Source organism: Nesoenas mayeri, assembly GCF_963082525.1.
Source record: "Nesoenas mayeri genome assembly, chromosome: Z".
In the NCBI taxonomy this organism is placed as follows: Eukaryota; Metazoa; Chordata; class Aves; order Columbiformes; family Columbidae; genus Nesoenas; species Nesoenas mayeri.
The window spans coordinates 44,091,799-44,235,977 of NC_137542.1; the positions used below are offsets into that span (position 1 = coordinate 44,091,799).

At 38.7% G+C, this 144,179-nt stretch overlaps 1 protein-coding gene across 1 annotated transcript; it reads left to right on the forward strand.

Moving 5' to 3' along the window:
• Positions 1-3,893: 3,893 nt before the first annotated feature.
• COMMD10 (COMM domain containing 10) lies at positions 3,894-109,442 on the forward strand (the record flags this gene model as incomplete). The annotated part of the gene is made up of 7 exons (XM_080361955.1): positions 3,894-3,925; positions 4,057-4,147; positions 5,827-5,937; positions 7,359-7,514; positions 24,651-24,761; positions 108,334-108,393; positions 109,050-109,442. 7 exons carry the CDS (start codon positions 3,894-3,896, stop codon positions 109,086-109,088), a joined length of 600 nt encoding a protein of 199 aa, XP_080218081.1. The 3' UTR covers positions 109,089-109,442.
• Positions 109,443-144,179: the final 34,737 nt, after the last annotated feature.

Below are 144,179 nucleotides of genomic sequence, written 5' to 3' on the forward strand. Positions count from 1 at the left end.
CAGGGAAATTCTGAAGGAAATCAGAAATAAAAAGAGACTTTACCAACTGTGGAAAAAAGGGCTGGCTACTTATGAAGAATTTATGGAAATAGCTAGATCATGCAGGAAAAAAATCAGGGAAACAAAAGCGCAATTTGAGGTTAATTTGGCCAATTCTGTCAGGGATAATAAAAAGTCCTTCTTTAAATATGTTAATAACAAAAGAAGGGGCAAGGAAAACCTCCATTCTCTGCTGGACTTTGAGGGAAATATAGTTAACAAAGATGAGGAGAAAGCTGAGGTACTTAATACCTACTTTGCCTCAGTTTTCACCAGAAAGACAGGTGGCCCTCAGGACAACTGGCCTCTGGAGGTGGTTGACAGAGATAGGAAGCCAAACAGGCCCCTTGTATTCCAGGAGGAAATAGTTGGTGATTTACTGAGCCATCTGGATCCTCACAAGTCTATGGGACCAGATGGGATCCATCCTAGGGTGATGAGGGAGCTAGCAGAAGAACTTGCCAAGCCACTTCCCATCATCTTCCAGCAGTCCTGGCTCACTGGGGAGGTCCCATATGGTTGGAAATTGGCCAATGTTACCTCAGTCCACAAAAAGGGCAGCAAAGCTGACCCTGGTAACTACAGGCCTGTCAGCCTGACCTCAGTGCCTGGCAGGGTTATGGAGCAGATCATCCTGAATGAAATCACACAGCACCTTCAGGACGGACAAGGGATCAGACCCAGCAGCATGGGTTTAGGAGGGGCAGGTCCTGTCTGACCAACCTGATCTCCTTTTATGATCAGGTGACTCACCTGGTGGATGAGGGGAAAGCTGTGGATGTGGTCTATCTGGACTTCAGCAAGGCCTTTGACACTGTCTCCCATAATATACTCCTGCAAAAGCTGGTAGCCCGTGGCTTGGACAAGTGCACTCTCTGCTGGGTTAAGAACTGGCTGGAGGGCCGGGCCCAGAGAGTGCTGGTGAATGGGGCTGCATCCAGCTGGCGGCCAGTCACTAGTGGTGTCCCCAGGGGTCAGTGTTGGGTCCAGTCCTGTTTAACATCTTTATTGACGATTTAGATGAGGGGATTGAGACCATCACCAGCAAATTTGCTGATGACACCAAGTTGGGAGGGAGTGTCAACCTGCTGGAAGGCAGGAGGGCCCTGCAGAGGGATCTGGATAGACTGGAAAAGTGGGCTGATTCCAATGGGATGAAGCTCAACAAGGCCAAGTGCCGGATGCTGCACTTTGGTCACAACAACCCGCTGCAGCGCTACAAGTTGGGCGCAGAGTGGCTGGAGAGCAGTCAGGCAGAAAGGGACCTGGGGGTATTAATTGACAGGAAGCTCAACATGAGCCAATGGTGTGCCCAGGTGGCCAAGAAGGCCAATGGAATCCTGTCCTGTATCAAAAATAGCGTGGTCAGCAGGACAAGGGAAGTGATCCTTCCCCTGTACTCTGCATTGGTGAGGCCACATCTGGAGTACTGTGTTCCATTCTGGGCCCCTCAGTTCAGGAAAGACATTGAAGTGCTGGAGCGGGTCCAGAGAAGAGCAACAAGACTGGTGAAGGGACTTGAACATCAGACCTATGGGGAGAGGCTGAGGGAGCTGGGGTTGTTTAGTCTGGAGAAGAGGAGGCTCAGAGGTGACCTCATCACTCTCTATAACTACTTGAAGGGAAGTTATAGCCAGGTGGGGATTGGTCTCTTCTCCCAGGCAGTCAGCAATAGGACAAGGGGGCATGGGCTTAAACTCTGCCAGGGGAAATTTAGGCTGGATATTAGGAAGAAATTCTTTACGGTCAGGCATTGGAACGGCCTGCCCAGGGAGGTGGTGGACTCGCCGTCCCTGGAGGTTTTTAAAGTGAGGTTGGACATGGCACTTAGTGCCATGATCTAGTAAACAGACTAGAGTTGGACCAAGGGTTGGACTCGATGATCTCTGAGGTCTTTTCCAACCCAGTCGATTCTGTGATTCTGTGATTCTGTGATCTTTTCAAATTTCCTGGCTCTACTGAAGTTAATGACTAAATACCCCTTACCTCAACAGCGGCAAGATTTCAGCATATATGTTTATAGAACATTTCTTTACAGTACCTCAAAAAATCCCAGCCTTTTTCCACCTGCCTCTTGACCCTACCATAATATATTACCATACACCTGACCCTTTGGGCCACATCTTATAAACTTTGACAGCCGCATTCAGAAGTCTTATGGGTATTATATGTTGGCTTCCTAAAAAAGAAAGACTTCCAGAGGCATGCTGCCTGTTCCTCTCTTTGCTTGTCCCATCGTCTTTTGGGCCGTTTTTCATTTTCAGCCAGATCTGATGGAAAATAGTGGTCTCACAGACATGACACCATGCAAAGTAATATCCATGGAGCAGAAATTCCCAGTCCAGTGCTGCTTCCGTATGAGCTCAGATGTTAATGCTTCTGTGCACGTTGTTTGCCAAGCAGCTCACATGTCACCTGAAGCATAACACGGTGTGTTCCACGCCTTGCGCAGGAGGGTTAATCAGCATGGGACAGGGGAGAATTTGGGGTTGTCACCTGGAAACAGGTTATTTGGGGAAGGTGGGAACAAGGCTAGCAGCAGTTAGTTCCATGGCCTCTGGGATAATCTGCTGTACTAGCAAAGGCGTGACAACTTCATTACGAGTTTGTGGCCCAGGGACAATTATTTCTGTGCCCCGCGGTTCGGAGCTCACCACAGAGGACAGGATGGGTCTGCGGGGCCTGGATTGGGCGAGGGGTCTCACACCCTCTGCACTTCACCTGTATGATCCACATGTGAGTATGGACAGCACACAACAGAGGATGAAACATGGGCCTCTGGCACCTTCTACTGGGCACCTGCAACTCTTTAAAACTTTCAAATACACAGATCTCAAGCCTGAGCTTTCCAAAGGTGGTGGGGGGCTGCAAACCCGTGCGAGAGGTGCTGACAGGCTGCTTCTCACCACTTCGCCCAATCACAGAATCACACGGAATCACAGAATGTTAGGGGTTGGAAGGGACCTCGAAAGATCATCTAGTCCAATCCCCCTGCTGGAGCAGGAACACCTAGATGAGGTTACACAGGAATGTGTCCAGGCAGGTTTTGAGTGTCTCCAGAGAAGGAGACTCCACAACTCCCCTGGGCAGCCTGTTCCAGTGCTCTGTCATCCTTCCTCACTGTGAAGAAGTTTCTTCTCAATTTTAAATGGAACCTCCTGTGTTCCAGTTTATACCCATTGCCCCTTGTCCTATCATTGGTTGTCGCTGAGAAGAGCCTGGCTCCATCCTCCTGACGCTCACTCTTTACATATCTGTAAACATTAATGAGGTCACCCCTCAAGTCTCCTCCAAGCTAAACAGACCCAGCTCCCTCAGTCTTTCCTCATAAGGGAGATGTTCCACTCCATCATCTTTGTGGCTCTGCGCTCCAGCAGTTCCCTGTCCTTCTTGAACTGAGGGGCCCAGAACTGGACACAATATTCCAGATGCAGTCTCACCAGGGCAGAGTAGAGCAGGAGACGACCCTCTCTCGACCTACTAACCACCCCGCTTCTAATACACCCCAGGATGACATTGGCTTTCTCAGCCACAAGGGCACAGTGCTGGCTCATGATCATCCTGCTGTCCACCCTGACCCCCAGGTCCCTTTCCCCTACACTGCTCTCTGAAAGGTCGTTCCCCAACTCATACTGGAACCTGGGGTTGTTCTTGCTCAGATGCAAGACTCAACACTTGCCCTTGTTATATTTCATCAAATTTTTCCCCAAGCCCCGAAGGCCGCCGCAGGTTCCTTCCACCTCCACCGAGACAGCGTGCAGGGGAGCGGAGCCCCCGCCGTGCCGTGATGGGGCGGAGCGGCGGCGCTTGGCCCCGCTGGGCTGCCGTCGGGGGGCGGGGCCGCAGCAGCAGCCATGGCGGCGCCGGTCGTCCCGGAGAGTGACAGGTACCTGCTGCCCCGGCGGCAGCGCCGCTCCCGCTCCTGCCGCCACAGGGCCGGCCCGGCAGGGCCTGGCCGCGGTGCCGGGGCGCGGCGGGGCCTAGGTCCCCCTGACCGCCTCCTCTCTTTCCGCGCAGCATCCGCCGGGCCGTGTCGCTGCTGAACGCCGTGGACTCGGGCCGGTTCCCGCGGCTGCTCTCCCGCCTCCTGCAGAAGCTGCACCTGAAGGTCGGCGGGGCGGGCGGCGGGGCGCAAGGTGCCCGCGGGCGCCGCGCTGCACGGGCAGCTGTGCCCGCCGGGTGGGCGCGGCGGAAGCGGCGGGTTGGCCCGCGCGGAACGGCGCCGGGCCGGGGCAGGGGCGGGTCCCGCCGGGCGGGACGGGATGGATAGCGAACAAGTAAAATCACTAGTTGTGTTTTATCACGCAGTGCCACAAAGTCAAATAGACGCTAAATCTAACCTTGGCACTAAATACTGCAGGGGAAACGGTCAGATAAGTGCTAAACCAGAAATTGTTTTGTTGAGTTTCTTTAAGTGTCAGGTTTTGTTCATTCCCTTGCTTCATGTTTAGAAAAAAAAAAACATTAAAAAAATATAGAATTTGTTTTCTGAACACACTAAACTAAAAGTTAAAATATTACAGGTTGGGAGCAGCATGCGTAGAAAATACAAATATATTAAAAGTTGTAATTCTGAGACTGTAAGGATTGCTTTGATTATTTGATTTCCTTGCTGGTTTTATTCCTACTAAAATCACTAGCATGGATGCTTCTGTTATTGCAAAGGGTTTTCTTAGTTGTTTTGCGTGAATATCGAGTCATTGGCTACTGGAAAATGTCACCGACCTTTTTTTTTTTAAAATACTCAATAGTAGTTCTGTAGCTCTTTAGAGTTTTAACCAGCATTTATATGAGTTGAAGTGGTCTTTTTGATTTAGCCCACTCAATTAACCTAATGAATTGTTCAGCTGTCCTTTCCGAAGTATCTAACTCGAGGGCATGTTAAATTGCTGGAAACTTTGAATAAACTTATTTGCGTTAACAAAGCACATACTCAGAGCTCTTAATTTCCTTTTAACAGCTAATGGTTCAAATAATGTTTCCGTTTTGATATTCTCCTTACAGACATTACCATCGTTGACGTTTTTGTGTAATTGCCTCGTTTTGTTTATTCTGACAGCTCAATTGCTTTTTTGTTTTGCTTTGCAGTTCTGGATTACTAAGTGGTTTAAATATGGTGTTTTAATGTCTGTCGCATAGATTTTTTAGTAATTACATTTTAAAAGATGGCAATATCTACATTTAATTTACTGTTTAATTTGCTCTAGTATAATAAATATAACTGCTGTATTTTAAACATACAGCACGTTCTCAGTAATCTTCAGTAATATAGTAGGCTGTAGATTCAAATCTGGCTTTTAAAAAAAGCATACATTAGGCCTTTATTTCCTTAAAACAGCATGGGTGGTTTTCAGAAGAGTATCCAGAGTGAAAGAAGCATATGTAATTAACTTCACTGCAGTTTTGCATTTTGTTTTCTTTGGGGTCTGATTCAAGTAACACACTTTGTACTTTCCTTATTTTTATTTATAAAAGGTTGTTGGAGATGATCTGATAGTTAAAAAAAAAATAAAATTATTTAGTGACCCTCAGGTACAAAGAGAAAGCATTTTCTTGTGATGTGTTTCAAGTAATCCTGGTAAATTCTCATGGCTTTTCATTTTGATTTTCAGTGAGAAGAATTGCATTGCATTTTTCTGTTGGAAAAGAGCTTTACTTTGTTATTTCTATTTAGAAACAACTGGGCAGCCACTATGTTTCTAAAAATGGGGAGAAAGTTTTTGTATTGAGGAAGTGCGTTCTCAGTTGCTAAATGGAATGTTACCACTAACCATTTTTGTGCTTCAGGGTGAAAGTAGCTTCAGTGAAGAGGAGGAAGAAAAACTTCAAATAGCTTTTTCATTGGAAAAGCAAGATCTTCATCTAGTTCTTGAAACTATATCATTCATTTTGGAACAGGTACCTTGTTTCTGTCCTTATGAAGTGATAAATATATTTTTTATCCGATTCTAAATTTCAGAGATAAAAAAGTCACGTTAAAAAGGAGGTAGCGAAAACATGTATCTCTAATATATGATGTATGTTTTGGAGGCATGGTTTTATTGCTTTTGTTTGAATGCCTTCCTGATTTGCTTTGGCCTCATTGCATTTGTGGAGAGTTCCAGTTAATGTAAAAGTACGTGGTGGAAGCAAGCTCTGCATGGCACTAAGAAAAGTGTTGGTAATTACGTGATGTAGTCTTTCCTCTTATTCATTGGAAGCAAGCCAGCCATGCATTACTTTAATTCCTGTAAGCAAAATATTAGATGGCATTATTTGGCACTGCTTAGGTTACATGAAGCGTCAGTTATGGAAAATTTTCATGCACAGCAGCAGTCTGTACTTAGTTGAACAGGTGCACCTGATGTAGTTTTCATGTCTGAATGAGGTGACTGCATGGTGTAGAGCTAAGTGTCTTATAAACAGGGAAAGTTTTTGTGATTAGTTCCCTTAGTTAACACATTTTACAACATTAGAAAGCAAGCAAGCAAATGGCTTCTATCCACCAAAATATCAAAGCGAAACCTGCCCAAAAGCGAATCTGCCCAAAGAAGAGTCCCAGATGGAATACATGTTTTATGAGGATTCTTCTGTATTCCTGCAGATAGCTACACTTTTTAGAATAGCTGTCTGTCCTGTGAAAGCATAACTTATTTAACAGCCCTTTGGCTTATGGACGCATAATAGACAGTAAATCTGCTGCATGGTCTTTGGCACATGGATTGTTCCTTTTTAATTTTTTCCCTTCCCTGGTGCAGGTAGAGTCCTATTTTGAAAGTGGAAAGTGGCATAATATTATACATAGAATGTTTACCACAAAAAGTGATGCTAATATGGAGGTTATATCTAACCTTTTTTTGGCAGACTACTCCTGTCTTTTCAGAACATTATCTTGTAGTTCAGTCTTGCTTGAGCAGTGTGAATTTCGAAAAGTTGTCCTTTCTTCATTATCACAATTAACTTCAAAGCCCAGTTTTACGAGTTTTTTTTGGTTTTGTATGTGTGTTTTTTCTTCCCAGTGGTAGCTGCTTTGGCATTATGTACAGTAGAAACACATACGTACACTCAAATCTAGCTTGTGTAGGCATTTTTTCATGATTTTCCTGTTTTGAGAAGAGTCAGTTGTATTGTTATGTTATTGTATTTTGAGACACAATTGAGGTAGTTAAACTTTTCTGTCTTCTCAGCCAGAGGGTTAAGATGAACAGGATGCTTGCAGTCCCACAATACAATTGCTAGTAAAAATCCTGTGTGAACATGCTGACCATCTGTGGTAGAGTATATCTGGCAACACTCGTAGAGCAGTACTCAACAACAGCGGTTATTTTTCCTTTTAACAGGCAGTCTATCATAATTTGAAGCCTGCTTCATTGCAACAACAGCTGCAAAGCATTCACCTGGATCAAGACAAAACTGAAGCATTTGCCAGCGCATGGGCAGCTGCAGGTCAAGATACAATTGAAAAGTTCAGGCAGAGGGTTTTGACCCCTCAGAAGGTAATGTTGTGGTGTTGGGGTTTTTTTGTTTGTTCGTTTGTTTTTGATAGAGAGTAAAGCTGTGTAGTTTTGTTTTAAAGCAAGGGGCTTAAACTAAGATACAAAGTTTGTGACAAGCCAAGGTACTGGAAAATAAAAGGGTACTTATCAGATTGTAGATAAATGTGATTGGGGCAGTGGAATTCCATAGTCTTCAAGAGCTACTACACGTTCACTGAGCTGCTGTAACTGTTGGAACCTGACTATATGTGCGCTGTTAGCAGTGCAACCTACATGGAGATACGTGTGAATATGCTTTACAGTAGGGCAAGGGTAAAACAAGCTCATGACACTTGTAGTGGTTTAGCTCATGAGCCTGTTGATTCTTGATACTTAAAGTGTATCTGAGCTTCTGCCACCTTTTTTGTAAGCTGGTTGGATGGTGCATTTTGTGTGATGCTTATTATGATTTTGAAATACTTTCCTACAATGGCATAATAATCTTGCTTCATGTGTGCCTGTTACCAGTGAAAACTTTCGCAAATGCTGTGGAAGTCTCATTGTGTCTTTAGGCATAAATATCTATATCTATAAGAAGGTATAATAACATCCTTCTGTTGATTCATAATAAGCCTTCAACTGCGTTAGAAGATGTATGCAGAACACGTAAGTGTCAGCCAGGATCAAATGGTTCAGAATAATTGTGGAACACTGACTTAGTTATTCTTGCTTTATTTTTATCATTGCTGTATATCTTGTTTGGATAAGATTCAGTTTGTTACTTTCTGATTTGATTAGTAAAATATACATAGAAAATAGATTTTCTACATACGGTACACGTGACACACTGACAGAACAGAACAACATAATTTATACCAGCAGGTTTACACCTAAATAAACCTAGGATTTTATTTAGGTGTAAAATGCACATTTTGAGAAGACAAGATAGGTCTGTGGAGCAGACTAAAGATATTCAGAATTGCATCACAGGTGATTTTTCAAAATTCTTTTAACTTGATCCTCTGTAAAACTGGGTAATTTTAGACACAAAACTTGTAGAATTTTCATATGCAAAATTAGGGTAACTCACAAACCCAGCCAGGTAAATGACTGATGATGTACATATGCAAAAAAAATTTGAATTGAACAAGGCATTTTGGGTTTCTGTCTTTTTGAGATGATAATATTTACCAGTGCCAAGCGTACAAGTCCCGAAGTTTATATGGTCAGCGATACATTGAGTATGTAAGCAGGTATGCCTGTCCATTGAAGGAGGGGAGTAATTTGAAAGCCAGGTGACATCATGGAAGGTTAAAAAGGCTAACTTTTCAGAATGCAGTAAATGTGTGCAGAATGGAAGGCAATTCTGAAGATAACCTATACAGCAGCTGTCTGAGAATTTTCTTCAGACCAGTTATGCTCTAATACATATATTTCTACTGAGTCTTCAGCATATGAGAAACTAATAGAAACACCTTTGATCCTCTTTTATTTGGAGCTTGCACCATACACAGTTGTGGTCCTTCTGTGGCCTAGTTTGGGGATGACATTGCCATGTTTCTTGTCTTCAGTTTAGTGAGCCCTGCAACATACAATACTTCTGGCATATCTTATGATTTTGGAGATTCTTTATGACTTCAGCATGATCTCATATAATGCGGCGACATTTTGCTAGTGTATTACATCCCATGTAAAGTAGTTTGAAGCTGTCATTTGCAATTAAGCTTGCAGAAAAGCAGCTGTCAAAATATCGTAGTGCAACTTTCTTGCTTTTTAGTGTGAGAGCAGGTTTAGATGTGTGCCTCTACATGTGCTTAAAGCATAATTTCCCTTCCTTTTTTCCTAGCCTGGATAACAAATTGAGTATCAGTTTGGGTGTAAGTGTAAAACTTGAATTTACTTTCTCAGTTTTTTTTGAGAACATCTTAATCCCATAGACTTTAATTGACAGAACTAATTGCTAAATAAAGTATTTATTCTGCTAACAAGGCACAGAGAGGTAAAATATTTTAAAAATTGCATGGGATAATGGAAGAACTTGCCATCTCCTTATAATTTTATGAATCTTCTTGTAATGTCTTTTAAGTGCTGCTGATGACTGCATGATCCCATCATTATTTGCTATATTATCTTTCTATAACTTTCATCAACCTCTCTAATTAATGTTAGAATCTTGAAAAATACTTAGATCAGAGTGGGGTTTTTTAGATTAGATTTACGATTTAGGTTTTTAGATTTATTTACATATTATATCAACTTTTTCCATTGTAAATACAGAAGTGCTTATTTACATGGCCATGCGTAAGTTAATGATTTGCGTTGTTCACTTCTCTCACAGAAGCAATATTAGGTAAATAGAAAGAGTATGACTGTTCTGTTGTCATACTTATCAGCAACATAATTGCAGAATCATAGATTGGCGGAGGTTGGAAGCAACCACTGGAGATCATCTGGTCCATCCACCCTGCTCAAGTGGGGCCAGCTGAGTCAGTTGCCCAGCACTGTGTCCATACAGCTTTTGAACATCTCTAAGGATGGAGACTCCACCACATCTCTGGGCAACCTGTACCAGTGCTTGGTCATCCTCAAAGTGCAAAAGTGTTTCCTGTGTTCAGACAGAGCCTCCTTCTTGAAGACAGGAAGAAGTTCAACAAGGCCAAGTGCAATGTCCTGCTCCTGGGTTGGGGCAATCCCCAGCAGCAACACAGGCTGGGGGACAAAGAAATTGAGAGCAGCCTTGCAGAGAAGGACCTGGGGGTACTGCTGGATGAAAAATTGGACATGAGCCATCAATGTGCTCTTACAGTCCAGAAGGCCAATTGTATCTTGGACTCCATCAAAAGAAGCGTTGCCAGCAGGTCAAGGGAGGTGATTCTGCCCCTCTACTTCACTCTGTTGAGACCCCACCTGGAGTTCTAGGTCCAGCTCTGGAGCCCTCAGCACAGGAAAGACCAGAAGAGGCCACAGAAATGATCAGAGGGCTGGAACAGCTCTGCTGTGAGGACAGGCTGAGAGAGCTGGGGTTGTTCAGCCTGGAGAAAGCCCTGGGGAGACCTTGTGGCAGCTGTTCAGTACTTAAAGGAGGCTCATAAGAAAGATGGAGAGAGATCTTTTTCTGGGGCCTGTAGCAGCAGCAGAACAAGGGGCAATAGTGTTAAACCAAAGGTTAGTAGGTTTAGGTTGGATATAAGGAAGAAATTTTTTATTATGAGAGTGGTGAGGCACTGGCACAGGCTGCCCAGTGAAGCTGTGGATGCCCCAACCCTGGAGGTGTTCAAGGTCAGATTGAACGGGGATTTGAACAACACAATCTATTGAAAGATGTTCGTGCCCACAGCAGGAGGGTTGGACTAGATGACCTTCAAAGGTTCCTTCGAACCCAAACTATTATATGATGCTATGAAGACAGATTTTTTTCTTTCGTACTCCATATTTGGTAGTGGCTTTTACTGAGCTTTTCAGGTGGTGTTCAGGGCTTCATCATATTAATTTAGAATTCAGAGTATGTGTGAGTGTTTTATGCTTTCACTTTCCATGTGCCTTTCTGTACACTTATCAACTCTCGATTTTCTTTATAATGGCTTTAATGTGTGTATGTATGGCATTGCTCGTTTGGATCCTAGTGCAGAATCAGGGTCATGATTAGTATTACTGAGATTCTGATAGTTCTGTTCTGGCATGATTGGGTGTTCAGGGAAACTGTCTGCAAGGCGGAGTTTGCAATGTAATTAAGAAAGATCTATTTGGAATTTTATCTTCATTTTTAAGTGTTTTACTAAAACCCAAGTGGCAAAATAAATTTGAGTCTCTCCCGGCATATGGTGCATACAAGTTGTGTATTGTGGAAGTACTGAAATGCTGCCACTAAGTCTGCTTTAGGTAGTGTACACAAGAAGGACCAGGCACTAATCTTTCATTTCTCTGTCAAGGCAATGTACAATGATTGACAGTTTTTAATTTAGAGGTATAGTTTGCACATCACGCAATCATTGGAGCCTTTGGACAAATCAAAGGAAGAACTGAAGATTGACCAAGTTACAGACAAAATTAGTACTAAATAATTTTGCTCATCACTTTTTTCAAGAGAGTAGGCCACTGCATCTTTTGGCTTGCAGCAGTGCTCAGATTTGGAGTCTAGACCACTAGTTGCTATAAGAAGTAATTTCTTACAGATATTTTGCTTGTATTGACATGTTGTTTCTCTTAAACCAGATTATTTTCTCACCTGTAAGGTACAACTTGGTAAAAATAGTTTTGTGGGCTCTGGGTCTCTTTGTTCTGTGCAAAAGATGTAGGTGGTTATGAGCTGGCTGATAGCTTCATTGGGGTGCCAAGACAAACTGAGTTTGTTAGTGCAACAGAACAAGTATTTCCCAGAATACTGATTAGGTGAAGTTCTCTATGGCATATTGAACACTATTTCTAATTATTAGAGAAAAAAGTGTTCTTTTTTGAACATAGGCATTTGAAATTTTTTTGTTGCAGACTGCTTAAGTGATAGGACATTATCATCTTGAGAAATTAATAAAAACTATAGTTAGACTGAAGCTGTATTGTTTAATAGCATTTATTTTCTCACTTCATATTTTCATTTTTCTTCACTGAACTAGAGGCAGTCTTCAGCTGCACAAGGTTATTAATGATGTATATTCTCCTGTTGCATTAATCGGTTCTTTGAATCTTTATTTGTATGGCAGTCCCTTTATGATATTACTTCTGCTGTAGAATACAATCCTAGTCAATTAGAATGATGGTATTTCTATCAGATTTTTCTTTGAATACATTTTTAATTTGGCCTCTAGAATGATAGGACAATGATAATAGTCAATCTGAAATATCAATCTTGTCCAGTTTTTAAGTCTTTGCTTGGTAATGTATCAATTTAGAAATCAGGACACATATTTATCAGATTAAAATGTATTTTTTCCTCTCCACAAAGAAGAGCTAGCTTTTTAGTAGGGTTCACTTGGAATTCTTGTAGCAATTTTTCATCAGTTATGTTGCTTTTCTCCTCCTTCTGCTCCCCCTAGATTATGTTTTCTGCATCTTTCTTTGTAGTCTGTGTCTACTTGTTTTAAAAAGGCAGGTCAAGCTAAATGCCTCATAGTTTTCTTGTTTTGGAAAACTATTCAAGGTATCTTTAAAATATATATAATAAATATAAGAGTCCTAAGTTGCCAAGCAGAAGAAGTTTTTTATAGCCTTCAGACAGCTTTACTTAATATAATGATGCGTGGGAATGCAACTAGTGAAATTACATACCTAAAATTCTTGAAAGAGCTGTCAATTCTGTATCTTGACTGCCTGTTTGAAGCCATATGGGAGAAATGCTGAAAGCATTTTTCTCGGAAACTGGACTTCTTGCTAAGGGGTATATATGTAATGTGAATATGCTAAATTCTCTCTGCTAAATGCTGGCAAATCTACAGAAATACTCTGAAACACATACATCTTGTGGTGGTTAGGATAGAAAAGAAGCAATTTGGTGTGCAATGTATGTGTCATGGGGGAAAAATTTTTTCTGATGTCAGAAGAAACGCAAAATAAGGAGGGATACAGCTCAAACAAAGAATCTTTCTGTTTCTCGTTAGTGTTTAATCCACTAGTCATTGTTACAGTGACAAACAGAGGTCACAAAGATGATGTTGTACCTGTAGGCATTGTCACAATGAATTGTGAACCAGCTTGTGTTATATGATGCCATCACATACAGTGGCAAAGAGAATGCAAATAATGAAAGATGTAGTAAAGACCCAGTTTTATACCTACTGAGATTCATTTTCGTAGTCAGCTACAGCACAACTGAATCTGTTTAATCTTCCACTCATCCTGCTTTGTTAGTATTTTAATTGTTTGCAATTCTAGGTATTACTTCTTTAAGATTTTTTAAATGAGTGTCTTCCTATCCTTCTTATGCTCTTCAGTCTTCTACCAAGAAAGTGTAAACGATAAAGGTTGGAAGAAGGTACATTAAAAACATCTAAAACATGTGTTCTGTTCCTACATGCAAAATAGCGTATTTTAAGGCTATAAAGGAGTATTATGCTTATCTTGTGTAACTTCCTCTGTAATACGAACTGCCATTTTTTCTTCAATGTGTAAAAAAGCTTTTGAAATGGGAGCCTGGCTGTAATTTCAAGGCATGAAATGACAGGTAATTTCTGGGTTATTTTTTATGGTTTTAAAAATGTGTGCCTTATCTCTAATTAAAATCTGTCTGTCTTCATCTTCCCACAGTTGGATCTTGCTATATATTCTCTGCTATATAAAAGAGCCAGTCAGCTATGACTTTTCCATATAAGTGCTCATAGACTGGTGCATATTTTTACACAGCTCTGTGCCCACAAATTTCCCAGAGACAGAGCACAGCACCACTTTTTGCTTTTGCACAAAGTGAATCCCTAAATGCTAGGGTTGTGGAAATTTGAATGCTGTTTCTAATGTTTGTCATATAGTTCCTTTCTGTTTGCTTTCAAGCTAGCTGCTTATCAGTTAAAATACATGTAAAGATGAAAACCTGCAGTAACTTCAATTAGGGAAAAGTCTTTTGAAGTTGTTGCTTCTTAGCACTAGTCTTGCTCTACCAATTTCATATCATATTATTTCTTTTGTTTCCTCCCTTTTGAAGTACACTGGTACTTCTTGGTGTGTGTCTTTTCCCTTTTTAAATGCAAAGATTAAAGATGTGAGGGGTTCTGTTTTGAATATTGAACAAAGAAGTCTGAAAATAGCTTTTTCCTGGCATATATGCTAAGTAAGGTTTGCTGAAGAGAAATAGGACTTTATCCTTGCAGAGAAAAAGGGAAGTCAGAGGAAATTACCTCTTCAGGAGATAGCCAGTCTTGGATGAAGAAGCTAGCTAGCTCATCTTAAATATTCACCAAGTAAGATGGCTTTAGGTACATAACTTGTGCAGGTTTTCCTTTTAGAGTTAAGTCTGAGTCTCTATTTTTAATATGCTCTTAATATTTAAGTCTTCTCTGAGAGGTAACCGAGGTACTAGCTTTTTGGCTTGCTCTTCTTGCTTTTTCTAGCATTAATTACAAGATGAAACTCCCAGCTTATGAAGGTAAAATGCTTATTTCTCTTCATTTTATTTTCTTTCTGCCTCCGAAAGTTCCTGGTATCATTAGGGAAAGGTGTGGTGAGGGATCTGAGAGCTGCAGAGCAAACATAGCTCATGGCCTGTGGCTCTCGTCAGTATCTCTCTATCCCATTCACTTGGTTTAACCACTCCAGTGCATCTTTGGCCCAGCCTGTCAGCAGTCTATTGGTCTTACAGTGCTTTCTTTTGAGGATAACATATAAACCCACATAAACAGTTCCTTTTTGTTTTTTGAACTTTCAGAATTTTTTCATTGGGAATTGATCAGTCTTTTTACAGGATTCTGTAAATTCACTGTCCATCTGCCTGACCCAATCCAACACTTTCCTTGCCCTTATGTTACAATTACCACTATGTCTAATCAAGATACAATCATAGCACATGGTACTAGTTCAGACCCTAGAATATTATTCTTGTCTACTGGTGAAAAACATAATTGCTGCTTTCCTTTTTGCTTTGTTTTGTTTGTTTGCTGATCGTCTTTCAATATCTGCAAGATTAAGGCAGGACTGTATTTGACATTGCATTCTAGTCTTGTGACTAGATAGATAAGATCCATCCAGTGATTCTTTTTTATTCTTTTTGTTACAACTCCTTGATTAAGAGAAACTGCAAAACTATCATTAAGGTTGCAAATTCTGGTCTTAAAATTTAGCAAGAGGCACTGTAGTTGCCCTTGCGACCTTTGCCTAACTTGGCTGTGAATATGTGTTATGACTGCCTTTAATTACAGACTTTCTTGCCTTTAAAAAAAACCAAAAAAAAACCTATTATCTTGACTTTGTTTTACAGATGGGTGGATGTATGTAAGGCTTTGTTGATAGTTACGTACCATTTTTGTGGTGACTGCTCAGAGTCTTGGGTTTCATTTGTAAGATTTGCCCAGTCATTCAATTTGTGACTCATATCTCTGGATAAAAATTGAGTCTTACAGATTTTAAATCTGCCATATTTTCACTGAAAACACAAAATGCCTTAGTAATCCATTTAAAATAAAATGGGGATACTGAATTGTGTTGAAGTTGAATATTTTTTGTACGGTAGTGGGAAAGATTTTGAAATACTGTATACCGTCAAGTTTTTCCATTACTATTCAAAATGTGGTCAGAAAATTTATGCAGCTGATGTGAAAATCCATCTGTTTCACTGCAGAATTCCTAGCCCATGGAGCAGTTGTTAGGTGAGGCCTGTTGAAAAGGAGCTGCAACATCCAGAACTTCCTTCAAAGATATCCAGGGCAGCTTAGTACAACTGAAGGCAGTAGCAACAATAAGAATGGAAGTCAGTGTGTTCATGCAGCCATCTCCCCTGCCCCTAGTGCTCGAGCTTCCCATCCGTAGGAAATTGATGTTTGATCTGGGATTTATCTTAAAGGAAACACTCTCTTCCCGATTACAGAATATTTCTGTGATGAAGACCCTGCCTGTGATGATTGGCAAATTATGCCTTTCATGCACTGCCTTCCTCTTACAAATGTGCACCTTTTATTCTGTTTTAATATTTGTTTGCTATATTAAGTACAGTTTTACCTTCATCCTGCTGGTGTCTCCTCTGCACTAACATTCTTTTGTTAAGCAGACAGAGAGTGTTTTTGAAGGAGTTCACAGTGAGACATGTTTTGTCATCTTTCTGTTGGCCTCTTACCTAAATTATTTTCATCATCACAGCAGGCAAAATTGACATTTTCATATGTAATTTGGAGTTTTGATTCTGCAATGCTAAGTGTGCTGACAGAGAGCAGAATTGGCATCCTAGGCTGTAAATTGTAGAGAGCAGACTTAAAGGTTTGCTACAGTTTTATGTTGGTGTGATTGCACAGGTCTGAAGTTAGAGTACTGTTTTGTATACTAGTGCTTTTCCTAACATGTAACACTCCCTTAGTCCTCTCCCATCCATACACAACTGATAGTTAATTAATTAAAACCATACATCTGTGTTGCAGTACTTTCTTTAAAGTTAGTAATTTGTGTAAATATGACTTAGTACATTTTGTCTAATTTTATTGTTGAAAGCTGCAGGGAGAGGACCCCCGAAGTTTAAAATAGGAGTATTCTGACTTTCTTTTTCTACAATGAAATGAGGAGTATTTGCTCTTCAGTGGAGGAACTGTGGGAGTTACTCTTTCAAGAATTAAATTGAGTGAAAGAATAGCCATAGTAATTTTCCTCTAGGTTATTTGGTTAGAACAACTGATATATGTGTATTTTAAGTGAAAGATCTGCACCAGAAAAATTCTTATTATTTATTTCCTTATAATTTTTTTTTAGTTGGAATACATTCTTAAGTGGTTTTTGTCAGTGTGATATATGGTATTGTAATAATATGAGAAAAAGATTTGCTGAAGATGTCTTTCATATCCTATTATGTCTCAATTAATTGTTCGTAACAGCTTTGGTGAGAGTAATACTATGGACACCTTAAATTACATAAATAGCTCTTTCAGTTTGTTCCAGGAAATATTTTTAAGTTTGGACTGTTCCTCTCAAATTAGAGGGAAAAACAGCTGAAATGAGTTGGCGTCTGAGTTAAAAAGAGAAAATTCTGATTTCATTTGTTAAAACAGGATTTAATTTTTCTCTTTCTGTGGTTGCCTTTGGAGTCAGGACAGGTTCCTTACTAAGGTTCATGTAGCCAGGGGCATTGAGGTATTCACTTTCCCCATTACTGCAAGCAGACACATGGTACAGTGCACTTCCTGAATTTGTCAGGCTCTGTCTTTAAAGTACGTAATACTTTTGCTTACACTAGTGCTACTCAGGGGTAGTTCTTCAACCTTATTTCTTCAGCTATCATAAATCTACTTCCTCAAGAATGGACTGAAGGCTGTGTTTTCATCCCCCTATTACGCACTCTGGTGTAGTGCTAGTTACTCACTCTTAACGCTATAACAGTAGAAGTTTAGACTTTGGAATCTTAAGTTGTCAATATTTACTTTAGACTGTGAGTTAAAGTAGCCTTTTATCTAGATGAGCACTCCAACATGGATGTAGTGAAGCTGAACTTGCTTTGAAGAGTAGTTGCTGTGTGTGAACTGATACAGTGCTCTTAAGAGATACACAACATTTGGTAGAAGTAGATGAGGAGACTGTAAGTCTGAAAAACAGTGCCATTACACTTGCATATTATTATTATTATTTTTTTTCAGAAAAAGCGTTGAAGAAACAAGCATGTTGGTGTGTTGTTGTTGTTGGTTGGTTGGTTGTTTTTTTAGGATATGAAATACATAACCCCATGTAAAGGAACATTTTGAGTTATCCCAAATACCATATAATTTTGAACTGAATGGCCTCTCAAAATAAGGACTGAAGTACTTGAAAATCAAATGGGTGGGCCCACATACCGGTGGTACATGAATCTAATTTCTGTATTACTGTAACCATCCTACTATCTGAAATAGCCTACTATCTGAAATAGGCTTCTGCCTAACAGAAAACCATTTTCTATGGTATTGGTAAAGATTGAGTCAGTAAGAAGTTCTTTTTGGCATGCAATTTCTATTGCAGATTTTAAAAACCTCACCAAAATGAAGTCAATTACAGTGCTTCAGCCTGTCCTCAAAGCAGTCAGACTGCCTGTGAGGGACAGTAACTATATGAACCACCAGTAACTGTATTAAACTACCCTGAAGTGCCTCTTTGAGTACTGACTCAAAGTCAGGAGACTTGGATGTTGTTTTTCAGCTATGCAAGGCTAAACCTGCATTCTGTGCCATACGAAGCTGCCGGCAACCAAGAATAGGTATGTCTCTATTAACCAAGTCCTTCAGCACCACCAATACCGCAAGAGGTTACACTATTAGAAGCACTCAGTTTTGTGCCAAGGTTTGAATTTTCAGGAGGGATGTTAAGACTTCTTTTCAACTGTGCTCAAGTTAGTCTTGTCACTAGAGGCCAATTCAACTGAACTGATGAGTACATTATGAAATAGATGAGTAAGATTTAGTATCATACCGTAATTTCCTTAGTACATGTTCTTCTTCTCAATTTTCGCAGCATGTGACATAGTTACTCTAAAGGTTACTCTTGCTGGCTTTTCATTCTGACTATGGGCCACAGGCTCCGTTTGCTTTAAAATTCTCATCCCTCATGTTGGAAAGCTTCAACAGCCCCTTAGGAACTTCAGGGTAAGGAAAACCTTTTGCTCTCTAAAAAGGTACATGTTATTAGGAGGTTTTGTTGCTTTAAAAAAAACAGTACAAAAAGACAAACTAAAACATAACCCATTGATGATGGGAGAAGTACCCAACTGAAATAATACAGTTGAAAAATTATTATATAGTTGATTTTCAAACATTACCAAATGTAGCGATAATATTACCACTTTTTTTACCAGTTACCTTTTGGCAATACTCAAAACATTTTTTGTAATAGCAGTAGACTTCAAAAATTGCACATGCTAGTTTGCTTAAGCTATGTGTTCCTTTCCCATCCAGGGCTTTCATAAGCTTTTTTTTACCTATAAACATAGAATACTGAACAGTGTTACTAATTTAGAATTGCTTCTGCATCCTCTGCCCATCAGACATGTTAACAAGAGTTCAGCCTAGAGGACTGTTTTTTTTCACGTCTTAGACTTTAAGGTGAAATTCTAATTTTGAAAATTCTTGCTATTTGCTAAATGCTAATCGGCATTTCTCTCTCCCTGTAGAAATGCATACACTCGTTTGTCTCAGAGGCTAATAAAGGAAATGCCAGGATCCTGACAAGCTTTGCTGAAGCCAGTTTATTTATAGTGGCTTGTTAAATTATATTTAACCTATAATGCTGATTAATTGCATTTGTGCACGTGTTCTGAATTGTGTATGTGTTCTGAATATAACACAATGTAATTATTCTCTCATTAGCTGAAGATTGTGATTTCATGTTTTAGTATTACACAGAAGTGAAGTACATAATATTTTATTCTATTTAGGGAAAGATAGGTGTTCTCAAAGCTGCAAATCTTGCCAAGAGAATGGAGTTCAAGAGTCTGATTGAAATAATTAGATCTGCATAATATGTTACATTTGAGCTATAAAATGATCAGCTTTTCTGTAACTGTCTAAATCTCTGTCGGTTATAAAAACCTCAGTCATGTTGATTTTATGTGTCTAAGCATTATTTCCATACTGCAGGCTCAGTGCTTTGTTTACTAATCGTTACTCTCACTTTCTCTGAGGTCAATGCTTACAGCACTTTCTAAGGGACAAATAGGTACCAAATCATGGGTTACCTATGGAAGAGAAATAGTGATTTGCATGGTATTATGTCATCCTGCTTGCGTTGTGGTAGGAAGTAAGCTGTTTGTGTTACATCAGTGAGTTCTGAGGGAAATAATACTGATTTTCTATAGTTCATGTAATGATTCTTTATGATGTTAGATGACCTTCTGAAAGTTTAGTCTTCTAGAAGCAAGTGATTTATATGAAAATTCCAGTTTTCCATTTAAAATTAAAACAAGCTTCCAGTCTTCATGGATGTAGAGGCAGACAGGAGGTGTGATCTCAGTTCAAAATAAGAAAGTATCCCCTTTCCCTGCTCTGGTACTGACTGAGCGTTTAAACCCCTTTTTGCCTCTCCTCTCTTAAAAATACTGGACCCTGCTCCAGAAGTTTTGAACAGCTGAAGTTGGAAGAGTTAGGGAAGACATTTTAGGTGCTCATGTGTTTTCTGAAATTGTTTCCAGTTTCATTTTTCCCTTTTTTCCCAATATTCCCATGTTATTTTATTTTCTCAAATTAAAGTCTTCGCCAATGTATTTTTTTCAGTGTGAGTTTCTCAGTCACTTTGACTCCGTTATTGGTCCTTCAGGTTGGAGTCCTACAACCTGCCTGTTCTAGACGTCCAGTCTGCGTTCATTCTCAAAGCTGTAGTCTTTCATTTTTGAATCTAATAAACCTGTTTCTTCCCTGACATTTTTAGCCTGAATATCTCTGTCAGAGAACATTTATTTGATTTCTCATTAAAGGGTATTAAGATAAACACCTTTACATAGTTGAGAAAGGAGAATTATTTTGATTTTTTTGACAACTAATATAGGAACTTGTCATATTTATCTGATTTATTGAATTTCTTCTCAGTTTTGTTTTAATTTGTAGTAATGTTTATAGGCAGTCAAAAGTGAAAGCTAGGGACTGTAGTGAAAATAACAAGAGGAAGAGACAATAGTATGTAAAAACATAACGGGCTGTAAGTGATGAGGGAAGTGGTGGATTCTGTGAATGTTAATTTTGGCTGGTGAAGTCCTTTATTTGGTTGGAGATTGTGCTTAAAGTTCATATCAGAAAAGCTGTGAAAGCTGACATGACATTTAGGGTGCATGGAATTTTTGCAGAGGGTGACTTTCACCAAGGTGTTTTACCATAGTTGTGTTAGATTGCTCATGATCTTGTCCTAATATGTAAAATACTACACTCTACTATTTAATATGGGAAGTACTCTGGCAGACAGGACAGTGGGCAAGAGTTGGAAGCTCCTGTGTTTTCCACTGGAGGAAAATGACTGTGGATATCATAGACATCGTCATAAATTGACCAGAGATTATATATTTATTTACTTGTAAAGGTGTTAGTGATCTGTAGATGAAGCATAAGATCCTCTTGTATTAGGCAACCTGGCAGCTCCTTAGTGTGGATCTGGGACAGGCATGGGTGGCCCTACATTTGTAGGGGGTGCAGAGCTGGTGTAGCAGCTACAACATTTTATCGTTTCTGCAGCGAGTACTGCGTGAGTGCTGGAAGGGAAAAGTGTGTGGGTTCTTGCATGCTTATTAGTCATGGCTGTCGTGGTGTCTTCTTCAGAAGCCTGAGTGGAACAAAGTGGACATGGGAACTGAGGATTATAGGGGCTGTCAAAAGCTTCCTCATATCTTTGCTGTCTGGAATCATTTGCCATAGGTTTCCTGCAGAAGATCTGAAGCATTTTAATAGTGCTTACTATTGCTTTTATTTAGTATCTATGTTTCTTCCTTTCATTGTTTTCCAGCTTGCACCACCTGTTTTTTGTTTTCTAAACATAACCCTGAGGTTAAATAAGTGCTGGAGATAACAGTGAGAACTTACAGTGCTAAATAGAACATTTTCAACAATGGTTGTTGTTGCAGTGACAAGGTAGCTTGCACATGTCTAAACTGCTGATAAGAAATTGTAAAAAGTAGCTAAAGGTCTACAGTAACTAAAAACATGGCTTTATTTTTGTGCTAGTTATAGAGAAGTACTTCCCTGCCCCCCTCAGTAAATGCTTTTCAGGTAATGTATTGCAGATTCTGGCACCACATAGTCTCTCCCAGTGTTATGTTTTCTGTAACAAGTTTTGTATCAGAAGTGAAAATAATTTTGTAGCCCTTTCATTTTTGAAAAAAACAATGGTCCTAAAATATGTATCACTTTGTGGCTACCAAATACTGTGCCTTGACAGAAATGCCATGCAGAAACATGTCACCAGTCTCAAAAGGTTAATTGGTATTTCAGGATGTTGAGTGTCTTCTAAGTAAACATGACCATAGCCAAATACATGTTACATTTTTCTTTCAAGAAAATAAATAGTCAGACCATTTTGAAGCCTTAGGCAGCATACTGTTTGTTAATCAAATATTGTTCTCATATGGCTATATTTAAAACAGGAAAAACACATGAATCGTACAGGAAAAGAAAGTAATTTTAAGGTAAAGCAGTATAGAAAAAAGAATTATGACTGCCATTCAGCGATAAACTCAGGCCACTGTGCTGCCACATATATTGTATTTGTTCTGAGCCCTCTACAATATTTCTGGATTGATGTATATTAAAATTGAAATAGAAGACATAAATTTGTATTTCTTTACTTTCGATGGTTTGCTTTTTATGCTATATACAGTCACTGTTTAACAGCTTTAGGAAAGTCTTAAAAAGTCAAGCTTCCTAGGATATTGTTCTTGTCTCTAGTGGCATTGTTTTATGATCCTGGATAAGCTGCTAGCTTGGCTAGCTAAGGCTTGGTTTCCATACTACCATAATAAACAGTTTAAGTAACTGATAGAAAGGCCTTTCTAAATTGAGGCATGTGGGGCTTAAGCCTTAGTGACTACAGTATGAAAAGCCATCACACTGCAGATCTTGCTCACTATCTGTTTTTGACCAGAGTGGTTAGCTGTTTTATCGAAGTAGGTGGTACCGTTACCTGTCTCCTGCTTCGGGCTGCTCTCACCACTAGCCCGTGAGTCAGCATTTGGGTCCTTCTCTGTTGATGGTTATCTATTTTGATAGGGTTCTTTAGCTGAACATAACTTCTTTCTTGATCTAAAACCTAGAATAAGGCAAGATGCTCCTGAGAGAAACAGAGGTAGTTTCTTTATTTAATTTCATTGAAGTTTGTGGAGAGAAAAATGTTGTCCAGCTCTGTCATTGTGGTATAATTTTCTGGAAGATTCCAGATAACTGACAGCACAGGGGCTTGGCAGACTTGTCCATTAGTGTGATTGACTTGAGCAGATACACGTGATCTGCTTTGGATTGTCCTGTACTTTTGGGTGAGATAGGCAATGCCCTATTATTTTTATCAACCTAGATATAATCAGGTGAGAGGAAATCAAACTAGAGAATTATGATTGAGAATTACTCTGCTTTCAGAATGTATAAAACTTGTCTTTTAAAGCATCTTTAGTATGTAGGCTGTGGTCATACTCCTACTAGAGCTACACCTCCCACATAATGAGCTAGACCAGATTTACAGCATTTTAGCTCTGTCTGTTTGTGTTGTATGGATGCTTTCATCGATTTGATTAATATGTAAACTTCCTTATTTTTACTACAGAATGAAGCCTGAGTAGGGGCATTTATTGCAGAGCAGCCAAGAGGCTGTAGGCTGACTTGCCAAGGTTCCTCCTACTGTCTTGTTCCTATAGCTGTACACATGGTCAATCTGAGACTGTCTCTCTTTCTTTTAACTTTGTTTAGCCTTGTCTGACCTCCCTAACCATCTTGGACTGGCAGTGTTGATTAACAGGTCATGATATGTAATTTTCCTTTCGGTATGCTTAGTCATACAGCATTCGGTGTTTGTTACGTAATTGGTATAACATCGATGCAAGACACACAAAAAATGCAATTTAGTGTACCTTAATGTGTAAATGTAAATGGTATAGCTGCAATGAATTTTGGAAGTTCAGTCTTTGAGTTTTGCCCATGGAAGACATTTCTGCCACTCAGTTTCTATTCTGGCTTTCATCTAGAGGTTACTGTCACTGTAGGAGGCAGGGCATGTGTTGGGTTCTCTGCTGAATTGTTGGACTGGTAGGAAGTTAAACGAGATGTGGTACACTTTCACAAGTCAGCCACAGTATTTACTAGCAGAGAAAAGACACTTGCCAGGTGTTAAGATTCAGATTTCTACTTTTCTTTACTCAGGAAGGCCAGGTTATTTCATGAGAGACTTGTAGTTCTGTTCTTGCATACTTCATTAATGTGTGAGGTATAGTTTGATAATGTTTGAATATAATTTTAGATTAATGATTACAAAGCAATTTGAGATGTATTTTTGTGTATCTTTTGATTAAAAATTCTGTTGCTCACATGCTTAAGTGGTTTTTGGCTTTTCAGTAGTAACAATTTAAAAAGCAGCACCGAATTATTTTTGTCATTAACGTCTGTATATGGTAGAACACACATGAGTAGATCTGTTGATTAAGAAATTGCCATTTTTAGCTGGAGGTGGTTTACCATTTATTGGTAATTTTTTTTTTTTTCCTAAAATAAAAATAAATATGAAATAAAACTGAATCCACAACTTTTCTGGTAAGCTTCCCACAAGGAGTTTGGATCCTTAGTTGTGGTTTTTTTGATTGGTTCGAGCAGATCTGAGGCATATGAGGTTGCTTTATTTTGGGTGGTCGCAGGCAGTTTGAACTGATATATTTGGCGAGAGAGAAGCAAATCTGTCTTGGAGTCCAGGAGAATTTGCAGAATGTGCATTGTATAAAAATGCTTAACCTTTGTAGAGCCTAACATTGTGTTCACTGACACAGACCATTCACAATATTGAAAGCTGACCCGAGAGCTTCTGTACCATCTGATTGTAATGTAAATTTGTGTTTTATAGCTTGAAACAATTGGATGGCAGCTTAATCTTCAAATGGCAGAGTCCATGCAAGCAAAGCTGAAGTCTCCTCAAGCTGTGCTAGAGCTGGGAATGAGCAATGAAGATTCAAAGGTAAGAAATACATACCTGGCAGAGTCAGAATGAGTTGTGGTGGTGGCCTTATGTTCAAAGTTTGGAGGCACAAGTTGGAACTCTTGGTAGTTGCTTGTCTTGCCAGAGTTATCATTTCTATGTTTAATGAAATTGTAGTAATCACTTAGAAATGTGACGTACTGATGTAATAGCATATCTATTAGGTAGACTGAGAGCTGTGTTACCACCTCTTTGGGCTGTAATGTAACAGAAATATCATGGAATATGGTTATTTTAGGTCTCTAAAATATCTTTGTAGATAGTTAATTTTTATCACATAGCATGTGATTCGTACTTCTTATACTTTTAATGCCTAGTAGCTTGCAACCTTCTGCCATGTGTAGTTATGTAAGATACTACTGATCACTTGCAACGTGTCTGTGCTAATGATGTATTTATATAAATGATGACATAGTATGTGAGGCCACAGAAAGCCAATATTTGGAGGTTTTGTGGTAAAGTCTTAAGTTCCATTATGTTCAATAAGCATAATTTTTTATCTATAAAATCTGTGTCCTCTGTTAGCTAGCATGTTTTAAATTAAACACAGGAATTACTTTTTACCTTATCTTGCTAATAGAAATTGGAGTCTTTACTTCTGTGGTGTCTGTCAGAATATTCATCTATGAAAAAGTCGGTATAAAAGACTTGAGGGGAAAAATCAGAATTCAGTTATGCTTCAGTATTGCATTTAAATCACAGTAATTTTCCTAATGTGTGTGGAATTTCTAATTTATAGTAAAATAGAAAAGCTTAGGTTTATGCTTCTCACCAGGACCTGTGGTAGTTGTATTTTTTTCAGCAGTGCACTGCGATCCGTATTTTTGTAATGCAAATAGAGGAACTAGACAATATTTTACGTCCAAGCTGCATTGGGCAGCACTGCATACAGATTCAGTTCTGTGGAAAAACAATTTTTAAAAAATTAGGGAAAAAAAAAAAGTCACTTTCACATGACACAGAAAATTTGTGTCTTTCCTCTACAAATAGAATTCAGCAAGTAGATTTTTAGAATTCTTTTATCTCTGTTTCTTTTTGTTGGTATAATTAGATACCAAGACCAGAATTATTTTGCAATAATTACAAGCCTAGAATAGACTTACAACTAGCTTTTAGATAGAACAGTGCTACAAAAAAACCATACTGATATTCTCACACAACAGACACTAACATTTAAAAACTTGGGTTGATGTGAAGATAATGACAGGGGTTTTTTCTGAATTTATTACATCTAGTATAGAATAGGTTTAAGATTGGCTAATATCTGCTTATATATTGACAGAAGTGTTGGAGCATAATTTTTGTTCTGTATTTTGCATGATTTCTTTGTATTAAGTAATCTGAAAATCCTAGATACTACATACTTCTCTTTTTCCTTCCCCGAATGTGTGTGCCTTTTGCACACAAGTCTGTCATGAATTTAGCATGTATGTTATTAATGATTGTCTTCATTTCTTATAAAACTTTTTGTTTTCTTTCCTTATGGTTCATGTATTTAGCTTGAATTTTTTCAGGAAAGACCTGAAACGCTGTTACAGAGGAGCTTTTGTGAGCTGTTTCATTAGGGGGCAGTAGTGCTGTTTGTCACGCTGCCTCTTTACTCTTCTGAGAATACTCAGAATAAATTCTAAAAGTCAGATGTTATGCGAGGTGTTAAATGTTTACGTTTCTAATATGTATGTAATAACAGAAGTTTGTCTTGCTCATCTACATAACTTATGTCTATTAATAGAAAACCCCTTACCAAGCAAGGTAAATTAAATTGGCCATTGTTTCCACTTTTTCGAACTAAAAGAAATTGTACTAATACATTAATGTTTACTACAATTCACTTCACTTAAAGATCTTTTAAACAGTTCATTGTCAGAAGCTGACATTTAAAAGTAATATTTAAATTATCTCTCCAGGAGAGGTAATCAGAAAATGTGTGGGTATATGAATGTTATTTGTGCTTCATGAAATTAGAAGAGTCAGAGGATCTGCTGTATTCTATATAAATATTTATAGAGTGTATTTTGTCAGCTTCAGATGAAATGCAGAGTCCCATAGGTATTATACCATCAAAATTCAAAAGTGAAGCGGTCTTTGGTTCTTTCAGGTGATTCGAGCTGCTAGTGACGTTTGCATTGCCCAGGAAATATGCTGCTTTTGACTAGTAGTAATTTGGGATCAGATCACATCATTTTTGGTAAACTCTTTTTTTTCCTGGGTTTCATTACAATTTTCTCATTTGCTTATACTCAGACTTTGAATTATGCTTGGTTTGCATCCAACAAATATTTCACATATGCCATGTTAAAGTTTTTCACCGTGGGGGCAGTTAATTAGGCTTATGAGTTATCAGGATAGGTCACAGAGGTGCCAGCCTTGGAGATACTCAGGAGTCAAGGGGACAAACCCTTGAGCATCGTGACAGAAGCACGAGGTAACCCTGTGGTGAGCGGGGCTGCCAGCCCCAGCCTTCCAGCCCCAGCCGTCCTGTCATCTGGGCTGCTCCACAGCTCAGTCACTGATGGTGTTGTGTACGAGGAGGACAAAATAGGGAGCTTTCAATTAGAAATCCAATTAACAGTGGTTTCTTATAGTGATTCAGAATTTGAAATATTTAATTGCATTTCTAAATCTGAGGGAAGTGGAATTTCTATGATCTAGGCACACAAACCAAGCTAGTATTGTAGGAAACATATTTTTGAACTACAAGATTGTTTTGCTTCCATGCTGACATTTTAATGAGCTAAGGTGACATTTAGAACTGATGTGTAAGATATTGGCTGTGTATTTAATAATGCTATTTGGTTTCAGATTTTTTTGGGGCTGTTGAGGGGCAACACAACAACTTGGGAATTTTTTACAGAGCATTATTATTTTGGTGACTATAGGGTGAATTAACCAGTAGAGGGAGCACAAATTAACAATCTGCTAATTATGATTTTGATTTGCAAACAAAGCTTGATCTCAAAAAGTACTGTCTTTATTTAATATCTGTTTCCTTCAGTAATTTATTTAATAGTTATCCACATAGGCACACACTTGCACATTCTTTCCCACTGTTAACAGTAGTAATTCCTTAGACCATCTAGTCCAGAGCTTTCTAAGCAACTGTGATCATTTTCTATAACCATAGAAGCCACATATAAAAAAAAATGTAGTAAAGACTGTAGAAAATGTCTGAGGGTTTCAGAAGTGTCACATCATTGATACTGAATATCTTCACAGAGGAGGAGTATGTTCTTAAAGAGTTTCTGCTATGCCTCTTCACTAGGAAGATCCAGTAAGGTACAATACAATATAGGTATTATTATTGTGTATTTTTATACATCTGTATTTAACATTTATGCTTGAAAATCTTTAGGACAAATAAACTATTTTTGCCTAGTGTTGTCTTTTGAAAATAATTCATTTTTTTTCTGTAAATCCATTCCACAGATTTAATTAGATTGAGTTATCTAATTACAGGTTTTCCTATGGAAAGCTTTGCTCTTTTCTTGCCTTTCCCTCTCTTTATTTCATCTGTGATTTTATTCTTTATCTTCCCTACTAAGGGCTTCTTGAGGGAGCTCTTATTTATTTATTTATTTTTTTCAATGTGAATGCTATGTATGCATTCCTTGTGATAATTCAATACTTTGGGTTTTTGTTCCTTCTTTATACATGTATTTGAAGAATTTTGTTACAGGATTTTGTCTGCAAATGCAAGACAAAAAATAACTGATAAATGTGCTGTTTTGTTAAATCTCCCAATGTAATACTTCTGACAAAAGACAGATAATATTAAAATGTTACTATACTAATTTTAATTTATTTCCTTTTATTTCATTTCCCGTAACTTCTAGATGCTTCGAAAGGGGAATATAACAATGGAAATATTTTAAACTTTTTTTTCTGCAGCCCATCATTCAAAATCAAAATTAGGTCTGACTTCATTAGAAACTAAGATGGTAATACATATTCATCATTCTACAGAGCAAATAAGTCTGGAAATCTTAAATGATTATTTTTTACTTGCTAAAAAAAAAAAAAAAAACAGGACATGGTTTGCTTTATTTGTCCTCCTAGTTTTTACAGTGTTTCTATAGATTTCTGGACTGTGAACAAATCTAGACCTTGGAGATTTTGCTCTGCTTACTTCAGTAAGCATGCCGTTCTGCTTCCTGAGTTTGCCATTGTGAATACTTTCCCCATCTTTAACAGCAAAGCGGAGTGTATGAGAAACAGAGCTTTTCTTCTAGCAGACCTAGATGAATCAGTAATTGGATTCAGGCTGTAGGTTCTGTGCAGCCTGTGTGGCATGCAGGCAGGACCTGCGCTTAGACAGATATTTAAGGAGATAGTGGTGCTTCCCCTGCCTCTTCAGTTTAGCCCTTTGCTTCCCTCTGAAAATAAGTCACATATTTGAATTGAAGTAACAGTAAGAGTTGGTGGATGTTAGTGTTACGTTCCTATGCCAGAGAGGTACCATGATGTACCCCCTTCATTTGCCTTCTCAGTTCTCAGCTTTTGGGGTGATGCATTTAGATGCCAGTTTGTTGGGTTTTTTTTAAATAAAGGAGTAATTTGTATCTGTAGTGCCTCGAAAAAAGAGGACAATTAAAAGACATGCTGGAGGAACTGTGATGAAGTGCAAAGACTAAACAATTTTGAGTTGCTTCTCACTTTCATCAGCTACCTCTCAACCATTTCTTTTCCAATGAGGACATCATGCTTTTCCTTCCCAGAACACAAACAACCTTACATGTACATCCTTGAACAGAGTTTAGTCTTTTCATCAAGCAGATTTGTAAGCCTCTAGCAATTGCAAAAATAAGTAGGACAGGCCTTAAATGAATGCAAAAAGGTAAGGATGTGATTGAGAGAAAAGGTTTTTTTCATTCTTATTTAGAAGAGGTGGTTGGAGGCCTGGATAAGCTCAGACAACACAGTCATGGTTCAAGGTCTTTCTGAATTTCTGTAGACAAACAAGGTTGCTGCTTTTGGCAAGGTACATTATGAAACGAATTTTGTTCTGAGAAGTAAAATCTAGTAAATATTGCTGCTGATAGGAGAGCAGAAACTTCCCTGAGAGGAGGTTTCAGAATACTGAGAAAATTCCTCATATTTGTAGGAGCTGTAGTAAAGAACCACTGTGTCATCTTCAGTGTGTGGAATACCTCAGAAAAATGAGCCTGAAATTTATAATTTGCTTCCAGGCTGTCACATTGCTACAGAAAGCCGTCAGAAATTTCATTGCTCAACAATGAGAGCCAGAAATCCTGGACTTGCAGTGCACAGCAGTTCTTACATTAGACTGATTTTGATCTATCATATATATTTTCTCTGATTAAATCCATTTAATTAGAGGAAAAAATAATGGTGCAGTCTAGAATTTCAAGATGCTGAGAAGACTCTTGTTTTCTTACAAGCATAGAAATAAATGGCAGAATAAACCATGTCCTGTAAGTTTGACATTTTACTTAGAAACCATTTACCAGATGGTGTGACTCTAGGAGTATGTACTCACCTTTGGCAATTGTACTGCAGGGTATAGTTAATTATCTGTCTCCATTTGTGATCTTACATTATTTAATTACCCAGCTTATAGTCAGGATCTCTTTACAGGGATCTCTTTACAGGATGCTTATGTTTCAGCTGGCTATATACACAATTTATGAATACAATCTATTAGACATTCATTTACAAACTCTGTAACTGGCTACAGCCTCTGCACATGCTCTGTTTCCACTAAAACACTCTTAACAGCTTTGTCCATGTGTCTTTATGTTACGGAATTTAAGAAGAAAACTACCCCAGCTGGCCATGTATAGTTGGTTGCAGGCTTGGGCAACCTCAAGCCTGTAGTTAGCAATGAAACTCTTGCTTGGTACAGAAGTATATTAAATTGTCCATAATGTGAAACTTTACCATTCTCAGTCTGAATAAACAGCAGAAAAGTAGCTGAAAATTTTTAAGTTTAAGCTTGATAGCCTATTTCATTGCCAGGCAGAGTTCAACTTTGAGGCCCTGATGGCATTTGAAAAACACAAAGATCTTTTTTCTTACAAAATTTATTTCCTGTTTGCCTCAAACTGGTTTTGTAGGCTTGATCTTTCAGCCTTTTCAGATAAAAAACATTTGTGAGATTAATTGCAAATTCTCAGACATCTATATAATTTCTTGCCTGTTTTTCTCAGAAACTCTGCAGTGTTTTTGCAAATGAACTATTGTCTTCATTTGTGTGTAGCAATGGAAAATAAGCCCATTTTTTTCAGTACTTTTGCTATGCTTTTGCAGTACTTCCTGGCAGTATCAATCCCCTGGCTTCTACTTAGGCCACAAGCTCTGTGGTCCCTTCACAAATGTGTTAAAAATTGGCATCTCACCCATGTCTCTTTCTTCCTAGCTCTAAGGTAGAAAGATAAGGTAGAGTAAGAAATGGGTGACATGAGGGATGTGTGATCATAAAAGTTGGATTTTAACAGCAAGGCTCAGTTTTACCAACATAACTGTTCTGCATGTGTTCTCTGTTACAATGAGGTTGGCTGCTGCCTTTGAGGATTGGGGGTGAGGGCAGAGGAAGACAACATATAATCTCTCAGTCAGCAGCTTTCTAATGTGGATGTTTAAAACCAGATAATTTTTCTATTTATAGATACTTAAAATCAAAATTTGTCCTGAATGTTAAAAGGTCAAAATTCAGAGGGTCATAAGGCCTTCAGATATATCAAGTCAGTAGCATTTTCTGGTGTTTAAATCAGGTAGGAGTGGCTGCCTCTTGCATTATTTGACAATTAGTAGCAAGCAGAGACGAGTTGGAATACGTTCTTTGTAAAAGTAGGAGGTTAAGTTTTTGTGTATGAAAGCCTTGATCTTGGGGAAGCTGTGCAGAACTGCCTATAAACATGTGTCTGTGCATTTTCTGAGTACCACTGGTAATGCTGCTCAGTTTTTCATCTTCAGCTTCTCAGTTCTTCCATCTGTAAAATGGTGAACTTGTTAGTGCTCAGCAGCTGCAACCTGGGGACACTTGTGGAAAGTTTTGGTATCTATTAATCTTTCATTTTTCCTTTTAGGGGTTCTAAATGAAAAAAGTTGTTGAGAGATGTGGAATTTTAAAAAAAGAATTTCTGTGTGCTTTTTCTCAGTAGACTTATACTACAAAATACTTTACATCTTTAAGACCCAGCTGTGTTTTATTTTCTTGTTGCTGGTTTCCATGTAAGGGATACCCTGCAGAGGTCGTTGGAAGAGTTAGGATTGTGTTCTGCAATCATGATTACTGCCCATTTTTCATTTTTACTGACATTTCAGAAGCGGTTGCCTTGCTCTTCATTACGATAGCGATACCTTGGGAACAGTTCACTGTTTTGCTGTTCACTTCTTGGGTGGGAATGGAGGAGGTGTCCTCTTCTTAGTGCCTTGTCCTCTGGTAGCTCAAGCTGTGTTGGAGGCACTCTGTGTATATGAGGAGACCTTTAGCCAGAGAGAAGCAAAATATAAAAAAGAGGGAATTAAAAGTAAGATCTAAATGTGTCTACACTGTGTTAATGGAAGTTGTGAAGTTGCCTATAAATACCTTTAACTTTTCTAGCTGCACCATAGAAATGCAATTTTGGAGTCACTTGAAAAAGGTTAGTGACTTTGCTTGGGGTATCCAGAAAGAACAGTCTGGGGTGTTCAAAGCTTTAAGCTTAAACAAAACCACAAAAAACCTCCACAAAACAAACAAGCAAAACCAACCCCTCCCCCCCCAAAAAAACCAAAACCAAACCAAGCAACCAAACAAAAAACAACCACAAGCAAGCCAGAACAGAAAAGGTGATTAGATAGCAGGCTTGTAGAAGAGAGACACTATGATGTCCACACCTGCTTAGGCTGACTGTAGTTCTCCACCTGTTCTCTATATAATTTCGTATTTATTTTCAGGCTTACTGTAGTTGGTTAAAATTTCTTTTCTTACCACTGGATTTTACTTCTGCAGCTATGGCAGGATGGACAGAAAATAGCGGAATCTTTCTGCCTTCCATTCCTGTGTTAAACAGTACTGTTTACTGAAACACTGCTCAGCAGGCTCTGCGATCGGCATGGATTGAAATGGAACTCAGGAACAGGAACAGAAAAAAGATCTAATACAAATGCCAATGAAATGGGTTCTTACTGTCCAGCCTAAGCAGTTCTTTAGTAATATGCATAAATTTTATTCAGTTTTCTTCATAGAGTAAATAATGATGCTGATGTCACTCATCTTGACCTACTGAGGAGTATAGGCAGGAGTTTTATTTCCTTGTTTTCCCCAATATTTAATCTGCCTTTTATAAGTGCACCAAAAAAGCATACCCACACAAACTTATTGAACTTCTTTCTAACGTGTACTTTATTATTTTGTCCCGAGTTGTGTATTTTTCACCTTTAAAAGTTAAGTAGATGGATTATCTTGGAAACTGCGATATTATGTTGCTGTTTATATTATATGAAAGATACTCCAAAAGGAAGGGAGGATGCGCAGGAGGGTGTAAGAGGCAAGGAGTAGCCACTCAGCCTCTGAGTGTCTTATATATGTTGATTCCCTGTGCGTCTCCTGAAAAGCCTAGCTGCAGGGTGACGTATTTTAACCCAAGTCAGACACTTTGATTTCGTTCTTCTCCTGTGATAAGTCCTTGTCATCTTCATAAGAAATCTTGTAGACTATAAGTCCGCTACAGATAATTTCTGATTTGCAAAATGTAGTATTTGCAATCCATTTTGCTTAATTGTTGCTGTAGGGCAGGTTTTTATGAGCAAATTTGATGAATTTTAGAAGTACCATAATATTTGAGGTATTCGTTTTCTTGCTGAGCGTCATGTTGCATAAATAACTTTGTCGTGTTATGTCTTTGTGCACATCAGATGGGTAATTTTAATCAGTCTCTGGTTTTGTCTTTTTCGCTCTGCAGAATCAAATCACTTGATCTTCAGTTGCAGCAGACACAGCTATTCAAGTTCTTATATTTGTAAAGTTTTTTCTTTTTGCCTATTTAGGCTGAATATTAATTGTTTTTCCTTGCAAATATAGTTATGCTCTATGTCCTGGCAAAATAAGGGCAGCTTCAATGGCAAATCCAGTTAAGACATGTACATTTCTAAGGCAGTCGTAACACTAAAGTTCTGTAAAATATCTGCCTTGTTCAGGCTGGAATTGATATTTAAAATTATAGAACTCCATTGCATATTTGTAAGCATTTCTTTGCAAGCCTGAGTATAATTACATGATTTTAAAAATCTGTTTCACTGCCCTTAGGTGCTGGAAGATGTCATTTTTAATAGAGAGGAGAGGTGAAAATAAACACCATTTAACATGTATGATTTTGCCTTTTTAAATTTCTGAAGTGCAAAAAAGAAGATGAGCCAAATGGATTAAAGAGGCTTTCTGGGGGTGAAATGGTGGCAAGGACCAGCCAGAATGGCTGAGGTTGGAAGGGGTCTCTGGAGATCATCTAGTCCAACCTACCTGCTGAAGCAGGTTCACCCAGAGCAGATCGCACAGGAATGCGTCCAGGTACATTTTGAATGTCTCCAGAAAAGGGGACTTCACAGCCTCTCTGGGTAGCCTGTGCCAGGGCTCTGGCACCCTCGAAGTAAAGAAGATTCTCCTCATATTCAGATGGAATTTCCTGTGTTTCAGTTTGTTCTTGTTGCCCCTTATCCTTTCACTGGGCACCATGGAAAAGAATCCGGTCCCATCCTCTTGACAGCCATCCCTAAATACTTATCACCATTGATAAGATCCTCTCTCAGCCTTCTCAATGCTGAACAGACCCGGCTTTCTCAGCCTTCCTTCATAAGAAAGATCCTCCGGTCCCCTAATCATCTTTGTAGTCCTTCACTGGATTCTCTCCAGTAGTTCCTTGTTTTTCTTGAGCTGGGGAGCCCAGAACTGGACCCTGCAGGTTGCACCTCACTTTTGTCTCATGTACCTTTAGAAAACATTATGGTGAGGAGAATGATATCCAGTTACCTTCTTGGTTGATAACTGGCCAGCCGCTCTATATTACTTAGACTGTTCCAAACCAATTAGGTATTTTATGTGACAAGCATGTCACCAGGTCTGCTCAGAGTGGTATAGAAGAAGTCAGTGCTTCTTCATTTGCATTCATTTCAGGTTTGTGTTCACCATGATTTTCATTCTCCCCTATGCTCTGCTTTTCCTTTATCAGTTCCTTAAATGCATTTTTTGTGAGTTTTGGTACAAAACGGTACTGTTAAGGAAAAGTAATCCTCTTGATGATAATGAGTTTCCTACCAAGCTGGGTTAATAGCATGTTTTTGAATTTAAAAGCAATTGGATTGTTCTGTATTTTCTGTCTGCTTTGCAGAATGTCTGGCCTTACTTTCCTGTTACTTTTGCTGTTTGGTGGTGTTTGGTTTTTTTTTTGTTGGTTTTAGTTTTTTGTTTGTTTGGGGTTTTTTGGTGTTGTTTGTTTGTTTTTTGCAAATGTGCAAACTAATGAAATTGCTGAATCTGCCTTCCTGGAGAAGTAATATGTATACTCTTGAAAGAGTACAAAGTAAGCATCTCCTGTGTTGCTAACATCTGTCCTGCTTGAGGCGATAAATATACAGTACATACTGTCAAACAGTATCAATGCTATGCATTTGACATTGAACAGGTGTCTGTAACAATGCTGTGACACCCTTTCCAGTCATGCTTCAGGTGGAAGAGGGTAGGTCATCACCTCAGTTGTATGCAAGGGTGGCAATTTTCACTCATCGTGCTTCCTATTTACAAATGACAGGAGTCTGGAAGTGTGTGGCATCTAAATTTGTGCCACTTGGCTTTCTATGAACATTTAGAAAACTTTAAAAGCTGTTATGACAACTGACCTTTTCAGAGACTAAAATACACAGAATTCCACTTCTTTTACAGGAAAACCACAACCCACAACATGGCCTACAGCCCCGGGGAAATCTTGTTCAGTATGATTTTATAAAATCCCTACTAATGAAATAACAAATACGTATTTCTAGGAATGCATACTCACTGGCAAGGCAGTAATAGAAAGAGATTTCAAGAGGGAAAGGAAAATACTTTTTCTTCTGCATCGAGACAGATCCTGTTACTAAGAATACATTCTGAAACCTTGTAGTAGTGGAAGGACAGTACAAAAACAAACATAGAGCCAAAGCTAATGAAAATTGCTTGTCTAGCTTGAAATTTATATGTAAGGAGAAGCGACTTCTTGTTCTGACCCCTTGAGCAACATTTTTGAACTTGCCTATATGTAATAGTAACTAAGTTGTCCAGCAAGCCCATGGGATGGAACCACGCCAGGGGGCCAAAAGGAAGAGAAAATTGCACTGTAATGCCTTCTTGGTGAGTTTATAGCTTTTTCAGTGATAATTTCTGCTGTGCATGTAATCAGAATGTTACGAGAATTGATTTGTAAGTGATATTTGTAAATGCTTTTCTTCCTCAACAACATCAGGATTAGGCACTGACTTTTTCAGTAATAACCTGATTCAAGGCTTTTTTGATGACTCTGGTGCATAAGGCAGACAGCAGAGTTTTAAAGAAGGCTGGAAATGCTAGATTATTTTTACATCCTCTTTTCCAGCATCAACAGATATGAGGAGTTGGGAGATGCTTATGCTTGGGAATAAGTCTTGTTAGAAGACCTGGCATGTATTTCTTTATTTAGGTACTTAGGCACTGAAGGGTGCACTCGTCTCTTTCATGAGGTGGAGAAATATATTATCCACTGCATTGGCATAGGAAAGTCGTAGGCTGAAACTTTCTGGAGAAGAGCTCATACCATACTTTTGGGGGCTGCCCACCGGTGGCTTCACACCAGAAATGCAGACATACCTAGTAGTCTTGGAGGGTTTTGCAGCCTGAAACTGAGTACAGAATTCATTAAATGCACAGAGGAGTTCAAATTTATGTTGTCTTTCCTCTTCTCCTATTCTGAATCCTAAATAAAGGAATTTCAAAATCTAACCATACACACTTGAAAACAAATCATGTCATTGTTCCAGAATGAATTACAAATGCTGCCTGCAAATACCTGAAGTCATTGCTGGAAAGGAAATGCCTTTTATTAGAAAATCTTAAAGTACTCAGGAGAAGGAGGTTCCTTTGAAAATGCAGTTTAGAAACAGGAAGAAAGATGCCTGTAGATTCAGGAATATGCTCGCGACAGCAGAGAAACAGAATTCCCAAGCTGTTTTTTCATGTCGTTCCTAGGTCACTTTGCCTCTTCACATCCCCATTGCTTCTTCACAGAATCACAGAATGTTAGGGATTGGAAGGGACCTCAAAAGATCATCTAGTCCAATCCCCCTGCTGGAGCAGGAACGCCTCGGTGAGGTTACACAGGAATGTGTCCAGGTGGGCTTTGAATGTCTCCAGAGTAGGAGACTCCACAGCCTCCCTGGGCAGCCTGTTCCAGTGTTCTGTCTTCCCATCTTCATAGGAACAAGCACACTGTGCTCCTATCAGAGAAAGGCTACGGATTCCAAAGTATCTTTGAAGTACTTCAAACAGCAGAGTTGCCGTCAAAGTCGGGCAGAATTCCTGAGGCTGGTGTTCCATCTAAGAAGTTCTAATCCACATTTTCAAATGTTGTGTTCATGTAACTAGCATTTTTTTTAATTGTTGCTTCTGTGCAACGCTAAACCTTTTCAGAACTGCTCTGCTGCAGCAGCGAGGAGCTTCTCTGTCGGAGCGTGTTGATGTGCCAAGGGTACTGTAGCTAGGCAGGCTCGGGTAAACTGGCACAGTGATGTCTGAGAATGGTGTGTGTGACACAGAACAAGAGTGCGTGAAACAAAAATGGGGAGGTGGAAACAGTAAGGACAATTAGTAGCAATGGAGGAACAAGGAATTGTTGTTCATTGAGTGCTAACTGAAGGTGAGTTGAACCTGTAGAGATATTTTTGGGTGAGGCTGGGGATGGTTAACATGCAAGGAAGTGGTGCACTGTGAGAAGCGTTACGCCTCATGACGTGGTGTTTTTTTCAACCTGGTATCTGAAAAGTCATTCTGAAAAGCTCTTGAAAAGTAAAGTGTAGCATAATTTGAAGTTCCTTTTGGTTTTTTAGTGGAGTTGCTTTAAAATTATTATTTTAAACCACAATAGTATGCTCCTGTAGCCTTGAGGGGGTCACAAAGAACTTGGAGCCATCCTTGACTTGAAGAGTGAGGCCTGCTATGCCCGTTTAGGACAGAGTATGCTTGTTGTTGTGTTTACTGCTTTTCGAAGAGAAGACCTTGACACATCTTTAACGGAGGGAATATGATCCAAGGGTGAGCCACAGACCAACAGCAGATCCTTTAAAGATGTGTAGAAATAGTAAAGCAAATGAAGAATATAACAAAACAAAGACAACAAACAAAAACAAAACCACACAAAACACACCACCCCCCCAAGCCAAAACAAAAAAACCAAACAGAAAACAAAACCATACCAAAAAAACCTAAGCCCAAGGAAGGCAGTTAATATATCTGTTCTTTATGGATAGGCTGATGAAATGTATTTGCCAGCACTGGGCATAAGAGGTACAGTTCTGTAACTTAGGCAGCACTGATTCGCTGATTCTGTAGCGCAGTAAGATGTTAGGTTGTGGGGCTCATTCTAAACGCTTTCTTCCCCTCTTTGCAGTAAAATGGTTTGTTTTCAAAACATTCCAATCCAACATAACCCAGCTTTGAGTTTGTGGAAGTAACTTATATGTTTTCGTTAATGTGACTATTTTCAAGACGGTCAAACTTGCAAACTTGAGGGACTACTGGTTTTTCTAGCACTGTGGCTTCAGACAACAGGAAGAAAGCAATCTGGTTTTCCCACTGTTTTCTGATGCACTTCAGTCACGTGCTTTCAGCATTCACCTGTGGTTTTTTTTAACTAAAATAAATAAGAATTGTGGACCAAACATTAGTCAGCCTATAAAACTGTGAAAAGAGCTTTTCAGCTCTAAACTAAAATACTATTATTTTAGTATGTGTCTTTATGTAAAAATAAGCACTTACCATTTTTAGAGTTAGGTGGAATTGGCATGTGTTTAATTCTTTCACAAAAACCTTCAGGGGTAGAGAGAGTGTAAATATTTGGAGGACTGCGGGTTATTATTGCCACTGGAAAAAAGATCCTGTAATGTGCTGTTCTGCCAACACGCCTGGATCAGGTGCCATTGTGCATGTACAAAATATGTTAATATCTTCATGTTACCTCAGAGCTTGAGAAAATTAAATTATTCTTTGGCTTTGTGGAAATAAAGGTTTTTTTTAATAATTTAGTTCGATGGAGTCACCGTTTCTATATAATTTGTATATAATTCTTATACTTCCATTAAAATATTCAGGGTTTTTTGTTTATTCTTTTTGGTAAAAGAACACTAGCTTCTTTACCGAGTGTAAAACCATTTGGAATATGTCAAGAATAAAGCTTTTGGGCTAAAAAAAAGTGTCTTTTAGTTTATCCCACAAAATCCCTATCCAGTTTAATTGAATTAAAATGTGTAAAAAGTAACATTTCATTTTTGCTGACTTTTTCTCTTAGAAGTCCTGGATTTTTTGCCCAAACACTAATTGATTATGAGCATTCTGATTTGAGATCAGGCTTTGCAGTTATTAAACACCAAGCAGACGATGCTCTCGAGCACATTGGAGAGCACACTGTCTGGATGCACCGGGGAGAAGGAGAGTTTTTGGCTGGGCTTCCTTCTCATCTTGGATCTAGTACAGGGAATCAGCTGTGTGCTCTCCACCTTCTGAAGGTGGCATATAAAATACTGTTGAAGATGGTGACTGATCTCCCCCAGTTAAATGAATGCTCTACAGAAAACAGAAAAATAAAAAGAAAACAAAAAAACCCAAACAAACAAAAAACAAACAAGCAAAAAAACCACCAAGAAAACCCCCAACCCAAACCAACAAAAAACAAAACCCCAAAACACTTCCAGAGAGTGTTAAGATAGAATACACTAGTGTACCAGCAGAAAGAGGGGCGAGGTGATCAAAAGGATTTTACAATCATTTTTTTTTGTTATACTAATCCAATTTAAGCTTTAAATATTAAATAAAAAAAAAATAGTGAGGGACTGTGGATTTGCGAGTGACAGTAAAATTTGTTTTGCTTACAATACCATTACTCTGCCTGTGGGCTTCATGGAGCCTGGAGGTCAGTCTGGAAATCCTGGACCAGGATGGGGGAAAAGGTTGCCTCTGGAACAGCCATCCTCGGGAACAGCACAGCGTGGGATTGAATTTCCTTGGCTGTTCTTACTAGCATGGTAGAGATGTTTTTATCCTGAAGTTACCGATACAGACTCTAAACATTCATGTTGCTTAACTTAAATGGCACTACTTTGCACCTGAACAGATACCTGTGTCAATGGTTGTCAAGTGTCCTTCGGTGCAAACACAAAAGCAGTAGAACAAACTGTGACTGCAGAGATAAGCGTTTTAAATAAAAGCAAAGAAAAATAAAACCTCTTCCTCTTTTGGCTGTTGAGAATTGTGTTGATTCTCCCTCTAAATCCACACAAAGCTCCAGCATGTGTTTTCTTCTGTTGGAAGAACGGCTGGTGAATGAAGTTCACCGCTCTCTCAGTTGGGCTGATGTCTGTGGAGCTGCACTGCAAAATGCATCCCTGAAATGAATTAGAAAATTAAATAAAACCAATGGCCTGGAAGTTTCTAGAAATCAAGAGTGCTTAAGTTTCCCATGGACCCTACAAAGAAATTTCACTGGCATAAAATGAAATAGATTGTGGTTTTCAGGTGGTTGTGAGTTTTTAGCATGAGGAAGGATGTGACATAGCAAAGAAAATACGATTTTAAACTATGCCCTATTCTTAACTGTTACACTTTTATATGGCTGTTGGGCTCATGCTTTCTGAAATGGCAGTCGTCTCCCAGATCTGAACAGATATCTTAAGACTAGCTTTTTGTTTTACAGATGTAGATAAAAATGGGACTCTCCTATGCCTATGTTTGTGCCTTTAGTATTGCTACTAATACAAAAATCAGGAAGAATTTTTTGTAAGCTTATAAAACATACTGTTTTCAGAGGCAAGAAAAAAAAGTGACTTGCATGAATTTATTAAGGTTGATGCATTTGCATTTCTTGTTAATGAAGTCAGTGAGATGGAGAGACAATTAAATATTTCAAGAATTCCTATGAATTTAAAAAGCAGGAAATTGCTAACCTTTTTTTTTTTTTTTTTGTAATAATGTTTGTACATGTTTGTTTGAAGTGCTATTTGATTAGGTTGTTTTTTTTTTTTTTTCTTTTATTAGTAGTGTCATTCATATGCTCTACCCTAAAACAATATAATTTTTACCCCAAGCAATTCAGAGTCTCAAAAAACTTTCTTTACAAAAGTTTTACAGATGGTGAGCTTATCTCATACTACTGTAGCTGTTGTAAAATAATTTTCTCTTGTATCCAGACATAAACCAATGAATACCATAAGAAGAATTTGATTTGTAAGTAAAGTGCATATAATTAAAAGGTATGGTATGAAATAGGAACGATTACAAACTTACCTGACTGTAACCAACATGCATTATGAAAGAGAAAATAGGAGGGGGAGAAGAATGGAAATTGTGGTAATGTCAATATGGAGCGCATTTAGAGTAGATACTGTGCACATTAATAACAGATAAGATAAAATAGTTTTGGTTGAAGGATCAAGAGTGACGTGGAATGCATGGAATTGACTGAGGCAGGAAATGAATGGCTGAGAAGCAAAACCCTCTCTGAACTGCAGGAATTAGCCTACCGCTTTGTTTTCTCAACTAATAATTGATGTGTAGCTAGTTGAGGAAATCATAAAAATAAAGGATCTTGCTTGTAACATGTGCAGTGATACAAAAAGCAAAAAACGAGAAAGTTATGCAGAAAAGATAAAAAGGAATACAGTGATTGAGGCAACAACTGAAACGCAGAGATTCTTGTCTAAGATGGTAGTGATTATTATGAAAGGATTTAAATGTATTCAGTTAGAATTTTAAATAAGATTTTCAAGTTGAGTGGAGAAGATCAACAACATCACTGAAAATGGCTAACCTGAATTTGGAAGGAATAGTGTTTGTGGTTCTGTAGGTGGGAAGTTTAAAAGATAGTTAAATTGTCATGCTGTAAAAGCATTGTCCTTGAGTAAGATGTCAGAAGTGGGCATTTCTGGGGAAGCTATATGTTGAAAATTTTCTAAATACTTGGACTTGTCAGAGCTACCCGTTCTTTGAGCAGGGGGCTGGTGTTGGTTGGGCCAGATGACCTCATGAGGCCCATTTCAAGTTAAATTATTCTGCAGTTATGGAGATATTTCAGTTATGAAGGTTAACTAGACTTTTCTGCAGAATAGTCCTGAAAAAGAAGCTGAATAACATCGTGACTAATTTAGTGTTTAATGGGCTCTGTTTTGTTTAAACAAGAAAAGTAAGCAAGAGTGCCCCAGTTTCACGGAGAGTCAAAGGTGGGACCACCCTTCTAGAGGAGAAAAGCAAACAGAGACATTAAATCCGCAAATCAAAGAGTCTCTTTCCTAGGCAAGAATTGCATGTAGCTTTTCTGAACAGTTCTGAATTTGCTTTGGCTCTTTATAAAAACCACATGATTCTAGTCAGTTTGTCACATTTTCCATTCTGGGCATAATGTTAAGCTGTCCAAGTGAATTTTTATTAGAAATGCTACTTAACAGGGGATGTACAAAAGTGGTGTGTTGCATTGCAGATGAGTTCTTAAGTGAACTGGATTCTCATTAAAATCACTCAGTTTCTACTAAATAATGGAAAATAATTAGTTGCTCATAACCTGTCAGACTTGGGACCTATGTCAGGAATTAACCAGTATTACTGTAGTTAGCAAAACCTGGGATTAAATTAATTATGTGAAACATGCACGATAAGGATCTCCTTAACAAGAATGAAAGCACTGAAATTAGGTGAAAACCATAGACAAGATAAAGGACCAGAGGTAATAGTAGCTCTGTGCCTGGAGTGCAGATTCTGTGGTATCTCTATTTTATATTAAAATAGCATTTGGGCATATATTTGTGGTTGCAGTTACTCTGGGCAGAACTTGTAGTGCAGGAAACAAACAGTTTGGACCTGGATTCTGATGTATGTCACTCTATATAATTATTTACTTTGTTTATTCTAAGAGTAATACCAGCGATTTGAGCTTGTTTAGGACCAATAAGCAGAATAGCATTTCAAGGAATTTTTTTTTCTATTTATTCTATGAATCTGTAATCTGACTCCACATTTTCCAGAGCAGGATTAGGTGAGCGGGACAAGAAGATAATATGTTAATTAACAGTGCATCTCAGAAAAGCTTCAATGTTTTAAATGTTGAACTTAATTTGCTGCAGCTTTTTTCTAAAATCAGCAGCGTTCTGCATTAAGAAAGTACATTATTGTGATACGTAACTTTTATGCTTAATTTTCCTAAAAAAGTCTGAAGTTAGTGGGGTTTTTTTTGATGTGTTGTGTCTGAATAAGGTATGCATTTATAAATTCCTTGCAGGCAGGATCCATTTGTGCTGTACTTAAAAACAGCAGATTTTTGCCACAATTGGAAAATATTCCTTTAGACTATTGCCAAATGTAGCTCTTCATTTTAGTCTAGCACTTCCATATTTCCTCATATCAGTGTTTTAAACTGTCAACCGATACACCTCGTAATTCTGCAATGCTTTCTTTAGATACTAATTTTAATACAGTGCTAATGCTCTGTGGAAAAAGCTGTGGAAGATTTTGATTTGGTATGGCTTTGCCTCTCCTCTTTGCAAGTCACAAACTGCAATATTCTTTAACAGACTCTCTGCTAAAATTGCACGTTGCCTCTACGTGAGTGTGACGAGCTGTGTACCTAGTTACACCTACACCCGCATTGATGTGTGTGTGACACAGGAGTGACCGTAAAGTTGTGGTCCATGACTGGCCCAGCACAGCTTTGCAGAGGTCTGCAGGCATTTGGGTGGTGTGCTGAGCCATCCTTGGGATGCACATTTCCAGGGGTTCCAGATGTGCTTCTGCAGCGGGTCACGCATGAGCGATGTTGTGGATGTGGTTTCCCTTGCAGGCACAGCCAAAGCACTTTTCCTTCCTTCAGTCTCCTGCAAACGCGCACAGGAGAGGGACGAAGGAGAGTGGAGGAGCTGGACGGCTGGCTGGGGAAAGTGAAGTGGTGGGTGGCTGTATTTTTGTGGCATTGCTGTCTTGAGTGCCCGTGGTTGGTTTTTAAACCTGTTAGAAGATGAAGGTTTGTAAAACCAAAATGTACAAGCCGATTATTAGGCTGAATTCACATTTAGTTTTTCATAAGGTGTAAAGAACAGTAAAGTGCTTGTAAAATGTCATATTGCTATAGTTAATAAACTGATAAAGTTTATAAAAAGAATATTATACAGTACAAAATATTAACTATTGTCAGGCTAATCCTGGAAGAAGGGTTTTGCTGGGACACTTTATTTGTTTCACAGTGGTATTCTGCCAGTGGAAGGTACTTCTCAAATTTCACATGAAACTTCATCCTAACCTACAGTGTTCACTGGTGATAAAGTATGTTGTGCATGTTACAGAACACAGCAGGAATAATAACACTGTTGCCTTTCTCACTTATTTTGTAAAAAAATCATGCTTTGTTTAAAAGAAAAAAATGATGCCCTGAAATATTCTACTGTTTTGTTTTAATATGTGCCTCCCTCTCCTTGGTGTCTTCTCTGGTTTGTAGATTCAATTCTTAGATTAGACTTACGAGAAGTGTTGGACATGCAAAATTAACCCTGTATCATAATGAAACACATTCTTTATATTGAAGTAGGGATCTGGGTATTTTTGTTTTCTCTGTCTCTTAAAGACAAAGCAGACCTTTTAGATGTCACAACTTAGTAGCAGGCAATTGTGAATTAGTAGTGGAATTACATTTTTTAAAATAATGCAATTTTTAATAAAATCTGTTGGAATTCTGACATACTGTTTTCAATATTATTTCTATTTGTAAATTGGTAAAAGCTTTACATGAAAAGAGGATTCTTTAATCTGAAACAGACTAATGCACTTGGAGGTAAAATGTTAGTGAAATGCCACAACACAATTGACAATAAGTTCAGGAACAGAGCCCAAGCACTGTCTTCTGGGAAGCAGAATGTCTTAATTCTAGTTCTTGTGAACAAAGGGGAGCAAGGATATTCATAATGTGTGTTGTAACAGCTGACGCATCTGAACTATTCTTACTCTGTTAGAAACTCTGAAGTAATAAAAAGTATGTCCGAGACATGGCAAATTTCTCAAAGTAAGAAATCCACACATGTTTCTGTTTTCAATTTTGTGCTGTAACCATTTTGAAGGTCTGGACTGTATTATTGCATTTTACGCATTTATGTTTTACTTTAGGGAATACAAATGTGGCATACAACAGACTGGTGGGTGAGTGGGTTTTGACAATTACAATATTTATGGCACAGTTAAAAACAGCATAAGTGAAACTTCAGATCTACATCTTGGTATGTCTATATTTTGTCAAATAAGGTTTTCTAGAAGTAGAGAATCTGGAGAAGTGACGGAAGAGGTGGATAGAGGCTGGAACAGGGCTAGTTCTAGAATCATTGGAGGTGTCTCCTTCCTTTCTCTCTGAGCTGCTTTCACAAGAGCCATTTGTACCCATGTCAGTGGGGCAAACATACAGGAGATGTTTAAGAGCTTCTTGTGGTGTAGGAGTTCTGGTGCTTTCTGATGGAAGTGAACTACTGGGCATAATTTTTACAGCAGAGGTAACCAAGTACATAATCCTGTTTTTCAGGTCTTTGGATACCAAACATATTCACTATTATTTAAATAATTTATTATATACACTTTCATCAGGATATCAAGGCTATGGAAAATATTTATAATGAAGAAGCATTCCGTATGTAATGGGAATATTTTTTGCATTGTTACTAGTCTTATATTCTTGGTTTGGTAATTTTCATGTTTGCCAACGCCCTATGGCCAAATTCGATACCTAGCATATTCCATGTATTTTCAGTTACCAGTGTGATCAGTTTTCTGTATTTCTGCCAGTATTTTTTTTAACCTCATTTTCTGATAAATAGTGTGCTTGTTGAAAGCAAAAAGCTTGTGTATGTTACTTGTTTTTTCTGGATTAGGTTTTTTAATGATCAAGGAATTAATTCACTCCTTGTGCTCCATCAACCCACTCGTCTGGTTTATTATATTACCTGCATGATACACATGACCTTGGAAAAGTCATAAAAATTTCAAATTCTGCTGTTCTCCTCTGTCACTTTAAAGAAGTGTCCATGGGGTAAATGACAAGAAACAGAAAGAAATAAGCGACATGGATTTTTTTTTTTTTTTTTTTTAAAATCTTCTTGGTGTTATATTTAGTTTAGAAGTCTTCATTTGTATTTAGAGAAGCCAGATTTTGAAATTAAAATAGCTGTGTAACCTGAATTCTATGTTTGGAACATTTGCTTTAGTAATTGAGATTTATGTTCATTTCTAGACCATATTTTGGTCCTTTTGCAGAAATCAGATAAATAAAGCTTCCTCAATGGAACAACAGTGTGGTACAAAATCCAAATACATTTGTAGAGGTGGTGTAATAGCTGTCTGTTGAGGAATGCTGTTTTACTTTGTCCTGAAATATATTTTTTAATCGGTGTTCAGAGGGAGTGAGCCCTTTTTTCACAAACTGTGAATATCTGGAAACAGGATATGTGGTTGAAAGGAATGAATAATGTGGTTGATGGTCAGTTAAATTCTGGTGAAATGTAGCATTTTTTGGGGGCCAAAGGACTATTTTTTTAACATATACTTTAAGTATCATGGAACCATCCAATGTGGAGGGAAGTCAGAGCAGAATTTGTGTGCACAATGGATATACCCAAATATAACTTCCCTTTCCTCCAAAACTGTGTGAGTAGGCCATTGAGCAGCATAACTGCATGCAGCGCTGGCTCGAAAGAAAAACAGTTGTCTTTCGTTTGCCACTTCACTGCGGCCTCTTCTTCTTTTTAGCTGCATTTAAAGAACATGTTAAAATAAATCAAGTGAAGTGCATTACTGGAGGACACACACAGAGACTTTCTTTCCTTAATCAAATACTACAGCTTAACAGCAAAGGCTGCATAAAAGATTTTAGAATGACCTTTTCAAATTTAATGTTTCAGTGTTTGCCTGGTATATGACCACCAGACTTTCTACACCTTGGTGGTTGTTTTTTGTTTTTTTGCAGTAGTGGTAATGTAAAAGTTTAAGGAACATTTTCACCTAGAACTGTGTGTTTCTGATGAACTCCCATGTTCCCATAGCAATTTTAGTAACCACATGCTGTTTTACTGGAAGAGTGACTTGAGGATATTGCCTGATCTCTCTCTACCTCCCATGGTAAACCTTCTGTTTGTTTTGTGAATTTAGTAGTCAGAGGTGTGTTATAAAACTTGTCATCTCTTCCTTAATGACACTTCACAGCCAGTAAGACTGCCAAACTGCTATACAACTTTCCTTTTTACTTCATTAAGCAAGATGGAGGAACAGATCACAACAATTACTTTCTATCCTAATGCCTCATATCGACTGAAACATTTAAGTCTAAAAATAGGTAAGTATCATAAAATAAAAGGCTTAAATGGGGAAAGGGACACCTTTACAGCTCCAAATGAGTCTAAAGAGAGAAAAAAATGCAGAAAGACCCAAGTCAAGGAAATCGAGCCTTTTCAAATTAGCAAAGCATGAGTTGGAGAGGGGAGAGAAGAGGTTAAGCTATGCCTATCGTAGTAGGCTATATTGGAAATAAAATGTAGGTGTTTTTTTCCCAGCAAAACCACACTAGAGGAACAAACTGCAATGATGTGTTTCTGCTTTCTCTAGTGGCAACAATTAAACTGTAGTGACACTTAAAATAATCTGTGTGCTGTTTTGCAGAGAACATTACGGTCTCATAAGTCCTTTAATAACTGGCTGACCGACCTGCATCTTTGATGCTTTAAGGGTAAGGGACCAGTAGTCTGATACTCCTCCTCACATACTAAAATTACTTGCAGTGTAAATTGTTTTCTTGTGATTATGGAGTTTGTGATTTTATCTGTGTTTTCTGGTTTTCAATAGTTTTAAATACAAAAAGCAGACACATTTCCTCCTTTTTCCCTGCCTTCTCTCCAACATCAATAAAAAAAAGAAATAAAGGAAAAAATTCATCTGTAGTAGTGGTTTGACACATGGTATCTTATTAGTTAAAAGGCAAATAGACTCAATGTTTATATTGCCCTAGCTTCACTTTTTTTTTTCTGCAAGCAGCAAATCAGACAAAAATGTTCAAGAAAAGGAGATAAAGGGTGGGCAGGGAAAGAGGAAACATGGTCTGTTTGCAAGCCATTGTATCCATGGAAGACTCTTCTGTGGCCTTAGAAGAAACCTACAAGTCAGTAAGAATAAAACTTGATCTCCACAGTGCATGGTTGCAAATCTTTATGTGTATATGGGTTTGAAAAATGTGACTCTTACAGAAAATAATTTTGAACTATTGTCCTCGCTTTTTACTATGCCTTTATTTGTGTTTTTGTTATTTTAACATGCTTATCCGTGTAAATTTAGTCGTCATCAGGTTCAGTTATGGCATTTTTATAAAATAATGTTAGCTTTGGAAATGTGACATCTTCCTGTCTGAGATTTTTCTCCCTTTATAAATCTTGCCCTGGCTTCATAAATCTTGCCCTGAATGCCTTACAATTTGAACTTATTTTTCTGACACAAATCAGAAATATTGAACGTACTAAATTGAAAATGCTGAAATTGGGCTTTGTGTAGCAAGCTGAGCTAAAATTTGATAAGTAATTGATTTCTCCAGTTCATCATGGAATTAATCTAGGAGGAAACCACTGGGAATTCCCCTCTGCTGTATTTGGGAATTCACCCTGCATGATTTATTGGGATCCACAGAGGTCATCTCAGTGCGCAATTGGTTAATGTAATTAGTTAAGTAGACATAAATTCATCTTATGCATTAGCACTAACGAAACTGCAGAGAGGCTGAATATATTCTCCTGTTGCAACGAGAAATAACAGGAGAAATTTTATTGTGATTTTGAAGAAAAAGTCGAGTTGGATGCAAAAAATCGTTACTGTTACAATGATAAAGATATTATGGATGCTGACTCCTTGTTTGGGGCAAATTCTGTAAAGCATGCAGGTATGCGTATACCATGTGTGCTGGCTGACCCAGTGATAATTTGGAGTACTCATGCAGCACCCCAGTGCTGCAGTGGGTGCAGTGGTAGTGGTAAATGACAGTGCAGAGCAAAATGGAGCAAGATTTTTTAACAGAAGATGAACAATGAGCATTCTCATTCTCATTTGCATAGCATCTGACTTAGTCTGGTAACTTAGGTTTTTCGAGCTGCCAAATATTCAGTCATATTTCTTAAGAAAATTAAAATAAAACCCAAATCAAACAAAACCAGAAACAAAAACCAAAACCAACCAAAGAAAAAACCCTACAGAACCAAACCTACCACTAAACTTATGAACTTCTGGATTATTTTTATTTACTTGCTTCAAGAGATTTAAAAAAAAAAAGTCACTCCCACTTGTGCACCAGGAAAGGAACGTATTTAAACAAATGCGTGGGAAGCCACTAATAAGGGTTGGCAGTGCTCCTTTAAAAGATGCACAGTACAGTCTGCTAATTGACTTGAGATATCAGACTGAAAATGTTAAGCTTTCTAAACAGGACTTTTATTATCCCATTATCTTGATTCTTAATTAAACTCTAAATCGGGGGTTGTTTTAAGTACCACTAAAGGTTTTAAAAAAAGTATAAGCTGATACCCTATTAACATTTCTGTGGTAGTTCACAGATCTGGTAGCACCAAGGCCATGTTGTGGAACTCCATTCATTACTGAATGCCAACTTTTTAGCTTGTAAGACGTTAAAAACACTCTACCACCTTCCTTCATCATAAACTTCAAATGCATCCATTGTGCATGTTTTATAAGTGTCTTGACTTTAATTAACTCAGCCTGCAGGAGTAAGGAATTGTAAGGTAAGAGGAACAAATATACAAATGGTTCCTCACAGTTGCCAGATTTTACTGTGAGTACTAAGACTGGCTTTTGCATAAAGTTACAGAATAATCATGAAGCAAAGCTTAAAATGAAAGAAAAAAGTTTGTCTTCGTGTTCAGCTGTGATTGACTTAGTCTCTCTTATGAATTTGTTATGCTAAACTTGAAGTACTTCATGTTTTTACAAGATAGGAGTAGGTTTTCTTTTACAATTTGCTGGAATAGTAGAGCATAGAAGTACTTAAAAAAAAACAAACCAAAACAACAACAACAACAAAAACCACACAACAAAAAGAAACCCAAACAAACAAAAACACCAAAAAAAACACCAAAAAACCAAAACAGCAAACCCGTGAGGAACAGTTGAATATTGAGGACTAAGGTAACATTTACATCTGTGGCCTCTTACTTCCATTTGGGTTTGGAGACATTTCCAAAAAACTTTATCAAAGAATCTTACAACATATTGCTCTAGTTTGAGGTTTGTGTATGGAGCAAGTTTACCATGCCTTGTTTGCAAACAAACAGCCCCATGTGAGCAAATGTGCTGTCAGAGACCAGTGCAACACTGCATTAAGTGCTCGTAGTGCTGCAAGCTTCAATGTTTTTAACACGAATTTTTCAGTTTGCCTTTTTCTCCCAGGTTTCATGTGAGAAGCTTAGGTTTCGTTTCTTCTAAAGAGGGGTGAGTTCTTTACTGAACTGACACTTGAGTGCCTCTCCTTGTTGTCCAAATGGACAGACTTCACCATGGTTACCACATAGAAATATGAGAACTTGTGTACTTGTTTGCAGTGTTTCTTTAGAATGTCAACAGCCACATTGCAGTTACTGGATTACTCATAAGGAGTAATTCTTTGTTGGAAAAGAGTGAATCTTTTCTTGTATGAGGAAGAGAGTGGGTAAAAAAAGGCCTGTAAAATTCAGGTCAGGATTTATTCCAGCTTTTAAAAAACTGAAGCTTTCACATCAGAGATTCTGTTTGCATGTTATCTCTGATTTGCTTCAAGGAAGAACGAGGTTGTTAGGAGGTGTTTATAAAGTATGTTAATAAATGTTTGATGATTTGAGCATTATGATGGTCTGGAAGTTGGATAAAATACTGAAACGCATCCGGACAGCTACTCAATCTTTTGTGCAGGTCTCGCATGGGTTAATAAAACTATCTTAGTTTTAATTTATGATATGAAGTGATCATATTTTAACATGCATATAATCTACATATGAAAACCTGGTCCACTGGGATAATGGAGTATTTTAAAAAGAAATACATTTACTGTAATTTGTCAAGATAGTGCTGAAAAAATAGCCCCTGAACCTTTTCCTTGGGGGAAAAAAAATTCACTCAATATTAGTGTTTTTTAAAAAGTGAAAAGAAAAAAAAGCTTAAAGAAGGCAAATGTTTGCATCCAAGTATGGATGCATGGTGTGTGTAGCCTTAAGAGTTTCTTCTGCTTTCTTGTATTTTGCGTTTAATTAGGTTAAATCTTGTCAAGTGTAAAACTATGTTTTATGTCTAAGGGACTTCTTAGATACTCTGAGCTGCTCATGGGAAATACTGAACAATACATAAAGAAAACTGTATGTACAACCCGTTCGCTTCAGTGCAGCTAATTATTTGCCGATACAGGGAGCAGTTTTAGTCTGTAGAACTGGTCTTCACGCTCGCACCTTTGTGCAGCAGAGGACTGTCAGCTGTTTCATTAATGTCTGTTTCAGCCAGGCATTTGTTCTCCTTGTTTGAGTCATTACTGTCACTAACCTACAGGTGGTAAAGCAGTAGAAAATGAACTTTATCATCTAGAGCCACTAAATGTGGGAAGGAGAGAATGTTGCATTTAAAATGCTCCTGTTTAAACTATGTTCAGCACAATTAAATTTGGTTTCTAGTCAGAGTGTAAGGCTTCAGCGCACAGAATATAAAACTGTCTCCAGAAAAAAAAAAGCAATATATGAAGCAAAGCAGGTTTATCAACACACCTAAGCTTCTTATCTCGGTGTCCGCCTTTCACGAATGCATACAGTTGTGGCCTACGTACTTCTTCCAATTACTTTAACAATTTTCTAAATGCCCGTAAGCATTGGCTGCAAATGAAAAAATTATTCTCTCACAGTGTGTCCAGTTGAAATGCAGCTACAGGTTCATCAGTTTTTTCATATTGTAGCATCTTCTACAGTATTTCAACTTAATTAGTTTCAGAACTCTGTTTAGAAGAACACAGCCATATTTTATGTCCATTAAAGCTTTCACATTGCTTAGAAGTTTTCACAGCATCTGAAGAATGGGAAAGGAAGTGCTTCCTGACATTTTGCAACAAAAATAAAATATTTAAAGTATTTTATAAGCTCCATAATGACAAGAGAAAGGATGGTTTTGCTAGTTGTTTCAGTTTCATGTGTGCTTTTTAGGATTATAATTTTGGCTTCCACAATACTTGTATTAACAGCGAATAATAAAATATTTTTCTCAGATACAGCAAGACCATCCAGTCTTCAATACAAAACTGATTTAGTTTTATGATGTTCTTATTGTCCATCTTAATCTAGCTCAGCTTCCTATTAATGATGTATTTGTTGGAATTTAATTCCATACAGTATTTTTGTAGGAAACACATCAGCAGCTTAAACATGATTTTGGTGTTATTGTTTGGTTGTGGTTTTTTTGTCTGTTTGTTTTTCATCTAAAGAACAGCTTGGTGCTTCTAGTCAAATTTCATTATTTCATTACTTCCAAGGTAAATTTCATATTAAGTGTTTGGAGGAAAGTTCATTGTGGTGTTTGCATTTTCATAAGGAAGAATCCTATGAGGCGAATCCCTTTTCAATAGCATCCACAAAGTAGGGGGTGTTGAATGTGTTTGTTTTGTATTATTGTCTGTCTTGTGCAATATAGCTTTGTGCTGAGGTATTTATTAGCTGTCATCTCCACCACGGGTTATGGTTTAGGGTTGCTGGTCTGGATGCTGTTTGCAACACACTGTTGATCTCTGTTCTGTGCTCCCTCACAAGTGCCCTGCAAGTCTGGACATCAGAGGGACAATCCCAGTCAGATGTTGTAGGATGCATCGTGCTGTCCAGTGACCTCCCTCGTCCCAGTGAGGTTTCTTCACGGGTGCTTCCTGTGGTTCAGGGACTGCCCTGGAGGCTTCTTCTGGCTAGTGGTGTTCTTGTGCTTTGAGCTAGTGCTGCTTGCACCAGCTTTCCTGCTCCTGGGATGAGTCGCCTTCCTTTTATATTCCATCTTGGGAAGGAGTATTGCAAAGGAAGGGCAGAGTTACTGTGTGTTATACCTCAGGCTAAATATTGAACCATGATCTTTGCAGTAATTAAGACTTCAGCTCTACCACAGGTAGTCATGTTGGTCTTGCAGAAAAAGGACAAAGTGGATTTTTTATGGTTATGTGGTGCACTGAAATTATTGGAAGATTCCTTTGGTTAGAATAACAGGAGAGCATGGCACTTAGCTGTGCATTTCTACTGCTTGTAAAAAGCTATCATTTTTTCTGTGCCAAAGCTTCATCTGAAAATAAGGAATGTATTTGAGTATTGAAGTGATATACATAAGGGCATACAAGATCAGAGATGTACAGTAAGGCACTGAAATTTGAAAATCAGAGTGAAGATGTATGCTGTAGACAGAGTCTCTCAACTTCTTGCCGTTGTGCTTAAAGCTGTGTTTTGGGCAGAACAAATTGCATCGAGAAAAGGAAGGCTATAATCTTGGGATGCAGATACCCATTTTTAGGGAACTAGTCTGGACTGTGCTTTACATAGCCAGTAGTAGTTGGTGGATATTAACAACTCGGACATTGTTAACAGCTACTGCGATCAGATAAAGCTGTCTTGCGGTTGCACAGTTCTCACGTCCCTGAGAGACTGAGGCATGTGGAAGAAACCATCAGAGGACAGAGCTCACTTCACGTCTCACTCTGCAGATCCGTACTGTGGTTTAAACCATTGTAAAAGCCTAGCTGGATTTCCACAGGGCAAACTACCCAGATAGGCTGTGTTTTTATCCTTGTGCTTCTTCTGCTTTTTCTTCTTGTGGAAATACTAGTTTTAAAAAATGTATCCTCATGTATTTGTATCTTTGTCTTCTATTCACAAATGCCTGATATTCTCTTGAAATTTAAAGTGAAGGGTACACAAAGAAGTATTACATTTTTAATGTCACATATGATTTAGAAGTTTGCTGTATTGTTTTGGCTATTTTCCTCAATCTTATTATTTTTTAAAAGACTGTGCCATTAAAATAAAGACTATTTTCTTGATCCATTTCAAAACTAACGAGCAAACCCGACAATGGGAAAATAACATACTGACTTTTTGTACCTCTTACACCAAAAGAATATGTTCCCCAGGTCGGCAGCAAGAAGGAGAATTATAGTGAAACAGGAAAAAAGCGGTGTTTCTGTTTTTAAAGGTAATTTTAAAGTGGTGAGTTTTAGAAAAAACATGTTCGTTTAAAATATCATTGGATCTTATTCATTTGTTGTCATGGAGTCCTTCATAATGTTAATTAGCAAATCATGTAAATTCAATAATCATATAATTCTTGTTAAATGAGTGATTTTTAGAGAACCAGTGAAACTACTGGTTCCCACTAAGATTACTGTATACTTCAAAAGAAGACTGAATATTTTTAAGCTGAGAACTCCGTTTAGCCTATGAGGACAAATTGCCCAGTGGAAGGTCATTGCCAAAGACACCTCATATGCCGGTTATAGATGAAGGGCTGTGTGCCCACAGAGTTGAAAAGGAGTCCAGCACGTATGCTGCTCAGTCTAATTATAACATTACAGATGGCCATTACATAAGGAATGCCTCCAAATCAATACCGTCCATGCAGAGAGACTTCTAAGTATACCTGATCCTGAAAGAGCGGCAGCTCGCTGTTTCTCTCCAGGAATGTAGCTCTCGAAGCAGCAAGGTGCACCTTCCCTTCCAAGTTACCTTCTCTTTCATACCAGCTCAGTATTTACAGTCATTTTGCTCTCCCTGATCACAATGCTACCCTCCTTACTATGTTTTTCTTTCTACTGTATGCATGCAGCAGCCTGGACTGCATATTAGATGGAGATGGTTACATTTTCTTTAAAATGAGTGGCATATGCCCTGCTTAGGGTCTTTTCATTAGAAGTGAGAGTATGGTGATGCAGAAACTGATTTTAGCATAGTGGGAGTAAACCTAACTAGCAGGGGAATCACATACAGAAGGCCATATTTTCACAAGCCGAATTTGGCTTCAAGTGCCTATGAAAACTGGCACTCAGTTTTCGGTAACAGCAGTAATTAGGATCACTGTGTTAGCACAATATCTGCATGTGCAAGCTCTTGCAAACTGGAAGGAAAAGTACTTCTGAACTGGTCATAGGATCAATACAACCGTGGTTGAAACTGGGGGTCGGGGAGCGGTGTGAGGGACACGGAAATTACACAATTTAACTCAAGTTTAGGACTAATAGAGGACTAGGCACTAAATGTATCTATCCTGTTATATTTTCATACTGAATGAAAATGCCTCCCCATTCCTAGGTAGAGATCTATCTCATCGCCTTTCCTACCTGCCACGGACATAACCTAAGGCCAGTGCTAGTCTCCCTTGGATTTCTGGCTGTGGATCTTTCATAAGATATGGCTTTTCATAGCATAATGCCCTTCCTTAGGATAATGTGCAACTTTTGGGTAGGACACACAGTGTTTTGACAGTCCATTGCCTCTGTATTTGAAACAAACAGCTGCCCTGCTAGGCTAATAACTGTAGGTTATGAAGCAAATTGAAGGTAACTCACTCTATTCAGGTGTCACTGCTTTTAAGCACTCTATTTATTTGTCTTCAAATGGGAAAAACCCTTCAAAGGGAAAAAAGCTTTTTTAAAAAAATGCATTAGCTTTTTAGCATTCATATACTAAAATTTATTATTGGTATGAGATGGATTTTATGTTTGTGTTTAATGACATGTTACATGAAAAAGTTACGTATTTTTTGCCAGTTGAAATCTTTTCCTAAGTTGCCCAGGATGCCAGGAGATTGCTTACATTAAATAGTGTGGTTAGAGTGGTTGACTAGTTGATTTAGTTTGTTCTATAATGCATCATGGAACAGATGTTAGTTTATTACCAGCTTTCTATGGGATTACAATATAAGGATGGGGAGAAAAAGCTAGATTTGGCAGACTGGTTAATTATGCAGAACAGAATGATCTATAAAGTAGCTGTCTGGTGCTGCTGTATTGGGATATATTGCAGATGTTAAAAATACTCTAGGTTTTTGTTTAAGGGAGAGCCTGACCAAACTGCTTCTACATCTTCTGGTACACTAGTGGTTATGTCACAAAACCTGAGTGTTTTAGCTGTTGGGCTAGAGTCCCTGAGCTGAGGAATACCTCAGAACAAGCGGGTTTTATAGGGAAATGCATGCAAATAGTCTTCTGCTTCTGTACTATACGTTGGAAAAGAGAAAACTTGAAAGGAATGACGGTCAAAAATGTAGCATCTGAGCCCAGAATATTGGTAAGGCACCAGCGTGTAGAAAAGAGGACTGCTGGGATCTTCTGGCGTTCAACAAGAGCAGTATTGTGCATAACCAAATAAAAATGCCTCTCAGTTCTGTGACATTTCTTGCCCCTATTGAGGCTCATTAAACTGTTCAGGGTGTTGTTCACCTGATGACAAGGGCTTCCAGTTTCCAGCTCTGCTTGTTAATATCCACTTCTTACATGCCAGTGTTGTCTATAGCTTTGGAGTTTTTCTCCTTCACTTTTCTTACATCCTTGATTTATTTATAGGAAGCACTCTCATTGCCTCTCAGCCTTCATTTTACTAGGCTAATTAAATCAGGCTTTGTTAGTTCACTGTTTGTACCATCCTTTCCTTGCTTTCCTGGTCATTCTCATAGCTTTTCTCTGCCCATGCTTCGGATTAAATCATGGGGGTTTTTTTAGGATAGGTAACCAGAAACGTGCAGAGTTCCAGTTGAGATCTTACCAGTCTCTTGTAAAATGGCATTAATATGTCCTCACTTCTACTGAAAATGTCTCCCTTGATACAGCCAGATTGCAATTCCCTTTTTTGCAGCTATATCTCTCTAATAGTTTGTATTCATCCTGATTAATACATCCAAGTCATTCTCCTCCTCTATTATTTACAGCTGCTGATCCTTCAGCTTACAGTAGAATTTCTTCATGTTCCCAGAGTGCTTGACCTTGACTTTGTGCCGTTGAGTTTTGTCATTACTATCACTTTGGTCCTCAAAAGCTATTCAATTCTTGCAATGTGATATTTTGATCTTCCTCTCTATTAATAGTAGTTACTTTTTTTCTTCTTCCTTTATTTTTTTTTTTTATCAGCGTCAAGTGTCATTATTGTGATCCAATTTTTGTCCCATTTTTGCTGTAAAGTCAGTTTTCAGAATGGTTTGTAAGGAACTCCACGCCTAATCTCATTGTAGTCCAATAGTTTCCTTCCACATTGTAGCCTCACTTTTTTTTAGTAAAGCCATTGCTCTTTTGCATTCAATTTGTCTTTTTCTGTCTTAATTGCTAGTATTGATACAGTCTGGTATTGCAGGACTTACTGAAGTACCTGTATTTTAGACATAAATTTCAGTGATCAAAAATCTTAGTTACCTCCACATGATAGGGGCTTATCATGGGCTATCTGCTTCTGGATGTGACCATATGTAAATCCAGCCTTTTTATTTGAGTGAGAATCTGTCCATTACAACACATGACTTGATGAATATGCCAAATGAAGAATATAAGGTTCTTCACTGTCAAAAGAACCATTAGCAACTTTTAGCAGTCTGTCTGAATTTCTGATGAACTTTTCTGAACGTAAACTATGTTTATTTAAAAGCTTGTCTAGGCCTTTTTATAAGGTCTTTATTTATAAGACTGTCTAGGCCTACTTTTCCAAAATGTGTTAGGCAAGTAATTTGGAAGCCTCATGATACTTCATCTTTGGATTCTAAAAATCAATGTATAGACGCAGAACTACATTGAATTTTGCTTGATGCTTGCTGCATGCTGCGAGAAAGAGCCAGAGGATTTTATAAAAGTTTTTGTGCGATCCTACTAAGTTTTTCTCTTTATGATGGAAAAGAATTTCAAGGATATTACAAAAAATTCCAGTAATCTTCCCCAAACAGGCCAGCCACAGGGTTACAGAACATCTTAATCAAATTCGGTATTCAAACCTGTGTTTCTTCTACAGAAACATACTCTTGCAAATCTGCTGGAAAAGGTCTGTAGTGGTGTGTGCCTTCCTTAACCAACATGATTGTTAAACATAAATCCTACCTGTGTCAATCTTACTAGCCTTCATCTTGATAGTACCTGACTGTCTCCTTTGTATTTAAAAATAGAAATGACAATCTCTCTACCTCTGCCTTTTTAGCTTCATTAATTCGTAGTTGAAAGTGTGAGACACTTGAGGGAAAAGCTAAATTGAAGGGTTGAGACTCTTGTTCTGAATGTGGTTAAGATTCATTGTTCTTCTTCCAGGAGCGATCGCTGCTGTCTTTTGTCAAAGTCACGTGAAAGTCTTCGTTTCAGTGCTTTTTATTGTTTGGCAGTTTTGCTCGTGCAGAGGAGCTGCTGTGGGGACAGAGTGGGGACAGTGGGGAGGGAAAGGGCCCCTCCAGCAGCTGGTGCCATGGGAAACCTAGGGTGCCAGGGGAGGCTCAGGCTTGTGCTCAGAACACAGCAAAACCTACACCAGAGCAATGGCCTTCTGGCCATTTAGGCTTTTTAGGCCCAATTATATATGAACTGGATTTTTGTTAACATGCTCACAGTTGTTTTTCACAGCAGTGATTTAAACAAGTCAAGGAGGAAGTCAGGTGTGTGTGATACAGTATGTTTTTGTTCTATCACGGGTAAGGGTGGAGTGAAAGGTTGCTGGTTATGGATGGCTGTGAGTGATTTTCTTCTGTTTCGGTGTTCAGTGGCACTGCTACCATCAACAACAGAAATTGGTGAGATAGGAGTTGTGCGAAGTAAGAAGACTCGGATTTTGTTAGGACTGAATACTGCTTAAGAGGCAAAGGAGTAGAACTTCTTAGGGGCATGAGAATACCTCTGCCTTCCAAATGCTGTATAGATCCTGTCCAAAGAAAATAAAGTGCATGCTTTGTCCTTTCTCGTGATTCCTCACTGGAAATAACACTCGTAATTACTCCTTCTCTGGCTCTGGTCAACCTTTTGTAATTTCTTCACTTGATATAGTTAATATTTTTTAAGGTTCCATAGTTGGTTTTTTTGGTATGTTTTTACGTGATAATGATCAAAGCTTATGATCAAAGAGATAAGACAAATAAGCTGTTGATAAATTTAACGTAAAAGTGATTAGTATTTTGAATTATCTAGATTGCAAAAAAGTAATGCAGGGCTTTGTATTTTTTTTGTAACTAAAGCTACTTTAAAAGATGTGTTTTCACCTTCATACCGTCAGAGGGTGCAAATGCAGTATGGGGAGCCTAAGGTCTTTGTGGAGCTCAGAGGGGCATGGATGGAAGTGTTTAGAAACAGGATAGTTCTGAGAGAGAAATGCTACAAAAATTCATACATATCACTCCAAGCTATATATATAAATATATAAATGTTCCTCTCCTCCCTCAAGCAAGTATGCTGTATCCTTGTGGCATCAGCAGGTTTTTAAATAGCTGTGTATCCCTGTACCTCTGTATTGAGAATTCTTCTACTCAGCCAGGGTAAGTTGTGATGCTTCAGTGATGTGTTAGCAATTATGAAATGCAGTCTGAAGAGGGAGAAGATAAGAGAACTTGTACATTTTCTCGTGGGAGACAGGACTTGGAACACAATGGGGAAGGCATTACAGTGATGCCAAACAAACTTCTGGGGCTTTCAAGCTCAATTTAACCTCCACTAGTAACCCTGCTTTTGTGAAAATACTCTCAAGTGTAGCAGGGAGTGAGCTTGGCCAACCGTATCTTCAGACAAGTTTCTTTTAGCCACTGGAATTGAATGTTAATAGAATAATTTGGAAATCTACTCAACCTGAAATTTCATTTAATAGAAAAAATGCAGAACTATAATATGACTTAGGCTGGGAATGTTTATTTTTATAAACTTTTGCAGATGCCACACCTTAATAACCCTCTCAGAGTGGTGTATCTAAGCCTCATATGTCTAGGCTTCAGACTGTCATAGGCATTTAAGAAATAGGGTGGTCCTGCCCTACAGAAATTCCCCTGTGTTGTCAGAAACAAGAGATAAAAAAGGGAGTTTATTGAAACCATATTATCAGTGAGTTGTCTCTGTCTTTTATAGGCATAGAGAGCCTTTTTTATTGTTATTTCAAAAACACAGGAAGCTGATGCACAAAGATGTACATATGGGCTTCTTTTTGGGGTGTTTTTTGTTTGTTTATTTTAGGTTTGGGATAAGAGATTTTGTTGTTGTTGTTATGACATGCTTGAAGGCGACTTTTAAAAAAAATTAGTATTATTATTCAGATATGCTTGACCAACAAGAGCATAGTTCATCCCATTTGGTAGTTAATGCTGTAGAAGTGACTATATATCTATATATCCCTTTTTAATACAGTAGGGTCTTGAATCCTGCTAAGTTACACCTTCATCATAAAACAGAATGAAGGAGAATTGTGGGTAATGAAGAAAAAGGAAATTAAAAGAAGAGAGCTTGGGAGAAAAAGAGATGAGTGCATAGAAGATAAGGTTATCTCATGAGTACGAGTAAAACGTGTGAGCAGAACTGCAGGATTTACTTCTACTCAGCCCCCATGTACTTTGGAAGAACCTAACTCAATGGGTAGCTTGCAAAATTCAGGGAGTTAGTTTGGGCATTTAAGAAATATGAGAGGTATTTTAATTCTCCGGAAAGCTTGGGACTGCAGAACACAACTAACTTCTTGTTACCATTGTGAAAAATTCATACTGTTGTAACTTAGGAGAGGAGGCCAATTTTGTTTTTTCCGTGAGATGAAGAACTAGTTGGAAAACCTAACTGCTATCACTCTTCCTGTAGCTAAGGATGATTGAATTATTTTTCTGTCTACTCCCCAACAGACAGCAGAGCATAGCATTTAAAATATTGACCATAACTATATTCATAAAATCCACCAAAAAAAGCAGTACAGTGTGTACTTACATTTTTATTCTTCATTTGGCAGGTCATTGGGTCCATATTGTCCTTGGTCTTATTTTCCAATCACCAATGTAGTTGATATTTAGTATATTCTTTATGTAAATATTTGGTAAAGAGAAATACATTTCAGTGAAATTGCTGAAATATAGCATTAAGAGACAAGAGACTTTAAAACCTACAATTATAACCTGTTTGCCTGTTTTTTGAATTAATGTAAATCTAATTTACTGTAAATCTAATACGCAGATAAAAGAAGTTCCCATTCATACAAAAGAGTTAATAAGAATCAGTCTAGCACCAATGTATTCATTTTTAGATAAGTATTATAGGTACACTTTGTGTATGCATTCTGGGCTGGCCATATGTCTCAAGTGTTCATTAGTACTTCAGATATTTAAACACTTGGTACTTGTAGACACTGTTAAACATTCATATATAAACATCCTCCTTATAAATGTAGATGGAAGAAAAAAAGATTAGCTTCCAAGTTGCTCACTAAATTATTGAAATTAATCTAGTTACGTGTTACTTGCAATGTACTGTAGAGTTCGTGCCATGATTACTGTCTGCCATTCGGTTGCTGCTGCTGACAGTGATGTAATTTCATCTTTCTGTCGTAGAATCAGATGCAACTACTTATTTTAATTGAGTTCAATGCTTGTTATAGCTGAAAAGAGCTCCCAGTTTGATTCAAGGGAATTATCTACTTTTTAAGGTTTTATTTTAATTCACGAAAGTTCATGTGTTAGTTGCTAGAGGACTGAGTTATCCTGAGTCAAATTACACTGGTGAGGTATGTTTTTTTCGTGCAGCAGTTAGAAGCTCATGTCTTCTTACCCATGACTTCCAGAAGTACTGCTCCAGTCTTATTGTTTCCTTGCTACTGTCTTTTATTGAAATATTACTTTAAGAAAATCTACCTGAAATATTTGCTGTAAACCTTCAATAATTTAGAAAATACTTCCAAATTCTAAAAGTTGTCTCCGTGTTATTAATGAATAAGACAAATATCTTTATCCATTGCCTGTATGTGACATTGAAAGAAGAGAAAAAAAAATGTTTATTTTTCGTTGTTGTTGTTTCTGAGTACAAAAACATTGATAAATTATCTTTTGGAGAGCATGGGCTTTTTGTTCTTAATTGCTTCTCCAGATATGTAGCTTTACAGTAAAAACAGAGTCTAGGCTCAAGGATAATAGACTGGTTGTCAACAGATGTGACTAGCCTGAAGGTGAAAGAGACTTATCATTTAAAATGAATGGATATAAACTAATTTGTCCTGTGTTTTGAGGTCTCATCTGTTACATTTGTTACAGCATTATGTGTATTTATAACAGCATGTTAGCAAATGTTTCAATAACCAGGTCGCTGATGTGTATGCTTCCCTGCTACTGTCAGTTTTTAAGTTCAGAAAAACAGACTTTTCATTTTGCAGTACTGGACTTCTTTACTACCTTCTCCTGATCCCCAACAAAAATACAGAAGAAATAAAACTTAATCTTTATAATCCAGATTCATCATTATCTGCGAACCAATAGGAACATGACATTATGCTGGGGCAGAATCACTTGTGACACTCAGGGTACTTTTTCACCATGCTAATTTGATCTTTTATAAATGTCAGCAAGACGAAGGAGAAAGTAAAATGCCACATGGAAGATGCACATGCATGAGGAGCTGCTGTAGGTAACAATGACTGCATTTTTTTCACGGTAGGTGCTCAAGCTAGAGAGTCTGTGTGCTTGTTTGAAGTGCTGCTGCTGTAAGTAGGGAGATTCAGCTGTCATTTCAGTGAATATCTAATTGTGGATTGATGGGGGAGCAGTCTACGGAGTCAGTGTGTGTTTAATAAATGATCCTGACTTAATTACTCATGTAGCATTAAGGCTACAGATTCAAGCACAGAAGTTAGAGGATGTGTCTGCTTATAATTGTCGCTATCCTACATTCTTTGACTACAGGACAATGCACTGTTTTTTCATAGCATTTCTCTCTTTTGTTGTAGAAGCTGCATAGTGAGTGATGCAAAAGGTAGCAGGAAGAAAAATAACAGTCTTGTCACAAAGAAATGTAGTCATTCATTGACAATTCCTAGAAAAAGCTAAATAATTTTTGCCAAAAATCAAGTAAATATAAAAGCAAAGTCTGAGGCAGATACTTGGAAAATTTTAGCCCAGATTTTCTTGTTCTTTTTGGCAATGTTGCCGAAAGTCTGCTAAAAAACTAAACAAAAATGAAATTATAATTAACTTCTTGTGAGAACCAGGACTGGATAAAGTGATGGAGACACAAGCTATAGGTAGCTTTAATGTATGGTATAAAGTCCTACAGGAAGTTGATTTATTATTTTCAGAGGTCAGTAGAGCTGAAGACATTTTTAACAAATTTAGTAATACCTTGGAAGTTTATTTTAAGTTGCATGTAAGACCTTAAATCCTAGTTAGAATGAAACTTGTGTTACATGTTAGTCTATTCCTTTTGAGTTGACAGTGTTACCTATGTATATGTCACTGACAATTTCTGTCTTAGTTAATATCTGAATACATCTATTGTAAGAATTCTATTTGTATAGATGGCACTAATTGCTCAGAACTTTCGAAAATCAAACTACCTACTCTCTCCTTCTCTCCAAAAATGTGAATGCAGCATTTGATGTACATCTCTGTCTTTTTGGAAACTATCCTTTTTAATATGTTATTTTTTTGTTTGTTTACGCCTTTCTCAAAATTCACCCATGAAATAAAATCTGCAAGCTAACAAATAACATAGTTTGTAGATAATAAATACATTTATAGAACCACCAAACCCTGAGGTGAAAGGTAGGGAAATATAAAATATCAAGATTCTCTGTTCTTGATGCAAACCCCAGCAAGCATCCTGCCCCTTAACTGTTACTCATTTGAACCTTGTATATATCATAAAGAAAAAGCTTTCTGGAAGAACTTACTGGATACTTCTCTAAGGTTTCTGTAATTTGACCAAATATGCACTTTAGAGAGAAAAGCTGTTACTTGTTGGGGACAGTGCATCATGTTCTGCTGAGATCTAATGCTTTCAAGGTAGCGATTAAATTCATGACACTTCTAAACAGCTTCACAAAAAGTTTCAGAAGTACTTACATCCTGTTTTTACCACTTCAAATATGATTTAGACCAAAAAAAAACCCAAAAAACCCAATACACCACACCCACAAGTCTCCTAGTTTTAAGTTGCAATCATGTTTTATTTTTCTTTTATTTTTAGAATGGCAAGATTTTCAGACAATCTAATTAGGACATCTTTTACTTTGTTGTTTGTTTGGTTTTTTTTTTCCCCTCACACAGAAATAGTGGTGAGTACTAAATCGAATCTCAGGTTGATAAATTGACTTTGTAGAGAAGAGGGTTTAGTTCGCATAGTGATTTGTGAGATGTGGGATTTTTAATGTGGTAGTTGTGGGGTATGCATTTTAAATGCAAGTCTAGAATAGATTTGAAGTTAATAGCTATAAAATATTGCCTGATTATTAAAACAGTTAATAGATACACACCTATAAATATAGTTGCCTTTCATTTGTTTATTTCTTAACTATTTCATCACTCATTTTCATGACTTTTATGGAACAATAAATAAGAAAAAAATATTGCTGAAGCGAGATCTTCCTCTAAAGCTCTCTCTGTGCACATTTTAAGATAACTTAATCTTCGTTCTTGTCCTCCTCACTCTTCTTTCTCATGATATTTGTTTTGACTACGCTATTTGTTACATCGTTTTCGAACAAGACTAAATTTAAAAAATAGTGAAAGATTCTCCCTACAGAATTGAAAACCTCAAAAAATTCTAGATAACATATTGGATAGAACAGAATTAGCGATACCTATATAATCTGTACGTTGACGTTTTTGGCTGCACTGCCTTTTTTATTTTGAATTTGAGACCAGTGCTTAGACTTAAGTGTATGACATTATTTATCATAATTTTGCAGTTACATTTCACTTACAAAGACACCCAGAATATAGACAGGCTAACCAAATTCAGTACCTGTTTATACTGTCAGACAAAAAAAAAAAAGAGTAAGCTTTCTTATATAGCTAAAGAAATTTGTAGTGATGCCTGACTGCAGTGGTATTATTGGTGTGGCCATACAGCTTCTAACTGTCTAGAGGCACTCTTCAAGTATTTAAATCACTTAAAAAAGAATGGGCAAATTGGATGGTAATTTAGACTAAAAATCTTGTAATGACAACAGCCAGATAACAACATAGAAGGATACATTATAGGAGAGAGAGGAAAATACAAGGGGACATCCCTAGGTAGCAGTATTAAAGGAAAGCGAAAAATAGAAGCTGCGCAAATGAAGAGGCAGGTCAGCTGCAATACGATTTGTATGGTGATTTTTATAGAAATCCAACCTATGTTTTTGGTTTCTAAGTTATAATTGATGCAGTCAATAGTGCTTGCAGTATCTTTGTCCTGTGTAGGTTAACAAAATATTAAGCTTAGGCTTCTTCATTATTCCTTTGTAGCCTCTTCTTTCAAAGTTAAGATTTTTTCTTTCCATGAGCAGGGACTTCTTTGTTTAGGACAAGGTGTTGTATATCGGAAAGACAAAACACTGTGCAAGAAATCTTGAAAGTGCAAGGCAGCTTTCTACCTTCACTCAGTTACAAGTAGAAAATATTTTAGGATTTTTTTTCTTCATTTATATTAACTTCTGTGGCTTGTATACCATGTAAGGTAAATGTAATCTTGAACAAATGCCTAGTTAACACTTGATTTTACAATAATCTCATGCATTGCACCTTTCTGTATTTGCAAAATGGGCTGCATAAGCTTAGATGATTATTGTGGTTTTGAATTGATCTTGATGTTGAAAAAGTTTGTGAGGAGGACTGTTTCTAGTGCTGCTTTTTTATTGCATTTTGTTGGAGCATAAAAGGAATTTATTGTTTAGGTTTTTTTCCTTTGCTGTGTATTTGTGACAGCACGTTTCCTTTTTTAGCTACCAGTCATTCATTTAATCAAATGTAGCCTTAAATTATGGTATATATGAAAAAATATATAAATTTGGAGACAAGGAAGAAGTGTCTCATAATCACTCTTAACTCTTCATAGGGCATATTAGGAAATAATTTCTAATTTATCAACCAAATCCTTCATTTATTCAGCAAACAATTGATTGCTGCTTCTTGATGGCTGATCCAGATCTTCGTTTGAAACGGACTGGAAGTGACTGAACTTGATAAACACTCAGATAAATCCATTTTGCACAGGTGGAAGGGGGAAGCTTTGAGCAGGAAGGCTGGACTGCATGATCTCCAGAGTTCCCTTCCATCTTCACCCACGCTGTGACTCAGTGAAGGCTTGTCATGCTACCTGCTTAGCTGAGAAAGCAGAAGGACATGCAAAACAGGATCCTGCTCAGTATTGCTGGATTCGAGCTTATTCTGCATTACTGCAGAAAGTTTTCCGATTATTGTTTCTCTAGGTGCGGGTGATAGGTGGCTGCAGGCATTTTGGGTGCAATATGTAGTGGGCTGGCCTGAACTGCTGTAAAGAACCTGTAGGCAGCAGGGCCGTGACTTTGGGCTGGACATAAAAATCCCTGTGCTGACTGTGCCAGTGGTGCTGGCAGCTGACTGTGTACCCTGCCTTCTCACACTGCTCCCCGTGCACATGGAGAAGGTGGTGGGTAGGAAGGAGTCTCTGGTCTCACTACCTGTATTTGTCTTTTTGAACTTAAAATGTAAGTGACAGACTGGAAGGCAAAAGCAAATTGATGGAAAGATGCATCGTGCTTAAGCCTTTCCCAGGAGATACTTCTTAAGTCTTTACAATTTCCCAGTGGCAGAGATTCTTTAAGTTTCTTATATATTTTTTCTGTGGGGTAAATTATCTGTATTGCTGGAAGGAAAATCTTTCCAGCTATGTAGGTATTGACACTAATTCACCCTTACTTGAAATTGGTGTATTTACTAGCTATTACCATGTGAAGTGGCCATGGAGTATATATCTCTTTTATAACAAACAGTCTTCTGAATATACCAGGATGTGAAGTATATGCCCATGAACATATCTTTTATTCTAAGCAAATTATTTTTTTCATTTTTTTTTCGTAAATCACATTCTCTGAATGTTATTTAATGCTGCTGCTTTTGCCTGAACTCACTTGAGTTTGTCTACAGTTGGAGTAAGGTAACTGAAACTGGACAGAGCTGATGCCTCACTTCCACAAAACAACCAGCCTCCCCATGTGTCTTGTGTACAACACTCCTGTTAACGCACCAGAGAGGGCAGCATCATCCCACTGTTGATTCAACTTGTGGTTGGCAGTGGGTTCAGAATCCTTTTCTACAGATTCAGAGGGGTCACCTCTCAAGTGAATATTTCAGTATTAAATTTCTTTCAGTACTTCAGAAGAAGACATGGTGGCATGGTTCCTTTGTTGGTGATGGATTTGTTTTTTGTTTGCTCAAAATCTGGAACCATTTTTCATCCTGGAGCAAAGGAGAGGGAAACTATGTTTGAAATGCTTAATATCAGAGTTCTGAGAGGTTGATTGTTTTCTTTGTTTTTATTCCTGTTTCCTCTCTTCTCAGTCCCCCCCCACCGCCATCTCTGCAAATATGTGCCACTGAAAAAGAGGAGATTAAAGAACAGCATAAAGACCTCTGCAGACACTGACTGCAGGGGTCACTCTTCTATAGAGAAAAAAATTCTAAGACTTGGTTGTTTTTTTGTTTTTTTCCAAGGAGAAAATAAAAAAAGAGTTTCAGGAAAGAGTGCCATAATGCAAATCTTTCAATTGGAAAGTCTCTGAAAAGAACAAAAACCGGCTTAGGAAGATCAGAGAATTCTTCGTTCATTTTATGGGAGCAAGGATGGTTCTTTAGTCTTGGGGTCAGAGCTTATGGAGGAGGATAGAGCTGCCTTTTTTTTTTTTTCCATGCTCCCCTCCCTTTCCCTCCAGAATGTTTGAATCTCTTCCTTGGATTCTGTTTCAGATCATATTTCCCAAAGAAACATATGAAGAGGAATGAATATGTCTGTAACTCTACCATACTTATAAGAAATTGTCATTAAAAATAATAAGCATAGCCACCTCAACAGTTTCCAAGAGCATCTAGTATTTTCTGCATCTAGTATTACATCTGCTGTAAGTGATCCTGTATGGCAGGAACCTTGGAAGAATAAAAGTGATAAAATGTTTGTGTGTTATATAGATACTGCATGAGAGAGGGAAAAAGCGGGGCGGGTGGAAATTACTAGTGTGTATCTTGTCCGGATCGTGCTTCAAATGTAATATAACTCTGAAGTAAAAGCAGTGATACAGATTTGTTCATCCCAGTAAAAGCCATATGCAATTGACTTTGCTTGTATACATCATTCTATTAACTTTCCAAGATGCTCCTTCACAGAGGACTGATATTGACGTAACAGTAGCTACAAGGCATATGTCATTTTTAGCCACTTGCATTCATACCAACGGAGTGGCTGAGATGTGTCAGTGTAAGTATTATTCTGTCTGGCTCCTCATCAGAAGCTTCTAATGAAAAAGACCTCTGTAGAATCCAGTCTACATGAATAAGGCACAATGGTAGGTAGTGGTTAGCTTAGTCTGGGTTAAAATGAAATGTAATTGTGTTTTCAGTTTTCATTAAACTCACTGTAATGTGGTACGCTTCCTAATATTAGCTTGGTGCCTTCTCTGTGGCCATGAACATAGGATCGTGTGAGGATGTAAAATTGCTCAATTTTTATGTGAAAAAGGTCTCTGAATGCAGGCCTTTTGCTGAACACCCAAGTGAGTTTCGTATCCTTTAAAGCTTGTTATCTAGCTTTAATCACTTTAGAGACCAGTGTTTAGGGGAGGATAAAGAAACGATAGCATTGTTATAAGAGTAAAATTGTGTTAAGAATCAACATGGTATTTATAGCAAAAAATAAACCCTGTTACAGGGAATTTTTGGTCCCCCCCAGCTTTTGCCCACATGCAAAACAGATTTAAAATAAGTAAATTAATTAGTTAAAGTATAAGGCAAACTAACTGACATATGCCTGTGCCACACTTTTAGTTTCAGATGAATTCTGAAATTTTAGATTGAATGAGGCTTATTTTCCAGAATTATCATTAGTAACAGCTGCCAGAATCTGAATTTTCATATGCCCTGAAAGGTGCATTTTAGTTTTTTGAAGGTTACTAAGAGGTACTTTTCTCTTCATACTTGAAGAGTCTTCATACTCTTTCATTAAAGGTTGTGAAAACACCCCAGCCTAAAAAACTATATGGAGTTTATTTAAAACAGTGGTGAACAGACTCTTCCTCGTGGTACTGTTCTGCATTTTTTTATTTGCAAAATGGACTATCACTAGGCTGTCTCTCTGGAAGCAATAGCTATTTTAAAAATCAGATCTTTGTCTTTTTAATCCTTTGCTTTCTTTGATGACGCATTGCTGTTGGACATCCCATCAGGATGGAGTTAACACCTGAACACTTGCATTACAAAGTGGAAGCAAAATACTATTTTTCTTAAGCATATTTATTGGAGAATATTTATGGATCCATCTTGTTCAGCAGCGTAGGCTGATTCTGAGGCAGACTGGAATTTTCACTTTTGGGGCAAGCAATCCTTTCTTCTCACCTCCCCTGACCCTGCCTTGTTTTCCATCATTCTTTTTATTATACGTATTTGTCATCAAAATCATTTGTCTGAAAAACAGCATTGTCCTCTCTTTCAACTTGAGTTCATTGTCAGACCTTAACCTGCTATTCCACCGTCACAAGAGCTTCTGTTTGTGAGAGCATGGTGCTCTTGTGCCAAATTGGTAAGGCGCAACCTCTCGCCTCGGGGTTCTGCTTCACTCAGTGCTGCTTCCTGTGACATCTGGGTGCTGCAGGCAGTGAAGTTACCATGGAATCATAGAATAGTTTGTGTTGGGAGGGACCTTCAGAGGTCATCTAGTCCAACCCCCTGCAGTGAGCAGGGACATCTTCAACCAGATCAGGTCGCTCAGAGCCCCATCCAGCCTGGCCTTGAATGTCTCCAGGGATGGGACATCTACCACCTCTCTGGGAAACCTGGGCCAGTGTTTAACCACCCTCATTGTAAAAAATTTCTTCGTCAGGTCTTAGGACTCTGCCGCTGCCTGGTGAGTTGTCTTCCAGTGGCAAGTGGGATCATCTGCCCTCATCTGCAGTAGTTGCTGTCACAGTCCCTTGCATCACTTCCAGTGGCAGCACATAGGTTAAATACCAACAATAAAAACATGCAGGGTAGAAATGCTGCATGCATTTCAGTTGTTTACTAGTAATTATGTGGCAAAGATTTTTTTGCCTCTTTTAAAAGCAAGTTGAAATCAGCTCATTTTAGGGAGTTGCTGAATATTATGTATTCAGAACATGTATGATGGTCCAAATAATGGAATGACAACTCAGACTCCTGGTTTATGGAAATCATTTGCATTGCCAGGTACTGTGCACACAAGTGTGAGATGAAGGGTAATGCCTTTGTTACAGAGCAGGGAAATACACACAGGAATTGGAGAGATGGGAATGCCTGAAAGCGTCCACAAGGTTATTATCCAAATCTTGGCCTTGAAAGTTTGTATTACTTCACAGAAACTGACAGTAAAGAGATTTCATATGAGTTTCTTATGACAGCTGCTGTGCTTGTGGTTTCATTTTGTGAAGCCGTGCCATTTTGAACAATACCTTATTTTTCAGTTTTCAAAGTTTTACTCAACAGTGGATATTTAAGGAGTTGCTCAGCTTTTTCTAGGAACTGTGCCATTCCCAGAGGAGAAGAGTTGGCTGATATATCAACACTGTATATATTACTCTTTCTGATTCATGAGATTTAAAATAGTTCAGGTGCTGGAGTAACACTTCTTATTGCTAATGGATATATGTTCCTGAACCTAGTCTGAAAAGGAATAATGTGGAAACTTTGAATATGTATTTTGGGGATTGTTTAGTAGAGTCCTCTTAACCTTTTCCCATTTTCTGTGGTTAAAAAACAAGTAGCACACTTCAAAAAATCCATTACCAAAGTCAGTTTCATCCCCTGCCCCAAGTTATTCAATACCTGTTATTTTTCTTGATGTAATCGTGGTTTAATAGTCAGATTCAGGAGTTGCTAAATCATATTTTGAAATAAATTCTTCTCATCTTGGGGGCTAGTGGCATAGCATTTAATTGTTTTCAAAGCAGAATGATAAACTACAGAAACTAAGGCCATGGTACTTCAGTGTGTTTACTGCTTCAACTTTTATGACTACATATTTGAATGTTTATGCTAATTATGTGCTACACTTTGGCATATTGAAAATTAAGTGTATGCTAAGGGAAAAATGAATAGGTGTAGAATGAAACTGAAAGACATGTCCTTGCTGTGTGATACAGTTGCATGTGGTTTTGTTCTTTTTTTGGTGGTTTACCTTTGCTGTTACTACTAGATGTTTGACTAGAACCTGTATTCTGAGGACAATGAACCTCGTATTATCTGGTCTGTTCTCAAAGTCTGCCTTCCTTGTGTGTGGGGGGGAGAGTTACCTTTCATCCTAAGAGTTTTTATGACACTGCCTCTGTCATTTAAAGAGCAATCTTATCCCCTAATTGTTATTGTATTGCAATCCGTATGTAAGCCAAGCTGGTTTTGTTGCTGATATAAATAAGCTTTCAATTCCCTGAAATTCCTAGCATCCTTTTCCTGTTCTTGTGCCAACTTGAGTCATATTTCTTGCAAAGTGGTCACCAGATTTGGATGTAGCGGTTCTGATGAGGTTTTACTGGTACCCGGTGCTGTGCCTTGCAAAGTGTTCCAGCAATTTAATAGCTGGCTTCCTGCTCTTGTCCTGGTGAGTCCTTTTCTCTGAAGTAGTCAAACTTGTATCATTTGTGTAGTCTGTGTTGTCTTCTCATCCCCTAGCAATCCGAACCTATTATTTATTTTCTTCTAAGCTTGAAAAAAGAGCAAAGGTATCAAGGATAATTTATTTCCTGCTTATTTGAAGCGCAGGACATGCTCTCCCTGTAAATCCTTGACTAAATGTAAAGCTGCAGAATGATCTTGCATAATATCTGACAGGAAGAGCTTATGTAAGAAAGAAGTCATAAATGTCTCAGAAGACCACACAAGTGTGTGCATACAGACATACGGTCCATTAAGAACCATACTTAATTGTTATCGGTTCATTGTTTTTCCAAGTTTTAGTTTCTCTGCTTCTTCAAGAAATTTACTTATTCACTCTACAGTGTGAAAGACCTGTTTTCCTCTTTTGATTGCCATACAAGTTCTCAAATATTTTGATTGTTTTCCTTATCTGTCTTAAAGAAACGTCAAGCTCTTGCCATTCAAGTCCTGAACTCTTCAGTAAGGCGCCGTTTTTATGTTGCGTGTTATGGTGTGGGAATGCTAGTCCAACAGACCGTTTACATGTGCCTACCTTTGCATCTGTGATACTTGTGTTGTGTTCCGTGGGAAGATAATGAATGAATTTATATACTCTGTTGGAGTGGAACAATCAGGATTTCAAGATTAGAAGTTTTGCATCTGCCTCAAAATTGCATGGGGATTTATGTTCACATTTTACATTTCTTTAGATGGACAAAAGTGAATGCATTGATCACCTTAGTGGACTAATGAAAATAGTGACATATGTTTTCTGGGGTTTTTTTTGTTTGGTTTGGTTTATTTCTTGGTACTCTTGTTAGTACTGTGGGAGGTAATATTACTTCTATACCTTAAAGCAAGAGAGTCTCAGATGCTAAATGCATATGCTTCACAGGAGTTTAGGGTCAGCGGATTTGTTAGTCTAAACAAATGACAATATTAAACAGATACATACCACAATAAAGTGGTTTACTAGCTGTTGTGTTAGAAGTGATGAGGTATTAAAACCTGTAGTTAATATACAATAGTATTGCTGCAACAGAAACTGCTTCTGTTCAGTCCTTGCACATTCTGGCATTTTTCAAGATGATCTTCAGAAAGTACACAGAGCATTTGCTGTATCTCCAAAAAAAAATTTGAGTTGCATCTCTCCTTACAAATTTCCAGTTGTATGTGAGACTGCATTGACTCACTAGCCCTACAGAGACTCAGTTTTTCCCCCTGAAATTTCTGAATAAATGAAAAGTACAGGTGACTTTTTTCTTTGGTGGTTGTTTGGTTGGTTGGTTTTTTCCATCATTTACACTAATAAATAGATCAGTATATAAAGTTCATCTCAAATATATTGGAAAAGCAGTTTAATTAAAGAAGTGGAGCTATTTACTGAAATGTGATTGAAGCTGTTTCCTTGAAGAATTGCCAAAAGAAGTTATTTTTGGTCTTAAGAAAACAAGCAGTGAGTAAAGCTGGCAGTTTTACAGAAATGAAGTTTGTGAACAATTATACTACAAGAATTCCTCTTACAAGATAAGCATTAAGACCTGTTAGTGAATATGTCTTTCAAGGATATTGTAATGCTTAGGGGATGTTTAAGCACGAATGTAAAATCAGTGTTTTAGATTTGCCATGGTGATAATAGTGCCATAGATCTGTGCATTACTGTCTAACTGAAGGGAAAGCGTATAGCCCAATTTCTGAACTATACTCCAGTCTCTGAATTATTTTAGATAATAAAATATAGTATGTCCTCTAAATGGTTTTATTTTTTTTATTCTTAGCCTGCCTTTGCATTCTTTACTCTTAGCATTTTGTGTACTTAAATGAAACTAAAGATGTTAAAAGCTAGATTGTTGCAAAACATAAATTTACCTTACCTTTACAAGGCCTTTATGTTCAGAAAAAAAGCCTTTCTTTATTATGCCTACAAATCAAGATCACTTTTTTTTCCTCATTTCTAACACTTAATCAACTTTCACTCTGCTCTTCAGCATGTTGTAGGTCCCATGATTCTCATGAGATATTTTGTTTTATTTAAATCTGTAGTGAGGCTAGAAGGCAAAACTGTAATTTAACTGTATCATATAATAATATAAGAAGCTGAAGAAGACTAGAGTAGATAAAATACTATTGCTACTTGTTCCTGGAAAAGATGCCCCTTTGATTCTGAAGAGAAAAGATATAACAGGTTGCAAATCCAAAGTTCACCTGTGTTGAAGGAATGGTGTCAATGATTGGTGTCTGTTATCATTTAACTTCTCCCTGGACTCTGACTGCCTTTCTAAGAATGTTTTATAAGAAGGGCCATAAATGCTGTGATAGACAAAATGAAAAAGGAGGAAAGCCAAGAACTCCTACTGAAAATGTCAGTTGCCCAAGTGTGGAAATACTTTTTTCTGTTCATCCTGAATTCCTCTGGAACCCCCATTGCGATTCTCCCAACCAGCTGGATGGATGCATGGCTGACAGCAGCAGCCTGTGGCTGTAATCCTGCTACCTAGGAAAGTCCAGGGGATAAAACAGAAGGGGTAGTATTTCATAAATACGATGCAGTTTCTGCCTCAGCTTCTGCATAATTTCCTGCTCTTCCTTGCACATGCAGCAACTCCAAAGCCTCCACTGGGTAAACTCGCACGCTGGGATTTTCATCTTTCTGCAAGCCATGTGCATTGCTGTAATGGAGTAATGAATGCTGAAACAAATCCTTTTGCATGGCAGTATTTTAATACAGTTTAATTTTAGACCATGAGTATCATGCAAGAATGGAGTGACCCAATCTCCTGAGGATCACAAGTGTCAAAGTGATATAGAAATATAGACAGGACAGTAGGTATGGCTGTAAATAGACTACTTGTATCTTAGGAAGATGCTATCCTGCAAATAAAAGAATAGTACTCTGGGAGCAGGAAAATTTCCCAAAATTGGATGGAAGAACATGAGGGTGAGAAAGATAATCAGCATTTCCTTAACGAATTACATTTTTATGAGAAGTTTTGTATTTTTATCAGTGTGGCTTGTGAGACCTAGAAAAGGGCAGTATTCTTTGTGAGAGATGAGATTCAGTAGATACCATTGTGTGTAATTTTTTTCTAGAATTGTGCCCCATGTGCTGACCAACTGGAATACTGCTTTCCTTTGTGACATTTTATAATGGTAATTATAAAAGTTTCATGGAAACTCTACAAAAGTTATAGCTTGGATAAAAGTGCCATTATTTTACAGGAATTATTCTTTATTATAAATCTCATTTGAAAGTTCAAGGATGCTGCATCCTGCTGAGCCATTGGGTGTTTCTATTTTCAGCACTTTGTGTGCTACTTGAGTCATATTGATTTTGAAATACTATAAAACTGTACAAAACAGGAAGAGTGTAATAGCGTTATACAGTACCTGAGATGTTGAGGGTTTTTTTTTCCCTCATTAAAGTTTTTATTAAAATTGAACAAGAATAGCTCAAAGTAATAAGAAGTTGCATTTTCTCTGTTTGCAATCCAAGCTACTGTTTGACCGGATTCCAATTGTTTCTTGTTATTGTTCAAGTGTAAGCTTTATCCACTGCAGAAGAAAATTAATGGAGAAACTTTCTTTTAATGTCCTCTCAAAAGGTAGAAACATACAATTTGTGCAGGTCAGAAGAGATGAAGTCTAACAATAACAAATTTTCAAAGAAAGATTTTTTCCTTATGCCTGTATTATCATTCTGTCTGATGCATTTATCTGTATTTCATTACAACAATTAATATTCTGGAACACCAGCTTGCTATAGTTAAGCTACTTTTTGTTTCAGATGCCCTGAATGTTCTAAAGTACAAAACATGGGTGTAAATGTAGTTGTAAAATAGTGCTGGAATTCACATTGATGAGTTTTTTTAGAGGGAGGATGCCTGCAGTATTTTTATTTTCCAAGTAAGTTGAGAAATGTTACAACAGTATTTTCTGCTTCTAATATACACAGGTACTACATTACTTCCCCTTATGCAAAAATACACAACAGAGTACCTGTGTGGTTCCCCTCTGGGGGTTTTTAAGTTCCGAGACTTGGTAGTTCCGTGTCGTTGGTCACTTCCTAAGAGTGATCAACAGTCTGCCAGATTTCCTGCACAGACATTAACTAGTCTGGTGGAAATAGTCCAGCAGGGTTTATTTTTGTGCTCTTAAGAGACTTTATTCATTTCTTCCCCTTATACGTGCCTGTGTCGTTCCCTGAAGGATGAGGACAAGTGTCAGAGGCTGAAAGCAGCACCAGCAGTGTGCACCTCCCTCCTGAAAGGCAGAAATCGTGCCTTCTGCTGCTGGCATGGCCCCACACTGCGAGGGAGAGCTGGGCCCACATGTGATACTCTGTTTTGGCTAACAGAATTTTACAAATGTCCCCCCAGCCTCTTTTTTCCATGTGCAGCTCATACACCGGATCACATGTGGTTTCACAGGCCTTTTGGATGTGAAGATGCACACCTGAAGGCATTGGTTGTTAGTGGTTTAGGTCCCACAGACATATCTCTTATTAGTACTGGTGAATTCTTGGTTTAGAGAAGGAAGATGTGAAAAGGTTATATTTGTCAATATAAACGCTTTATTAATCTAGGTGGTGCCGGATGGTTTGGACCTCATCCAAGCCTTGAAAGGTGACTGGGTTATTTCTGTAGTTCCTTGTGAACTACAGTGGTTCATATACAGGCAAATGTATGTATGACTTCAAGCATGGGTGTTAAGCAATTTGCCCAGAACTGCATAATAAACTTGTAACAACAGAATATCAATTCGGAATTTCCCAGTGCGTAAGTCCTGCCTCTATCTATCTTCCTCTCGTGCCACTGGATCCTGCTCTTTCATAAGCTTTTGAATGCAGCCTTGTTCCGAACCAGTCCTTTGCTGTTCTTGCACCCTCTGCTTTTTGGTTTCCTGTACCTTTACCAAGGTCTGCTCTTCTGGGAAGATACCTCAGGAGTGTGAGCCAGGCTGTGCTGAACAACAGAGAAATGGGAGGATGATGTAAGGGCAATGAAAGGAGTAATTAGAGCTTTCTGTATTCAGAAGTGTCTCCTCAAAGAATCCGAATAAATGGATAGAAGGATTAGGCCTGTGAATTAAGGGCCTGCCAGGAAATTTGTTGCTTTGAAGACCAAGGAAATAAATGAATAAAAGCTTGACTAGCATAGGGTTAAGATTATTCACTGCTGCTCTGTAGTTTTTGAGGATGTAGAGAATAACTAATACAAAGCCTCTAGAAACCAGAAAGTGCATGATTTAATGTGTTCAGCTTCCACTGCGGGATTTTAATTTTGCTTTTCTGGAATGATGCCTCACTGTGTCCTCACATGCTCGTGCACAGCCTCTGCAGGTGCCCTGACAGCTCTGGGCACGGAACACCTGGGCTCTGTAGGGCAAAGCCCTAACACGTCCCTTTTTTACCCTGGCAAAATCTGGATTTTTAAATAGGTATGGCAAGTAAGGTTTTTTCCCAGCACTGAGCTTACTCTTCAGAAATTACACCAGACTTGCCTGGGGTTTCATTCTGAGATGCTCCTTTCACTTACCCCTCGCTATACTTTCAGGATTCATTGTCATATATGCCAGTAGGCTATTAGTAATTCCATGACACGAAGGCATTTTTGTTCATCTCTAGGGAACCTTTGTAGCTGAATCATTCCCACACAATCAATTCAGTTCAGCCCTGAAAGGAGGCATTCTTGATTCCTTGGGATAAATATATACTCTTTTCAAATCACAAGATGCAGCTCTTCCAGGCTGCTCTCCCTAATAACTCCACTGGTTGCCACACTGAGTGTTAACATAGTGAATGCAGCTGGAGTGTTTGCAAATATGTGCTGGAATGTAAATGTGTGAATACAGCATAAACAATAACACATTGTTCTAGTTCATTCACATATCTATTCATGGATCTTGCAGCAATTTTCAGGCCCCTGAGAACCATCATCTAGTCCAGCCTCTTGGCTATCCTTCCAGTATGGGTTTCTCAAATGTCTTCAGGAGTTCATCTTGGAGCTCCAAAGAAATCAAAAGATAGACAGCCTCTACTAATTGCTGAGGTTTTCCTATCTCTGAACCCCTGTCACTGAGCCGTTCCCAGGAACAGTGGCTGTTCCCTGATTTCATAACCAAGGTCATGGTGCAGGGGTGGTAAGTACATTAGTTCTTATTGCCTAAGGCACAGTCTACAAATATCTATGACACCACTTACACGCTTCAACTGTGCTAACTAAGCTTTGGGACATTCAAAACATATCAAAAGTATGTTTTTTCCATGTTTTTTTTTCGATCTTTTCATAGGAAAACCTGGAAGGGAGCACTAGGATTCTTCAAATAAAGCTTTTAGGTCCAAGTATAAAATTGCTGAAGTTCTCTTGCTTCATTCCTGTGTACAAGGCTTAGCAATTCTGTAATTCACATGGAGAAGCATCTAGGAAGAAGGAGTTAGCACATGAGGTGCCTTAAGGGGAAATCTTTACAGCAGCCAATTGAGGAAGAATGCTTTTGTTGAATTTCAGCTTTGAGTACTCAGTAATGCCAAAACATGACAAGGGTTTGAATATTAACTTCTGGGCTGCATTTTTCCAGAGTCTCAGAAATGCCCTTTCTCTGTTCATTTTCTGTATGTGATTGAGCTGTGCTTTGGGAGAGCCATAGTCTCTAAAGCTTTAACATTTTATATTACTTTATCCGTGGTACTTTGCTGGCTTATTATGAGAACAATGCTTGCCAATGCTCTCTATTAACTTTCGTAGTTATCCTTACAAACAGTAATTGATCTTTTGGTGAATTTAAATATCCTTCTTCAGAGGCATGCTGGGAGATTTTTTTTTCCTGTGGCTGAGTGATAATCTTTATTATATTTACAACTTCTAACAAAGCTCTGTTTTTTCAGCTAATTAAATTGCGTGGGCTTTCTTTTTTTTTTTTCCTTTTGGTAGAAGTATTTTCATCTTCAATGCTTTTTCACCTCTTGAGATATTTTGAAAATTAAAATGATAATATGAAAAAGCCACAAGTAATATGTTATCCAGACTTGGTTTAGACATTTGTAATGGATTCTTGAGCCGCAAATGAGAATGTATCAAGAAAAGTTTAATTCACTTAACGGGAACCACGAAGGAAGTTTGTTCAGCATTAGACTTACTTTTGACAAAATTCTATTCACATTTTAATGGAATTAACTCATGATCTATGTACCCATGAGTAAAGATTGTATTAATTTCCACTTCTTGATTCCATTTGGTACATTTCAAAGACAACATTTTAAGAGCAGCTGTTGAGGAGTGCTAAATCATGTTCCTATTCTGTTATCCCGTGAATGCTGCAATATAGATTGCAATTAGTAGAACTTATTTTATTTGAAATAGCGTTTGAATATATTATTTTTAGTTGCATATATGTGTTTCAGAACATATAATATTTATACATTCTTTTAATCATTGCAATGATCTATGCTGTCAAGCCAGGTCAAGTCAGCAGAAGTTTTTTTCAAATTTGTGGGATCTATGACAAAATACATGCTATATTTTCTTACCGAGCAGACAGCTCTTTTTTTTTTCTACCATTATCTGAGGAACAAAAAATGCACAGGAAACACTTGTTTTTCCCGTTGCAAACCTGAGTTCTGTCTCACTGACCTCAATATTATTATAATGATCAGTTCTACATGGATTCACTAAGCTGCATGCTTTCTTCAACAAAATGAACCAAAGCATTTTAATTAATAGGCTTTAGGACCTTTTCAGTATTCTGTCCTCAAAACTGTAAAGTGGAAGGGTTTTGCTGGACTTTTTTTAATTAGAAAAATTAATTTTTTCTTAATCTTGCAATGCATTTCTCCTGTGAGATAGAGTGCAATGCTGTTTTGTTATGTGCCTAAGTGGAATATTCTGAAAATTTGTCAGTTGGAGTAATTTGGCTTTGTCAAACTAAATACTTTGAACATATCAATATACTCTTTATTCTCCTTGATATTCACTATTTTGAGGGGAAGCACGGTGACTAAGGCAGCTGTGAGCTTCACGAAGTAGGGAGGTTTTTTGAGGATTTCTCTGCGTCAGGTAGGACGTCAAGGTTTGGTTCAAGAAAGTGAAATGTTTGAATCTTAAGAGTTGAATTTTTATTGTGTTTGGTTGGTTGATTTGGTTTGATGAATCAACACAAAAGCTGACTAACCAATGCAAGGCTGAAGGGATTCCCTTTCTACAAGTTGTGTTTGAGAAATTTAGGGTAAGATGTATTCTTGAGAAGTTCGAGTGAAGTCTGCTTTTGTTGTATCTGGGAGAATAGGGTTTTTTTGGTGAGCAGTATTACTGAGGGACAGTAAAGAGTTATACTATATTAGAGGCAGGGTGCCAGAAAGTGGACATTTATGTATATGGGCAAAAACATATTGATGAAGGCTAAGAAAAGATGGGACTCCATATTTAAATGTTTGAGGTGGGTTGCTCTTTATAACTGCATTTGAGGTAAGTATGCTTACTGAGGACAAGAATCGCTATGGTATAAGTGCAAGTGTGTTGTAATTAGATGGCCCTGGACTCTACAGTTCCTAGCAATAAACATGCTATTCTTGATCAAATGACAGTAATATAGTGCAACGGTTTTTCACACCTGTCTTACAGAGTGAGTTCTTTTACAACTAGCTAGAACTAATTGTTCTTCTGCAATATTTCTTCTCTCCAGTGAGGCTAGGACTGAAAATAATCAGATGTTGAACACAAAAATAAATCAGTCTGAGTTCAGTAGCTGAATTCCCTCCAAAATGGAGTCTGAATATTCCTTTTCAGTCTCTGGAGAGTATAGGGTGGGACAAGCAGTGGAGAGAATACTGCTCCTGGGTTTGGTGTTTTGTTTTGTTGTTGGAGTTTTGTTTTGTTTTGTTTTGTTTTGTTTTTAATTCTAGGTGGTTAGTATATGAAGACTGCGCTATGATACAAGCTGTGCAAGGATGGCTTGTGGGATAAGTAAATGTACCTGAGTCTCAGGCACTGATCGTGCCTTGGTGTAGTGTGTAGAAATCTACTGATGGGAGAGCATGCTGTGTCAGTGTGAACTGCATGATGCTTTAATAGTTGTATTTTTCCTTTGTTTTCTTAGAGAAAAAAGAAAGACTTTGTCCATTTTTACAGCCTTTATGCAGGAATATTTTTAGGAAGAGTATACTCTCAGATCTACTGTCACCTAGCCAGCATACAGTATATGTTCTCGCCCATTTTATGGATTTGAAAGAAAAGGAACTGAAACTAGGGGAGACTTTGAATTTTAACACAGCAAAAATATTCAGCAGTTTTTAGCCAGTGTGCGCTTTTGAGCTGCTTTACTCAACTCGATAAATTATTCACAGATGACTGCAAATTCTAGCCAAATTGCTTATTTAAATGCATCATTACTGGACACCTCACCAGCTTCTCATCCATTTCAGCACAGTGTACTTTTACTTCATTTTGAAGCTTATTTTACTTAAGAAACCACTTTATTTTCCCTGGTTTACTGACTGTGCTCAGAAAATTATGATTTTACTACTCTTTTAAACCTATTTATATCTTACTCACATTGCAACAGAATGTTTGACTATAAGGCTTTTTTCTTGCTTATCTGGTCCATTTTATATGGGAATGCCTAAAGTAATCTATTATTTAATGAATAGTTATTTATTCATCAATCCTTACATTTTACCCTTCCGATTTGATTGCTGGATATTTCATACAGAATGGCTCAGGATTTCTGAATGCAACATGTCATAGTATATATAATGCCTTTTGCTGCTTAAATGTTTTAACTGCAGTGAAAGTAAAAACAGACAGGATTTTGTATTCAAAACCAGACTTTAATTGGCAGACTGGTTCCCTTGTGGGATGCCACGGCTGTATTTCAGTCTGCACCATTGGAGAGTAGGAAATCAAGTCTCAATAGAGAGGGAGGTGGAAGAAGATAAAACTATTATTTTATTACATCTTCTTTTATAGTATTTTATGTACTTACAAAACCCACCAGCAGCACAAACTAAGAACAGAGTCTTACTGTGCTTTGTCCTTTGCAACAAAAGACCGTTGTCTTTATCAAGCAAGCTGAGGACCATAACAACTACAAAGCCTGGTTCAGGTGTGGGAAAATCACATACAGATAAGGATCTTGGTTTCTTGCCAAGGAACACATCAGGCTCTGAGATAACCTGGATGACTTTGTGCCCTACCCTGTATGACAGAGTAGCAGATGTTTGGCCAGTTGCCACCCAGAAGCAGTGGCAGCCTTTAGGGTCTGGCTGGCCACCAGGCAGCCTGTTGGCAATATCTTGTAAGCCAAAGCTTCCAGCAGCTCCCGATGGTGCTGCTGCTAGGCCTGAAGCTCATAAACCTCGATATCTTCATTGTGCATCAACCAAGGGTAGCACTGGTTTGGAAATCCCAAACTGTTGGTGTCCTGGTACGTGTGCTCAGGAGAGACAGGTGGAAAATGTGGAAACCTCATGGATCTTGTGTCCTTGACAGACAGAGGAACTGCCAGAAAAGGAGACAGGTTGCTACCTGAGCTTTCATTAGAATTAAAATTTTCTGCAGGAACATTTGAAATTCAGGATTTTCTGGACGAAATATGCTATCCTGGAGCAATCTTAACCAACCTTATTAAAAGCTTAATTTTTTTCAGCCTGAAGGAGAAAAAATATTGAAGAGGTTGGAAGTGGGTGATACCTACTTTGCATTCTGTGTGGTTACAATATTGTTCTGGTTAGGTCTGGAATAGGTCAAGTAAACCCAAACAACCAGAATACCCAGAGGAAGTTAAGGGTTTGGGTGTTTGGTTCCCAAGAAGAAGCCTGAAACAGTATAAAAGATTTTGCAGTTCATTTAGGAAATTTTCAGAAATTTGAGGGAGAACAAATATATGACATTGTACATAAGTTCTTAACTTCTTCACATTATAATCCTGATTTACCTTGTGGCAGATCACAACAGTGGTTTGCAAGGTGGTGTGCCGCCCAACATGTTTTGCCCATATTCATTAGTTGAAATTCAAAACATTTTTCGTGCTTACCTTTTTATTCCTGAATATTTGTTCAACTTCTAAACTCCTGCTTTAAAGTTTTTTAAAAATTACAGAGTTTAGTAATAAAAACATTATTTCAGTGAATTATTTGTATTTTAATTAATAGCATACCAGAGAAGGGGAGAATAGTTTGTGCTGTTTCTGTATGTGTTGTAAAGCTTGATGAGATCCACTTGCAATTGAAGCATGATCACTGTGCATATTTTTGACTGATTTTTTACAAGGATTACCTTGAGCACAACTTCTATCTTTGTGTAATACTAATTAAGCAGTGTATCCCAAAGCACATCAAGAGTGAACAAATAAAAACCCAGATAGATTGCTACTGTCATTAGATTATCTCTCTTGCTTTCTCCTTCCTTGTCTGCCTAGAATTGATATTTCTATTTGGAAACGCCAAAGTGGATGTTTTGAGAAGTGAAATCTGTAATGTGGCGAAGCAAATTTATTGTTCAAAGAAGGAAAGGTAGCCAAGGAAAAGGAGGAAAAGGCAGGTGGCCAGAGAGCAGAGGCCCCTTTTCCTGTTCTGCTTCATCCTTTTTGTGCGTCCCTATGCAAGTCCAGTAACTTTTTAGTACTAAGAACATGGTGGAGTCTAGCACTACATAAATCATTGTCCTATGAGTTGAGGTGATTATGTAAACATCCACATCTAGGGATTAAGAACAGAGTAAATTTTGATTTGGAATTAAGGACAATACTGAAATGTCAACTACATAAAGGTAAAAATAAATATTATTATTAAATTAAATTAAATTATTATTATAATTATAAAAGCCTTGTCGATCTTTCAAATGGTATACAATACAGAATTAAACATCCTGACCATTTCAAGATGTATTCAGATTTTTGAAACTCTGAATTGTTCTCACATTTTGGTATTGTTCCTTTCTTCTGTATCAAATCCATAATGTATATTTTATGTGTGTTGCTTCTTTTGCATTTCTTATTATCAACAAAGAGCTCCTTGTAAGTGGTATGTAAAGCTAGGCATTTCTTTTAGTGTTTCTGTATAGTGCTGGATCTTGCCCTGTGCTGAGGAACACTGCTCCTTTCAAAATATTTTTAAAACCACCATGTCCCTTTTATTTTTCATCTTTTAGAATAAGTTATTCAGGCTTGATCCTAAACTGTGGCTTCTGTGAACCACTTAGCTTGAATTTCCATAGAGTGTTTTATTTAATTTCTCTTAATATTCATCCTCCCTGATATGTGAACTTACTTCTTACTTCATGTTTGTTCATACAAACAGGCACCTGGCAAGACATTTGCAGCAAACTTTGTCATTGTTTTATTTACAGCTCCTCTTTCTTCTAAACCGAAACCACTAAAGATACCCAAGGATTACTGGTCAGTTTTTTAAAAGTTTGCTTTGTAGAAATTAGAATGTGGCTCAGTCACATCCTCAGTTTGAAAAGTGATTTTTGAGGAATGGGAAACTTTTCTTACTATTTGATGAAACTTTCATTAAAAACAATGGAAGTTGTTTTCACTCAAGTACAGATTGTTTAGTTAAATACAATTACTGAAGTGTGAAAGGATCCTTCTACAAAATCTCCTAAATTCAGCAATATGGTTTAAATGTTCATTATATATCCATTAGCAGAATGAAGGCACACGAAGAAAATTAGAATTAGTTTCTGTTGTGTATCTGAAACAAGCATCGGAAGACTGCATTTGAAGAAGAATTTGAATAAAGCAAGCTTCGGGCTTTTTTGCTACACAGGCAGTAGACTGTAAGAGATGAAGCGTTATGGAAACAGATACGAAGACTAGATATTTTCAATTTGAACAAGAGCTGACTGAGAATGTTTTATTTCATTGTATGGAAATGAGTCCTATGGTGGTGGCAAAACTAAATATTCTGCCTGTGCTCATTTAGCTACAGATCTGTCCTTTTGGGACTTGGCTGAAATACAGGAATAAAACTGAAACTACTTCTTAGAGTTTTGAAGCATGGATCAATGAACTCTTTTTTCAATTATTTTACAAAACAATACAGATTGCAGGGAATGAATCATCTAATGATATTTCACTTCTTAAAAATTTAATGGAAGAGATTACTCTGAAGTAACCTGCTGTGCCTGTTTCACAGTGACAACATACAATATTCCCTGAAGCTATTTCTGACATCACTGAGTCTAACACGGTTTACGATGTTTGATGGGAAATTAGGTGTAGGAGAGATGTTGGTTAGAGTACCCAGTAATCTCAGAGATACTACACTGAACTGAGAGTCTGGGCAGAGTGGGTTTTATCTTACCAGCTGTCACAAATACTAAAGCACAAAAAACAAATGGACTGTGTGGCAATCTGATATACTATTCTGTTGCCTCACAACAGTACAAAGCTCCTTCTGAGATTTTGTAGGTTTGATAAAGTTAAGGAACATGTGGCTATTTCTGATGTGTCGGATGTGGAACTGAAAGCGTTGTGTTGTGTTGGGCAATATTATCAGCAACGCTGCAAACTGTTCACAGAGAGCAAAGTACGTGGGAGGCTGCTTCCATGTGAACTCTTGAGCTTCATTATTTTAAGATTCAATTAGGGTTTGCGGCAGTTGCTGACCTTAGCTGTCAATATACAATGGATTTTTGGCTTATTTTTAATGTGGGTTAGTATTTAGAGTGCTTTGAGAAACTGATATTGTCTAATGCTTCTGAAAGTTGCTTTGTTCTTATATATCCAGTGATATAGTGCTTAGAAGTGACTTCTGATTTTCGCTGCATCACTCTTTGGATGAGAATTTTAGGACCTGGAACTAAAAGTGATACCTTTTGCTACCATTTCCTTCCTTTCTTTAGGTTGCTATGTCATATAGCTCCTTAATACATTCCATGATCTTCATTATAAAATTAGTTCAGATTTTTGGCCCCATTATTTGATGGGAAGACTCTGCCAGGCTTCTCTGTCACCGTGTTTAGGAACCTTCATTTGAGTTTGACCTGAATATTTGGGTAATTTATGTCCACTTGTTTCCATTCCAGTGTTCTTTTACCCTGACAGCTTTCTCTCTCAGTAGTATTTGAACTCCTGTTGTATTTATGCTCAGTAAGAAACTTAAGGAATCCTGCAGGGTAAAAGGGTTTGGAGAGCTGATGTAAACCATCTTCAAGCATCTAAATCATTAGTTACTTTTGATTTCTGCCTTTACACCAGTCACTTTTAGCTACATTTGCTGTATACAGAATGCAAGTTTTAGTGGTAGAAGATTACACCAGTGACGAAGTGTTAAACACAAAGTGTTCAGTACTCCTTATTCTCTTTCTAGATACTCTGCACAACTTCTTGCTTGATGATACAGAAGACTAAATATAGTATTTCTCTGCATGAGAATTCTCCATGAGGGCTGGACTTTCTAAATATTCAAACTAGCTATTGCAATATAATTCTGAAGTGATATTCAGTGCATTGGTAAAATTACTTATTTCACTTTTGAGGGAGCACTAAATTTTCCAACTAAAATGACGTCCATGTCATCATCACAGATTGCTGTTTGTTCAGTTCCTTTTATTTCAATGAATCTCAGAAACATATGTATTATGCATGAACTCTGCAGATGCACTATGAAAATCACAAGCTGTCTAAACACTGAGCTGTTTTGTATTACACAAATGCCACTAAATTTGCAGAGTTACCAAATACTAAACCACTTCTGTACACAAGGACTAAGGCAATATGTGCATTCAGCAAGTTCTTTGTTTTCTTCATTACTGCAAAGACAAGAAAGAAAAAACAAAGCTGTCAATGAATAAAAGTTTGCTAAATGAAGAGCGAAGATTGTCTCTGGAGTCTGTGTTTGAGATGGTTGCACAGGCAGCTGAGGAGGCACAGCAAGATCTTCAACTAGAACTGTGCTGCCCTTGTGTTGAATTTTATAAGCGTAACAGGCATGAGCCAGAATAAATGTAGAGAACTGTTACGCTAACATTAACAATTGCATAAGTATAGATGCTGTTTCTGCAAATGCTGTGACAGATACTCAGGGAGAGAAAATCGCTTTCAGCCTCTTAAATATTTCCCTACATCCCTATATCTTCTAGACTTTTTTTCTTGTTTTGTGTCTCTTTCGTCTCCTGTCACACACAGTATGCTTTCCTGCAGAACGTTAAACTTATACGTTGAGTGTTATTTTATGACTTAAGATTCCTAAATCATTACAGCAAATTATGGTTTTATAGTATTCTTTTTTTTTTCATATTAGGAAAATACCAATCTTGCCAATTGTTTATTTCTATTTAAAAAAGTGGACATAAGTCAAGTATATGCCTTTATTAAAATAGTTCAGTGTTAGTTGGTGTGATCTTAGCTGGAGTGATGTTAATACAATTGCAGACTAAAATCACAGAGTTCTATTAAAGGCAATGAAAATATTTCTTCTTGAATAGAATTTTTACAGAGCCTTCATGGTACACATCACATTTCTTGTGATGAGGAAAAGATACAACCTTAGTAAATAAATCTGGATTTAGAAGTTAACATATATGAACGATTAAATATTCTTGCTTAGCTTACTATAGACGCCAGCTAAGATTAAGAAATTTAAATAGTCTACTCATTTGCCCTTTAGATAAAATTTTAGATGCTAAGGTGCTGAAACAACCAACCAACCGATACCAGTAAAAAATCCCCAACCCAGTAATAAAGTGCCCTTGACTGTGTTAAAAACATAAGGCAATTTAATAGGTATTAATGCTCTGTGTGATATAAATGTTTTGGATTAAATACTTTTAATTTGGTTTCAATAAATATGAATTTACTTGTTAAATTCAGAGAAGTTGTGGTTTTATTATCGAAAAATTTCTCTCCAAAGTTTTGGTAGAGAAAAGAAGTACAATCTGAGCACATTCAGTTTTGGGGTGGCTAGGTGACAGTACTGTGTGGTAGTGTATCAACTTTGTAATAATTAGAGATGACTCAGCCATTATCAGAAGGTAACATCTACCTTCTACCAAAAAGTCTATTCATGGTTTTGAGAGGTTTACTCACATTACTCATTTTACTCTCTGTGGGTAAAAATATGTCAGCTGAACTGTTCTGAATTGTGCAGCTCTAACCAGTTGTATATGCACAGAAATCAGCTGTTCTTTTAACATCAGCTGATAAACAATTGGCTATTATTGCAAGTCATTACCAGGTTTGTCGGGGTGGAAATCTTTTTCACATTGCTAACATGCTGTTATCTGAAGACATACAAACTTCTGAAGCCTATTTAGACATGTTTAGGCAGAATCCAGTTTTTTGTAGCAGGTTGCTGGGAGGTTTCTACAGGAAAGCAACAGGCTACATTTTTATGAAGTAAAAGACTAACCACATGGCCTTGAAGTGATAACCTTACATAAGGGTTTTGCCTGAGGAAGGAAGAACATTCTCCTATCTAGAGATGGAGTACTCACTTTGATAGGGAAAAAAAAAAATCAATTACATAGTTTTTACACTCTGGCTATGATTTTTAGTAGTTAGTCCTGCTTCTACTTCAATTTATTATTTTACTATAAATTTAATAATAAGTGATAAGTCTATTACTAGTTAACACATTATTATCCATTATTTGATAGAAAAAGGGATCATTGGATTCTTCTATTTGCAAAGTCTAAGTGTAAAAGAAATAATATGTACTTACTCTGAAGAAATTGTAACTGAATCAGGTATTGCACTTTGTATTTGTGTGTATTTGAAAATAATGTAATGTTCTGTAATTCCAAGCTTAAGGGATAACAACCCTTTTGTAAAAAAAGGCAGTTTCAGCTTTAGGAATGGGAATGCAAAATGGAAGGGATTATCCAGAATTTTTTTAAAAGAAAAAAAAAAAAAACAACGGATATTTGCAAGATTGTTGATGGTGAACAGTACCTCTGTTTCATCATCAGTGGAATTTCTTAATAATAATAATAATAATGATAATAATAATTGTTATTAAAAATCAAAATCGACACAATTCATACTTTTAGTAATTGTATATTGATTACAACTAAAAAGCAGGAAATCTTGCTGTTCTAAAGTTCATTTCCATTCTAAAGTGATGCTTTACCTACTCCTGCAGTTAAGAATCTTCTATTTTCTGAAAGGAAATAAAAGACTCCCAAATCGTGAGTTCTGTGTGTAGAAAAAAAATGGATTCTGCAGTAAGGAGAAGCTGGACTAAAGATGAGGAAAAACTGAACTAACAGATAAGGTGCCTTGTCAGTTAACGCAAATCCCTTGTTATTGCATTATAAAATATGCCTTGCTAAAGCAGAGTGATAAGAAGTAGTATAACCTTTAACTAATATCTTAATTTATTCCCCACAATTTGACAATAGCATGACAATTAACAGATGGAGAGAAGGCATTTACTGAGATTAGCAATACAACTGTCATTGACTCATACTAACTTTATAAAGGGAGCTGGTATATCAGGATCTGGTTTTTTTTTAGTTGAAGCTGAAGTGCTGGTACACTCACATAAGAAGTTCTTTGGAAAGCCTTGCCCAAAAGTGTGAGTGCAAACCTTGTAACATGGGTTTAAGGGAAGAAGGGACAAGCTTGTGAATAGGGGTCTCTTGAGAGTTATTAGACAGATAAACCCATATGAGGCTCAAGAAATCCTCTGGGAGCCTGAGGGGGTGTTTGGTGGCATTGCACATACACTGCTGCTTCTAAAGTCATTGATTTCAGATTGTTCGCAGTGAAACTGGAGAAATCTGAAAATGAGATTATTATTTTAACTGTAAAGTTAGTTATTTCATAAGGGAAGGTTTGCCTGCTCATTTCTGCTGCCTTTCTCATTCCAGATCTTTACTCTGTAATTACTGGTGTTTCATCCATTGCGTGACTTACTTGAAAATTTGTCAGGTTTTGTGTTTTGTGGTAGCATTAAACTGAAGGGGCGGTTGGGTCTATTACTTCAACACTAAACAAAAATTGTAATGACAAAGATTGTATTTCCAAGTTTATTTTGTCAGTTGAACAGGGTTGTTTCCATACTGTAGTTAGATTTGTTAAAAATGAATTAATGGTTGATGACTTCTGAAGGCCAGACACGCAATTTCAGGAGGCAGTTTCAGCACCCTTTGACAGCAATCCCAAAGTGTTCGAAATCTTCGTCTGCAAACAGACGAAGGGAGAAGGTCTGAAGAGAGGTTACTGATTAAAGTTGATGTAGTATAAGTGGAGTTGAAGTTGCAGGTAACAAGGCATGACAAAATGTGCTTCTTCCTGGAGTGTTCAGGTGCATTAAAGTTTGAGAAGCAAGTTTTTTAAGAGAGGATGACTGTGACCTGGGGATCTTCTTGGATTAGGAGTCTAACATTAAATACGCCTGTGTTTTCCAGATCCTTTGATTTTGTGTTACTGCAACAGAAAACAACTTCCTTCTCCAAGGCTGTATCTCTCACTTCCATAGCAATACTGGTTATTCCTATGGCATACTTTAATATCTCTTGTGAAGTCATTTGTAACACAGGAAAAAAGGCATTTGGTATCTTAGATTTCTTTAATGTTTAATTTATTTTTCCGTCCTCTGATGCGACTGCTTCTTCTTGGACAAAAACAAGTACAGGCATGTTTTAAAAATAATGCCACCTACTTGTTTTGTCATGGTGGCATAAAATACGTGCATTTCAATTGCCACCAAAAGTAGTTTGGGATAAAATGTGTGCATATTGAGAAAATTAATATTGTCAGTCAGCTCTCTGTACAGATATGTGACCTACTCATGTTAAGACTAGCATTCTTATTCTATTCTAATACCCATATTGTTATTAATATATGCTGCGTGGTTCTGGCCTGCTTTGTTTAGAATGCGTGTTGGTTTTTAATGTGTGTGACATTTAAGGTTTATGGATTAAAAAAAATAATTTTTCCAAAATTAAAAAAAATCTCATACATTTTTAGTAGAGTTTACAGAAGAGCTACTCTGCATTTCCCGTCTAGCAAGATGGTACATTATTGAATTAAGTGTCAGTATTTCTGTGGCTGTGTAAGATTTAATATGATGGGCAATGTTATTAATTGTCTTTTGGAATGGACAGATGGATTTGCCTGAAACCTGCTTGTTAATTAATTGGATTTTTTGAAAAATGAGTAATTTTCAAATGAGATTTCAGACTTCTAATTCTTTGATAGAAGCATTTTTATATTGTAGGCCTTTATTTTTTTTAGAAGTATATGTAGAGGGCCACAAGAAAACATGACTTTGTGTGATTTGTATATGTTCTGTTGGAGTGTGAAAGCAGAACTTAGGTAGTATAGCAATTCAAATAATCTCTCATGCAAAACATGTCCAAACTTGGACTGAAAATAAAGAAAAATATCTCAAGAGTCAAGCTGTTACTGCTCTTCACTGCAACATGAGGGAACTGAATTTACCACTTGTTTATACAAATCTGCACTTCATTCCTAATGAAAAAAATATAAATTGCCACTACGAAATTACGCATGAGGCAAGTTAGCACTCTTACAGTCTCCTAAGCTTTTTCAGAAGTGCCACTTTTAAAACTTCGGCTTTTGGTGTTGAGGATCAAGAGGAAAATGAAATCAGCAGAAGCATTTGCAAGCCATTTCATCTTTCAGCAGAACAGAAAACCGAACATCCTGACTGTGCCTGGATGAATGTATCGAGATAGCGTTAGGGTATGTAGCCAGTCTGGTCTGGTGCTGTGCTATAGATGACGCACAAACCTGCAAACAAAGGTAGTATATATTGGGTAAATTCTCTGGGATGCTGGAAAGCATGAATATAAACGTTTTTATAGACTTATATTTACCACTTTAGCTCCTTTAATCTGTGCTGATGTAGGATTAATTCTATGCGTACATTGAAAACTCTCACTTTTCCCCTGCCCCATTCCTCCCTTTTGTCCACTTAAATATGTCTTAACCATAATAAAATTATTTTGTTGCTGAGCATGTACATAAAACGTGTATGCCCATGAACGCATTTCATTTTTATTAAAAAGAAAACTCTCTAAAATCAGGTTACTTAATTTCACGTGCCTTTTTCTTCCCTGTTATTCAAAAGAGCTTGAATTGGGGGGGAAAAAAAAAAACACCACAAAAACGTTTAAAAGGACAGAATACAATATTTTAAATACCAAATGCTGCATATATACACTTGATATTTACCCACAGGTTTTGTGACGTTTTTTCCTTTTATGTTAGATTTTCTTCATTACAGTAGTGTGCAAGGAGCCATTTCTGATATAACATGAATAGGCTCCCTGACAGGGGACCAGAAAAGAAGGAAATTTGAAAACTCAGTAGTAAGTTGACTGCAATTCACTGAAAAGCAGTTACAAAAAGCTCAATAATAAAGTGTTCAATGAAAAATAGCTATGCTGGCAAAACTGTTTGGAATTCTTTGAGACTTTACTATTAAGTGAATGGAAGATCTGTAGATTCTTAAAAATTGTTTACTTAGCTGAAGGTATTAAATAAAATTATTGCACCGATGGAGCAGAAAGTTTTTATCGCTAAAAAACATAACATCTGTATTTAACTTTTTGAAAAAAAAAAAGAAAAAATATATATTTTTTAAAATTCTGTATGGTACTAACGAACTGCTCAGGTCAAATCCTTGTTCACTAGAAATAAGCTGGTTGTGGGTGTATTTTTTTAATACATGGACTTTATGTTGGTCTATGACCATAGTCCAACAAAATTCCTTTTTAGCAGTAGAAAAAAATCTGCTGGTGGTATCTGCTGTTATCAGTCTCTTGCAATAGGGAGAGCAATAAGCTTTTCTTGCTGTAAGAAAGGTCTCTGTTTGCTCTTTCCTGTATTATAGATTGTTGTTTTGCAGAACGTAACTAGACCACCCTTCTCTTCATGCTCTGCTCTTCAAACATGCTTAGGGGAGATCAGCGTGTGTTTCCTGCACCAGGAGTCTGCCTTGGCTATGAGATGGGGGAGTATTTTGTTTTTCTCCGCTTAAGTGGTGTTCTGACCAACAGAACAGGCAAACTGGTTTTTTTCTGCATGCTGTGAGTTATGACTGAGAGCCCCTACCGCATTCACACAGCTGCCAATGTAGTAGTTTAGACACAGAGGGGAAAGGCTGTTATCGAAGCCCAGGTGTCACATAATTGGGCATTACAGGGATGGCGAAAGGAGGATTGTTTTTCCTCCTGGCTCCTCAGATGCAGAGCGATGGCAGGGCTGGACAGTAGCTGCTACTGCAGGCTCTTGAACCTGAGTCTTTTCCAGGTTCTATGTTCATTTCTGCATTGATCTGCATGAACCTTGTAATCCTCAGCTACCATTGATCTTGCACATTTTCTAGGCTATGAAGCCATTGCGTATTTAAACCAGTGTGGCCATGGTGGAAAACAGGATCTGTGACAAAGCTATACTTTGTTTTAGAATTCTTGCATTATTTTACTCTTTCAACTGTAGTCATTCAGCTGGAGAGGATTTGGGAGTGAGATGCAGTGGGATGCTGGTCTTTTATGACATAACCAATGTAAGTTGTCTTAAAATTTCATTAATTTGTCTAGGTTTTCATTGTGGATCTGTCAGTGTTTGATGTGTTTTGGGTTCTGTGAACACAGTGTTAGCAAAATGCGTTGTATAAGAAAATGCAGCTATTAAGGAGGTGATGCCATGCCGCATTAAACACAAGTGTAGAAAATGCAGCATTTTCTAGTAACCATTATTATTATCATATGAATACTGCCCTATGAGATTCCTTGTGCTGTGGCTTCACAGTGGTGAAATATTACAGGGAGCTTTTGGGTAAGAGCTTGCAGCAATGTAATTTACAGCCCCATTTTGATATCTGTCTTCACTTCTTCCATCTCTTGTTTGCTTGGAAATATTGCCACATACTGCCCTGTAAATAGCATTTTCTGTTCAATTCACAGCCAGTCAGTACCCAGAGAAGAAATTAAGTCTAATGCTGTGGTTTCAGAATTAAGTTTACGCCATGGTGTCTAGGCGTGATTTCACAATCATTAATACTGTATTTCTGCACTACCCAATTGCTCACAGAAGAATTGTAATGTTGGGTACATGATTGCCATTCTGTCACATTATTTGGAATATATGCCACTAATACAGAGTTTATGCCAGCTTCGTGTTTTAACGCTGTCTTTATTCTGAGAGAATAGGCTATGCAGCCACTAATGCAAAATTAACCTATTGACTTTCTGTTAAACACATTTTAACAGTTGTACCTTGTATTATCTGGCCTTACTGGTTTGATTCTACACTGAGAGCCCTATGGCTAAGCGATGGTCTGAATGGCAGCATCTAAAGATGTAACTGACTAAGAGCAGCAATTTTTTATCCAAGAGATCTAGCCCGTTTGGATGTTCAGTCCTATCTTACTATTCGTGGATCTTTTATACTCTTTTTTCAAGTTTCAGAGCTATTTTAGATTGTGTTGGAATACTTTTTCTTTGTTTAAAAGTCATTATTCAGACTCCAATTGCAGCACATTTGAACTGGTGGTGATAGACAAGCAAGAGGTCAGCAATGTCTTTGGGTCCCAAGACTGACCATTCAGCAGCCTTGTGGATTTTACTGGCCTTCTACCAAGTTATCTAGATAATTCTTCTGGCAACTTTTACTGCTGATCAGCCACTATCTATTGAAATGACTTGTACATCCAGTTCCATATCTTCTAAGAGTGAAGAACAGCGGCCATCTGAAAGGTGTGATTGCTAGCTTCTAGGGATTTCGTTTGGGTTGACTTCCTGTGAAAAAATAGTCAGAAAAATTGATTCTACATGGGAAGATTGAAGTTGTATTCCTTATCAACTCTTCAGCTAAGGGATGGTTATTATTTATTACCAAATATAATTCTTTCTTATGAGGTGGGCTTGCTAAACAGATGAGATCAGTAATCTCTAGCAAGATAAACTAAAATCACTTATCATAGAGGTACAATTTAATGCTGAAACTGTTGCAGATAGGATGCAATTAGATTCCCCATTCTTAACCTTGTTTCAAACTTAGCAAACCAGCTTCTCCTAGTATGTCTTCTGTGTGGCGCACCCAGATGATAACCACCCAGATAATGTTGGAATCCCCCCAGTTTTGGAATCCCCCCAGTTTCTTAACATCTATCCTGTACTGGGGGTGTGCAGGACTGGATGCAGTGTCTCTGGTGAAGCCTCACGAGTGCCAAGCAGAGGAGAATCACTTCACTCTGCCTAAAGGCTGTGTTCTTGCTAATGGAGGTAAATGCTCTCTTATCTTCCTCTTGCAGTTATGACTTTCTGTTAAACACATTTTAACAGTTGTACCTTGTATTATCTGGCCTTACTGGTTTGATTCTACACTGAGAGCCCTATGGCTAAGCGATGGTCTGAATGGCAGCATACATAACCATGTTTTAAGACAAGAAGTCTCTTGTTGTGCATGTAGAACTATTGAAGGATCTACTCAGAACTTCAGAAGGAGAAGTTTTAGTTTCCAAAGAAAAAAGGAATAGAAATTCTTTCTGGATCTTTAGTATTGAAAAGTTTTCATTCATTGCTGTACTAAGAGTGGTTGTTGTTGAATGGTCTGCAGTTTTTACAGTTTTTACTTTCATGTTTTAATACTTCAAACACTCAGAAAACATAAACAATTACTGGAGAAACATTTCAGTTCAAGCACAAAAACTCTGTTTATTTACCAACGTTCTTGCTGATACAGAGATGCAGTGTATTCCTCTTGCATGCTCAGGCTGTGTTGTGACATTTTAGATTTTAATACCTCTATAGACTTCAACCTTAGCAAAACTAATGCCACCAATAAAAAAAACCAAAACCAAACACATAAAAAACCCAAAACAAAACAAAAAACCCCCAAACAAACAAAAGCATAAAGAAACAAACACACACCCCACCCCCCAAAAACAAGGTGAGGGGGGTCAGGGTAGAAGGACGTATTGCATTTAGCAATTTGAGACCTGGATTACCAACTGTCAAATTAACTGTTGGATCTACATATTTCTTAGACCCCCTCTGATCCCATACTGCCTTTGCCTGAACACCAGAGTTCTGACTAGTTTGTGGCTGCAGACAAGTTAATCTGTTTATCTTCAAGATAAACAAAACAATCCAAATAGAATTGATTCTCCTACACACTAGTACTTTAATCCCATTAAAATAATGGTCCCAAGCATATTGGACTATTTGTTCTCATTAAAGCAAGTGGTTTGCAATTTTGGTAATTCATTCCTGTGTACAGGGCTGTGGAATTACTCTCTTTTCAGCAGGCACAAAACTTTTCTCATGCCTGGAATCTAATGGCATCTCCCTGTAGTGTGTGTTCAACTTTTAATCCTGTCACTCCCCAGTAGGAGAGCACAGATACTCTTAATATGCTTTTTCATAAGACTGCTGTCACCCTGGGGCCTCAGCCAAGTACCTGACCAGGTTAATCAGGTATCCTTCTGGTCCATCAATTCATCTGTCAATCATTTGTTCTCCCAGTTCGTTTTTCTGCTGGTCAGTGCAGAGTTTTAGACATTGAATGCAACCAGAGCACTGCTGTGGTACTAACTGGATAGTCATACCCTAAAGGGGTACAACAACCCAGAATATAGGAGAACATACAGTGGGTTCAAAATAGTTTAAGTTTTCCCTGAAATTGGAAAATGTTTCTGTTGTGTAAAGGAAAGCCTCATGTAAACGTCCCCATTTAGCCAGTGGGAAAGCAGCTACTATCCCTGGTAGTACTCTTCACCATCATATTATTCTTTCTCTGTTTAAACTAAACTCAATGGTGTATGTAAAAACTGCATTTATTTGTGTAATACTGCATGTGTCATTATGTCAGGCTAGAAATAATTTTTTTTTAAACCTACCATACCTGCATATCACTCTTCTTCATTGTTCCCTTTAGCATCACCTCATTACTTATGTCTTAAGACGAGGAAATCTAGGTGTTTTGCATTTGGATGTATTGAGAGTCAAACTATTTCAGTATTAACTGGAATCATTCTCATTTGTCTGAATGTTGTAGTACAAGTATTGAAGTGTATATAGTACAAGTATTAAAATGTCTGTAAAATAACGTCCCATGTTAAGAAGACATATATGTTTGATCCCTGGAGTCGTTTGGGTTGGAAGGTGACTTTGAAGATCACCTAGTCCAGCCACCCTGCTGTGGGCAGGGACATCTGTCACTAGATTGCATTGTTCAAAGCCCTATACTTTGAACACTTCCAGTGATGGGCTATCCACAACTTCTCTGGGCAGCCTGTGCCAGTGTCTCACAACCTTCATTTAAAAAAAAATACCTTCCTCATGTTGAATGTACATCTACCCTCTTTCAGTTTAAAACTGTCACCTCTTGTCCTGCCACCTGCAGGCCCTGGTAAAAAAAAAATCTCCATCTTTCTTATCGGCCTTCTTTAAATACTGAAAGGCCACAATAAGGTGTCCCTAGAGCCTTCTGTTCTCCAGGCTGAACAATGCCAGCTCTCTCAGTCTGCTCTCACAGCACAGTTGTTCCAGCCCTCTGATCATTTTTGTGGCCTCCTCTGGATCCCCTCCAACCTCCTCCTCTGGACCCCCCTTCATCCCACAGCCTGTATTGATACTGAGGGTTGCCCCGACCCAGTTGCAGGACCTTGCACTTGGCCTTGTTGAACCTCATGAGGTTCGCATGGACCCTCTCCTCAAGGCTGACAAGGTCCCTCTGGGTGGCATCCTGCCCCTCAGGTGTGTCAGCTGCACCACTCAAACTTGCAAAGAGTGCACTCAGTTCCACTTTTTGTGTCCTCATTGAAGACAATAATGAAGATATTAAATAGTACTGGTTCTAGTGTGGAGCCTTGAGGGACACCACTCATTACTGATATCCACTTGGACACTGAGCCATTGATTATAACTCTTTGGATGTTGCCATCCAGCCAATTCCTTACCCATCTACCAGTCCATCCATCAAATCCATATCCCTCCAATTTAGAGATAAGAATGTGGGGAACAGTATGCATGTTGAAAACTTTCTCATGACTAAAAGGAGGACAAAGATTGTGTTAAATTCCTTTCCATACTAACATAGAAATATTATTTCAAGATAAAATATTTAAAATAATTTCCTTTTTTTGGTCATTAAATATAAAACCTTTGGTAGTCAGCAAATATATTCTTAGCATTCTCTCCGTAAATAAGAGGAGGTGTAAGAAAAATCTGGATACAGGTTAGTTTAGATACTATCTTAGATTGAAAATCTAAATATAAATGCCTGACCCATATATTACGCTTTTAATCTGTGTTATAATCAGTGTAGACAAGACATTAAACAAATCATGAGCTTTCAGTATGTTTTTGGAAGAAGTAACTTAGTGTCCTAAACATAGGTTTAAATATCAGTTTATAAAATAGTTCATACAGCCAAAGTAGCATTTTCAAACTGACCTGTAACACATTATTTTTCCCTTTTTCCCTTTGATGAATGTGTGTGTTTAAAAGGGAAAAATCTAAAAGACATTAAGCATAGTTTAAATATTAATTTCATTTCTGTCTTTAGGAAAAGATTACACCATATAATATCAGGTTTTTTTCCTTGCTTTGCCATTTCAGTTTTGCATCATGCTGTCTTGAAAGAAAAAAAATGTAATTATTTTGGAGCTAAACACACTCATTTTGAGAAAAAAACAAAAAGTCTCATGCTTTTGATATTCACTGAAACCATTGCAGCCAGCCTGAATACAGCATTGTACTCCAGCCACCTGCAGAATAATCCAAATCTGCTTCTGTATTCCTTCACATTGCTCACTCTCTTTTAAAGCAACCTGTATGAACTGTAATTCAGTAGCACACAGACTTGAAGAAAATAAAAAGGGATTTGATACCCTCTTTCAAATTGCTTACGTTAGCTGAAAGTGGGGGATTTTCATCCCTGAGGGGGTATTACCTACATACTTATATTCTGGCTTTGAAGGAAACTGTGGCTGAGTGGTTTGATTTCATCTTCATTTTATGTGAAAACACACAACACTTGTAGTACTTTCTGTCCTTAGCAGCCTGTCCAGTTTTCTTTGTAAGCTGTGAGAATTCACACCACTGCATCAAGTTTTGAATAGCTTTTCAGGAAAAGTAACAAAGAAGATCACTGAAATTAGATTGTCTAAAATAAAAAAATAGCTGAATTTTTACATCATCAGAACATGTGTAACCTCTAGCGACAAACTGAGAAAGAAAAGTTGTTGAATTGCTTCATAATAAGGAGTTGTTTATGTGTTCCTCTGAATTTTGTACAGTCATAATCAGAAAAGACCAGCTAGTCTTCCTTTTTTTTTTTTTAATTGTTGGAAAAGCTTTTTGTTTCTAATTTGAGAAACTTGGCTTTTTAAGACCCTCTTCCAGTTTCGCAGTGTGCCCTGTTGCCAGAGAAATGTTGGTGTTTGCTTGTGTGAGGGTGGCGATACCTTTTTCATCACACTCTGACATCAGTGTGTCCTTCATCCAAATGGGCAGCTCAGGTTCAAGGCCTTGCTGAATTGCTTCTGGTGAGGAAGAGGTACTGGCTAGGAGTTTGTTTGTGAATCTGGCATTTATTTGTGAATTGTGAGTATTGCTGCAAAAGCTGTACATCTGTTATATTTCGTAGAGTACAATAAAAACAAGCAGTGACTTCCTAATTAAAGAAAAAAAAAAAAAGAGGAAGACAATATACATTACTTTACAAACAATCTTATTCCCTGAGAGCTCTCTCTTTGATCCTGCTGGGAACTAGATGGATAGTTTAACATCCCTCACTCCCCCATGGCTTTCCAGCTTCTTTCGGCAGCTGAGATTTGTGTGCAAGCACCCAATTGCTGTCTGCTGGAGTGATTTGCCCGCTAGAGATCAGAGATAGCTGAGATTGCTGATAGCCACTAACACCCTTTTAGCACAGAAAGAAACTCAAACATTTTATCTTTGCTTGTCTGCTTAACAAAATCCAAATTGGTGATATGCTGAGTGACCCATCCCAAACAAAAGAACTAATTTACAAATTATCTAATCTTGACATTTTGTAAATATTTAAGCAGATTTTTTTAAAGGGTATCTTCACATCATTTACATTGATTTCACATGGATCTGAGCTTCCTTAGAAGCTGCTGTCTTTTATCCAGCCTCTTTTCTTCTGCCTCTGTAGAAACAATAGATGCTTTCAGGTTTTCTGGCAGTAAAGAGAGGCCTTCGGTGGTAAAACAATGAATTGTTGCAGTATCTTTTTGAACCAGGTAGGCTCAGAAGCTGCAAAAAGATGCCAGCTTCCTCCATTCATCTGAAGTGTTAATCATCTGCATGACTGCACTACATCAAATTCCTGTCGGAGCAGGTGCTCTAGATGTGGATGCAAATGACAATAAGCCAAGTTTTTTCCCCTGGACACAGGAGGTTTTGTTTGGCTTTTAGCTGAGACCAGAGGGGTGGCTTCCTGAGCGCTTTGAATCACAATTTGAGCTTTCTCAAAGTCCAGCTTTCTTCAGACCCAACACTGGATGTGTATCTGATTTGAACATAAAGGATTTGTAAATCCGTGTGAATCATGTCAGCTAAAAGCAAACTGTGTGAGAAGGTCTCTGAAACCCACTGTCCGTGTTGTTGAGCTGCTTTCCTTGCTGTAGGTGGTGGTGACCATTGGATATCTACATGCAGATCTATGTCAGTGTGACTTCTATGCTGCAGGGCTGAACTTCACTGTCCTGAGATACTTACTGAGCTGTAGTGTTTGCCATTTGAGTCCATAATAGTAAGTTTTCAAAAGATGATGATGCTAGGCTAGCATTGCACTTAATATTTATGCTCAGTTCTGTTAGCTTCCTAGAATTGGATTTTTTTCTGAGTACAATGATGGAAATACTTCGTAACTGTGCCTACGTGACAACTTTTCGTGTGTAGTTTGTAAAAAATTTACTCGATTGTGATTGAATTTGGTGAACATATGAGGTCAGAAAATCCTGACAGCATTTCTGGAGCCAGCATGCCTATTGCTCGGCTCTCTTTCTTCAGCAGTAGTTCTCTACGGGTGCAAACATAAGAAGAAATGTGAATTCCTTATCATTCAAGGTGACTGTGAGACTACTGTGTCAGTCTTGATGTGAGATATCTTTAGAATAGAAATGTGAATTTACTGCTCTCCATGGTTTTTAAAGACTTAAATGATAGTCCCAGTGGAAATAAATGAAACACAGAGTTGTAACTCCCTGTTTTTCCTTGCAGTATTCATTAACTTTTTTTTTTTTTAAATATTAGAATTTCTATGCCAAATAAGATGCATAAAAACTTGAAGGATCAGAGAATTTAATTTCTTCTATGGAATAAAATTATTCAGCCATCAAAGTAGAGTTCTGTCTAAAAGAAGAGAGTTATGTTCTGATAGTTACAGACTGCACCCTGTGTAAGCAATATGCAACAATTAGTGTGGGTGTGCTTTCCCGGAGACTTTTTTCCATACTTGAAACAGTGACATTTATTAGAAAGAAAGGGGATATTTGTTTTAAATTTTTAGTGAAGTTGCTTCTTCAGAGAGCTTTTTACAGTATTACGAATACAGTATAGTTCTCAAAATTAGGTGAGAGATGAAGTAGGAAAGTTGTCATTATTAGGACCTGTGTTCCTTAGATCAGTCAGTGGTAGCCTTAGTAGTTGTGTGGTGGTTTATTAATGAAGGAAACTAACAATTTTCAAACATATTTTTTACTGGATACTGTATTTGAGAATTATACCAACATGTTTTCCTAGTGAATCCTGAAATTACACTGACACATTTGTGTGGATGGATGCTTTATGCTGTTAATGGCTGATCCTGTACAGAGACTAGTGAGAAATCTATAATGAACTTGTGCTGTGTGGAGTTGTCTTCAAAGAAGGGAAGGACTTGTGGAGGTATATACAAAATATGAAACAAGCATAGAAACAAGTCAGCCTTTTAGTAGATCTTCTATGACCTGTTTTCCATATGTGGAACACACAGGGAGGTATCAGTAGAAAAGACCTGCTTTTAAATATTTCTTGTGATAGGCATGCACCAATACATATTTACCAGCTATTTCACCAAAAAGTGTGTTTGTTCACTGTGATGTTTTTTGTAAAAGTGTACTTAATATAATCTTTGCACAGAAGTGACAACGCTACAACTCTAGATTTTTGGTTTTGAGAGGTTTTCCTTGCTAAAGTATCATTAATAATCCGACCAACCTGCTGATGTTATTTATAGGAATGTAAATTCCTAGTACATTCAGGGCAAAGGAACCCTCTGTTGGAGCAGCTGTTGGGAAAAACACTTGGCTGTTTCCCTTTTCTTTAGCAAGATGGTATTTACTCTGACTGGGTATACTGAGGTGAAAACTGCGCTTGTTTCCAGATAATTGTCTCAGTTTTAGAAACATTTTTCTCCCCTGTTGTGAAGAAGGGGTCCTGTCTGCCTCTAATGATCTGTGATCTTCCTAGCCTATGTGGTCTTTCTAGTAGTTGTGTCCCATTTCTTGTCTGTAGCTTTGCACCAGTTTGTCCAGACAGTAATGGATATTTCCATGAGGGTGCAAGAGAACAGGAGGAGTGAAAATGGAAATGACTGGCACTTATTGTTGCTGTTTGGAAGTGTGTCAGGTCTTCTACAGGTCTCCAAATGTCTACAGGGTCTGTTGGCTCACAATTAGACTGGGCAATGAGTTTATTCTATGCACTTTCCATGAAAATGTGCTTAGAGTAAAATTATCTGTGTGTATCTCCAAACCATCAGTTTCCAGTAACATGTTGATTAGATCTCGGGAATCAACACAGAGCTTTGGGTAGGGAGCTTATGAATACATTGCAGAGGGAGGGAAATTCGTCTTTAGTATGCTGCTGATTTTGATCTCCCTAGATACCGCAGGGTATTTGAAATTCTTAAGCTTAAATGAAAAAGAAATGCAACTTTGAAAGGAAGAATGCAGTACAAGTACAAACTAAATGTTAACATATCGATTGGGAAAAAAGGGGGTTAGCATGAAAGATGTGCTGGTTTATAGCAGTTGCACACCGAGACTTGAAAATGCATGTTATTCAGCATGATTTTTTTTCCTCTACAAAAATAATTATTTGATATTGCAGATGGAAATAAGCTTGGAAGAAGAATGAAGTTTGAAGGTCACATTATCTGATGATGTGAAAGAAGTGTAATTAGGAATACATGTCGGTATTTAACTCCCTGTGCTCTGCTGAATGCCTTAGCTGAGTTATATCCATCTACTGCTATAATATAAAGAAGTCTTAATTGATGTGTCTTATGTGCAGAGAGTTAAGGAACAGGTGTGCTTTTAAGCGATACTAGTCTGTTTTAACGCATCTGCTTTTCTTACCACACCATAATTCATCTTTTTGACCAAGCAGCTTAAACTTGCTGATAAATACTGTGAGACAGAACTTAAGACCTCGTCTGATCTGTAAGTGCCTAAGCAGATTCACAGTTCTGCAGGGTCCAGGGAAATGTAAAGGAAGCCTGAACTGGTATAGAACAGACACTGGTAGGGCCAGAGCTAACTGTGTTTAGGAATGCATCTGAATTTGGCTCCGAACTGATTAATTATCCATATCCTTGCATTATATCTGTGATTTTAAGGCTATCTAACAGGAATAAATAGGGGAATGGAATGTAAATGTGAAAATATTCTTGTCTTAAACACATCTGAGATGTGGCTCAAGATAGTATTAGAGGTTATATTAGAATGTGGAGACTGGGATATGTGTTGCCTCAGCTAGTTGCTATTAACAAACTTCGCTGAATACACTGTAATTTTTTACATGTGCTCAGTCATTATCAGTAGACATTTAGTTATACAAACCAGCCTGTCCCCCCATCTGTTTGCTTCAGAATACTTGGCATTTATTTTGCAATGTCGTAAAGTAGTTACAGCTTTGCAGTTGAAAACTATTACAGCAATGTAAATTTTTCGTATTCAGATTTAAAACCAGAAGTTTGTCTTTTATTTATAACTCCTAGTACCTTGCTCTATGCTTATGCTTGGGGTGGGGAGTTAAATGTGTGTAATACAGCTGGGCAATATATAACGTTGCAAAACTGTCATTAGTAGTGAAGGCTTTTGCAGTAGTATGTTAAAACAGAAGTATCTAGAGCATTGGATTAAGGAAAAAAAAAATCCTTTTATTATAACCAGGAATTTGCTTCTTCTTTCTGAAGTATTTTAAGAAGATGTATTTTTTGCATGGTTTCCACAGTAACATTTTACAGCAAGAAAGTATTCATGTTTAAAATAAATTGTTAGCTCAGGCAATGGGAAATTGGAAAGTCTTTTACAATCTTGTTTAGTTGTCTTCATCCTTTCTGTGCTGATGATCAAGTTAAGCTAAAAATTTGCCTGATTATTTGCTGGTTGTTATAAGCTAAGTGTATATTAAATGACTGTGTCTATTTTTCAGATTTAGCCATACGTTCAGAATGGCTGCTTTGGGTAGGATAGCGTGTTATTGTTGACTGGGAGCAGGAAATTTTTATCTTTGTTTTCCTTTTCCTTCTCGCCTCTCTGTGTCCTCCTTCCCCCTTGCCCAAGAAAATTGCGTTTTGAACAGCTGCTTTAGAGACTGATGAAGTTGTTACGTTTTTTAAAATGATACCAGACAATAAATGAGAAGATAGGTAAGGGGAGAAAAAAATCCTAATCAGTTAAACTTATTAGAATTTCACAGACATTCTCAGGAGGCTCTAAATGGGAAATTGATACAATTTGAGAGAAGATACGATTGATACAATTGAGAGAAGAGGTAGAATGAAATCAGATTCCATCTAGATCTATGATGGCAAAATGACACTAAAATTTAATTTTAACACTTAAAAATATATTCAGTAGTGATATGTGGCCAAATACGTTAAACCATGTGTTTCAGAAAACTTACTACCTTATCACTTGTAATGCATTCGGAGTGATGTAAAGATTTGTCTTGGGCAGCACCTACAATTCACACAGACTTTTTCGAGCGGCAAATGCAATTCTCTGTCATGTTCAACAGCAGACGAGCACATTGAACTTACTGGCAACTTTATTTAACTGGTGATGCTGCTCATCGCCTCTTCAGCTGTGCTCATTGAGCGTTATCAGGCCAGGGCCGTCCCTGCCGCTCTTCACGGGCACTGAATCACACCAAAAGCCTCTCTCCACATTTTCAAAGCTTCCTGAAGAATGGATATTTAGTATTTTAGATATTTCTTTGTCTTCATAGGAATAATGTCTTCGACGATGTTTCTCTGACGCTATGAAGCTGTTGCATTCAAGTCTAAAGCTCTTAAAAGCAGAAGCTGGAACTTTTACTGCAACAGCGACAAAGTTTGGAATGTAATGAGAAAAAAGAGTGACTGTGACTATGGGAATAAATTCATTTTAGTTTTCTGGTAACTCTGTTTAATTCTCTTCCACAGGAATATGATAACAGCAAAGTGAAAATGAGATGCCAGGAATGAGGGAAAGAGTAGCGTGAAGGTGAGGAATGGGAGGAAATTTATCAGGGAAGAGGAAAAGAGAATGATGATAGAAGGAAGAAAGGAGTTAGACATCCAGCAGATTACTGTTTTCTTATTTACGTTCTGGGAAACACTTACTAGGTCAGAGACAACATCTGAAAACCTGTATGTGTAGATAAAAGAACGCAGCTTAGCTGCACTTTCGTAAGTAGGCTGAGACTCTTATCTGCACACAGTGACATTTAATTAGATCAGTAAGCTGAAAGTGATGTTTTTTTTAATCCTGTGTTTTAGTTATGGTTGAAAAATTATTGCCATTTGTAATTTTGAATCTTTATCTGAGCAAAATCCCACAACGTAGATTAGGAATTTGCCTGCTCTGAGGGCTTTAGCAATAGTCTATCTATACAGTCATTTTTAATAGTACTTTACTGAGTAATTAAAGAAGTGGATGGTAACCTAGCCATTTGACATGTTGCTTTAATTAGTTATTTGTGTTCACACAGAATAAAGCAAATAAGTGAATAATGGGTATCTCAGCTCTGATGTAGCTTTTTCTTGTAGGGACCTAGTTACGATGTGATGGTTTTGTGGTGTATGTAGAATCTCCTGCTCACATGACAGTGATTGTTTGGCACCTGCCTCAAGGGGCTCATGCTAGTGAGGAAGTTAATATTGTAAAAATAACGTTTTTGACTGGTGCCACACTTCTGCATGGCTTTTTGTGACACTGCTCTCTGCTGAAGTGATGTAGTAGATGTACCAGGTTTTTACACACAGAAGCAGTTCTGTTTTAGCAGAGGGTTAAGCGCACATAAACAGCATATTTCATTAAAGATTGTTATATCCTTTTTCCCATTGACACCTCCACCTCCAGATCAGAAACACAGCCTGGCAGGGCCTCATTTCTTTCAGATCTCCACAGACATTTGCATGCCACAATGCAACATAAATTTTAGCTTAGTTATCAGACTATGATTATTAAATAATAGTGGGAAGAGACAACTCAGCCTGTTCATAAAGAATAGTGATCTTTTTTTTTTTTAGTATAAAAAGAACCTGAATTTAAAAGATTGCACTATTATTTTTTCATTTGCATACCCTGTCTTATAACTTAGAATAATTAGTGTAGTTAGGGGAATATAGGAAAGACAAGCTTTCCAGTTTATATTTTATGATGATCCAGTTTATATTTATATGAGAAGTTGATCTTTCTTGCTCATCTGAAACAGTACGAGAAGATGCCCATCTTGAAAGAGACAGAGCTGAGAGTAATTTGATCTGGTGGCTGTAGGTGTCACACACCCACTGCCCCTCTCTGCAAAGCTGCTGTATCGAAACCCAGCAGACTCTTCTGCCAGAAACCATGCAAGAGGTGACCCTGACTATTCATTGTGACTGATAAACTCTAAGATATATGGTATCTTCCTTTTATTTAGAACCTCTTCTTTTTTTCAGTTTCGCTTCCATTCACACAGGAAAATCCTTCTGGAATGGCAAATGCCAAACAAACATCCAGCTGAAATGGTAGATCCATTTGCTGTTAGTGTATCTTTCTTCTTTTCTCTACCCACTTTCTTTTCTGAAAAAAACCACTTGTTTGCTTTCTCTTTGTTTCTTAACTGTTAGAAAGCTTTTAAAAATGCTTTTACTTCCCTGTCACAGCATTATGCTCTTTGGAGGGAGGATCAGCTGGAGTCATGGCAAAGAGAACTGCTGTCCTGGTAGTTTTATTTTGTATTCAGCATACGATTCCCAGAATTGCATTGTTCTTTCCCAGAGGGGAAGATTGGTCTCTCATGCAAATCACTGGTCCTTTTCTAGGCTTTTGTAGCCTCCCTGAAATTGTTGGAAAGGATCCTTCTTTCTGCAGGGCGAGGAGGAGGAATTGCACCAGACAGGCTGGCCCCAGTCATTTTATCCCTTTCCTGTGTCTTACAGCTCCTTTTGAGGAGGAGGCACCAGGCAGTACCTATCCTGAGTTCCCAGGGCTTCTGCTGCTCTTGGGCATTTGGTGCGCCAAATTTAGCAGCATTGACTTAAATCGAGACTTGCATTGGTATGAGAGTACACAGAATTTGACCCATAGCCTTGTCTGTATGCGAAAGTATCCTTGCTTATTTAAGCTGAATTGATAAATAAGTGCTTTTCTACTTGTTTTAGTGGTGCATGAAGTTGGTACCAGTTAAACAAAATTATTGTGTCTACATTATTTCATCTGATAATATTTTGTGAGTAGAGGTGTCTGCAGATTCGCTTTCCACAGAGCCTTGTTAGCGTTTGTGGAAATGCAGGTGTTGTCGGCAGAAATGCCTCCAAGCCTTGGAAAGTCTTAACAGCAACAGCTATAGTTAGGAGTGTATTTTGAAAGAAGTAAAGTGACAAAGTAGAAGAAATAGGGCTGGAAACAGTCTGGATAGATCTGCACTGTGATTGAAAGTAGCAGGCATTAAACTACCTGTTTCTTGCAAGCGAGTTAAGCAGGACAGAAATTTTAATTTAACCCCATCTCCACAGACCATCAGCACATGTGTACAGAGGATTATTACTGCCATCTGTTTTATCCACAGTCGTTTCCATCAGTTATGTTAATTTTGCTTTTTTAGTGTTTAAACAGTGCTTTAAAGCTGTTGTGTTGTTAACTTAGGCTGAATCTGTGCGTAGATGCCTATAGCAGTGTCAGCATGCTAAGATCATAACTGTTAGATTAATGAATGGAAGTATTAGCTCTGTGCTGGTGCAGTACATTAATAGCTGTGCAAATTCAATCAAGTACACTACTGACTCTGTCATTGTGTAATGATATTTACCAGATCTTAGACAAACTGCTTAGTAAGATGAATGTAATCTTTCATTTTTATCTGACTTAAAAATAAGGTAACAAAATCATTTTCATAGAATATTTTATTATTATTATTCTTTGCAGCAGGAGAATAGATGTAGACTTGAATTCTTCACTGAAATGAAATATGCGTATGTGAGAGACTTTCTAGTGAATGGAAGGAAAACTAGCTGTTGCAACCATTATCTTTCACATAGCTTAATTTCACGTTCTGAATTATTAGAATGAATAAGAAAAAAAATATATGCTTATTGTTGTTTTGTTTGGTTTTTTTTCCTTCACAGAACCTGAAGAAAGTGTTTGTAGAATTTAATCACCAGGAGCTGTTTGAGTTCTATAACAAGGTCTGTAGATTTTACAATACTACAGTTTCTTTGTAAACACCTTATGCTGCTCAGCAGGAAGTGTTGACTATATGAATTGAAGCTAATGAAACTGGGAGGAAAATGGATCCAGCTTTAATTAAGGCTGTTAGATTTGTTTGATCACATAAAGCATTCTCAAAAAGACTCTGTACATTTGAATTTGGAATAGGCAGAGCTTGGGTCCTTGTAAGCATACCTGGTGGTTAGATCGAGAGGAGCAGCTGATGATTAACAATGAGGAGCTCTCTGGAAAGAACATCTTTGTGTTATGTCTTCAGTTGAAATGCCAGGCTCGTAATCCAGTCAAAGTGAACTCTGTTATGTTTTTACCTTGTTATTATGCATTGGAAATTCACAGCAAAACATCTGTGCATGTAAAAAAGGCAGTATTTAGACAACTGTTTCTTTAAAATTTGAATATTTAAACTGCAGCAAAGAATTCTGATAGCTTCGTGCAAAAACAAATATTCATGAGTACAGGATTTTTTATTGCTATGTGAATAGATTTAGTATGCATAGTTGAAAGTGTTGGAATGTGGGTTTTTTTCTGTTTGCATGTTTCTAAACAACATCTTATATGAGTGGAGTTTTTATTTTTATCTCTTTTTTTTTTTTCTTTTCTTTCCTTTAAATAGCTGGAAGCTATACAAGCACAGCTGGATTCCCTTACATGATGTTTTTGAAGACTTATTTCTCCATCACACTCCTGCCGCCTCATTATTTTGAATTGAAGATAGATTGGCAAGCTGTATTTGCTGAAGGATTCAGTGGGTTGCTTCCTGTAAAATTATATGGCTTATCTCCTTTTTAGACCAGTAACATTAGCCAAGAGTCTTTGTTAAGAGTCTGAAGGTTCTAATGGACTTTCTCTTGTTTTCTGAGCAATTGTGAAGAATGGCTTTACTTGTAGGAAAAAAAAAAAAAAAAAAAAAAGAAAGAAAAAAACCCAGAATGCTACCCTGCTTCAGAGATTTTTTTTTTTGTCCTGTTATGTGTGTTACTTGATTCTGGTAGAAATCTGCATACTAGTGGGGGACCAGGAATAAAATATACATTAAGGGATTATATAAGTAGTAAGAAAATATGCAGCTAATAAAACCTTTATCCTTTTGAATAGTTATTCACACAATTGATAATGCTTATTGCAAATTTGTCAAAGTAAATTCAGAATTTTAAAACTGATTGGTTTAGCTTTGGCTATTTTAACTTCATTTCATTGTCTTTTTTTTTTCCTTCTAAATAATCAACATCACTGATTTCAGTCTTTACTTTTGGCAGTGAGAATACGGCTTCTTAGCTCTGCATGCAAATCAATGAATCTAAGTAGTTTGGTGTATAACTAGGGGGAGAAATCTCAGAATATGTAACAAAGAACACTGAAATAGCCTGACAGTCAGATTTCTGAAAGCTGTTTGTTGATCTTTCCTAATGTTGTCCACCCCTGTTTTTATATCAAACAGGAAAAAATAAAGTACAGTGACTGAAAGGACAGGTTAGTCATGTTTTCACACATTAGTTCCAGATGAATGAAGATTCATGAACAGCGTGAGAAGGTAAAAATCATCTTAGTTCTTGTTTGCTGCCATTCATTGACAGGCAAATTCATTGCTGCACCTTGATACTGGGCACAATACACAACTCTCTACTCCAGGCTGAGACATGATAAGAGGAAATACAGATCTTTGGCATTAGTTTGTCTTTCTTCCTCCTTAAGGGATTTCCTGAACAAGGATTTTTTCTTCCACATACCTACAACAGGGATGGTTAATACCCAACTGGTCAGTTTTCTTTTCAGATTTGTTTGCTCCTGACACTAGATGTAAGTATAGCCAGAAGGTATATTTTTAACATCTGATGTTTAGGTCCCCTTGTGCCCAATTTCTTGCTTTGTTGCTTTTCAGGGGTTGTTCTGGATTTTTGCATTGCTTTATTAGGGATTGTGCTCTAGAACACTGAAAGGGTTTGCACCAGTAGTCTAAGCTGTGAGATAATAGATTTAGAATATAAAGTCATTAACAACCTACATGTGAGTAAAGGGCACTGAAGAGAAAAACTAATTTATTGTAGTTCTTAACCCAAATGGTAGACGATACTGTACCACTCTGGTAGCGTGGTATTACCCTGTTGGAAAGAAATAATGAGTCACTGTTGCACGGCAGAATCTTGTTATGTACACCTTGTCAGGCTGGATGCCGAACTCAAGTCTTGTCTTAAGTCATTGGCCAATGTGCCTTACCTTCTGGGGGTAACACACTCCCACCCACAGATGTCACATCCTCAGTCTGGCTCTTCAGCAGCTGCTTGCCAGCTTGCCCTTCTTGGGCTGCACAGGTTGGTGTGGGTCTGCAGGTGAGGAAAATCCACTTCTTCTTTACACTTAGGTCCTGGTTTTGCTGCTGGTTTTGTGGGACATCATGTTGTATGCTATGTATGTTGTGGAGGGTGTTGGTCTCTTCTCCGAAGTAGCAAGTGATAGGACAAGAGGAAGTGGCCTCAAGTTGCAGCAGGGGAGATTTAGGTTGGATATTAGGAAAAATTTCTTCACGGAAAGGATTGTCAGGCATTGGAACAGGCTGCCTGGGGAAGTGGTCGAGTCACATCCTTGGAGGTGTTTAAAAGCCATTTAGACATGGTTTAGTGCTAGAGTTAGGTTAGGTTATGGTTGGACTCGATGATCCTGAGGGTCTCTTCCAACTTAAGTGATTCTATGATTCTATGCCAGCACACTGCTCTTGAGTGTTCTCCCTGAGTTTCCAGAGCTCAAGTTCTGGAAGTCAGGACTGAAGCAAGCTGAAGATCTCCTCGGTAGATGCAGGACATAATAGGGCAGTTGTCAGAGTGTGAGAGAGGGATTATGTTGTCTTTGTGAATATAAGCAGTGATTAATGAATCCCAGAGGAGGGATGAGGGAAGGACCAGTTTGGAGTGCAAGAAGCATCTGGACAAATTAGCAGCCACATCTGAAAAAAAAAAAAAGAAGCCAAAGAGTAGGAAGAAACTGGGTGTGGGTTAAAGGAATGAGAGGACATGACCTCATTAATGTTTATAAATATGTAAAGGATGAGTGTCAGGAGGATGGAGCCAGGCTCTTCTCAGTGACAACCAATAACAAGACAAGGAGCAATGGGTATAAACGAACACAGGAGGTTCCACTTAAATATGAGAAGAAACTTTTTCATGGTGAAGATGACAGACCACTGGAACAGGCTGCCCAGGAGGTTGTGGAGTCTCCTTCTCTGGAGACATTCAAAACCCACCTGGATACATTCCTGTGTAACCTCATCTAGGTGTTCCTGCTGTGGCAGGGGAATTGGACTGGATGATCTTTCAAGGTCCCTTCCAATCCCTAACATTCTGTGATTCTGTGACAGAGTAATAGATATGTCCAAAGGTACAGTCTGGAAGGTACAAGGAAGAGAGCAACAACACTGGAAATGATAGCAAAAGTACATATACAAAGAAAATATTGGGCAAAGGGGGAGAAAAACCTTATACAGTAGGGGAATGGGAGGAAAATTGGAGAAACTAACTAAACCAGAGTGAACTATGAAAACTGTGGCCAGTTGTGTAACTGTATCTAGTACTTTGAACTAACCCAGAAGTGTCAGCCTTGGTGAAAATTTGACCAGAATCAAATTGCAGTGTGGGATAACAAAAAAGAGCATTTTAAATCTAGGATTGGTAGGAAATATTTTAAAAGTGGTAAAATATACTTTAACAGGAAACATAGAAAAAACAAAGCCTAATATTACAAGGATTGTGTAAAATGTGTTCGTCCTTGTTTGCAGATGGATGAAGAGATTTATGATTTCTTTAGCAGTGGTTGCCTTTTTTACTAAGTGAACTAGATTTCTTACCGTCAGAAGCCATCATAAAAAGCCATAGTGTTCCTAATAGTAAGAAGTACAGTTATCGTTTTTCAAGGAGCACTCATAAATAAACACTCTGTTTAGAAAGACCTTTCTGTAATGTGAAGCTTTCTTGTACATTGTTAGGTAGAGATGGCATAACCAATACCATCTTAGAGAGAAACGTTGTCACTTTTTTAAGTGCTCGTGTATAAGGAGAGAAGATAAACTAACTGTGAAAGAGAAGAACTATTTAGAAGTTTTTTGTTAGATCTTGCAGAAAGGAAGGCTTGTACTCTGGTTGCTGCTCTCTGGCCTGAGTAGACCTGGAGAAGGGAAGATTAGTCTTCCCCTGTGAGCAGCTGCCCCTGTATAGTTTAGATAACGTCCTGGTGTCCAAGCAGCATCAGAAGACAAGAGAAAAACATTCAGCAGTACAGACTGGGTGATGCCTGAGGAGAACAGGAGATCTGCCTGCAGCAGACCCAATGCTGTAGCTCAGCAGTGACAGAAGGAAAACCACTTTCCTGGGAGGAAGAAAGCATGTCGTGTATTCAGAACCAAATATACCAGGTTGATGTGGGAGTGTTGACAGGGATGTGCAGGCTGAAGGGCTTCAAGCTTTTGTTTCGCGTTCTGGTAAAACATCATTTTGAAGAGTGAGTCTGGTGGGTGTTTTGTAGTTTTTACTGAAGGAAAGGGATACATCCCAGGCACTCTGTAGTTCAATGTCCTAGCAAAGCGTTGGTCTGTAATATATCTTGGGCATGATCCAGAAGTGAAATTACCAAGGCTTCTGATAGTGTTAAAGGAAGATAATTTGCAGAGTTTTATTGAGCTTTAAAACTGGAAATTTGAATGAATAAGAATTAGTAAATCTACTTCCAGGCCTCTCAGTGCATTTTAAAAACATTTGATTCATTTTGCTCAGACATTAAAGACAGTATTTTCTTGTCTTAAAGCTATAATATAAAAATCTGCCTCACATGAGCCACTGTTGAAAGAGGGAAATCTTTCAGTTTGGGTGTAAACAAGCATCAGTATTGTTTTGACATGAAGACTTAGCGTTTTGAGTCTAACATGAAAATAAATCAGTGTGAGAATTGCCTCTAAAATACCAGCTTACTGGTAAAGAATAATCTATTTTTACATCACTTAGAGAAAACAACACTAATAGCACGGTAATGCTTGTTAAATACCAATGTGTTAATCTGTCTTTTCCCAGTTTAGTCTTAGGCATATACTTCTTATTTCTCAATGAAACATGACATGTCTGTAAATTTCTGCATTCTGTTTTTGTTGAAATAAAATATGTAGGTAGGCAGAAAAATACAACTTTACCATCTCAATTTTGACTACTTTCCAAAGCTGCTTTGGCTCTCCAGAGGAGGTTTTCAAATTCTTCTTTAATTCCTGGATTTATTGAGACATCAGTTTTGAGTTATGACTTGCAGCTTCATTTCCTACGGTCTGTGATTTTAAAGACCCTGAAATCTTGTTCTTCTAAAGCATAAAAAATGTACTGAAATGCTAAGGCTTACGCTAGTCAAAGGAAGAAAAGTATTTATTGTGATAAAATGGTATAAGCTCCCCATCACACTTGTTCCATCTCATATTCTGTGATTTCCACAACATCAGTAATATTTCATTGTTTGCCTGTATTGGTATTTCATATCTTCAGAGATGATGAATTCACTCATTATGGTCCAGAAATGACAGAGCTTAATAATGCCTCTTGTTCAGTGAATAAGTATCACATCATTTTGTGACCCTTGTATTAGCTTGTTTGAATAATGAAACTGAAAAACATTTTGAGCCAGTGGGAGAAAGTTCCTTTTCTGTGGATCAGCCAGAATGGCTTGACTAACAGTGATTTAATCTAGGTGGATGAACTATGGTGCTGCTGTCTGATGCACTGTTGATGGTGTCTTGTAAAGATAAGCTAATAGGATGCTTTTATCTGCAACTCTTCCATAAAGTGACTTGTAATTCCATAGTAATTGATCAATTCTATCGTATTTTCTCTTGACCTTTGTAATTGTGTTGATCAGACCAAATTATATGATGTCATTTTAGCTGAAATAAAACATTTAGATGATCCCTTCATTCCTCCATTATTTTGTTTCTCAAGACACAGAAGGAAATATTGGTCAGGTACAAATCAGATGGTGTTCAGCTCTGCTGAGCTCTGTATCCAGGAAGCTGCCTTTCTTGACTGGCTGTTCAAATAAGATTATCACCTGGTTAGAGCAAATTCCTCTTCCACTGGGACACTGTGAAATTCTTTTCATCACTGTTACCTTAACAGTCCCTCTATGGTAATATACAGCATGCATTCAAGGAAATCTGAATTAATGTGGTAGCTGTCTCTGACATGGCCGCACAGATTCGCACACCCAGGCAGCTGTCCACTTCTGTGGAGTACTAGTTATGGGACTGGACCTGCCGAAAAACCATGTTGCCTTTGGAATTCACCCTCTGGTCGTTCAGGATAAGTGAAGGAAGAAGCAGCAGCACTCCCTGGTCAGGGCTGATGAGACTCTTCACACGTGCACTGTGTTGGAAGGTTCATCCCATGAGGGTTAATATGAAGAGCTCTGTGTACAGGTGAGCTTTGTTTTTTCTCATTCCAATCCACAGGTTCAATAGTAGTGCAGCTTAACTAAATTGCATTTCATGGGCAGCATAAGAACTCTCTGCTTTTCTCTCACCCCCTTGTTTATTTTTCTGCCTTCAAACTGTTAAGGAGTGCAGATTAGTTGAAAAAAAAAAAAACAACGGAGTTTTATTTAAGAAATTATACCATTAGTTTGTACAGTAAGCGTTTTGGAGAAGCTTTGTTGTCCTGGATTTATCTCTACTTCTGAAGTGTTTGCCATAGCCAAAATCCCTGTGGGCAGCAGAGAATGAATCTGAGCAAAGCCCAGGGCTGCAAGGCAAGGACTGTGTCTCCTGTTCCACCCACCACTCCTTGCTGAGCACTGGGGAGCAGCTTTGCCTGTGCGCCTGGGTTTGCACCTCAGGCTGCCAGTTAGGTAAGCTCTGCCTCTTTCCTGGACAGCAGTGAGTCTGGAAAAGATTAGAGGAGCTGACTGTATTGGGCCAAACACAGCCAAAACTTAATGTTGTTAGCCTTGCTCTTCACTCTGGAAGGGATGAAAAGAATATTTTCTTCATGATAAGCGACACTGTAACTCAGATCTCCTCCACATGAGGCACCACAGATCTCAAGAACAAAGAAGGACCTTTCTCCTCCTCTGCTTCATCTCAGCCCCTAAAGGGACCCTGTCTCCTATTTCAGTCCAGCATTCAGATGCAGCTTGAGGTAGGCTAATGCTTCTGTGGAGGCTGTCATAGCACTCCAGGTTTGAAAATCACTTTGAGAGAGAGCCAGAAAAGATCTACATGAGAAGGGAAGTAAAACAAGACCAGCTTTTGGGGGCAAAGGAATTATTAACCATTTGGCCATTTCAGGAGCAAACTCTCAGTCCAGCAAATGAGCGGTCCAGTTTCTTCTTTGCAGCCAAACTTCCTACATGAATAAAATCACCCCTGTTTCCCCACATCATCCCCATGGGTTGCAGCAGGCTAAAGCATCCTCAGAATCTGATTTAGGGAAACAGAAGTGAAGTTCATAGATAAATGTAGAAAAAACAAGCACATAAACGTGAGCTGATCGCTTCGGAGCCCAATTCACTCACTATCTCTCATGAGATGAATGGCAGTGGTTCGAGTTTCTTAGAAAATTTGATACTAAAACATAATCTAAAAAAAAAAAGGCACCAAAAAGGGAAAAATAAGCAGAGCAGTCTCCTTTAAGCAAGAGTGTACAACTGAGTATACAACTGAGAAACCTTGCAATGAAATAGAGTTTTCTCAGTTCCAATTTGGGCAACACAGAGTGCAAGCATGCCTCATTGCAACACCCAGTAAGTGACTTGCTGTCCTTTTAACGTCCTTCTGCAACAGAACTGCAGCTTCCCATACCCTGTCCGATGTCACCCTTGCAACTGCCCTTCGAAAGACTGTTGGTAGCCTACTGATGGATGCCTTTGTGTCTGTAGTCAGTAGGAGTGCCCTGAACCCTTCTGTATGTCAGGATGGAGGATACAAGTCCCAGAATGACCTCAGGCCCAGCTGAGCGGTGCTGCTCCTGCCTCTGCAAACAGCACCCAGCTGTGGAGGTGAAGCACCTCAGGTAATGTCTTTCTGACTGAAGAGGTTATGTTTGTTAGGGTTGACAGACCAAGTTTTGGACTGGCAAATGTCTCTTTGTCAGCACTGAAGTGGGTAAGCTTTGAGATCAGTCCTCTTTCTGGGAACAGAGAGGTTTTAAATGAATATTTAGTTGAAATGGTCAATATGAAAGAGAAGCCAAAGGTGAAGCTTACTCTAGTGCCTGGAGCAAAGTTCATGGTTTAACTACTATGCTAGATGAATAAAATCTCCCCTTGAGTTCCTTTCAGGAGGGCTTGGATATGAATGCATAAGAGTATCTGAGCAAAAGGTCATATCCCTGTGGTATAATGATTTCAGCATGTTGGAAGAAAGGAAATTTCCTATTAATCAACCTTATTTCAGTGCACAAGGTCACAAAGCATGAACTTGGAACCTCATTCTGCATTTCATAGCTCTGCCTAAATCAAACCCAGGATGCAGGCATGGATGTACTTTCCATTGCCAGAGTAGTCCCTTCGTCATCATAGCTATCTTCAGTCTAGTGATTTTGATGGTTTCAAACCAGATAGTGCCTTCAGCTGCTGTGTTAGGCCATGTCTGCGTCACAAATGATTGTTCCTCCCTTGAAAATCGAGCCCTTGACAGCTCTGTCAGCCTCCAGTAAAGCAGTGATATCTCTTGTATAAAGAGATACGAGATCTTCATATCAGTTGTATGAAGATCTGCTCTAGCTCTTGGATGTCACCACATATGTTCAGTGAATACTTTAAATGTCTTCAGTTAAAAGCATTTAACTTCCTAGTTTCTTCTTTGACCTCTTTGCTGACTAGTTTTCTCTTTTACTCTTCTTACCCTGGCTTGCTGTGCATCTTGAGCTAACTGGCTTTGCCCATAATTTGCCCCGCACTCTTAAGTCGTAATTAATGTTTTGACATGTTCTTTTCCTGTTTGCAACTTATGTACCTCAGACACGTTTCAAAAGAAGGATCAGGGGCCCTCCACGGGTGTGCACTTTTGAAGGACTCAGTAAGGAACTTAAAGCCAGTAAAACACCATTTTCAAATGGATTATACTGTGTAAAATTGCACTGTTCATCATGATGACATCCAAGGTCAGTACTGCTGGTACAGCAAAGTGACTAAACAAACCAGCAAAATAACAGGGAAGATCAAGAAACAGTAAGATACAGAAAAGCCTGTTCAGGAAAAAAAAAAAAAGGTCCCTAGACACATGAAGCACATTTCTAATCCACCTTTATTGGAAGATCAGTCCTGCTAAGAAACGTTTCCTTTGTTTCCTTAAGTGATCATATGGACTTTTTCTTTACAGAGGTTTTGCTGCATTAGCAAAACAATATTTCTTTTAGCTGCAAATACAGTCTGTTTATTTGGGTGTTAGTATACAGCGGTTTTGAGGCACTTCACTGAAAAGCGAATAGGTCTGAGTTTATCCTCGAGGATATGGAACAGCCCTATAGATTAATTTTACTATCTACTGCCTTCGAAGGAACAGAAGGTTGAAAACGTGATGCTTCGGAAGCACCCGTATTTGAAACAAATTTATATGATCAGAAGAAAAAGACTAACATGTAACATAGGATGGCAAAAAACACTCAAGGACTTGTGTGCAAGTCTAATGAGATTTATGATCCACAGTTCCAGCCCAGGCATTTTTGCAATGCTGAAAATGCAAACGCAAGGTAATGGAAAACAATTATGAGTCATTCCTTTACTTCAGAGGTGATTAATGTGACACGGTCAAGTTAAATCCTCTGAAGAGACATCAGCAACGCTCTTCACTGATGTGTTTTGTGAGCATGGATTTGATACTATTTCACAAGAGACTTTAATTTCCTGCTGAAAGATATGGTTCATGATCAAAACTGAGATATATATAAATACTAGCTGCTGAGCTTGCAAGACTGATGTTTTTCTTATCAGCAAATGATAAGAACATAGAACATCTTCAGTTTGATGATACAAATAATTCTATATTACCAAAAACATGCAGATCTGAGTTGAAATATTCTCATGGGCTACGCTGCGAAGGATCTGTTGGTAGCACAGCAGACTACCAAGTAGCCTCTGCCTGTATTCCAGAGGGCCTGAGTGTACTCCCAGTTTCAAAACCAAAAAGATTTGCTGCTTTAAATGAAACAAAGTGTCACTCAGAATTTTGACTGGCTTAATTCTCTAGAGTGATTTTGTCACACATTGTCTGATTTCTGGTCTTTGCGCCCTTTGATATCCAGTATCATGCAGTATGAAGCTAGTTCAGGTGCATATATGCTTCATGTAGATATTGCGTATCTACAGTTTTAAGTCTCAGACTCAGCTTGCCATTGTTGTTCTGCTTTTTATTGAATGCAGATTAACCTATTAACTGTCAGGATGCAGAACTTCTGAACACCAAGAAACCAGCAAATTGTAGTGATTTGGGTTATCACAGAAATTTACCTCAACTGAACGTTTTGCTTGGATACTCCTTTTGACTACACATTGTCTTCACTGGGGCCTTTTTACAGAAAAGGAAAACCTGGTTACAGAATAAGAAGACCTTTTAATTTGGGAGCTGCCTTGCTGTACCAAGTTTGTTAGTCTCAGGGGGCAATGGAGCCCAATGCCCTGCTGAAGAATTTGCCGTAAGCATCTCCAGGTGAGCACGCTTTTTGTATCCATGAGGAGTGAATCTCAGGTTCTCCCCTAACATACTTGGTCTGCAGTTCTGTTGTGCGTGACTGAAAGGTCTGTCCTACTGCTTGCAGTATGAGTGTTTCTTCAAGTATCAATGTAAAGTCCTCTGTGCTCTATGGTGCAGTAAGTAGTATATAGCACTCAAGAGGCAGAGGCCTACACAATGTTCTTTTTCAGGAACAAGACAATCTTCATAACACAGACTACAACAAGGACGAGTTCAAAAATTCAGAAGTTCTTTGTAAAGCTGCCATATAAAACTGTCTAAAGCCCAAGTTTGCACACCTGGATCGCCACTTTATCACCATGCAGTATTGGCTCCGTGTATATTTACCTGCCTACTGGTGTGACTTGAAGGGGACAAAGTTACATTTAGTCCCTCACTAGTTTCCCTTGATGCTTGTCACTTGAGTTGCTAATCCAAGAGCTCCATGCTGCATTTCATCCAGTTTCAAGTGGGAAGCGTGTCCTAGCTCCCACAAAGGAATGCTCTACCATCAGTCCAAGCACTTCAGTTCTAAAACTCTTCGGTTAAGACCTTTTATTTCTGTTTTATGTGTGCTAGGTTAGCCCAACTCTTTTATTGCCTTCCTCAGCTACAGCAAATCATTGGTTGGAGCAGCCTCTTAGGATGGCGGCTGAGCCCACAGGTTTCTCCCCGTGTTACTGAACCTTCTTTTGTACATATAGTGGAGGGGAATGTTTTGCAGGAGCTACCTCAAACCTTGTCTTCTTTTACCTGTCATCAGGATGTCAGATCTCAACTTACTCACATCCCATTTCCTTTCTCAGAAAGGCAGAGGATTGGTCATAAGAAACTTGTTTTTGATGTATTGAGCACAGTTATATTCCTCTAAAGTCACAAAATCAGGTAAGGTTTTACTGTCCTACCACTCATATCTTTCTTCAGGAGGATCCATCTGTATTGAATTAACCACTGCCAGAAGAATTTAACATATTTATGATCAGTTTGCTCCTGGGGGAATATTAGGAAAGCTCAGTGATCTCAGTGTTTACCTGACACTTAATGAACTGCCTGTTGGACACAGTCATTTTGGCATTTGGAAGTGGATGACTCATTTAATGACAAATTTTTAAGAGCACTTCAGAAGCTTCTTCCCCACCTGGTCAGCTCTGACATTATATCTCTTTCCGTCATTGTGCACTCCACTTTTCACAGTTCATCTTCCCTTCCATCTTTTTTTACAGACTCCACACCATAGCTGTCTGTTTTCATATTAACCATATAGGTACTTACAACAAAGGAAGTGTGGATGCTGCCTCATTCTTTGTGACAGGTGAGCTGTTGCTGGTGCTTTGGGAGCTGGATTTGGGGTTTGGATGCCTTGCGAAGGAAGGAGCCAAGCAAGCATGTGGGGACTCGGCTCCTTTTAGCATCATTCCGTTGTGTGAATGGTCTACAGTACTGTGGCTCCTGCTTAAACCCCTGGCAAAAAGCTTTTGTTTACCTGGTAGGTGAATTCCTTTTCCAAGTCACCATTTCTCACATTGCTCTCTGACACCTGCTGCTTGATCATCCCCATGGAAAGCTGCTGACTCTTCATTTCTCTCAGTTGAGGCATATCATTTAGAACATTTTGTACACCAGCCCTAAGTTTATTGTGTCTTCACCTTGCCTTGTTCTAACATCATTCACCTACACAGATATTTCTTACTTTCTATCAGAATTATTTTCCAGGAAAGCACAGTGTGGCAGATTTCTGGGGTTGAAAATCCTCAAAGTTTTCCTGGTTGTCGAGTTCTGTGTTGTAAACAAACATCTACATGCGAATTGGGATACAGTGATTTTTCTGATGTCCACGTTAATCTCAGCTCTCTGGCAAGGATTTCTTGCCTTGTTGGTAGAGTGGGAGTGGGGAAACACATCCTCCTTTATTCACACAGCTGTTTCTTGTATCTGTTGTTTTTAGCATCCAGGCAGAGTAACTGTTTAGGGGTTTTTTTTCCCCTCTCTTTCTTTGTTTGTTTGGCCAGTTTGCAGTGTTAGTATTTATACAACCTTTATTCTTATCTTTTAATCTTATTGCAAGGAAGGTTGTTCTCTTTTTACGGGATCCCAAGGATCAGGTGTTAGACTGCAGTTATTCCTCTAGTACTTCTCTGTTATAGTGGAGGTCCATAAAAGAAGGATTGCTTTAAATGTGCTGCCTACTAAAGATAAAGATATCTCTTAATTCAACTTTCTCCTAAGAGACATCTTCAGGGTGTGAAAACTTTTGCAAGGATATAAAATGATAGGGAATTTCTCTTAAAAGAGAGGCCAAAGGCTGCTTGAACTAAAGGTAAGCCACGTTAAATGTCAGTCTGAAAGATTTTTGCCTTTCTTTGCAAAAACCTTAGACAAAATCAAAGGCTGAAGCTGAATCTTGAATTTATAGCCACATAGTTACTCACAACCTGCAGACAAATCTACGGAAAATGCCTTTGTTGACGAAGTTTGAAGATATCAAGAAGCATCCACCTGGTGGTATGTCCAAGTGGGATATCTTTAACACATAAAGAATGTTTGAAATTGCTTTAGAGCAGAGAGACAAGTTTCTGTCTGTTGTTCAAGGGCAGATACTTTCTTGAGGTGCACGCTTTTTTAAAAAAAATTATTTTCAAATTAATATGTATTCATAACCTTTAGGGTCTGTTGGTGATGTGGAGTAGGATGTGGGGTCAGAGGTGGGAAGATGGAAAGTTTTTATTTGAGGGTAGTTCACCATGAGGTGCTACCAAATTTATCAGGTGTCGCATATATAAAATGCAGAGAAAATAGTTGTAGTGTTACAGGAGTCCACAAATCTCTAAAATGGTGACAGAAAGCTAAGAAATTGGACAGAGAACTTAACTATTATAGGATCTTGTGTAATGCCTCTGTTAAGATCCTTTTTAAAGGCATTACATCAGCTTAAACAGAGGCAGTACTCACTCATATCCCCTGTGGGATCAAGAAAGTAAAATGGTCAGCAGAGGAATGAAGCAGATGAAAAATAATTCCTTACTTTGAATTCCATCAAGCTTCATCTGTGGACCTATCTTAACACATTGTAAAAACCTTAAAAGTCAGTATGTGACAGTGATGTCTAGTAATATAAGCAAAAAAGAACAAGAACTATTCACTGACAGGAATAAAATCCACATCTAAGGCAATATTTATTCTTTGATCCATAAATCGAGATATGCAAAGTACAGCTTCAGTGTCTGCCTCATTAGATAAAATGCAGCCTAAATTGAAAGGGAGACAAAGTGTTTGTTTGCTTTGGTACATTTTTTACTGCAGATAATGTTTTAAAGGAAAATTGACCAAGCAGGTTGACTTCAGGATAGCGGACTTGATGTCTGAAAGGAGTAGGTCTAACTTCCCAAGACTTCTGTTTTAAAATCATGCCTCTCCTTGAATGATATAAATGTAGCTAATGATATATTTAAAAAAAAAATAATACCTAAAAGTTTACATTGTTACGATATGAATCCTAAGACCATGGCACTTAAATTCAGTTGAGGCCCAGATTTGTTATGTAGAGCTCATTAATGCAGAAGGATCTATTTTTCTAGTGCTTGTTATGTCATTTGCATCCAGCCTTATCCTAGTTAGGGAACCTGCGGTACTGCCGTGTAGGATATCTTGAGGAATGGATGCCCAGTGTGTGTTCCACAGCAAACAAAAGCGAAGAATGTCAACACAGGCAGGACCAAGCAGTGGTATGTAGAGATACCTGGGCTAGCTGAAGTGCTGAAGTAGCCACAAAAGAGCACCCTGCTATCCAGGCTAATGTGCTTTGGGTTATTTAGAGTGAGCAGCACAGAACCACTGCAAAGGCAGCTGAAGGTAGCTCTGCATGGCCTGCAGTGGGCCATGAAGATGTGATCCTTTAATTGCAACCTAATAAAATCCTTTTCTGAAATCGTTACCTGTGCTGTGATGATGTAGAATTCATTTAATCTGGCTGACTGGCAGATGTTTTTGAAACAAGAATAGTGTTTTATCTAAAATAGTGGTTTAAGATCAACAATTTTTTGGTGACTGGTGGTGACAAGTTGTTCATCATTTAGAACTTTGCAAAAGTTATTTATATTCTTCTGCCACTGCTGGATTGATCTTTTAAGGGATATACAAGCCCCCTCTAGTACTTTCAAAGTAATTTCCATTTTCTTTTCTTATAAAACTTTTCACTCATGCAAGATTCAGGGTGCTGTGTAGGGCACTTCTTATTTGCATTTGATTTTATCTGACTCGTAATCTTTTTCTGAGAGTGACTTGTTTTAACTTTTGGAATAGGAGTGTTTGCACCATGGCAGAAAGAGGCAGTACTGATTCTGAACGGGGCCTGTGGGTACTAATATATTGTGAACAATGCTGAAATAATTCTGTTTTGCACTGAGGCTGCTTCCTTATTTGTCAAGCTTCCCAGAGGAAAATGGCAGAAGCAAGGGCTCTAACTGCTGAACTTCAGCTTGGTGCCATTCATCAGGACAGTGTCATCCTAAGAACTGCCACAGAGCTCACTCTTCAGGTGAGTCCTATACCCATTAATCTACAGAACTAGCACTGTCATCATGTCTATCTGGATCCTACACACATAGCAAAGAAAAACTGAAGTGTGTGTTGGCCGTTGGAAGACTCCTAAGTACATCTGCAGACATACTTAAAGAAGAAAGCTTTCAGACTTTCAGAGATTTCAGACTTCCACTAGCTGTGTTTGTATATCTGCATGCTAGATATTGCCCACACTATAGAGTGACTTAAAACCCACCTACCCAAAGCCTGTAAGGCCACAGAGAAATCTTCAGCAGAAGTGGTCAAAGCCCCCACTGGAAGTTCATTTCCAGCCTCCTGGGCTGACAGAACAAGCTCTCTGCAGAGGGAATCTGAAAAGCAGTCACCTGTTTTAATTGCCTAACTGTTTTATACACCATTATGAGGTAAGTCTGCGGTGTTCAGCAGATGTGGTGTTTGGAAGCGAAGACTCCACGCTGTGATGTCTAGTTAGTCACTGTACATTTAACCAGCAATCTTTATAAGGTGCTCATGTAACTATTTATGCTTATGTTTAATGAGAGGAATAACAGCTCTGTTTCTTCTCACTCTTATCTGCTAGCTGTGTGTAAGCCTACAGGCTATTATGTGGAAAGAAGCTAAGTTAGGAATGCAGATGAAAAAGTGCAGGAGTTTCTCTAAGAGGCATTTTTTTCCCCTCAATCTATTTTTTAATATTTTTTTTTTCCTGGAGAGTGGCTGATGTGCCTTGTCATTAATATTGCATCTCTCAGCATTGAACGGGAACATGGAGGAGGCTCATCTGTCATCTCCCTCACACATCACAATGAAAAGATGATGTATGGTTACCTTGGCCATCAAGAGGAAGGGATGCTTTTCATGCTGTGTAACTCATGGGCAGCTGACAAGGTTAAAAACATGGTTTCAAGTCTGCCAAGTTAGATTACAGACTTGATAGTCACTTATTAGTTTTTAATCCAGAGCTTTAGGGGAACTTTCCCAAGTAACTTTGCTGTGAACATCCTTCAGACTTGTTAAACAGTCTGGCAGCTTAAGTGAGACACTACCCTGTCACTTGAGGTAACGGCACATTAGGCAGAGCAATGCAGTGAAGGAATAAATATATTTTTGGGTCTATATTTACTCTGTTGCGATGTTTGCATTCTGTTCTATAGGAATTCTTTTGATGCAGTCTCAGCTGCATTTTCTTGTATAATATTAAGATTGGAAAGCTGACTCCTTCTTAGATTCATTGTTGGAACTAGATTACCCAGGTTATTTCAGAATTTCGAGAAATTAGACGCACTCCATTTGTTTCTTTTCAGAACAGATGGTGGAGTAGAATTTGAATCACTAAAGTGATAGTGGGAGAGAAGTTACAGTGGAGGGGAAAAAAAAGGGAACTGAAGTGAAACTTTTCACACTTTCCAGTTTTTTGCTGATTCCCAGCTTTTGTTTTTATATGAAGAGTTTAATAGATCCACCTTTCAGATTTGTCTCCATTATTCAGATAACTATAAAATCAGATGGATAAAATCTGGAATATACTGCACTTTTACTAGATATTTAATGGATACTCATAAAGCATTAGACTTTCACCTCTCTGCCTCAAGTTCAAATCTATTTTAATGGGCTGATTCCTTCTTGATATACGTTCTCTGAAGTGACAGAGCTAAAGTAAGGATTAATTTTCCCACTCTTTAAAATGAGATGGATGTATGAATTTAGCATGGCATCTGAAGAAGGCACATCAAAGCTAACATCGCTGGCAAAACTGAAGCCCTGGGTGAGAACTCAGTCTATTTCTAGATCATCCCTTTAAATTATTTCTGTGGAGATACTTTTTATTTATGCTGCTACATTATCTACTCTTGCAGGAGTGATCCCACAAGACCAGGCTAACCCAAGAAAACAACTGGCACAGGGCAGTCATGGAAACAGAGGGCTGTACTCCCGCTCCCAGGAGAAAAAGCAAAACTGAGCCCCAAGCTTCTCTCTGCTGGGCTTGATTTCTTGTATTGTACTTGGTGCAGGGTGTCCCAGCAGGATAGCAGGACATGAATTAGTGTGCCTTGAGCCTCTGTGCCTGCAGTTCTCTCACTGACACCAAGGAAAAGCCAGAAATGCTTTGCTGCTGATTAGGTGGATGAAAGACTTCCCTGGTCCCCGTGTTGTAAATCAGTAAATTTTGGTTTGGTGTGGTTTAGGTTTTTTGTTGGATTTTATTATTTTTGGTATATTGGCTTGCTCCTCTTACTGTACCGTGCACAGAGGCTGCAGAAGGCTGAGCACAGGGCAGATGTCCCCTGGTACAGGAGGTTACAAGCTCAAGCATCTTGCTTTTCCGCAGGCTCCCTTCAAACACATCCCAGGTGGGCTCTGCAGACTGGGCTGTGTCAGACACTCACTGCTTGCTTACTATTTTCTTCATTTTGTCTTTTTACGTCTCAGTGTGTTCTCTCTGCTATTAAATGCCAAACTCCAATACCCCAGTTCCCACTGAACGTCACCTTACCCCTGCAAGAGTCTCGTAGAAGCCAGCTGGGCTGCTCATGGCACAGGCATTTGATACAAGGTTATCTGAATTTCATCCTATGGGAGCTTTTATCTTTCTTCATTTGATCTGTCTTCTCTTCCTTCTGTGCTTTAAACTGTGCTTCTGGGTCACATAAGTGGTGTTGGGGTTGTTAATTAGACTTTGGCAAACTGTTGTGTGGGGTAAGCAGTCTAAACATGGTTAAAAAAAAACAATCAATAAGCTCCCAGGGACAGATTCAGCAAAGTACTTACGGAAAATGCCTAAACGGAGAGATGTGAATAGCCCTGCAGATTTCAGTGAGATTATGGATGCACTTAAAATTACACCTGTGATAAAATACCTGGTTGCACTGGAGTCTAGTCAGAGGATTGTCAGAGCTTCACCTGGCTTTACGCAGCTCAAAACCATCCGCGGTTTCCAGGGGCTCAGTGGCAGCCCGAGTGTGGTGCAAACGCTGACGTCTGTGCTCTGCCACCAGCCCCTCCATCAGCCACGTTTCCTTTCAGAAATCGCAGATCTGGGTTGGGAAGCAAATAAAGGTGCGAGCATGCCTTTGCACATGTCTCCTCTCCTCGTTTTCTGGTGGCTGAGCAGCACGGCCAGCTCTGTAACCTGTGACACACTGGCACATGCAGCCTTGGGGCTTGACATCTGAGCCAGCCCCAGTCGTCCCTGGCCTCTCGTCCCACTGATTTTCTGGCAGGGAAGCAAAGCTGAGTTATATTGGTAAACTTTTTGGAAGTGTTTGCGGTAACTTCAATAAACACGGTTGTGGTCACTGACAATCTCAGTGCCATCTAGGACACAAAATGGCATCATTAAAGAGGTGGAGAAAATGCCTTGGGAAGAAATGGGGAATGGTAAGGGGAAAATGTAGTAACACAAAAAAGGGCAGAATTCAGAGAAGGAGAAAAATGTGAATATAAAAAGAAAGGTGTCACATTTCATAACTATGAGGGTAGAAAGATCACGTTATTTAGTGTAACCCATTGCATCCTGCTCACATGATTTTCCGCCTCCCAGAGGCTCCAGATAGCTTTCCAACCTATTTAAAGCACTTCTGATGTTAAAGCATCAATTAGAAGGCTGTTGTCAGATTGCCCATAGAGTTAAGAAACTTTCATACTGTGTTATCAAAATGCTTCAGCATACCACTGTCACCTAAAATACCACGGTGCATTAAACTGTAGGTGTTTGTGGGATCCTGTAAATGTCTCTGCAAATGTAAGCTCGAACAGCTTTCTGTTGATTCCCTAATTTAGTTAGCAGAAACCCCTGCCTCCACCTCCTCCCATCCTTGGTCTCTCTGATTCCACACAGCCTCATTATCTAGTAACCTTTAAATGCCGCCACCACCCCACCACCCCACCACCCCCCCAATTCCAGACCACTTTCTGCTAAAAGAGACAGAGCACAAAATTGGATGCCTTTTGCAAGAGACTAATTTATATCTTCAGGTCCCTTAGGTTTCATTTCCACTTTAAAAAACCCAGCCCAAAGACACTGAAGTCACCAAGGATGTTCCCGTGAGCGGTTGTGGCGTCTTACGTACGTGTGGTTGGGCTGTTAATTGCACTCCTGGTTGGTCACTTAGGAGACCCAGGGCTTGGCTTTTCCACTGAACAACACAATACCTCTGTTTCTGTCTGCTCCACCATTCAGAGCGGAAAATCATCTCTGAGAAGAACAGTCTAAGACCACTAGTTCACAGACTTTTCCTCAGTATCTAAGGCAAGGAGTTAGTCCCACTTGATATTTTTTAAATCAATATTTCATTAAGCAATGCTTTTATGGCATTTCAGTATTCATCTATAATAATTAATATAAGCCTTTTATCTGTGTATATCAAAGCACTTTGTGAAAGTTGGAGAGTATAAACACTCTGTATTAAAGACGAAAAAATACGAGGCATGCAGAGGGATTAAGTGCTTTGCCCAATTGCCCAGCCAATTAACGGATTAATTCTTAATCCAGTTCCATATCCACTGGGCCACACTGCCAGATTTTATCTCCTAAATGTAAAATATTCTACATCTGAAAATATCTAATCAAGTTAATGACATAGTCACTTTGCAACTGAATTAATACTCTACTTTTAATTAACTTAACAAAAACAAAATAAATGTGTTTGATTAGGGTGTTTTTCTGAAATTTCTGTATTTCACTTCAGCATAAGATTTTCAGTTAATGACATGTTTAACATTCAACTGTTTGGCAACGTGTCTAATTTTCTTTCTTTTAACATTTCACTCTGGTTGTCTGCACATGCAACCAGGAGAAAAGTCTGTGTCACACAGAAACGTAATTTCTGAGGTGTTTTATCCCTGAGACTTAAATGAAGAATACAAGTGGAAAGCAGTGTTTATACAAACTTGATGTTCTCTGATTTCCCTGTATTTTTTTTTTTCAAGGGGTTAACAGCTTTCTATTCTATAACAGGAAAGCAACCAAACCAAAGGGACCTCACCTCCACAAACACATTTTGTGAGATAATTATTCGACTGACATCACAGAGCTTAAAAACACTCAGACTTCATGGTCTCTGAAGACTGAATTCATTATGTCTTAAAGAAGACAAGATTCTCCTTCGGGGATTTTCTGTCTTTCTGGTTTCTTTGTATATATGGTTTACCTGCTTGGGAATGAGGCAAGGAGAATAGATCAGCTCTGCTTCGTTGATACTTTTGACACTTTTTTTTTTCTCCTTTCAAAAAAAAAGAAAAAGAAAAGAAAAAAAATCTCTTGCTATTCCAAACATAACCTACTTCTCTTTATGTAGGCAGGCACATGCTTCTCTCCTCAGCTGAGACATGAGGCCCTATTCTTAGCTCCACTTTCATTTACGTTGTGCCTTGAGGCAAGATGCACAGGATATAACAGCTCCGTAGTTACGACTGATTTAAACTATGCAAAATTAGAGCGCTCTGTAACATTACGGGCCATTCTAAGGATATGTGAAAGGATTTTAGAAACCTGTTATAGAAACCCTATCCAAGGATATGTAACCCTGACAAGCAAGAAAGGAACATTAAAATTGTTTGGAAGTATTTGGAAAACAGTCACCCAGAAGGATACATAACCAGCCTGATGTTACATGCTCTGGCAGCTGAGAATGGGGAAATCTCTGCTGTGAAGGGATCAGCTCTCCAGCGGGTGCCACTCATTGTTTCACTGACATTGGCTTGTGCAAATTGACAAACTCGCCCTCACACCGTTCACCATATGTTATTTCTCCAGCGGTGCTTTGGCACTACCTTTCAGTTCTGCACCTTACCTCTGCCTCCTGTCTCTGCACACAGATGAAAGGAGAGCAGAGTAAGTGCTCCCCTGGGGATATGGCCTTCATCATCCTACAAAAAGAAATTAATTCATAAACATCACAGAGATTTTGACCGTTGATAAAATAGTCAGTCTTCCCAGTTGTCGTGGATTAACTCGAGCTTTGCAATATAACCACGAAAGATGCACACTCACTGCCCACCCCCTAAATAGGGGAAAGAATCAAAAGGGAAGGGAGAAACTTGCATTGAGATAAACACAGTTTAATAAAATAACAAAATAGCACTAATATGCTACTACTAATAATACATATAAAATGGAAATCGAATATAAAATAAGAGATGCTCAGTGCAATTCCTCACAATCTCTGTCCACACTGAGCAGCCTTCCTCACTGCCTCACACTGTGGGCAGAGCGTTCAGAGTGTCCTTGGCTCTCAGACCAGAGCAATTAGAAACATTAACTCTGTGCTGGGGTGTTACCTCTTGTTCTCAGACTAAGTCCAAATAATGACCATGCTAGGTAGAAAAAAAGAAAGGTTTCTAACTGCAGGAAGAAAATTAACTTGTTTTCAGTCAAACCAGCACATCAGTGAAAATTCTCTCCATACAGGGTTTTGTTTTAAATGTAACCCACAAGGTGTTGTGCAGAAGAAACAATATGGAAACAGTTCTTTCCAAATCCCAAAAACTAGGTGTCAATATGACTGGTCATGGCTTTGCATTCATCCTACAGGAGCCAAACCAGGTATTTGCTCTGCAGTAACTCAGCTGGTTACTGGTCATGCTTGGGAACTGTCCTTGAGAGTTAATAGGTCCCTTCTTGGCTGCTTCAACCTGGGATGTGGACAGGACAACACATTGCCTCGCTGGTGACAAGGCCAGGCTGTGCTGTGGGGGTGCAATTTGTTCCACCTAATGCCAGAACAAAACACCGTCAGCGTTGGAGGCTGTAGATTTTTCCCAGCCAGAAATGGGCAGGAAGATTCTCCTTCCCTCCCTGTGAAGCTCTCAAAGCCCTCCCTGAAGGCCTGAGCAGAGGAACAACCCCCAGAGTCTGTGGGGGAGCAGCTCTGCCGGATGCTTCAAGCAGGGCTCACCCCACTGTAAGGAGAGGACAAGGCAGAAGAGAGAGGAAATCATCTGTTTCTCCCTCTCCACCTCTCCAAGTGCAGGGGGTGTCCTGGGAGGGCTGTCTGGTGATGGGCTGGCGTCAGCCTTGCCATGCACAGCTGCTATGGAGCTCAACATGGGGCTGGGAGCAGGGGCCAGTTTGGCTTGTCCTACTGTACTGGTTTGGCACTGGTGCCAGCAGCAGTTATACTGGTTTATAGTTTGGCAATAATTTCCCCCAGGTGAGGAGTCTGGCAAAAAAAAAAAAAGCTGTAATGGTTTTTGTGATGGTTTTTAGGACTTTAAATGACAGGCATCTACAATTTGAGTGTCAGGTGCATGAAAAGTTGGAGAGGACCTGATCTGAGACCACATAAATCAGAGGGCTGATTAGGCAAGTTGGTTTACTGCAGTGGCATATGTCTCCATGAGAAAAAAAAAAAAGACTGGCTTCAAATCAGTATCCCTGGCTGTCCCTGAGGGTAAAGAGAAAGCATGAATTTCATCACCACAGCAAGGTTTTCAGCAATTAGAGCTATTGGCATGTCATGTACCTGGTGCTGGAGCAAAACTCCAGATCCAGAGATCTGGATGTTTCCCTCCTCTGGGTAACAATGGTAGATAAAGATGTAACTTCATAATTGACCAGGTGGGGATTTATATGCTCATGGGGCTTTGTTCACAATGCTTCTTTGCACAGCACAAAATTATCATCTGTCATCTGCTTGCTCTTTCTCTTGTTGTGCCTGAAGGACTGTCTGTACCATACAAATACCCTGCACTGAAAAGCAGGAAACAGAGTGGTACTGTTTCTGCAGCCAGGGCACATATGCAGAGCCTAGAGCATCTACAAGTACCGAGTCAGTGACTTGGGATATTGCTACTTGATGACACAGACATTATCAGACCTCCCTTTCCCGGGACTTCATTTCTTCCTCTCCTGTGTGAAAGCCCTTAAGTAAAATCTGGCTGCTGCGGTGTCTGTAATTCATTAAATAGCTTTCTCCCTTCTATGTTAGTGCTGATCCAAGACTTCTGAATGGTGTTAGACAAACCATGCTACTGGAAATTATTTGTTTGGGGTATTTGGTGGCAGATCACATAAAACAAAAAACACCTTGCTAGCCTAAGTGCAGGTTCAAGGTTGGGGTTATGAGGTGAGCTGGTATCTGTGTACCTCATGGCAATTTTTTAGGTTGGTGGTTCCAGAGCCTGCTTTGGATGCTAAAAATAGCTGTGCTGCTGCAAAAATGCAATCTTGGGGAAATTCATAAAACATTAGAGTATGGGTCTGCTCTGAAAAGCAGCCTTGGAAAAACTGTGTTGTAAGAGTCTGTGTTTATTGTGTTTCGTAATTACTCAAGATCTGTATGTGAAGCTCTGTCTTCTCATTGTCCTGCTCTGCCCCTGGTAAAGAACATGGTGTGAAAGCTGATGAAATAGGGAAAACAGTCCGCCTTTTTTAATCTCTCTCTCAGTGCTGTTGGTTTTATGCAACGAACAAGCAGAAGGTAGTAAGAATCTATTTCAGTCACCTGAAGTCAGCAGATGTAACAATTCAGAGTGAACAGAGTGGCTATGTGAGAAGGTGCTACATTTGCAGTCAATTTTGAATGCAGAACTTCAACTGTAATTTCTCACCCCCAGGAAGAGATGACTGGAGGAAGGGTGTACATTTTCTCCCCCAGGAGTAACAGCTGTCCAGACATGGGGAGATAACTGTGAAGGACCTGACCACTGGTCTCCGGTGGTTTTCAAGTAAGGACCACTTACCTCTTGCTAATGCTTCCAAACAGGAACTCAGTCCCTATGTATAGCTGGACAGTCTTCACTGGGCAGATATTGTCTCTGGTATAAGCATTCCCTGGAAGCTGTAAGTCAGATGTCACCAGAACACTGCAAACATCTTTCCCATCATCACCATGTCCCTGATCAGGAAGAAGAGCCTGCATCTTCTTTGCATGCTTTGTCTCATATGAATTTTCTTGTGTGGCAAATCATCTTAGTAGTGCAAAGAGGGAAACTCCAGAACTGTCCTTAATGAATTTAGGGCAGCCCAGAAGAGTGTAAGGGGTCTGTCTTGGGGAAGAGCAGCTGTGATCAACCTGAATCACAAGTTGAAACAAAACTAGACTAATTCCCTTTGTCTAAAAGCTATGGCCGTGCTGGTGGCTCCCACCTGGACAGTGCACACACTGAAGAGCACAAGCTGCTGCTAGGAGTATTGCTGCAACTTATGCAATGCACAGGACGGATGTTCTATTGCTGTCTGTCACAGTATGTGTTCTGTTAAGGTAATCAGCTCTTTCCACTAGTTGCTGCCATTTCTTCACATGCTGATAGCACTTTGGTCTGTGCTGCTAATGCTTCAGGTCCTTGCAGCAGTCCCCCTTTTGCAACCCCTGTGATGAATTGAACTGCACAGGATGGAAGTTGGAGGCAAGAAAGTCATTAGCCCTGTCAGGGAAAAGCTAGCTACCACAGGCTGTTTGCACCTACCCCATGCCTTGCTGCTGGTGAGTCTGGCAACCTCTGAGTCCTGGTAGCCCACACTTACTCACCATGCAGCAGGAGCATGCACAGCACTTGTGCACCAGTCCCATATCAGAAAACATCTGTGCAGTTTGGGCAGAGTTGGATTGGGGCTGGGGAGATCTTACTCCCAGGTCTAGAGGATCTTTGAAGGTCCCTTCCAACCCAAACTCTTCTATGATTCAGGTGACCACATCTGAATATCGCTCAAAAAGGGTCACAAGAGATGAGTGAGCAGTGCCTCCAAAGAAGTCATGACCTGCAGGCAGAGGTGGACAGCAGCACTCAGTTAGCTCCGTCTGTCCTCTGACTCCCATCATTGACCAGGGCCACCTTGCTCAGTCCTCAGGGACCAGACCCCAGCCTGGTCCAATGGAATGTGGGCTCCTTCCCCTCTCACTCACAACTGAAGTCTCATTTCTCCTGCTAACATATACTCTGCAATAGCTGGTATCATCTGGGGCGGGGGGCCTGGCACAAGCGTACCAATGTTTCTTTAGAGCTGTGGGATACTCCAGGAAAAAAGAAATCATGGGCTGGTGCCCTGTGAAAAATTTCCAAATTAGGCTGCAAAGCCGGATTGGGCAGGGCCACTGGTAATGACAACTGGGAAAAAAAAAAGGCATTCCACTCCCCTGTATGTATAGCTCAAAGAGCTGCCTCTTGGAAAGTAATTATTATTGTTATTATTTTACTAATAAATATATTTAATAATACATTATATTTATTTGTTTGCTATTTCTCAAGAAACAAACCCCCCAAAACCAAACCAATACAAAACAAGATAACCCAAACAAACAAACTGAACCAGATCAAACCAAACCAAACCAAATCTTCTTAAAAATATGTTTTGTGTACTAATCTGGCAGTGTGGCTTTCCTGGAAAGAGGCAGGCAGCTCAACTTCATTTCAGCAATAAGCTGTAAAACATTTTTTTCTTTTTTCCCTCTGGTGACTAAGTAAAATGATTTTAAAACACAGAAAAAATAGACCAGTCCCTGGAATTAGTTATTTGTCTTGGTCTTGATTGTGCATTTTATTAAGCCTAATTAAATACTCTTACCATTAGGTCACTTTTAACTGTCATTTTGTCATTGTTAAAGGTATTACAGTTTAGTAAGTGATTTTTTTAATTAACTATTACATGCAAATGCTTCTGTCAAAACTTGATTGTACTTTTCCTGGCAGTTTATCTTGAGGCATATCTGTGGGGCTGAGTATTACATCTGAATTGACCACTCTACATATTTGCTCTTATTATTCCTGATAGGTGCTATTATACCTAAATAATAAGCCTCGTAGGAAAGTCTGGTGAATGTGAGATGAACAGGTCTTATATGTATTGTCAAGATTGAAGCTGAGCAATAGCTCATTAGGCTTTTTCTTCTTTGCTGAAAAATCCTGTAAAATTGTTGCTTTATCCTGGACAATAATTGGTACTCTTCTCAAAAAAAAAATGACAGCTGAACTCAGTGTGTTATGTCTTAGTAAAGAAATAAAGTACAGGGTGTGTTTGAGGGGAGAACTACCCAAAACCAAATTGTTCTTCAGCTTGAAAGAAAAGCAAAAGACTGCACAATTTAAAGTACTATACTGACTATGCCCCATTGCTACTTCATTGATAAATATCTGTGTTCTTCATGTTTTTCAAGCAGGAAAATCTTTATGTGAGTGAGATGTCATTGAACTAGCAGCCAAATTAACTTCAGAGTTCTCAGACCAAAAATAAATACCTTTTGAAAGGAAGCTGAGGCAAATGTGCCACTTATTACCACCAAGCAGCTTGACACCACTTCAGTCCAAATTTCAAGCCGAGTACCCACTCAGCAGGAGATATATTCATTTTAAATTAAACATACCAGGAATCGGACTTCAAAGGGAACAAGGCAAGTCTGTTGTTTCCACACTGGAAATCTCTATGTGTGCAGGAGTGAATTTTGGCTCCCTGTTTTTCCTACCAAAATTAATTGCTATCCTCACTAAACTAGAGCAATTAGGGCCTGAAAGCTCTGGTGCGGTAGAGCTTGGTGAGAGAACTGGGGAGGTGAACAGAGGGGAGAAGGGTAACCAGCAGCAAGCCAGCCTTTATCAGAGATGGACAAACAACAGGAACACAGGAGAGCTTAGGAAAAGTGAGGTCTGGTATTTTATTGATCTGGCTGTTGGGCCAGGATACAAACCAGTTTACTGTGTGTGGAAAGCTGGGATGATGCTGTGGGATGAGGGAGGCTGAGCCTTGCTCCAGCACGCCTCTCGCAGCTGCAATGGGTGGTGTTGCGAGAGAGGTACCCACCAGGACGGTGTCTGCCGGGTCCGTGTTTACAATGGGATTAGGAACACCCGTTCTAAGGGGTCTGCAAATCAACTGGAAAATTGGCTCAGATCAGAAGTTTGGCTGACAAAGCTATGCTCTTAAAGCAATTGTGAAAAAAGGGATGATCTGCTTTTCAAATTGCAGCAGGACAGCAAACAAATAGGCCTATTTTCTGTGTGTGTGTTGTTTGTTTTTTTTTTCCCTAGTTGCAGTTGCATAACACAGGATATTTCTTATATTTTAAAGGAAACTGTTGGTTGTCCTTAATTAGAATTTGAGATGTGTGAGAAAGAACTCTGAATGTGTTAGTGAAAAGTAAATGGATTTATTCTACAGGGTAAGCTTTTATAAATACGGAGGTATATTTTCCTTGTCATATGCGCGTTGCAATATGTATCAAGGTCAACATCATTTGAAAACATCCAAATAAATCTGGAGTGGGAATTACTGGGTGAAGTGCTGCTCCCAGGGTATTTGGAAGACCACACCAGATGGTAAGGGTGGTCTCTTCTGGCCTTAAAATGCACATTTCTCTGAGGTTTCCCTTCCCGTGCAGAGTGCCCAGGGGCTGGGCTGGCTGTGTGGCACACAGCAGCTCCTCTTCCTCCCGTGACTGCTGTGGCTGGTTCACAGCGGGTCCTTCAAGAGTGTCCCCCTGCATCCCCCTGGTCCTCGCCCAGGGCCAGGGACTCCACTTGTCCTGCCAGCACCCTGCAAGGGATGTGGGCCAGTGCAGGTGGTGGTCCTGCCTAAGCCAGCTCACAGTGCCCCGCTGCACCAGCGCCTAGCTCTGGGGTTGCAGCCGAAGCACGACCTTCCACCTTTGCCTTAACTGTGCTCTGTATGCCTGGTATCCCTGGAGCACCAAAGGGCTGGACGTGCCCCTTGGCTGGTCTGGATCAATAATGTTGTCTTTCTGTGGGCATACTCGGGGTGGTGAGGTGGGAATGGCCACCAGTACTGCCTGGCCAGCCCTACAGCTTCTGCTGCAGCTGCACCTTGGGCAAACATTCCTATGAATACATGCTAGCCCATTTTTTTAGCACAAGGGATAGCTGTAATTGAGTTATTTTTGAATGAGTAATCTCTTTCCTAGTCTAAATTTTTTGTGTGAGACCTCAGGTGCGATCGTGATTCAAACCTGGTCTCATGATTCGGCTGTGTGCCTGCAGATGGATGTAGTTGTGAGTCAAGTCTCCTGGTTGCGGGAGTTATGCCACCAAAGCTGGGAGATCGCTCAGTTCCTTGGTTTGGTTCCATTGCCTTTGGCAGGGTGGAAGTCCAGGGGGCTGCAGCTTGTGATGTAGCAATAGTAAGGAAGTCTCAGAAGGCTGCACATCTGTGAACTCAGCATAGCTCGTACAATTACCAACACAAGTGAAAACTGGGACCTTGAAACAAAGCCAGGTGTTTCTGCCAGTTGTTGGTTGAAGTCTTTTTGTACAGGGAGAAGAATGGCAGCACCAAATGAGCAGGATTATTGAGGAAGAAAACATAGCAACAGCACAGCTTCGTCACTTAGTAACAAGGTAGAATTATGGTGAAGACTGAGTGAACATATATAAATAAAATATTCAGGAATATACATATTCATCAAAATGTTACCCAGAAAACAGAGAAGAGAAAGGCAAGAACTAAGCATCTAAAAATGTTCTTTAATGAAAAATAATTTTAAATATCCATCTCCACTGTTCAGAGCTGTGTGACAGTATTATCTTCCCACATGAAACTATGCTATTTAAGGTTTTCCTGAGTTCCTTCCCCCATCCTCTCTTTTTGAGTGCCAGATGTGAACTTGCAAGGGTTTCTTTATGTTCTCAGACATGGGTTGCCGGTTTATTACCCTAAGCACATCTACGTGAGTAATGTTCATTATGTGTCGTCATGCCCAGTGCTGATGAATATACAGTGATATATTTGAGCTCTAAACAGCATCCAAATTAATTTGCCTCCTGTGGTTGTTTGCCCCAACACCAAGAGTATGTTCCTCATTGTTATGATTCCTTTCCTTACCTCCTGGACCAGGAGAGGAGAAGAAGAAGATACAGAAACTATGCTAGTTAGCAAATAAAACCCTTCCTGTCCTTTCCACACTTCTACATTTAAATTTATTCCAAAAATGTCAGCTTTAATTTAGGGGAAAAAAAAATCAAAACCTCAATAATCTGAAATTCAAATCACTTTCAGGGAAGAAAAAGTGAGAGCTTGGAAGCAGTTGCAAAACAAGATTTTACATTATTAGATGTTGTTCTCCTGCCTTGGATATTTAATCAAATGCCCAAGTCTGTTCCCACATAAAGTGAAAGATTAATCATTGCACTTATAAATCATTCTCTTCATCTCCCTCTCATTTGCACTGGAGCCACTCTCTTCTCTTTCAGTGCTGTGGAATCTGCTGCCCCTTATCTCCAGGGTCTCTTTTTCTAAGGGCTTAAGTTAGGATTGTAAGGAAATGCTGGGCAGTCACCTTTGTTGCTCGTTTTATGTTATGACAAACTGATCACAGGGATGAGCTTTTCTCTTCAATCCACAGTTTTTAATAAATTTTTTACCTTCCACTACTGAAACACTCATTATTAGTTTTCATGAGCAACTTCACATAAATCTTATTAACAGGTCTTCACATAAACAGGAGCTTCAAAAGCACTATGCCTGACCAGGCAAGGGTCATCTTGTATTTGGTTTCTCTTTCTCCTGTTGAGTACTTTCAGGGATTGAATGCAACATTTAACACAAAGAAAGGTGCTATTCCAGGCTGCATTCATCTCTGTCAATAGCAAATGTTTGACTTGACTGGAGGCTACACAATGTGCTTGTGGGCTGGTTATCAGTTAGTTTTGGTAGATCTCTAAGATAAAAATTGCTCCTGTTTGGGAAATACTCAAAAGAATTCACATTTGTGTTTGGATGTGTACCAAGATCACATTTGGTGTTTTCCATCTGAAATTTTCATAGTAAACTTAGCAGCATGTATTTGAAGTATAAATGCATTTAAAATCTATCTTGATGTATAAATATTAATGGGATGAGTTTGGCTGCCCAACACCAGTTCACAGTCCATAGGGATGATCAGGAGACAGTGGGGCCAATAAATGACCCCGATGTGAAAAGATCTCCTGGCAGATAGCAAGGGCAATGCGGAAAAGCTGAGCAAGTTCTTTGTATTGGCATTCGCTATGACAGAGATGTCGTGAACGGAGAGGGAGCCTGAGGAACCACCTCAGATAGAGGTGTTGGGAAAAGGCATGTTAGAACAAATTGATAAACTAAACATTGACAAATTCTTAGCACCAGATGGTGTTTACTCAGGAGTCCTGAAAAAAACACACACCACAAATAAGAAATTTCTGAATTACTAACTACGGGTAATCTGGCGCTACAACCAGCTCTGTGTTTAGAGGGATGAGAGTGGGAATGCGATGCCAGGCTTTGAGCAGGGCTGCAGGAGTGGTCCTGGAAGCTATCAGTCAGCCAAGGCTTTCATTTGTAGTGGTCATAGATATGGCTAGAGGTTTGAAAAGAAATATGGGTGTTGAGAGGAAAATCGGGTCTGACAGCCACATGAACTCCTGGAAGAATGTCAGAGGCACACAGATCGTGCCTGTCTGGGCTATGTAGCTTTCAATACAGCCTTAGGGAAGCAAGAAAGGCTCCTAACAAACGACATTTTTTACGGAACAGGAGAGGTTACCCTCTGGGCTAACCCAGGAAAGGTAACCTGTGGGCTAAACCCCAGAAAGCTGAGGGTTGAAGGAAGAGGTCACCTCGTACATCAGGAGAAGCTCCTAGAGACACCAGTCCTGGGGCTGATGTTCAGCATTTTCCTAAGTGGCCCGGATAAGGTGATACAAGCAAATAGTGATGATGCTTATAACCAGTAAAATGTTATTCAGGATAATCAAAGCTAGTGCTGACTCTGAAATAGCTCATTGCACTAAAATGAAATTCTGTGTTGGGGCTGTCAGGGGAAAAGTGACTACATATACAAAATTATGATCTCTTCGCTCAGGAAAAAATGAGAGACAGCTTGAGTCATTGCGAAGAGTTTGCTGAAAGCATCCAAGCGCTGCTCAGTGGGCAAGCTGGTTATCAGGTTTGAAGCGAAGACAGAGAAGTGTTTTTTCACGTGATGCAAATTGCACTGTTGCTTCTGTGTACTGGGGATGCCAGAGGACCAGGGGGTGCACGGAGCACCAAGTAAACTGAAGGAGGATGAGTGCAGGGATCAAGTCAAACCGGGCAGTGTGGTTACACCCTGCAGCGCAGCCAGGTCCTAAACTGAGGGCAGCGTGGGAGCACAGGAGATGTGCTTGCCCCATTCCATATACCCCTCCAAAGCATTCACTGCCAGCCTCGGCCAGCTGTGATTAGTTTGTGGGCTAAATGAGGCTTTGGTGTGACATTTCTTAAGGCAATCCCAAATTACCGAGCTTTCAAGGGTTTGAGATGTGTCATTATTACCCCCAGGAGAACAGAAGCAAATTGGTAGTGGTCAGTGGGATGTGTGTCACAGTGGCAGGGTTTGGGGGGGCGTGAGACACACCTAACCAGCTCCGAGACAGAGAGGATTTTCGCCAGGGCTTGTTTTACATGATGGGACTTTAACTTGGATTAGGTCCACTCCAGGGTGTCCTGTTTTACCTTCCTCCTTTCCCTGTCTGAAAACAGCATTGCTTTTCTCCCTGGAGGAGTGAGACTTGACTCTGCTATCCTTGTATTACCCACATGAAGAAAAAAAAAGACCAAAATGAACAATGAATGTAGCTGCTTTTTCCAATTATTCTGTATATGATTTATTGCCTTGTTTTCAAGAGGAAAGCTGTTAATGAGAGTATATTGGTTGCAACAGCTTATTGTTTTTGTCCCGGTGACTTTCCTTTTTTATCATGAGAGAGAGCGGTGGATTTGCATCTATTTGACATTTGAAATGTTTTGCCTTTGGTTGATCTGCAGCTCTATGCAGCACGATCCAGACTAAGAAAAGCCCATTTCATTTCTTTGGACAGGTACAAGATTAAGCATCAAGCATCTCACTTCTAAAATTGCTTGTGATTGTTTTCTCCTCCACCAGCGTCTGCATAGCTAGCAATTAACTGCATCCAGAGATCAAAAGCTAAATTGTCTCAGACAGGAATTGCTATATCAGAGCCTAGTGCCACTTGTAGTGTACTTTAAGCAATCAGGTGCTTCCACTGATCTCTCTTTGCTGAAGGTGAAATAGCAGGGTGGGCTTGCTCTGCAGCCGGAGACAATAGAAGGGAAAAGGGCTGCATGGCAAGATGGGGAGAAGCACGTTTTTTATGGTGCTGGGATTGTAACACCTTGGGAAAATGTGTCTGTGTCCTCTGTAGGGCTAGAAGAGTGAGAGAGGGCTCCTGGCGAGCAGCAGACTGTTGCTTTGGTGTAAACGCCATAGATGGCCTCTGCACGGCGGTGTGGTGAGCCCTGCACCAGCTCTGTTCTGTCACAGCATGGTGCCGGGGCAGGGCATCTCCTTGCTAGTCAGGCGTGCACACGGGGGTCCTAGCAGGAAGAGAAGGCCCTGAGCATGGCCCCCCTTTGCACCACAGGACACATGGGCTCAGGGACCCAGAAGGCTTGATGCCTTAGCGACTTGCTACTGTGATTTGGAGGGAAGCCCCTGATGCCTTTGCCCTTAATTGCCTTAATTAGTCCATTACCCTCCTCTAGGGGACTTTTCTGCTGAAAGAGAAGACGTCATCCCTTGAAACATTTGACTGGTAGACCAGAAACTCCGCTGTCAGCTTTTTTCATTTTTTAATATATTCTAAATTGGACTATCATATTGACACATTAGCATCTAATCCTACTGCTCTAATTCAATCATTTGCCTGTGCATTAGGATAAGAGTCATTTGCATAACAGCCTTCAGTCTTCTGTTTAGAAACAAAATATTTTGATATTTGCTTGTGCTAAGTGGGATCAAACTGCGAACAGGCTGGCGAGCAATCCCAGGGGAGCTGCGCTGGCTCTGCGCTGCCGGGCAGCCGCGGCTGCTCCCCTTCCCTGCAGGCTGCCTCGCAGGGACACGGGGCCTGCTGGTAAATGTGCCTCCTTGAGAAATATGAAGAAAAAAAAGAGGGAAATGGCTTGCTTGCCCAAGTCAGGATTGGTTAGACAGCACTAACCAGCATTTGTCATTGGTTGCACCACTGACGATGGTTGTTTTAGCAAGCCAGCCTTTCTGCTCAGTGTTTTTCTTCCTCAGAGTAGAAAATGTCTGTGAATGAGCTGTAAACCTTTCACGAGATCATCAAGACTGTCAGACATTTTATTTTATTTTATTTTATATTTTATTTTATTTTATTTTATTTTATTATTTTATTTTATTTCATTTCATTTCATTTCATTTCATTTCACTTCATTTCATTTCATTATTTTTTTCATCAGGATGGTCTCCAAACAGACCTCTGCAGCAAATTTTGCTGGTGAGAGTTTGAAGTGTTCATTCCCTGTCTGATGACTGGAGGGCTCAGCGCAGGCCAGAGTTGCTGCAGGTCCTCCATGAAGCCTGTTGCTGAGCTGCCCTGTTGCCCAAACAATCCTTCTCCAATAAGCTTCATTAGCTAGTAAGCTAAAGCACATCTCTCACACCACCTTCCCTGTACATCTCTTCGAAGCTCTGCAGATGTCATTCTTTCACTTCAGCCCCTTTTCCAGTTTCTTCTACTAGGAATTTTTATTTTTCTTTAGTAGCTAGATTTTATATATAGCATGGGGCACACCATAGAAATTTTACATTCAATTCCTGTGGCTGGTGGATAACATTTTCCCAGCTGATTCAGAATACAGACTCTCACAAAGGTAGAGCTACTGTGTCACGTGCCATATATGACCTTAGGCACCGGCAAAGTTGTAGCCCCTTGTGGCAGATCAGTACCTTCAGATCAATAGGAAAATCACTTTCTCCTCACTTTTTATTATATCTTTATTTTCCAGTGTCCAGATGCTTCTCAGGGAGGCATTTTCAGAGAGCTGTCATTCCTCTAACACACACTTGTATTATCAAAGTAGTTCTGCAGGTAATACTATGAAAATACTGAAATGAATTGCAAATCTAGACATTAAAGACAACTCCCAAAATAACTGATGGTAGTCTTCTTCAAGCTTTCCTATTTTAAACTGTACTCCTTTTCCTAGGAAAGAATATGGAGATAATGGTATGTTTCTGCAAAGAGCCTGTTTTTACATCCCTCTCTCAACTGTGGTACCTCTCCCCCTGAGAAGGCTGGTGGGATCACACTGTTTGTGGATGTGCACACTGTGCGATGTTCTCCATTGTATTTTAATATATAGCTTTTTATTAGGAGGTGTTCTATGTGTTTAATTCAAACTAATACTCTGTGAGGGAAAAACCTCCGGGGACGTTTTAATTTTCCAGAGGCTATCAATAGCCTGGGGTTTGCTTGTTGGAAGAATGTATTTCAGTGTTTTCTCTGCTGCTATCTTGTATGCAAACACTCCATCTGAAGCTAAGTAAACTCCATTTTTCATTTTGAAGATAGTGCTGGGGTGTCTCTGTCTGCATACCATTGCTTCCATGAATTCCTCCCTGCTGATATTTTAGCATCTCCCCTGTACTGCCATGTGCAGGCAGTAGGAGCAGCCAGCTTGGGGCCGGGCAGTGCTGGAGAACAGAGGCTGGCTGGGGGGTCCGGGGACTACCCACTCCTCCCGTGGTTTTGGGAGGTTCAGGGCTTCACCCTGCTGCTGGGTCCTTCTGTGAGGGGAGTCGCAGAGAAGGTGATGGGTCTCTTCCGAAGCTCTCGGTATTCCCAATGGATATTGTGGCATTTAATGCCTCTGTCTCACATCTAATACCTCCAGTGCTTTCAACCATGGGAACCGCCACGCCCAGACGATGGGCAATCCTCCTCTGCAGCAGGTTCTGGCTGTTTGCAGCAGCACAGCTGCCTCTGCTGGTATTTGTTAATATGTCTCACTGTCCTGGGTGGGAAGCAGCCAGGTGCCTGCCACATCCCAGGCTCAGCCCTCTAGCTGTGTTACATAAGTTAATACCTGTACCTGGATCACATCATTTTTCTTCTGCACTAGGACCTACACAGAAAGACATAGTGGACCCTCTGGCTGGTAATGGGTTAATATTTTCAGTCCCAGGCCCTTTATTTTCTTTTCATAGCCTTAGCCAGTACCATAAAGCCCCCAAACCACTGACAATCTTTACCAAGATAACTGCACAATGAACCTATCTGCAGATCAGGCAAAGCCGACAGTAAATTTACAACTACTGGTGGGACATGGGGCCTCATTGCTGATAACCAGCTTTGGCATTGAATGGGAGCTGCACATTTATGCCTCCTTTGTTGGTTTATTTTGGTTTGTTGTTTTTTTGTGTGGTTTGTTGTTTTTTGGTTTTTTTTTTCCCTGCAGATGTCAGCTCATTGTGGGAAAAGGCCAACGCTACTGCTGGAGCGCTCTCAGCACCCTTGAAAACACATCTGTACTGTCCCAGCCCTCCCACCTAGTTTAGTCTGCGCTGGTGTTTGTTCCCCTCTCCTTTTGTTCCACTCCTCTCTTGTCTCAGCTAATCCATTTCACAGCTTCTCTGTATCTTGCAGGCCAGAGATAATTTCTGTTGAAACTGGTTGAGTCGCACCAATTATAAGATATTTTTCAGTGGCACTCTGGGTTTAATCTGTGTTGATGTTAAGATTTTTGTGTCTGCTGAATGCTTGCTGGGGTGTGAAGTGTCTGCTTAGCTATTATGTAAAGAAATACATATT